The 134,269-nt window shown below is 42.4% G+C and overlaps 2 protein-coding genes across 9 annotated transcripts; one reads left to right on the plus strand and one right to left on the minus strand.

The window, feature by feature from the left end:
- Window positions 1-14,768: 14,768 nt before the first annotated feature.
- Window positions 14,769-68,180, minus strand: CLIC2 (chloride intracellular channel 2). The gene is made up of 6 exons (XM_033945088.1): window positions 67,882-68,180; window positions 46,361-46,470; window positions 45,812-45,937; window positions 24,836-24,942; window positions 21,918-22,099; window positions 14,769-15,415 (listed from the first exon to the last, which is right to left on the minus strand). The coding sequence occupies exons 1-6, from the start codon at window positions 67,936-67,938 to the stop codon at window positions 15,254-15,256; spliced, it is 744 nt and encodes a 247-aa protein (XP_033800979.1). The 5' UTR covers window positions 67,939-68,180; the 3' UTR covers window positions 14,769-15,253.
- Window positions 66,997-119,732, plus strand: LOC117360762 (protein eva-1 homolog C-like). 8 transcript variants are annotated; one of them, XM_033945079.1, is made up of 11 exons: window positions 66,997-67,059; window positions 79,253-79,362; window positions 82,350-82,535; window positions 95,939-96,138; window positions 98,609-98,732; window positions 101,310-101,462; window positions 107,978-108,121; window positions 108,855-108,977; window positions 110,046-110,117; window positions 113,564-113,653; window positions 116,636-119,732. In XM_033945079.1, the coding sequence occupies exons 3-11, from the start codon at window positions 82,430-82,432 to the stop codon at window positions 117,016-117,018; spliced, it is 1,395 nt and encodes a 464-aa protein (XP_033800970.1). In that variant the 5' UTR covers window positions 66,997-67,059; window positions 79,253-79,362; window positions 82,350-82,429; the 3' UTR covers window positions 117,019-119,732. The 8 variants fall into 8 exon arrangements, with proteins under 8 accessions (XP_033800970.1, XP_033800971.1, XP_033800972.1 ...); XM_033945080.1 differs by having other exon boundaries at window positions 108,855-108,929; XM_033945081.1 differs by lacking the exon at window positions 113,564-113,653.
- The last annotated feature ends 14,537 nt before the right edge of the window (window positions 119,733-134,269 follow it).

Raw genomic sequence — 134,269 nt, forward strand, 5'->3', positions numbered from 1 at the left:
GCGCGCGCCGAAGAAAAATACTGTTTTTAGGGGCTGCGACGGGGGGTTTTGTTGGGGGGCCCCCCCCCCACTTTACTTAATACAGATCACGGCGGCGTTATGGGGAGTTTGGGGGGTTGTAAACCCCCCACATTTTAGTGAAAATGTAACTTTTTCCCTAAAAACAGGGAAAAAGTTAAGTTTTCAGTAAAATGTGGAGGGTTACAATCCCCCAAACCCCCCACAATGCCCCCACAACGCGGCGCGATCTGTATAAAGTAAAGTGGGGGGTTCCCCCCACACACCCCGTCATAGCCCCTAAAAACAGTCTTTTTCTTTGGCGTTCACCTCCGCGCTGCGCTCAGTTGTCTGCTCGCGCCTTTGTCCCGGTGCGCTTTTGACCTGACACCAACCCCCCTACCCCAATCAGGGCCTTATGCCCCTCCCCGGTGCATCCCACAAAGCACCAGGAAGGGGAAGGCCCACCATTCAGTGTAGGTGGGCCTGCTGGCCAGAGGAAGTAAGCATCCCTCCAGCCAGCCAACTAAAAAGGTACATGTGTGGCCCTTTTGGGTTTGGGGGGGGGGGGGAGGTCAGGGTGCCAGAGGATGTCTCTGAGGGGATTTCTGTGCATCCCTCCTGCCAGTGGATGTCTTGGGGGACTGGTGGCAGGAGGAATTGGGTACTCCTCCTGCCATGGACATTCAGGGGTGGGGGGTTGCTTCAGGGGTTCCCAAAGGAGGGACTTGGCATCCCTCCTGCTGATAGTCTTCATGGAGGAATGGGTTCTCTGCCACAGCTGCTAAACTGATCACAGCAGTGAGATTCCCTTGCTGCGATCAGTTCAGCGTCAACCAGATTTTCTAACCGGCTCCTTTGACATGGATGCCGGTTAGAGAATCATGGTGTTAGGCTGGCTTCGGACAGACGCAATTCTATATAGGATATCCATGTGTGATTCTTAAAAGCCACTTAGGCGGCTTCTGAGACCGGGCATCCTATACATAATCCGGCCCTATGTGCCTAAGAAGTGGGAACAATCAGATTTTTCTTCCAACTACTCCCAGAGACAGCAGGCATATCATGGTTGGACATCACTGGCTATCTTTCCCGCTTCTGGCAAAGAAACAATTTGTAGAAATTATCCATGAAAACATTACAAGTCTCAGCAGATAGGTGGCCTGTAACCAAAAAACATTCTCAACCCAAGGCAGTTTTCAAACATAATATACAGGGAAAATAAAAGCATCGCTGACCAACCATTTCCACCAATCATCCCGTTCTCACAGGGTGAAATTAGGAATTGCATCCAGTAACCAGACAGGAAAACATAGGAATTGCCATACTGGATCATTCAAGTCCAGAATCCCATTTCCAAAAGTACCCAATCAAGGTCATAAATACTTGGTAGTGTCCCAAAATATGTAGATTCCATGATGCTTACCTCCAGGGAAAAGCAGTGGATACCCCAAGAAACCACCTAATGCAGCCCTTGGATGTCGTAATTGCTGGGACGTCCAAGTGCCAATAATTATCTACTTGATCAAACATTAGCTTATAAACTATGCAAGCACACAAACTTTATCCTAGATTTAACAGGCAACCAATGCAATGTTCTTACCAATAGAGTAACATGTAAGAGCTGTAATCTTTTTAAATTAGTTTTGCTAATTCCATAATAGACTGCATTACAATAATCCAGTTGAGCTAATATAATTGAGTGAACAAAGGCAGCAAAATGACTTTGGTAAAATAATGAACGTCCCGATTTTGGTCTCCACAAGTTAATAAAAACCTTCCTAATCATGTTACTAATCTGTTGTTTAAAAGATAATGTTGAATCTAATATAATTCTAAGAATTTGCAATGATTGTTCTATGGATAACTGTTCACCTGTCTCAAGAGAGATTTTATCTGCTAAGTTTGAAAGATCTAGCCCAAACCATGATAATTTTCTTTTAGCAGGTTTAAGTTTAATTAAAAACTGAGTAGATCAATTTGATAATCTTGAAATACAAGAAATGATCTTTGCTATTAAATTATTAAGCTGCAGATTTACTACTGGTAAAATAAAGATGTCATCTGCATAACTGAAAAGAAATTCATGTGAACCTAAGAATAAAGAACTTAAAAATGTCATATAAACATTAAACAGTATTGGTGACAATAGAGATCCCTAGGGTACTCCACAACCTGGGAACCAAGATTTAGATGTTTTTCCCTTGGACTGTACAACATAGAAAATTAAAATTAAAAACCCATGAAACCATTTCAGATGTCCTATTGAAAATGGCCCTCCATGTCATAACTGGCTTAAAAATAACCAAATATTCAAAGCCAAAGCCCACATAGGTCCTGGCTTTGAATTTCCAGAAATACCACAATCAGTGGTGAGCAAAACACTCACCACCCGACTGCTGAATATTGATCCCTTGATAAAACTAATACTTAATATAACAATGCATAGAGGTTTGCAGATGAAAGTAACACTACAACAGTGATTCAAAGATTATCCTTTCAAATCTACAATAATTTACTAGGATCCGTTTTTCATTTTCTGACAGTTGCTACACAATCAATAGATATCTACTGTAATAAAGGGGATCTACCCCACCTCATTATCGGTCGTTTCACTGATACCTATACCCAAGACCACTGGGCTGAACCTAGCTAAGGTGGAAAACTACAGGCAAGTAGCAGGTATACCTTGGCCAGCTAAATTAGAATTCTGAGTTAACACATAACTATCAGAGTTCTTAAACCTCGCTGATGGCTTCTATAACTCACAATATAGATTCAGACCGATACACAGCACAGAATCTCTCCTTCTAGAATTAACATCAAAGGCGAGGTCCTAGCTAAGCAAAGACAAGCAAACCGTACTCTTGCAATTTGACATCTCAGTGGCATTTGATGAAGTTGATCACTCACTATTATTTCTAAAACTGGAAGAACTAGGAATGTATGGGTTGGTGATAAAATGGTTCTCAGAATTCTTGGGCAAGAGGACATACGAAGTAAGGATGGATCATAGCAACTCCCAAACCTGGAAAGCCTTCTGTGGGGTTCCACAAGCTCCCCTCTTTCACCGTCACTATTCAATGTATACATGAGAGCCTTGGATAACCAGGTCTCCTTCCTACAAGTCCACATCTTCTCTTATGCAGATGATCTTTTTATCCTCTGCTTAGCCAAAGACTCCTTCATAGACACATTGCAACACATATTACAACTGATTGAGAATCTAAATGTGTGGTCGCAACAAAACTTCCCCAAGGTTAACAAACAGAAGATGAAAGAACTCTAGTTCAGCAACCACAACTCACTGCCACACTCAGAACTCATTTTGCCCTTGGGTGAGAAACTAATAATAAACAAAACGTTGAAAGTACTAGGAGTAGTCCTCGACTCAGATCTTATCATGGGAGAGCAGATCACCTCACTGGTCAAAAAATTCTTCTTCAAACTGAGACAACTGAGGGCAATAAAATCAGCCCTGAGCCCAACCAACTTCGGGATAGTAGCCCAAGCAGTCCTACTTCCATACCTAGACTATTGTAACTCTCTATACTGCAACATTCCAATGAAAAGTCTTAAGAGATTGCAGCTACTCCAAAACACAGTCCAAATTTAAAAGGGCAAGCCTACTACTGGCAGAGCTTCACTGGTTACCAGTCAAGAGCAGAATCCAATTTAAAGTCGCATGTATGGTCCACAAGAGGAAAATATGTCTGGACTAACATCTGCTATTCAGGTCACACACTCCTTCTACAACTCAAGAACAATCCAATGCTGTAAAGCACCACTTTTTTTTCACACCAAGTCCGGAGGAAATCACTCTTCGAGTCCACCTTTGAGTTCCAAAGCTCCAAAATTTGGAACTGCCTCCCGACCTTTCTTCGCCAGATCCCTTCCTGCCTTCAATTTAGGAAGGCACTAAAAACATATCTATTCTCACTGTAACTCAGGACCTACATTCCATTCTATATGACTTATGATGTTCCTGCTTTAAACCTTATTAATCTTATGTAAGCCGCAATGATTCCTAGTAAACAAATGCAGGGTATAAGAAACAATATGTTATGGTATGGTATTGTATGTTATGGTATGGTATGGTACTGCACATGATAACCTGTTCAGGTCTTGTTAGAGTCTATGTGCCACTCTGCTAAGGATCTCTGATTTTCATCTGGTAGTGTAGCGCTGACAGTCCTTCCTAGTGCCAAGCAATTTCCTGTTATTAAAAGGCATGCCATTATTTTAATAGTTTTCACTAAAAATCACAAATATTTATTTGCTCTGGAGTTGGTCTTCCATTGAATTTACCGATATGTTTATTTTAACTCCAGGTAGCAAAGAAACAATGGCAGATGATAGCTCTGATAATTTGGTGAGTATGAGAAGCTCCTGTAACAATCTGATTTTTCTGCACCATGCTGCTATCTCACTATGTAAATGTGGTCTTTAGGTTTCTGAATTCATCTTGCAAAGGGATATCTGTTTAGCAATGCAAAAAAGTTACCATGCAATGACCACGTTTAGTGAGCATACTAAAATTAACACTAGAAACCAATTCACAAAGCCGAGAGCCAAGCATACAACAAAATCTTGCAGGAAAGGAAGTAGAGACCATTAATTGTGTGTAGTCTGCATCTCTAAATTCCTGTCACAAATTGCCACAAAGTATAAGAAAGTTACACAGTACACCTGAACATAGAAGGCCACCCCAATCATGAATCGTTTCTCTCACCCATCCCTGAAAAAAAAAAGAAAAGATCCTTCTAGTCTCAGATCATCTAAGCACTGCCCCCACGCCCTCAAAACATTTTACCAATTCCCCTAAATGCAAAAGAAAACCACCAGCTTGGCTCTGATTCTCCCTCCCCCCCCCTTACTCACTCTGAGCAGAAAGGGGAATCTCTAAAATCCAAATTGGGATTACCATTCCAGTCCTATAATTTATTCTGAGTTGACAGAGCCTTGGTTTGAACTGAAAGGCCAATTATATTACAGTATAGTAAAACTCACTGATGAAGTCCTATTTGGCAGTTAAACAGGGAATTATAAATCCTGTCGTATCTTCTAGTATATCTACTATAGTCCCCTGAGCAAAGGCCAACTTTAGATCAAGAAGATCCTTGCTTAGTAATGTCGGGGATAAAGACTACAGGTCTCAAATGCCCGCATGTAGGCCAAGTAACCAAGATTAGTTCTGGTAATTGGCCACGGGCACTTGAGACTTATAGTCTTAATCCCCGACATTATTAAGCAAGGATCTTCTTGATCTAAAGTTGGCCTTTGCTCAGGGGACTATACTTAAACAGGGAATGCCATAAATTAGAATCTGATGTAATACTACAATTCTATTGTAACTGTGGTTTACAGGGCACTATATTTAAAAATGTATCATAACAGAGCATGCTGCAGTTGTTGCAATTAGAAAGTTCCAGTTCTATATAGAAGATACAGTTTTAAAGAGTTTAATATTGCTGAGGTGTCAGCCCACCTTCTGGTGTTGGAGGAAAGGCAAGACGACAGAAACATGAAAGATTAAGAAAGTAGAAAGATGAGTGTTCGAAATCCGTTCTCCCAGTGAAGGGCTGATGAAGCAGTGATGGACTTTATTGTGGCTTTGTAGGCAGACGAAGCAAAAGCAATTCTATGGAAACTGACAGCAGCTGAGAGACTCCGAAACCAAGGCTTCATGAAATCGGATCATGGTCTACAGAAACCCAACAAGAGAGGTCAGGCCTCACTGTTGTTTGAGTGATGCAGTAGAAAGTTTTGTATGGCATGTGAGCTAACAAGAGCACAACTGTGAAAATAAAACTCCAATATGCTGCTCACCATTGACATCTTATTGTTTTCAATACAATATTCTGTAATTTGAGGTAAAATTTCAAGAGATTGAGCTAGATACCTATAGTGTTAATTGGCTAGGGCCCTGGGTTTGCAAACTGCCTCCTCTCCCAGTGAAAGGCATAAATATAGCCCCCTGTCGAAACCTGATGACTACATTAATCACTTTTCAAATAGGCATTCTTGGGGATTTTGGGTCACAGGTTAAGCTAATCACATATAATTAGCTTTTCAGATATATGTGCCTGGTTTCTTCTTTGTAATCTTGGGCACATAAGAGGAGAAAGTTATGTGGGTACTGCTGTACTTGCATAATTTGAACAAATTTTCTTTGAAAATTTGCTCAAGCACTTGTGTCACTTAGTGAAATTGTCCTCTATAATTCTATATTTGTTAGTCTTACTCTCCCAAATGATGATCAGTGGCCTTCAAGCCTCAACTTATAGCCTTAATTAATCTGCCTCTTCTCTTCTATAGCTTCTCTAGCAGAAACGTACTGCTCATATATGAATATTTGGTGCCTTTCAACTTCTTGCCACTCATCTTTTTTGTATCAGAAATGGAACACAGTGCCATAGTAGGGGGGAGGTGCATCATGGGCACCGTCATGGCGGCACCAGCTCTTCTCTGACCCAATACCACACAGGCACCTTCCCTTCCCTCCCTCATACCTACTTAGGGCCAGTTACACAAAACTCCCATACCACGATAAAAAAATACCATGGTGGGAGCAATTTTCTTTTACCAGCGATGCTCAGCACAATAGCATTCAAATTGTATGCATGCTATTCATGCGAAGAATCGCGGTTAAAAGAAGGGAGGAACTATGCCTGCTGCTGGCTCCTCCTCCTGCCTGCCCTGTCAAAAAAGCAGCCCCTGCTCTCCCTGCCTGCCGGTACAGCTGAAGGAGGCAGGAGAATCCTCCATCAGCTGAGCCGGTTGGACTCCCCAAAGCTGCGGCGGCTTCAGGGAAGTCCTGCTGGCTCAGCTGATTGGGGATTTCCCTTCCCCAATCAGCTCAACCGGCATGCAGGCAGGGGCTGCTTTTTTTTTTTTTTTTTTTTTTATGGGCGCAGCTGTTGTGCTCACACAGCTGTGCCCATTAAAAAAGTAAAGAAGACATGTGAGCCCAGAACTGGGACTCCCTGACATCCCCCACAAGCTCCCTGACACTCCAGACACCATGCTCCCTCCTGCCTTCCAAGCCCTCTGTCCCCTCCCACCACTCCAAAATAAAATTCTAGTGGTTTAGTGGGCTGGGTTGGGGCAGCCACCCCCCTCCCAGGTCGAGGACTCTCTACCCCTGACACCTTCCCCCATACCTTTTGTCAAAAATCAGGCAGGAGGGATGCCTACTCCCTCCTGCCTTGAAGGGCCACCTCTTCAAAATGGTGATACTTCCCCCCTCCTGGTGCATCCTGGGATGTGAGAAGTCTAAAGTCCTGATTAGCTCAGGTGCATAAGAGCCCAATCAGAACCTTAGGCCTCTCACAGTGCATCCCAGGATGTACCAGGAGGGGTGGAGGGCTGCCATTTTGAAGAGGTGGCCCTTCAAGTCAGGAGGGAGTGAGCATCCCTCCTGCCTGATTTTCAACAAAAGTTATGGGGGCATTGACATTGGTGGAGAGTCCTCGAGCTGGGAGGGGGCTCTGACTCGACCCCCCCAGTCCACTAGACCACCAGGATTTTGTTTTGGGGTGGTAGGAATGGTCAGGTAGATTGGAAGGGGGGGGGGCTTAGTCATGGGACCCCCCTGCCAGCAGGGCTGCATTGTTTTTAATGCTGTTGTGTCTGTGTTGTGTGCACACAGCACACGCACAACAGTTACTGGTAGCTCCAGAGCTGCCAGTAATTAGCGACTGGAAATGAGGAGGGATTCCCTTTTGTGCATTGCTAGATCCTAGTGATGTATTTGCAGAGGGTTCAAGGGTTTGAGAAGTAGGGGGGCGTGTGCGCGCAGCCCCGGGTGCCCCCTACCCTCGCTGATGGAACATTCTAATTTTGATGTAAGAGGAGCCGCTGAAAAGTTCTCAGTCCAGTCAATAAAGTTGGGACTGTCTCCATTAAGGGCAACACACTTACTCCAGTGATTCTCCACTTTTTCCGTTCCATCGTAAAAATATGGTCCAAAAAAATGGAAAAACACAGGTCTAAGTGTATAGTCCTCGATGGAGACTGCCCCAAATTTGTTGGTTGGGCTGAGAACTTTTCAGTGGCTCTTTATATAAAAAGGTCCCTTATTTACAGACAATTCTTTTAGGAAGTAAAAGAAATGAGGTCAGTTGAAGAATCAGCAGCAGCTATTTTTGGGATCCTGAGTTCTGGGAAATGAGATCCTATGTAGATACTGATTATCATGGCACATTTTTTCCCTCTCGTATTCCTTAGCTTGCTTCTGGAAGTACTGTGTCACTAAATGAGGAAGCCAGAACAACCTTCAAATGACCTGATGTATACTGAATCCTATGGTCTACAAACCAAGATGCCACTATATGAACTTGAAGAACCTTCTGAAAATGATTGGAAAAACATTGTGGGTCTTGGCCTTCACAGTAGTAAAATTTTCCTGAAATTTCACTATGCTTGAAATATTACTTAGATTCAAAATTAATGAATTGTTGTAATGCAATATCATGCGAAGCATCCGATTAATTATGAATTTGGTGAAAACAGGTGCATGAAAATACTTTGCAGGTTGTTTTTTGAAAAAAAAAAAATATATATATATATAACTATGCCTCACTTAATATAGTTATCTTTAATTCTGGCTTCTGCATTTTAAATCTGCATGAAAGTGAGCTATGGATATCATTTGTACCCAAAGCAAATTTTCATGGGAACAGGCCGCTAACCTGCAGGAAAACTCATGAATTAGTACACTTGTCTCTAAGAGACAACTGACTTGAAAGAAGTCCAGTCCCTCAAAATATCAATTTTTCCCTATGCTTACCTAAAATGATGATTTTTCTATTGGTATGGAAGAGGAAAGCGGGACATATATGCTGCCCCCCTATTTTTTGTTTTTAACTTCTACCTCTTATGCAATCGACAGCCCCAGCCTACCGGCATATGCTTTTAATGGACATCTTGTAGCCCTATATAAGTGCTCCTCTGATGTTTTCACCAAATACTGTTGCCTGCTGATTGTCCGTCTACTTAATTCATGGATGTTACCACCAACTGTCAGAGAATTGTTGTGGAAATGGTTTCAGAATAAAATTCTTGGGAGAAATTTTCTTGTGAAGACTCTTATTGGTATGTTTATCACTAGCAGTATTTGACTACCATGTCTTTACCAGAAGGGTCTTGGAATTCCCATTCTGTCTCTCATCAAGTTCTGGGAACCAACAGAGTTACTTGGATGAACATGCTTGGTGCAGAATTAGAAGTACAGAACACATTACATATAAGAGGGTAATTTTCCAAGGCATTTCCATGTCTAAAAGCAGTGCTTCGCACATAGAAATGACTTGTTTCAAAATCGTCCACCCAATATGTGGGTGAACTCATGCTCCCTACAGCATACCTACCCTTCACACTCATTTACCTCTCCTATCCATCCCTCATATACTTACACACTCATCCCCCATGTCCCCGAAGACATCCATCCGCTTACTTACAATTCCCACAAATCTTACATTTTGACTACCCTCACATTCCCTTATACCCCATGCAAATTCCCCAAATACCCCCATATATAGTACATTCCACACACCCCACAAGCAATCCCATATTACAGTCATTGTTTTCATTTTGATTGAACTAGTTAGTTAAGTGATTGAACTATGTTTATTAAAAAAAGAAGGTGCATCCTTAATGCAAAGGCAGTGATAATAAAATTACCTATAAAGTTATATCATAAAATTGATGCATACAAATTTTGTCCTTCCTACAGCAGCCTCCTGGCAGCATTCAAATATTTCCACATGAAGAAGTGCCCTAATAATCAATTTGAAAGTTACATGAAAGAAAAGAGGGAAAACATACAAAGGATTGATGTTGGAAATGTTTTCCAAGTTAAGTGATGCCTCGGTGTGAGAGCGTTCTATGAGAGAAAAGATTTTAGGATGGTCATGTCCCATGTTCAGCAGAGGTTGCAGTGGGGAACTTGAAAGGAAATGTCCATTTTCCTCTCCGTCCCACTTGGCCTTTTGCAGGATAGCAGGCTTGTAAGATGCGAGGAATGTAACTTATTCAAAAGAATCGTTTCCTCTATTTTGCTTCTCTTCATTCAAATAAACACCATGGAATACATCAGTTAATTGCCAGACTCAGCTTAGGAAAAACAAACATCCTAATGTAATTTTTCAATTTCATTCCACAGGGGATGAACGATTTGAACAGATAAGTCCTAGAAGGCCCAATTGTGTAAAGTATTTCACTTTCACTAAATAATGGTTTGTTTTTTTTCAGAAAGACATTTGAGGTTTAGTTGCTCACTGCCTCTGTTTATATTTTATATTATCACACAAGTTAGAATATAATCAGAGGTCTACTGGACCTTCTGAAATCTAGCTCTATATAAGTACAAGGGGCAGCTGAAAAGTTCTCTGCCCAACCAAGAAGAGAATGATGTAGAGCCATGAAATTTGCAAGTTATTCCATACTTTTCTAGACACTTTTTTGCTTCATTTCATATCATTGAAATGAAAAGTGTCAAGAAAAGTGTGGAATAACTTGAAAGTTTCATGGCTCCACATCATTGTCTTCTTGGCTGGGCTAAGAACTTTTCAGAGGCCCCTCGTATGTATTACAGTAGGGAAAAAACTCTCATTTCAAATGCCGACAGAAAAATAATGAAACTGCTACAGCAAGAGGTTCCACATTAGGAAGCAGATAATAAATAAATTAAAACTATCAAAAAGCAACTGAAAAAGAAATCCTTCTTGCCACTAGATGTGTTTTCTGATAACATACTGAAATAGAATGATATATGTTTTATATATGGATAACTGCCATGGACACTTTCCTCATGTTATAAGGATAAATGGATGTTTTACTAACTTAGGCCCTTTTTATTTTGAACATTTAAGGCATGGTAGAAACCTCTACTGTGGCTTAGTAAAATGGGGGGGGGGGGGGTGTTAGACAGAAACCAGAAGCATGATGTTAATAAAGAAATTATCTGCCACTCTCTGTGAGTGCTTGTGGAACATGCCACTGGATTCTTATGCAACCCCAAATCCCCTTGGTATGTATAGAAAAAAGTTCTTTGGTAAACAGACACTGATATTGAACTATAGATTTATGGCCTAATTGTTTAAATGGCGCAAAACAAAAATTGCACGTGGAAATTTGGGTGCATGTTTACTTCTGTGTACAATATAATTGACTAACGAGCCAATTAGCGCTAATAATGGGTGCTAATAATTAATGATTGGCTAACTGGCATCAATTAAAATTGATGCCCGTATTTTTTGGTGCCAGAATCCGCAAGTAAATTTTACATACAGTTCCAAAAAAAGGGAACTGAAAAAAGACGAGTTCTATAGCGTCAATGTTTGACAAACTGTGTAGCGCAGCCGCTAAAGCAAAAAACCTTACTTAAGTATAATATAGGTCATTTGAATTTTAATTTTTGATAGGAAGACCTCAGTGTGGATTGAACAGTCAGATATACCAATTAATGTTCAATACTTCAACCCGTGTGCCGACTACAGCCCCAACACACCGCACCATCATCGAGTCTTCCATGTGTGATACAAATTGGTGCCAAAATAATAAAGCGCAATAACACTAAAAAAAAAAGTGTGTGTTCACAATGCTGCACTAACACAGTTTGTAAAACAGAATAACTGCACAGACCTGAAAATTGAAATAAGACACAGCTACTTATCTCAATGAGAGATCCGGACGACCCCAGGACTTCCATGAAAAGCCAATATATAAGGTAATAATGTGCTGCTTAAGAGTGAAGTCAAACTCAAAAAACAAAAGGTTCAACTGAACTCGGTTTCAGATAAACATCCTTCTTCAGGAACCTCCAATAATTACAAGCTTCAAAAAAATGAAGGCTGTGCTACACAGTTTGTCAAACATTGACGCTATAGAACTTGTCTTTTTAGTTTATGCTGTTCTATAAAGAGTCGGGTTTTGTTAACCTTGATAGTTCCCCAAAAAAAAGGGGGCATGGCCATGAGAGGGTCATGGGCAGAACAGGGCATTCTTGTAATTTACATGCACAGTTATAGAATAAAGGCGATCCCTACAACTTTATAAGGTATATACTTTTAAGTGACCTGAATCAAATTATTATCTGGGGCGGAGCTTAGGAGGATCATGGGCAGATCTGCAATGCACACATGTGAGAATAAGTCTGTAAAGATGGTGGTAACATTTAGAACAAAACCAAAAAACTGTGGATACAGATGTTCTGGAGATAATTTATTTCACATTGACACTGACCGCTTGTCTGCGGTGTTCTTTGCTCACATGTTTAAAGACAATAGACTGTTTTCAGTCCATTTCTTTATATGTGAGTTTGCAAACCATTGGACCCCTGAGGAAGGTGTGTTCGCCGAAACACGGACCGTGTAGGGTCCGGTTGGATTTTTATCACTGTATTTTTTATCATTGTACTTTTTTAATTGCATTTTCATGGTTTTATATGCCAGTGTTTAATAAATTATCTCCAGAACATCTGTATCCACAGTTTTTTGTTTTTGTTTTCACTGTAGATTATTGGGTGTTTTCTTGCTTCATCTGCTCCTTCTCCTGATGGCCACCGGAGCAGAAAGGACGGGGTGGAGGGGGCCGGGGCCGGCGGAGAGGAGCTAGGCGGCTGTTTTCTTGCTTCATCCTCTCCTTCTCCTGCGGGCCACCGGAGCAGAGAGGATGGGGTGGAGGGGGCTGACGGCCAGGGCCGGCGGAGAGGAGCTAGGCGGCTGAAGGAGTAGCAGCAGCCGCTGCCGATCGCAGCCTCCGTCCCGCCTTCGCCTACCTGGATTTGCTTTATAGTTTTCTTCACCGATTCTTTTGTTTTTGCATTGCATCGGGAAGGTGGAGAGCGGCCTGTAAGGTTCGCTACAGCGGCTGGCAAACCTCAGCAGGCTGCTTTGAAGAGGACCGGCTGTGGGAGGGAAGAGTCGCTGGCACACGCGCCTCCAGCTAGCGCAGGCACAGAAGCACACCTCACGCCACCAGGACTCACGGACTTTCAACAGAGCATGCGCGCTCTAGGGTTTTATTATTGATTATAGGTGCCTTAGCATTTAGCGTGCGCTGATCTTTAGCACATGCTAAATCGGTTAGCGCACCTTAATAAAAGGACCCCTTAGTCACTTTTTCCCAGAGATGGTTACCTATAAGCACAAATGCTTGTAAATGCTAATATTTCAGGTACAAATTTCTATAAAGGCATTTAAATGCAATGGCATGAAGTTTAAAACAGAACAAACACAGTGGCATAGCGAGGGTAGCAGGTGCTGGGAACAATGGCATCTCCACCCTCTTCTCCGCCCCCACCATGCACCGTCCCTTACCCCGTACCTCTTTAACTCTTTGCTGGCCCCACCAACTTGGCATCTGGGGCAGACTGCCCCTCCTTACTAGGCCACTGAACATACACCTAAGTGGAGTCTGGCTAGAGTGGCCATTTACATACATATATTATAGAATAGAATTGCTGTTTATGTTTATTAAATACATATATACTTTACGCACTAATATTTTTGCCTGCTCCTGAGCAGGCATAAATGTTCATGGCTTCAATCTAGTCATGACTTACGCCAATTACCCACCTCCATAGGTGACTATGAACTAGATCAGTGGTTCCCAACCCTGTCCTGGAGGACCACCAGGCCAATCGGGTTTTCAGGCTAGCCCTAATGAATATGCATGAGAGATATTTGCATATAATGGAAGTGACAGGCATGCACATCTGCTCCATGCATATTCATTAGGGCTATCCCGAAAACCCGATTGGCCTGGTGGTTCTCCAGGACAGGGATGGGAACCACTGAACTAGATTCTATAGTGCTTAGCACTATTCTATAAAAAAATGCTCAAAATAAGGCATCAATTATAGAACAACGCTTTGTGCCGGGAACTGTGCCTAACTTTAGGCCTATTGTAACTCAAATGGTAGCACAGACTTCACCACCATTAGAATGCCCTTATGCATTAGAAACTTATCACCAGTTTCAAGGATCCTCAGCGGCACCACTTGGAGCTCAATACCATTTCATTGCTCCAAGCTTTACGTGTCTACTCATCATCGGGTCCAATTATACTATTTAATATTCAATCATATTCGTTACTCTTGCATTTTTTAGAATTTTTCATTTCAGTTTAACCTTAAATAGATATTTAAAAGCTGTTACTTAGCTTTTTCATGTGGTCTCTGGCAAAGGTATGACAATCCCTTTGCCAGAGACCACATGAAAAAGCTAAGTAACAGCTTTTAAATATCTATTTAAGATTAAACTGAAATGAAAAATTCTAAAAAATGCAAGAGTAACGAATATGATTGAATATTAAATAGTATAATTGGACCCGATGATGAGTAGACACGTAAAGCTTGGAGCAATGAAATGGTATTGAGCTCCAAGTGGTGCCGCTGAGGATCCTTGAAACTGGTGATAAGTTTCTAGTGCATAAGGGCATTCTAATGGTGGTGAAGTCCGTGTTACCATTTGAGTTACAATATTAATTGAAGACCCTTGTGAAGTGTATAGATTGTGTTATTGCATAACTTTAGGCCTAGCCATTTACACCAACTGAAACATGGAGTAAATTCTAGCACCTGAACTAGGTACGAATCCCTCTTATTCTATAACCGTGAATGTAAATTGTAGGAATGCCTCTGATTCAACCACAACCATCTCAAGGCCAGCTGTTCCTGTGCACACTTTATATAATAGATGCATTTATATGTTCAACTGCTTTTTGGAACCGTGTGTGAAATTTATGTGCAGATCCAAACACCTAAATATATACATATACATTTTAATTAATTCCAATAATCGCCAACAATTGCTTGTTAAGATCCCAATTATTGGTGCTGATTGGCTCATTATTCAATTAAACTGCATGTGTAAATAAGGCACAGACCCAATTTTGCAACCACAGTTTTTAGCATCTTCTATAGAATTAGGCTGTATATGACTTTATGGAAATAGGCATTTTTTTTTGGCCTCTCAACAAGTGACCAGTTATGGAATTACCTCCATTACATCACAACAATTCTAACCTTAATATGACAAATAGAAGAAAAGAACATTCAGTCCTTTGGTTAACCAACGGAATGTGAGTTTTTGAAAAAAAAAAAGAAGACGTTGCACGTCATGGAGCAGCTGAAACATTTCTGGAGTTCAAAGGGAAAGTTCTGATAGCAGTCATTGCTCCAAGCTAGATCCATTGAAAATCTTTGTCTGCAAGTGCTCTCCGTTTCCTTAGCTTTAAATTCTCATTTTTTTTAACTCATCTTTTTTGCGACACTAGCATAGGTACGCTCAACCTCCTTGTCATCTGGGCACGTATGGCTAAATTCTTCCCGAGCATATGCATTATTAAGATAGCGCCAGACCCCTGACATTTCCTTTGGGATCTCAAATCCACGGTACTTCTTTGCAGCTATCTGCAGAAAAGAGAATAAAACAACTTGGTTATTTAAAGCTACCTCTAAATGCCGTGAAACGTCTTTTTATTGGCAAATCTCAGTGGAAGCGTGGCCTAGTGGTTAGAGCAGCTGCCTCGGCACCCTAAGCTTGTGAGCTCAATTCCCACTGCAGCCCCCTGTGACGCTGGCCAAGTCACTTAACACTCCATCGCCCCAGGTACAAAGTAAGGCCTAAGGCCCTCTTTTATTAAGCCGTGAGAGAAGTTGCTACCACAGCCCGGGGTGCTAAATGCTCCAATGCTGCTCCAATGTTTATAGGAACTCTATGAACATCGGAGCAGCGACAGAGCATTTAGCGCTCCGGGCTGTGGTAGAAACCTCTACCACGGTTTAGTAAAAAGGGGGATAAAATATGTAAACTGCTTTGATTGTAACCACACAGCAAAAGTGGTATATTAAGTCCCTTCCCCTTTACCTCAGAATTGGCCAAGGGTATGTATTTGTTAGTACAAAAAGATTAGATTTATTGCAACAACTTCTCTGAGTGCCTGATTGCTAATGATGGTAATCAAGGTATAAGAGAGGAAATGAATCATTGTTCACATAGCACCACCCAAAAGTAGTCAGTGAGTAAAAAAAATGCAGCCAACACCCACAGTAAAGGAAAACAGAAGGGTCACATTGGGCTAGATCAGGGGTATGGAACTCCGGTCCTCGAGAGCCGTATTCCAGTCAGGTTTTCAGGATTTCCCTAATGACTATGCATGAGATCTATTTGCATGCACTACTTTCAATGTATATCCATTGGGGAAATCCTGAAAACCTGACTGGAATACGGCTCTCGAGGGCCGGAATTCACTACCCCTGGGCTAGATTCACTAAGCAAACCAATCGTGTACCGATTGGTTGCAAGCTCTTTGCGACCCGATTTCCCTCTGACCAGATTCACTAATCTGTGTAGCGATCCCATCCTGATCCGTGCATGCAAATGAGGGGAATTGGCATGCAATGCAGGAAGGACGCAATTCACTACACTTTTTTCCCTACAAACCGACTGGCTGGCCAATCAAGAACTGCTCTGCCCCGACTCTTCGCTCTGGCTCCCCCTGCTCTCCTGCTCTCTGCCTGCCCTGACTATCTGGCTCCCCTGACTCTCCTGCTCTCTGCCACCCTTCCCCGCAGTGCGAGTCCATGGTTTTAAAGCGGGGCTGCACTGTGGGGAAGGGCGGCAGAGAGCAGGAGAGTCAAAAATTGCCCACCCCCTGGCCCAGCCCCCCAGCCCGGCCTGACACCCCCCCTCTGTATGTAAAAGTTGGGAGGAGGAGGGGTGCTCAGTCCTTCCTGCTCTGTAGGCCTCCCTCCTGCCACTGGCATGGCTGACCGGCCCACTGCACCCCCCCCCCCGACTGGCCCACTGTACCCCTGAACGGCCCACCCCTGGTTGGGTCGGGCCGGGCCGGGCGGACCCACCCCTTCCCGGTACTTTTAAAAATGTTGGGAGCAGGAGGAGTGCCCAGTCCCTTAGGCCTACAGGAATATGTGCAAGAAGCACTCTTTAGCAAGAAACTTGTTCAGATGGAAGGTGTACATGTCAACAAGAAGGATGCTGGATAGTCACTTCCATGGTAGATCGATAATCCATCAACCTTACCTCTCAACTCTTCCCACGCTTGACCCATTAATCTTACGTGCCAAGCCTTGGCCCTTTCAATCTAACTTCTGTTTGCGTGGGTGTATTTTTTTATACTTGTTTTAAATTAATTGTTGGTAGTACTGAGAAAGTTCAGGTCCACAAGCATCTTTGAACCGTGGCATGCATTGAATATTTTTTGTTCAACTTGTTTTACTTTATACAGATCACTGGAGGCTGCCTGCCTTAACAGCTGCTCCTACAATTAAATTATAATATAAAATATAACTGACTGATCCTGGTTTCAGAATTATTGTAGATCTTCTTGTATTAAAGAATCGTCATAAACTCCTAACTATCCCCCTCTTTTACGAACGCATAGTGCGGGTTTTAGCGCTGGCAGCGGCGGTAACTCCAACAGGGGTTATGTAATGCATAATTATAACCATTACAGTCATGATGACTATATAGCAACAATTATCTGGCTTACAAGTCATAACACCTGTTTTCTATTTCCATCTACTGTGGGTATTAGCAGTAAAAAATGTTGGCACACCTACACAAATATTAAGCAAACATGTTGAGAGTGTTTAAAAATATATCTAACAAGGCAAGATATGTTATAACAGATCTCCTTGTACAAAAGTAATGTCAGCTATTAAATCAAACAACAAAACCTATGAGTTCTGCATTCACAATTTATTCAGAATCATTCTTAAAGTACACCTAGAAGGTTAATAAAATTCCATTTTCTTTTGCTGTCACAGGTAAGCGATGAAGAAACTTTGCACAGTTTGTGATTCATGAAGCCAGTTTGCTGGTATCAATAAGATTATCATTCAGAGGACTGAGTTTACCCAGCAACTCTTTTCAATCCTATTTTGGGAAGTAAACTGCATTTATTAAATTCTGTTCTGGAAAGTATTTCTTATGAGAGTGTAACCATTAACTGGAACTCTGCATTATCATAAATAGAGTGCTCCAATTTAGGGCTCCTTTTACGAAGCCGCGGTAGCGGTTTTAACGCGCGTGACTTTTCATCACGTGCTAACCCCCGCGCTAGCCGTAAAACTACCGCCTGCTCAAGAGGAGGCGGAAGCGGCTAGCGCGACTGGCGGTTTAGCGTGCGCTATTAAGCGCGTTAAACCGCTACCGCGCCTTCGTAAAAGGAGCCCTTAGTCTCAGAAAGATGCCTACCTTATGATACTGTTTGATGGAACAGTCACAGAAATAGAAGACCAATTCCTTATCATAACATACCAAATCAATAACATTGGAAATTATGACAACATATGGGACAATTCTATAAACAAGTGCCTAGAATTTTGTGCCACTTTTGCGCTTTCTTGGCACCAATAAACAGCAGTGATGCATGATGGGCCAAATTCTATATATTGCCTCTAAAAATTGGGGCTGACCCTCCCTCCCCCACACACCTAAATGCTATTCTGTAAATGTGTCTAAAGTTAGGTGTGGTTTATAGAATAGAGCTTTTGGCCGAAAGCTGTGCCTAACCTTAACGGCCTCTTTTACAAAGCCACGCTAGCGGCTGCGCTAACGGCCCCGAAGCCCATAGAGATTTAAAGGGCTTCGGGGCTGTTGCTGTGTATCAGTCGCTAGCGCGGCTTTGTAACAGAGGCCGTAAGTCTGACCATTTGCATGAATGGAAAATGTAGTACAAAATTTCACACCTAAAGTTAGGTGTGGATGCTTCTTATTCTATAATTATGTGCATAACTTTGGAGAATGCCCCAATCTACTCATGACCCTCCCCTTTCTTTGCCCCCTTTTTAGCACCACATATAAATTTTAGGCGCAGATCCCACGCCTAACTTTACATTATTGTAAAACCAATTAACACTAACAATTTAGTTTTTATGAAGCCAGTTAGATAATTGGCTGGTTAGTCAATTAAGTTGTGCCTTAGGCCCCTCCCAGTGCATACCAGAATGCACCGGGCAGGGGCATGGCCACCATTTTGAAGAGGTGAGCCTAGAGATAGAAGGGATGTGACATCCCTCCTACTATTCTTGTATTTAAGGTATGGGGTGTTTCGGAGGGTGTTGGCAAGCGAGAGTGGGCATCCCTCCTGTTGGCCTTGTATTGAAGGTACAGGAGGGTATCGGGGTGGTGCTGGCATGAGGGTGTCGGGTGGTGGTGGTATGGGGGTGGCAGGTATGGTGGCAGGAGGGAGTGGGGGAGTTTCAGGGGGTGGTGCCACCATGGGTAGAGTGGTGGCAGGAGGGAGTTGGCATTCTTCTTGTCAGAAATGTATTGAAGGTATGAGTGGGCTTTTTTATTTTATTTTATTTTTATTTTTGATGGACACAGCTGCTCTGCGTGTGTTGTATGTTCACACAACATGTGCTCAGCAGCTACCGGCAGATCCAGAGCTGCCGTAAAATTTCCGCACTGATGATTCAGTGCTAGGGGGGACATTCTCCTAAGTGCATCACAAGGAGAGCTCATTAGAATATTAATGAGCTCCTTGTAATGCATTTGCATATGGTTCTCCTTAGCTGCTATGATGATTGGTAGCAGCTATGGAGAACCCTTTTCTGCATCGGAAGGAGAGCTTTCTGTGACAAGAAGACTGCTTTAATGAGTTACGGAAAGCTGTTGTGCATCAGGACCTGAGTATCTAACTTCTTTTGATTTCAACTCCAAAGGGGTGTGGCCGTGGGAGGTGCATAGGCAAGCCAGGAGTGTTCCCAGGATTTTGGTGCTCAAATGCCAACAGTTAGATGCCAGTATATATACTAGTTTTGATAGGCAAAGGGCTTGCGCCCAAAGTTAAGCGCAAGACACATGCTACTCGTAAATCAGTATTCTATAAATATCGTTCCATTCATAGAGCCCTTTATAGAATACTCTATTCATTTATTTATTTAATGGACCCTTATGAGCATCAGTTCCTTCTCCAACCTGTTCTAGCAATACCTTTAAAAATGCAGGTTAAAATTTGCTTTGTTATGGAACAATGTGCTCACTTGTAGCTGCACACAGATTGGGCAGTTTTCAGATAGGTTTTTTTTTCCTGTGCAAATAGTCCTTTGAAGTTTGTTTAATATTCTCCCTAAGTTACCACACAGAAATGACCTCAACCATATATTAAAATCAAGGTGAGTATCACAGATGTATCTAACACCGTCTCTTGAGGTGACATTAGATGCATCTGCAGTAACTGCATATATGACAACCCCCCTAATTACCACGTGCTGCGATGTGCAGTCCACACACAGTCTCTTCCCATGCCCTGCCTAGTCCCTCCCTATCCTATGCTAAGCAGCTCCCTCAACTTTTATACTGCACTAGCCGTTTTAGTATTTGGCAGCTCTTAGCACACTAAGGCCTGGATTCCGAAAGCAGGTGCCTGAAAACACGGCGTCATGTCCGTCTGATTACGGCCTCGTTTTCAGAATCGCGGCCTGTGTCGAAGGTAGGCGCTGGAAATGTGGTCCAGGGTTTTACAGGTCTACATTTCCGGTGCCTATCTTCGACGTAGAATGATGTGTAGCAGCGCTGAATGTCAACCCCGCCCATAACCCCGCCTATTTTGACGTGGTTTGTAGACGCCTCATGATTTCTACTCTTTTTTTAAATTTGTTTTTAATGGCATGGCCAATTATTACAGTGGGGTGCAGCGGTTAGAGCTACAGCCTTAGCACCCTGAGGTTGTGGGTTCAAATCCCTCACTGCTCCTTGTGACCCTGGGCAAGTCACTTAATCCCCTCATTGCCCCAGGTACACTAGATAGAGTTTGAGCCCACTGGGACAGATAGGGAAATATGATAAAGTACCTGTATGTAAACCACTTAGGATATAAGTGGTATATAAATAATAAAATAAATATTAACTTAGGTGCTGGTAGAGCATCTACTGGCACCTTCCTAACAGTGCCACTTTTAGAATTCAGGCCTAAATACATTGCTTAGCACACTTTAGTCATACTTGTCCTTTTCTAGAGAATGACACAGCGATAAATTTGTCCCTGTCTTCACGGGATCTCAATATCCCATCCTGTCCCTGTGAGTTCTGTCCTTGTTCCTGTCACATTCCTACAAACTCTGCCTTAACTGCACAAGCCTTGAACACATGATTTGAAAGTGTTTGAGGCTTGTGCAGATGAGGACAGAGCTTGCAGGAATGGGACAGGGACAGGGACAGGGACAGAGCTTACAGTGACAGGACGGGGATAGAGAGATCCTGCAGTGATGAAGAAAATGTTTATGTTTATTAAGAACTTTATATACTGCTTAGTCTAAAAGGATCCAAGTGGTTTACAATGCATAGTTCATATTCATCAAGAAAAGAACTCAATTAAAAATAGAAAAGGAAAGATTAAGAAAGATTATCTTTCCCCTAGTTAAAAGGCGTCATCTATCCGGGAAAATTGGGGAAATCTCTTTTCTTCAAATTCACTTTCGAATAACCTTCCTGCTCTGCTGTGGAATCTGGGTTCCCTCCAATTATTCCAAAAGCATCTGAAAACTTGGCTATTCTCAAAAATGTAAATCTCTCTACCCTCTTTATAATCACTAATTCTTATTATGTTTTTCCTTCCTTATTTTAAAGTTTCTGTAAACCGTGCCGAGCTCTATCTTTATGGAGAGGATGCGGTATATAAACTTAAGTTTTAGTTTAGTTTAAGAACACAAGTTTAAAAAAATGGTTTTTTTCATAAAATATCATAGCAAACATTACAACAATAACAATTCTAATAGTAAAATAGTAAAACAATAAAACAATCAAATCTCAATGAACCGTAATTAATACATACAGCTAAAAATTTTCTATTACAGAATTAATCATTACTTAAATACAGAATTTGTCCCCGTGTCCGCCATGAGCTATTTACTCTGGTGTACCTAATGTAAGGTATGGACGTACCTTAATTATATGTAGCTTAGGTAGCAGGTTGCAGTCCGCTAAGGTGAGCCGATTTCCATCTAGATATTTTCTGTTGGAAATCAGGACCTCCTCTGTGCTGTTGTGATCAATTTCATCAGGAAGTGGAGTATTCAGGTATTTGTCTAGACGCTTAAACTCCTTCAGCAAAGCCTTTTCAAAATCTGAATTAGTGAGGAGAAATGCTGGTTTGCATTTTTTCATCATGCATAATCACCCATATTCACTTAGCATCAGCATGCCTCCATGCACCAGAAAGATATTTCCAATTTCATTTAAGAAAAAGGTGACACAAAAGGATTGTGAATAGTGTTTAAGTATACATGGCCCCCTGGATTCTATATATGGCACCCAAAATTGCATGCCAACATTTGGCGCATATCGGGCATATTTCAGAATTGAAGCAAACAAAAGTAGACATGGTCGAGATGTATCGACTGGGTTCCAGCTGATACATCTCGACCATCTCTACTTTTGTTTGCTTGATTTTGAATCTTGCAGAGATCGTCTCTCTGTCCTCACGAGTCTCTTTTATATTTCACTAGTGTTTAAGCCCGTTACATTAACGGGTGCTAGAATAGATGTGTAGACTTTTAGCACAATGGGGCACTGAGGCGTTTCTTTCTTTCTGTCTGCTTTCTTTCTCCCTGCCCCCCTTTCTTTCTGTCTGTCTCTCTCCCTGGCCCCCTGTCTGTCTTTCTTTCTTTCTGTTTCTTCTCCCTTTTACCTTCCATGCCAAGCAGTACCCCTTCCCTGCTCCCCCTGTCCAGCAGTAGCCCTTCTCCCTTCCTTTTACCTCCCCCCTGTCTAGTAGTACCCTTTCCCTGCTCCCCCTGTCCAGCAGTAGCCCTTCTCCCTTCCTTTTACTTCCCCCCTCTCCAGTAGTACCCCTTCCCTGCTCCCCCTGTCCAGAAGTAACTCCTCTCCCTTCCTTTTACCTACCCATATTCAGGCTCCCATTTTCCCTTTTCCCTTCCCTATTTCCACCTTTTTCTCCCCATAACATAAAATATTGCATAAAACGCACTATTAACTACACAAATAATACATAAAACAATCATTTTCTCCTACCCTCCTCCCAATTATTAATACAATATGACATATGATGTGATTACAATATTCTCTCTATCCCTTCCTCTGTATCTTAATTTCCCTTCTTATCCTTTAGTTCAGTCTCTTTTTTTTTCTTTCTCTCTTATCCTCTGTATTGTCCCCCCCCCCCACCTTTCTTTCTGGCTCCCTGGCTTCTCCATCAGCTAGAGGGAGCAGTTTCCTCAGCTGTTGAGTTACTTGCCGGATCAGGCGCTTCTCTTTCCTCTTCTAGCCCTGTCCTCAGCCCATCCTTTCCCAGCACAGCACGGAAACAGAGAGGCAGGGACCCTGCAGAGGGGGTCACTGGAGACACTGTGGCTCGCTGCCACTTTCCTTTGCGTCCTCTTGCGTTTGGGAAGCCAGGCTTCAGCCATCTTCCGCCGTGGCCTGCAGCCGCCGACAGCCGCGGCGTCCGACATCCGCCTCAGGGAATTCTCACGCATGCGCACTCCTACCTGCGGTACCCTACAGCGCACGGAAAACGGGAGCACGCAGGTGGGAGTGCGCATGCGCGCTTAGGGCTTTATTATATTAGATTATTGTACACATAACTTAACAAATGAATAATTGGCAACAAATTGAATGTATGTGTGCATCTTCCCAGTTGATTTTCTATAAAAATGTATGTATAAATTCTCATATGTGGCTCTAAAAAGAGGGAATGGCAATGGGAGGGGCATGTGCAGAATTTGTGCTCATTACTATTGAACATGGCCTCATTTTAACATGAGGATTTACAGCAGGTTTCAGTTGATGTAAATCCTCATGTCTTCAGTTGGGTACAGATCCTGACGACAAGCGTTAGTCTATAAATGACACCCAGCTTTTTTTTATTTTATTTTTTTTTGGGGGGGTGGTTTGGTTTTCTCTGGATTTTCTTCTTTGTGGATATTTTGGGGTCAATTCCTTTTGTTTTTTACCCAGCTTGGAGTGTCCTGTATAAAATAGTGCTTAGTGTTTATTTTTTTTCAGCATCCAGATTTGGGTGCCATTTACAGAATCTGTTCCAAACTTGGTCTAATAAAAAAAATATATGGCAAAATATGACTATAAACAGGGCAATTTTATAACTGCACATGTGTAGTTATGCATGTCATATGTGTGTAAGTGCCAAAATAGTTGTCGCTGTTAAAAAACAAAACAAAACCCCTACTGCTACTATCATGCTGAGTAGCTCTGAAGGACTGAAGACGCTCATGAAAGCCTTAGATAAACTGCCTTGTAAATATACATACTTGGAATGGCAATCTGTATACCACTTTGATGAAAAGGTTCATTGGTGTTTTGAAAAGTACATAAAATTTCCCATATATTTCTTACTGAGAATCAACAAATAAAGCCAATGGACCCCATATTTTATTTTAAAAAACAGTGTCCCACATTTCCTCATTTTGTGATTTTTTCACTACACATCCGGGAGGGTGGGAGGATGGGAGATATTTATAAAATATACTTGTATATCAAATTATTATTTTTTTTGAATAAGGATATTTAACTTTTATTATTATTTCATACACATGAATTGATGTACTTTTCTAATAATTGTTTATATTTTATATTATTTTACGTAATAATAAGTTATTGAATATTATTTTTATTTGATAAGTAGAGTGGGTGGGTAAAACAATATTTTTTTTAATTTCTTGTATGAATTGGTGTATTTTATGAAAATAGGTCTGTAATACTCTTTCTGTAACAAATGTAATACACTGTTGTAGTCTTCTAAAATAATAAAATGTAAAAATATATATATATTCCCCATACATATTAATCACATACATTTGGTTAATTTTAACCTGATTTCTTACTTATATTTGCCTCTTTTTGGGTATTCTTGATATATGCAGAGAACTTTGCAAATATGTCACTTCCCACATCAAAGGACTCCTTGTTTTGGGGACTCAGGTGGGGGTACCTTCAATTAAAAAACAAACAAACTATATTTCAGTGCAATCAAAAGCTATAAGAAACTAAAGGCCCCTTTGACAAAGCCACGGCAGAGAATCTCCCACAGCAAATGCACCAAAGCCCATAGGAATTGAATGGGCTTCGGTGCATTTGCTGCAGTGGAACTTGTTACAGTGGGAAAAGATAAGAAACCAAAATGCCCAATATGTAAGCTATCCCTTACAGTGCTAGTGTGTCCCCAAGGCAAAGCAGGCAGCTGCCCTGGGTGTCACAATTTAGGGGGAAGCACCTAGTCTCCAAGTTTCCTTTCTTTCCTTCCCTCCATCTCTCCACCTAGAGGTGTTCAGGTCTTACCCCTAGGGTTGTGATGCAGAAGTCAGCAGGAGGCAGGATTTGGCATGAACTTGCATAGATGCTCAAAAGCCCATGCTGGTTATAATACATCTATAATTGCTGACATTGCTGACTTTAGTTGCTGACATTGCTGCCCTGGAGGAAGGGGGTAGAAGAGAGAGATTCTGGGAGATTGGGGGGAGGATAGAAGAAACAGATGCAGGAGATTATAGGAAAGGGAAGGGAGGATGAGAGAAAAATGCTGTAGACCATGGGTCGAAAGAGTGGTGGAAGAGACACAAGGGGAGAGGAGTAGGGAAAGAGAGAGATGCTTGATACCGAGGGAAAGGGGGGGGGGGAATAGAAGAGAGAGATGCTGGAGACCAAGGGGGAAGGAAGTAGGAAAAGTGAGCAGTGGGGAGGAGGAAGAGCACAGCTGAAAGTTCATCTAGGATAGTGGTCTTCATTGCAAGGCCTACGAGCCAATGGCGGCCTGCAAGACCTTTTTGAAGGGTCGCGCTACAGTCTGGGGTTACTTCCCCTTGCCCGCAATAGCCAGTGATAAAAAACCCTAATGCAGTTTGATAAAAGGGGCCTTATTTAATTAGATTAATCAGTGCTGATAACGTGCTTAATTAATTGGTTTAAATTAAAATTGTTAGTTAGGTGCCTAAATTGGTAGGTGCCTACTAGAAATTGGGGGTTGGTTAAGGTTGTATCTTGGGCCTGTTCCATGTAGGCATCTAAATGGCACTTTAGGCACTGGTATTTAGACAAGAACACTATGGCATTAATAAGGTACCTAAGGTTTTAACACCTACCGGCGCCTAAATCCAATTTAGATGCTCATAGGTGCAATTCTATAAATGAAGATTGACATTCGCTATATGTTGCATTCTTCGGTGAATATTTTTTAAGTGCCATTTACAAAATTGACACCTTAATGTTGAATTTTGTGATTATTGCTGTCTATTTTTATTTGTTTGTTTGGGCATGTAATTGTATTTATTTTTGCTTGTCTAGTTTTATATTGGAGCTGTTAATGGGGTTTTTTTTTTCGTTTTCACATGCCTGTGTGTGCTGCAGTGGTTAGAGCTACAGCCCCAGCACCCTGGGGTTGTGGGTTCAAATCCTGCACTGCACTGCTCCTTGTGACCCTGGGCAAGTCACTTAATCCCCCAGATGAAGTATGAGCCCACTGCGACAGATAGGGAAAAATGCTTGAGTAGCTGAATAATTTGTAATCTGCATAGAATTGTAGGATATGCAGAATATAAATAATTAAAAAAAAACAAAAAACAAATCATCTTGAACTATTCCAAATATAAATGCAGCACAAAAAGCTATTTTTAAAATCAAGGGAGGGAGCTACTGCAAAAGATGCAAATGTGGATGCAGCAGAACGCAGGGGCCAAACAAAGCAATCATTTTGCCCATAGCTACCGATGCTGTGTCATGAAAAATATTGATGGGGCCAGGGCCACAGTGGCCCATCCCCTTTAGTCCCTTTACTTATGAGTAAATGAAGTAACAACACTAACTAAGAAACAGACATGTTGATAATGTGTTTTTAGGAAAATGGGAAGAACTGTAGCTTTAAATATTTTTTTTGTTTTTTTTTGTTTCATCTTACATACATGTATTTAGCAATGCAATCAGGCAAAGAACTAAGACCAAGGTTTTGCTTGTTTGTTCCTTTTGAACGGATGCTTATCGGTGCCAAGATTGACTTACACAATGCTGGCTGTGTTCCTGGCTATCTTGACGAATGCTTATTTTTTTGGCTCTATAAACGGCTTTTGCCCATTTTAGAGAATAAGTGATTAAAGATGAACAGCTAACAGTTTTCCCACCATTGTGGAGGTATCTAACTGTACCAGTTCACCCCTCTGTAAACAGATAGCGTTGATGCACAACATTTTTAGGATAATTAACCAACTGCTGGATTATCTTTTCCTGCCATCCACTTGCTCCTCACTCACATAAACAGCACCTTCTTCATTTCCTCCCATTGTCTTTTTCTAGCAAGCCAAACAATTTCCTTAATAAAGTATTAACTGATTCTGTTCATATGGAGAAAATGGCGGAATAGAAATCACTTATCATCCTGGTTAAGTCAACGATTAAGAGTATTTTACTCTTTTCAAGTGCACTGAAAGAGAACACTTGTTAAGAGTAGATTTGCTGAGGATGAAAAACCACTCTACTTCATTAAGGGATCCTTTTATTAAGCTGCGGTAAACACTAGCGTATGGTTGGCACAGGTTTAAAAGGCATTACCATGGGATATGCTCAGGCATCCTGCAGTACTTCTGGGATCAGTGTGTGGATTAGTTATATCCCCCCTTTAACAAGGTGGGTTATAATACCACATTCTCAGTGAGCACTACAAACAGCCATAAGACACACATGTATACATTTCATCAACAAATCATACAATTTACCTAGTGAAAATGCTCATCACCCATGCTTCCTTTCGCAAAAAATACAAAATGTGTGCTACCTACATGCTAAAGGGGGGGGGGCATGTTTGGAGGTGGGGAGAAAGCATACCTGCATTCATTGGTAAGCACGTCAGAATTTGGCACGTGCTGACCAATTAGCACAGTGTTAGTGCAGGATCTCTTACTGCCTACACAATAGGTTGCGGTAAGTGCTCATGTGCTAATGGCCATGCACTAATTGGGAAATTAGCGCATGGGAATTAGCAGGAAAAAAAAGATATTGCAGTCATTTTACAGCTGCGCTAAAAGTGGCCTCAGTGCACAGGAAACCCATGTGCTAAAATTAGTGCAGCACAAAAACTCGGATATGGTGAATATCAATAATAATCACAAAAAACACTTTCACCAAAAGGAAATATTGAAGGTATATTGAACAAAAGACACAAGCAAAGACCAGTCTTAATGGAGGAAAAAGCCTCAGACAGGGCCCACCCACCTCCACAATGGTGGAATAACGGTGTTCAGGCGATCACTTCACTGGCATAAAACCTCCTACTATAATGGTCATAGCAATGTGTCAAAAAATTGCTTTCAGAATTGAGTGATGCAGAAGAAGGTAATAATAACTTAACTTTCTCCTTAAGGATCGGAACACCAACGATGGCCAGCGTTTCACTGTCAAGCTGCCTCAGGGTGTAAACAAATCCGATCACACTGCTCCTAAGATGAGTTTCTTTCTCACTTAAGGGCCCTTTTTCGTCGCCAAAATCTTTCAAAGTTTCTGTAGCTATTGTCCCCACATTATTCTCGAAAACCTTCGAGGAACAGGGTAAATAAAGGCTTTTCTTACAAAAACATGTGCATTTTTCCGGCTCCTCCTACAATTAGTGCAGGCCACTTTTTGGCACAGTTTACTTAAAGGGTTCCTCAGAAAAGGACGAGAAGCAGAAATGAAACAGTTCTAGGAATGCATGGTATTAATGCTACCCTTAGAACATCACTCCAAATTGAAATTGCTCCCATGAAAAAATTACTCAGATGCACCTTGAATTTTATTCTGAACAGAAGTGACACTATTGAGCTGCTAGTAGTTATAGGGAAGGATATAAATAATTGCCTAAAGCTTTTCTTTAAAAAAACAACACTTTCCTTATTAAACTCCTTTTAAACAATGTAAGCAGTGCAAGCTAAGATCAATTACAAGTAATCTACGGTGCGAGATCACCCTGTTGATACCATTATGGTTTATTCACATTTGCTACATGCCTTTACTGACGGGCAGGTCAAAGCAGTCTACAGACTAAGCAAAAAGAGCAGAAAAGAAAGACAATTGAAAAGTAGGAAAGACCCTAATACAAAATTCATTCTCAACCTATAATAAGAAACAAAGCAACAAAGTAAGAGAGGTGTGATCCACAAATGTATCAGCCATTAAAGAGCCCATAAAGTCTGCTCAAACAACCACACTTTAACTGCAGCCTTAAATCTCTTAATAGATAACCCACTATGAATAACCAGTGGCAAACCGTTCCAAATGGATAGCTCAACAAAGTAAAAATCACAGTTTTTGGTGAACTCCAATTGTGCAAGAATCAGTCTATGGTCATTTATTGCGCTGAAGATAAGCAAGCTCATCTTGCTTTTCCAACACAAATCTTGCCCTCAGTGCATCAAATCAAACTACCTTTCCCAATTCTACCATTTACCCCAGAACCCGGAGTGCCCTAATATCTTAACCCTCTCTCCATCTCTTCCAAACCTCGGTGCATAGGTCTACCACTTTGTGAATGTTATAGATTTGAATGGCACCCTTCAAGGAACATCTTCTGTCTCCAGCTCTCATATTGTATTGACATCCTCTAAAACTTCTCCAATTAAAGTAGCCATCCTATATATAAAATATACTTTTGTGAATAACTTCTCTCATTGGGGCAACTCCAACTGTTTCTAACAACCCACCCACATCAATCAAATTCTTCCAATTTTCCATAATAATTTTCAGTGCAGATGCTATAAGATTGGGGCAAACATGGATTTCAGGATAACAGCCTGGTAAGAGGCTATTACCTCTACAGATGGGATAGAATTAATTGAATTGAACACAGAGTTCCAATAAGGATGCAAGTAATCACATTCATAAAGGAAGTGGCCAAGAGAACCTGTCACATACTGGCAGGCTCAATATAAGCTGGAGACAGAAGGAAAACTTGTATGAATGGATGCTGAAAATTTCTCAGCCCAACCAAGAAGAGAATGATGTGGATATGGTTCAATCAATGATCTGAAACAATGTCAAAACTATAGCATTTCATTTCTGCAAATTGGCACTTAACGAAATAAGATAACACTCTTTTCAGCTACAGTGGCAAAATAATGCTCAAAAGTTGGTTGGTTGCGCTAAGAACATTTCAGCACCCCCCCCCCTTGTATGCAATTTGATGGTTCATAGACAACGGCGCGAAAGACAAAGGCGCGCCCGGACAATTGAGCGCAGTGCGGAGGTGCGTGCCTCTCTAAATTACTGTTTTTAGGGCTCTGATGGGTGTGTGTGTGTGGGGGGAACCCCCCCACTTTACTTAATAGACATCGCGCCGGCGTTATGGGGGGGTTTGGGGGGTTGTAACCCTCCACATTTTACTGTAAACTTAACTTTTTCCCTAAAAACAGGGAAAAAGTGAAGTTTTCAGTAAAATGTGGGGGGTTACAACCCCCCAAACCCCCCACAACGCGGCACGATGTCTATTAAGTAAAGTGGGGGGGTTCCCCCCATGCCCCCCGTCGGAGCCCTAAAAACAGTAATTTAGAGCGGTGCGCGCCTCCGCGCTGCGCTCAATTGTCTGGGCGCGCCTTTGTCCCAGCGCGCTTTTGACCTGACACCCAATTTGACAGGTGTCCAGGAAGTGTGATGTGCTAAAAAAAATATAAAAATTGAGTCAAAGGAAAGTAATACAAAAAATCAGTAACCGAAACAGCTCCCAGTCTTCTTCTTGAAAAAAGTATCCGAGATCCTGCTTCCAACTGCTCTTTAAGTCCAAAGAGTTGGGCAAATTAAGCTTTTTAAAAGCTTGTAAAAGTGTGATGTTGCATGCCTGAGCCCCCCCAAAATTGAATGCAATGAGCAGACAAATCTGTAGTATCACCAAACTCAACCACAGATCAACTGAGAGCTTATATAGCACAGGTTAACTGAATCCAACAAACGAACTTGGAATCAGGCAAACCAAATTGACTATACACTCCTGCAAAGGTAAGAAATTTGCCTTCTTTGTAAAATCACCCATGTTCCAGATATTACACTTTGTCATAAAGGCCACCATACTGGAGAAATGTCATTAACTATCCCACTCCCTCCTTTTAAGAAGCCGCAATAGGTTTTTTTTAAAAATTGCCGGCCATGATGGCTCTTAGGAATTCTTTCAGTGTCGGACCTTTTACCGTCATGGCTGGAGATTAAAAAAAGCCTAACGCGGCTTCATAAAAGGGGTTTAACTGAGGATTATTCCAAAAAGAATTCTTTGACAGGGAACTTTAGTTTTTGTATCAAGTGATTATAAGAATGTGAATTAGACAAAATGGGGTTGCCCTGTAATTATTTTGGTAGTAGCATTCCCAACAACCTAAACAAAGGAATGTAAACTGCAACTGTAGGGATATTTCCGTATTAACACCTGAGGTTAGGCCTCCATGATGTCATCAAGCCTGAACCATTGTTTCAAGAATCTCTCTGCAAGCAACTTTCCAGCATGAATTTTGCAAGAAGTAAGAAGAATGATGCATTATGGGGATGTACCCGAATGTTGCTATTCAAGGGCATTCATCTGTGCTTTAATAATGGGACAGTGTGAATCTTGAAGAAATTATTCTGTTCTTATCTGTCTAACGGCCCTGGGTCTTCCAGCATATATGATACTTTATACAGAAAGGCTATTCATCAAGTTCTGTTTCTGGATTGGTCCGAGGAAGTCATCTGATGAGATTCAAGAAAAGAAAGGTGCTAATTAATTAATAGTTAGTTAGTCTGTGATAAGGTCCGGGGAAGCTCAGATCTGCTCACAGATGTTCTAATTGTAAACTTTTTCTTTCAATAATTAGACCTGTAAGTTACCTCGTGTGATTCTCTGCCTAAGAGATAGACATTCGGACATTTAAAAACTGTTCTGAACTTAGCACAGATAAACGGAACTTATTGCTGATGATTTATAGCCTCATCAAGGATTTTCAACACGTGTAACTTTTACAACGGTATTCCTGACGTCTTCCAGCTGACAAGAAAATTTTCTCTTCCACCTAATTGTGCCGGAGAGGCTAATTAAGGGTGAGCATACGGAAATTACTTTTATTAGCTTGGGAATTAGATAGGAATCATTGATAAAGGTAAAGGGTTGAAAAGTTACCTGGGTGATAATATAATCATTTGCTAATCAGGGATTATTATTATAAGGAATAGTGTGTGTGTTTAACAAGAAGTTTTACTTAGTTGTCTAACCATTAGATTGTGATAATCATGTACTGAGTTTCATTTGTGTAATTAGATATTTTGAACAATATTTAGATTCTGCAACTGGCTTGTGAATTATATTTTTCTATTTTCATAATAAAGATATTTCTCATTAGCCTGGGTTTGTGTCGTATAATTAGACCATGATATTTGAACTTGAATAAGGTTATGGTTTTCTCTAGACCACTTAACAGAAACGTAACGTGTTTATAATACTGCTAAGTGAACCATAAATCCTTCTACAGATTTTGGGGGCTCGTTTGCCGGGATATCTAGGTTTCTAATTTACGACCGTAGCCATGTCTGTTGACACTGAGATTCAGATTTCGTGGCATGCTCTTGAAAAGGATGTTTTTCAGAAATTAGCTGTGCAAGTTTTAAAACAGACAGATTCTGATGTGTATTTTTCTGACCTGGTACGTTTATTACATGCAGATATAGAGGACTCTAATCAGGCGTACTGTTCAGTATTGCAGCGTCTCCTACATGCTCGTACTAAACCTACAGGAGAAAATTATTCAGAGCTTATCTGTGCGTTGTTGGCTTTTAAAACTTCTATCTCTTCTGGTTTATCTCACCAACGTCAGCTTCAGAGTGATTTATATGAGCAATTAGAGGATTGTAAAAATTCTTTGCAAGCAGAACGGACTCGTAATGATTCCCTTGAACTGTTAGTTTCTAATTGTGAAGATCAACATTCCGACTTTGATCAGGTGATGTCTGAGTTACGACATCAATGTTCTGAGTTGAATGCTGAACTTGAAAGTCAGAAAAAAAGTACAGTGGATATTTCTTGTGTTAAGTGTACATCTTTAGTGACGCAACTTAATACTGTCCGGGCTCAGAAGGCAGATTTACAGCTTTCTTTAGCTACTTGTCATAAAGATCATGATAAGAGTGCCGAGCTTGTTTCCAAGTTGCAGAATGAACTTGCAGACGTAACTTCTGCTTATGTTTGTCTGGGTGAAAAGTTAGACGCTACCGAACGTCTGTCTAATGATAAGGCAGCCCGTGCTGACAGGCAATTATGTGCCTTACAAGCGGACTTTGTTGAGTCTCAGAACCGACTCACCGATAGCGAGTTACAGGTCACAAAGCTAACTGACTCGTTATGTCAGGCAGATGCCGATAATTTGGCTCTGCGCCAGAATGTTCAAGATATATCCTGCCAGAGAACTGCGTTAGTTTCTGATGTGAAAGTTTTACAAGACAAAGTTGCTGCTATTTGTAGTGAGAGGGATATTAAAACTGTCTCTCCCCCTGTGTCACCTCTTCATTCTCCTAAACCGGCTCCTAGGACCGTCTTTCGTTCTTTTTACAGCTCTAGGGAGGAAGGTGGGTACAGGAATTCGCAGGAGTGTTCTGATTCTACTGCAGATGACTTGTTGCCTAGTAACAAACCCTGCCCTGAGAAATTAGTGCAGCAACCACGCCCATTGCAGCAACCACGCCCTGTAAGGTCTATCTCAAATTCCTGTGACGTCACTGAACCTTCTGACTCTAAACCACGCCCGGTAAGGTCAGTTTACAGTGAGCCTAAACAACCACCAGATGGCACCAAAGCACCAGACATTTCACAACATACTCCACAAAGGTCACAGCACAATAATGAAACAGGGAAAGAAACTCAAAAGAAAGGAGGTAGTTATACTATACCACCCTATCACGTACAGATAATGAAGATGTTTAAACAAATGATAGAACCTTTTAGAGAGGGAACTAAGCTAACTATTGAAGCACATTTGGCCTCAATACATGAGTTCTTTGAGACTTATGCAGTGACAGAGGACAGTGATAAGATTCGTTTACTCCGTTGGTCCTTTGCTTCTGAGTGTTCTGAGACATTGCGATCCATCATCACTGGTACTTCGGATGTGTTAGAGGTGGAACAACAACTCAAAAGACGTTATGGTACATACGCTGATTCCATTGAATCTCGCAAAGCTGCATTCCATTTGCGTTGTGGACTCCAAGAAAATCCCCGTGAATTTGCTTTCCGTCTGAAACGACATTTCTTTCCAGACAGGACTCCTTCTGAGGACGAACTGGAGTATGGAGAATTCCGATCTCTCTTTGCAAAAGCCTTGCCTGAATATATGAGTGTGGTTGTGGCTGGTATGAAAAAGGCCTCTTACTCATCGATCTTAGCCGTAGCCGAGGATTTCTATGATCATAAAGTCAGGGTTCCTGCAGGCCAATCTGAGAAACCGGTGCCCAAAGCACGATCTAAGGAACCTAAGCTGAGTGTATGCGCAGTTCAGACTTCACTTGCTTTGGAACCTAGTAGCTCTGTAGTTTCCACTCCAGGACCTGTTTCATCTCGTCCAGCGGACCAGACTTCCTCTTCTGATGCACCACCCAATAGGGATGGACCCAAGACACAGAAGAAGAGACGGCCCAATAAGCAACAGAAGCAGAGTGACCTCAGTGTGATAATGGAACAATTGGCTCAAGTGGTAGATCGTATTTCTGCCCTGGAATTGACTTCTAAACAACTAGCATCTGTCCCCGCGAGAAAGGAACAGACCTCAAGGAGAATGGATAACAATATCAGTTACAGGCCTTCCGGAACTCGAGTGGTCAAGTCTGTAGCAACTGATACCCAGGCTTCCATAGTAGACGACCTGGATGACACACCCGAATTGTTAGAGAATGATAACGCATGACTAGTCCGAGAACCAATTTCTCCACCCACTATTGTATCTTCTGTCCAAACAACATCTCCTGATGCTACACAAGACATAGATCTGGTACAATCCAGTGAATTATCTGAGAACACCGAGTGGCTTCCTTCGTGGGATTCCATTAAGTCACACAAGTATTTCTTGGGTAGGTTAACGCCTATGGGTCAACGGTACACTATACCTTTGCTTCTCCAACAGGTTTTGTCTTGTCCCGGTTTACTTGATACGGCTTCAGAAGTGACTTTGATCACTCAGGGACTATTCCAACGTTTGCAGACTACCCTGGGTACCCAGAATCCACTGTCGATTATTCCCAGTGATTTGTCTTTGGTTGCATATGGACATCAGAACATTGAGACAGTTGGTCAAACTTGGCTGACCTTGCAGTTAGGCAAAATGAATGTTAAACACCCAGTGATTATTACCACTAGTCCAGGAGAGGAGTTTTTGATTGGAAACGATCTTTTGAAGAGATTGCGGCCTATTTTGGATTACGTCCAAGAAGTGGTCTGGGCTCAGGTGACTCGTCCCCTTCCTTTTGGAAAGGTACCGACTACACGCCTTCCCCAGGTTACCAGTACTGTGGAACGAAACGATACTTCAATTCGAATAAATTTCCTGCGTTCAGCGGATCCACACATTTTGGAGCTACGGTATGCCAATGTTCCAGAAGGGGGTCCCACAGACCGCGAGATTGTCAGCGTTCCCAAGGAACAAATATCTGACATTGTTCTCCAGGCTGACCATTTGGAGATTGTTCTGAAGTCTACGTTCCCCGTGCCAGATCCACCTCAAGAGACTGTCCAAGACCCGACCTCATCTATTTCCAACTCTTTGACCTCTCATCCTCGTCTACTGGCTGTACTTCACCAGGATGATACTGACTTGTTTGTTGATGTTCACCTGCACGGTTCTGTCCCAGTTCAAGCTCAACTGCTACTCCAGAGTGACATCTCCATAATTAGTGAATCTTTTTACTGTCAACTTCAGCGAACCACATCAGTTCCGTTTGTTCGGCGCCACTCTACTCACCTACCTATACCAGGTCAGGGGGTCAAGCCTCTTGTTGGGGTTTGTAGCCTTTTGCTGACCCTGGGTTCTAAGACTTTCACTCATCACTTTTCTGTGGTGAAAGGCCTATATACATCCTTGTGTTTAGGATCAGAATGTCTTGTTCGTCTAGGAGTCTACGTTGATTTGGTGAACGGTGTGCTTTGGAGCAGATTGCAAGGCACCCCGGTAGAAGATGTGGACCTGATGGATGGTCTGAAGGCTGGACAACTTCTTCCTCAAGTTTGTGAAGTGGTTTGTGCTGAAGACGTCAAGATTCCTGGCCTTGTGCAGGATTTTGCTCTGCCTCTTCGTTTGGCCCATGGTCAACGCATGCTCGATGATATTGGCTTTTTCAACCCGAATTCCTCTTTTCTCGAGCATGGTCTTTCTCTAGGTGCTTTACCATGTCTTGAAGTACCTACCTCTTCTTTCCATGTATTGATTGTCAATGCTCAACCTACGGAAGTCTTTCTCTCCGCTGGAGAACATTTGGGTTTTCTAGTGGGTGAATCTTTTCCTGATGTTGAGGTAACGTTGCCTATCATTGGCAGCTTGTCTTCCATTGTTGACCCCTGCCAGGGGGGGGATATACTGGACCATATTTTTACCTCACCTAAAGGACTCATTTCACTGGACTTCCTTTGGCCATATGATGCATCGACTTCCCATGTAACAGTGGAGAATGATTTTTTGATTTTATCCAGGAAGTTAGCTCTGTCTGACCAATCTAAAGCGGTGAATGCCATTGATTCTTCATTTTTGCAAGAACAGATTGAAGACCAAGTGGAAATCTCTTCCAACCAACCTTTTTCTAAGTTTGATGCTATGGTAAAGGAACAAGTGGACCTAGCTGATGCGTGCTCTTCTGATGAAGAAAAGGCTCAGTTCACACAGTTGTTGTACAAGTATCGAGACCTTTTTGCAGTGGATTCTTATGACACTGGACTGACTGATCTACATGTGACCAAGATTCCTACGGATCTCCACAGTAAGCCCGTCTTCGTACGTCAGTATAAGATTCCTTTGGCCTCGTATGAGTCCGTGCAAGAGATACTTGATACCCTGGAAACTAGGGGTATCATTAGGCTTTGCAACAGTACATACAACTCACCTTTGTGGCCAATCCTGAAGAAGAATAACAGTTGGAGAATTGCCTTGGACTACCGACAGCTAAACAAGCGGGTACCCTTGTCTAGGTGGCCTATGGCCCATCTTGACCAGAGCTTGACTACCATCAAAGGAGCTAAGTATTTTACCAGTTTGGATTTAGCTTCTGGATTTTGGACAGTTCCTGTACATCCACTGGATCAATACAAACTAGCATTTACCTTTGGGAAGAAACAGTACACGTGGAATAGAACACCTTTTGGTTTTCTGAACTCTCCAGCTGAGTTCAACATATTTCTCCATAAAGCCCTTCCAGATGCGGAAGCTCGAGGAACTCTAGTCTATGTGGATGACATCCTGATCAAGAGTCCCACCTTTCAGAAACACCTGGAAGAGGTAGAACATGTGTTCCAACAATTGCAAAATGCAGGAGCTAAATTGACCCTTGCCAAAGGTCAATGGTGCCGAACATCTCTGAATTATTTAGGGTATGACATTTCCTCTGAAGGTCTTCGACCACAGAAGAAAAGGATACAGGCCCTACAACAGTTGAGGAAACCTACCAATTTGACGGAACTTCGTTCATTTTTGGGGATATGCAATTATTCTCGACAGTTCATAGATCAGTATGCAGAGATCTCTAGACCCTTGGTTGCCTTACTAAAGAAGGATGTACCTTGGACGTGGGGTCCTGAACAGGAAGATGCTATGCAAGAGATGAAAGAGCAGCTTAGTCGCTTTCCTTGCTTGGCCTACCCTGAGAGTGGTCGTGAATTCTTCATCGACCTAGGATTCTCCAAACACTCTATGAGTGCTGTCCTGTACCAGAAATACGACTCTGACAAGCGTGTGGTGGCCTATGCAAGCAAAGGCTTCACCGATGTAGAGAAGAAGTATTCTGAATGTGAGAAAGCTCTACTGTCAACTGTTTGGGCTCTTCAACATTTTCGGAGTTACATCCAAGGAGAAAAACTCATTGTAGAGACTTGTCATCAACCCATTAGTTTCTTGGGTAGTGACAAGATCAAGACTGGTCGTGTCTCCAATAGCCGAATAGTCTCATGGACTTTGGCTCTCCAAGGATGGCCTTTACAGGTAAAGTATGCACTGAAACATCGTAACACAGTAGCCCAAGGGATAGCAGAATTACATGATTGTACAGAACAAGATTCTCTTACAGGTATACCGGAACCTGATGTTCCACCAGAAGAGGAGGAACCCCATCGTCATCATCTTTACGATGAACAGCTATGTGCCAATATACCTCATGTCTACGTAGATGGCTGTGCCTTTCACCAGACCTCGACCCATAATTTGGTCGCAGGAGTAGGTGTAGTGTGGAATGTCGACACACCTATGGAAACCTTGAAGTATAGATTGGGTGATAAAACCAACCAATACGCAGAGATTGTAGCAGCCTTGGTCGCTGTACAGTCTGCGGTACAGAAGGGGATCCCAGAACTGATTATCTGTACAGATTCTGATTATGTGCGTCAAAACTTTGTGTCTCACTTACCCGTGTGGAAAAAGAAGGACATGTTAAATTCCAAAGGAAAGCCTGTCCATCATGGCGACTTGATTCTAGCCTTAGATCAATTGGTACGAGACAATGACATGACCATCTACTGGAAGAAAGTGAAAGGTCATGCTAAGGTTAATAGTTCTGACAAGATCGGAAATGACCTTGCGGATCAACTGGCCAAAGAAGGTGCTTTGTCAGGTGAATTATGGCAATGCCCTGAAGAGTTGTTTTCGATGGTACATGCTATTACTCGACGCCAAACGAAACAGGTAGTTGAAACACCTGTGGTGCAGTGGGGTAATGATATCCCTTCCTTTGATCTTGTAACCGCTCAGAAGACCGATCTTATCCTGGGAAAGTTCTATAACTTCATACAGAATCCACAGGATCATCCATTGTCTGAAGATGATCAGAAGGATGAAGAACTCAGGATACTCTACACCTCCAGAGAGAAATTTTCGATTCATCAGAACCTGCTCACTCGGACGAGTAAGCATGGTATTGTGCAGTGGGTTGTACCCCGTGCATATCGAGGAATCATGTTGCAACATGCCCATGATGAACCTTGTGCTGGACATAGAGGTGAAGAAGTTACCTATGAGACACTGAAGCAAGTGGCCTACTGGCCTCATATGCGGCAAGATGTGCAGTTATATACGAGAGGTTGCTTGACTTGTTGCCAATTTCAACCCTCTACACCACTTCACCGAGCACCCTTGAGAAAGAAGGGTTTGGTCATGCCCTGGTCCGACATCCAGATTGACTGGATTGGCCCAGTGGTCCGTTCCTCCCGAGGTAATAAGTATATGTTGACTGTCACTTGTTTGTTTACAAAGTGGATTGAGTGCTTGCCTGCACCCAATTGTACGGCAGAGACTACCGCTACCTTGTTACTGAATCATGTGTTCAGTAGGTGGGGTTTGCCCATGAGAGTGGACTCAGACCAAGGATCACATTTCACTGCAGAGGTGATGCGACACATGTGGAAGATGCTCGGAGTGAAAAGTAAATTGCACATAGCTTACCACCCTCAATCATCAGGACAAGTGGAAAGAGCGAATCGTACCATCATCACGATCCTGAAGAAGTACGTGTCTACCTCTGGTAAGAATTGGGACATGAAGTTACCTTTGGTACTGATGGCTATTCGTGCCACGCCTCACCGTTCTACGGGGGTGACGCCTTTTGAAATGATGACAGGTAGAGAAATGACATTACCAATTCATTTGTTGTATAGAACTAATGATGTAAATCTTTCTAGTGCTACTACTGCTCATGAATATGTCACCCATTTACGTAACCATTTACAGGGTGCATTTTCTTTTGCCCAGAAAAATCTGGAAATTGCTGCTAAAGGTAGAAAAGCCTATTATGATCATAGGACTACCACAAAGGAATACCAAATTGGCGACAAGGTATTCTATTACAATTTTGGCAAAACCAAGACCAAAGAAAGTAAATTTTTGCCAAGTTGGCATGGTCCATTCCCTATAGTGGAAAAAGCTTCACCTGTGGCCTATCAAATTCGCATCAAATCAAATTCTCCAGGTGCAGATGTCCTTAAATGGGTCCACATTAATCAACTGAGACCATGTCATCCCAGTAAATTTGCCCAGGATGAAACCATTGTTGTGATGAAGACATTAACCTAGCAACAGCCTAGGCTGTTCTCTCTCTTTTCTGTTTTTCAGATGGCGAAACGAGTTCTGCCGATGATGTTCCTGGTTGTCCTGCTGATTGGCGTTGGTACCAAAGTAATCGATCCTAGTCCGCAGTCCCGTGTTGTCCTTCAAGATTCTCCTGGTTTCTTGTTCTTCCCGTTCCAGATCCTGCTCCAGCATATCTTCTTTCGATGTTTCTCTTTTCCATTTGGACTCTACTCCTACTGAAACTGAATTGGAAATCCTGGATGTTTTCCGTGGACATCCCATCAATTTTACCCTTGAAGTTGAACAATATTTGATGACAAAACCTTCCCACACCATTGAACTGAAAGTTGATAATGATAAGCTTCATATTGAGGACTTTCATATTGGCTCCTCCAATGTACATGAAGTTGTTGATACCCACAGTATTGATCTTTTTATCACTGTTGTTATTCCAATTTTTGCCATCCTGTGGGTTCTCTTATTTGGGTTCTCTGTTTTTGCACTCTATGAGACCATCCGGATTAGACATCTTATTCAACAGAAACCATCATACTGACTTAAGAATGCATGATTTCATTGCGGCTATGAAAGAGTAATTTTGCTAGCCGTATTTTTGATTATGATCTTCCTGTCTTAACTTTTGCTTTGGCATACCTTTTGTGCCTTGCTAAGTAGTTATGATTTTTGATTTTATCATATATTGCCATTATTCAGTGATTTTATTATCATTTATTTGGCTGGGTTCACATATTTTGCCCTTGCCTTTATGATTATTATCCATTGATTATTGATATCTTTGATTTATTGCTGATTTATATGGTATTGCTTATGTTTATGCATTTTTATATCACCTTGGGTCTTGTCGATCCTTTCCTACTTAGTTAGGTTGAAGGTGAAATAGACTCCATTGAAGTTATTTCTCCTCCAAAAGGGGGGACTGTAGGGATATTTCCGTATTAACACCTGAGGTTAGGCCTCCATGATGTCATCAAGCCTGAACCATTGTTTCAAGAATCTCTCTGCAAGCAACTTTCCAGCATGAATTTTGCAAGAAGTAAGAAGAATGATGCATTATGGGGATGTACCCGAATGTTGCTATTCAAGGGCATTCATCTGTGCTTTAATAATGGGACAGTGTGAATCTTGAAGAAATTATTCTGTTCTTATCTGTCTAACGGCCCTGGGTCTTCCAGCATATATGATACTTTATACAGAAAGGCTATTCATCAAGTTCTGTTTCTGGATTGGTCCGAGGAAGTCATCTGATGAGATTCAAGAAAAGAAAGGTGCTAATTAATTAATAGTTAGTTAGTCTGTGATAAGGTCCGGGGAAGCTCAGATCTGCTCACAGATGTTCTAATTGTAAACTTTTTCTTTCAATAATTAGACCTGTAAGTTACCTCGTGTGATTCTCTGCCTAAGAGATAGACATTCGGACATTTAAAAACTGTTCTGAACTTAGCACAGATAAACGGAACTTATTGCTGATGATTTATAGCCTCATCAAGGATTTTCAACACGTGTAACTTTTACAACGGTATTCCTGACGTCTTCCAGCTGACAAGAAAATTTTCTCTTCCACCTAATTGTGCCGGAGAGGCTAATTAAGGGTGAGCATACGGAAATTACTTTTATTAGCTTGGGAATTAGATAGGAATCATTGATAAAGGTAAAGGGTTGAAAAGTTACCTGGGTGATAATATAATCATTTGCTAATCAGGGATTATTATTATAAGGAATAGTGTGTGTGTTTAACAAGAAGTTTTACTTAGTTGTCTAACCATTAGATTGTGATAATCATGTACTGAGTTTCATTTGTGTAATTAGATATTTTGAACAATATTTAGATTCTGCAACTGGCTTGTGAATTATATTTTTCTATTTTCATAATAAAGATATTTCTCATTAGCCTGGGTTTGTGTCGTATAATTAGACCATGATATTTGAACTTGAATAAGGTTATGGTTTTCTCTAGACCACTTAACAGAAACGTAACGTGTTTATAATACTGCTAAGTGAACCATAAATCCTTCTACACAACATACTTACTGGGCTTAATTCAGCAAGTTTTGGAGCTGTGAAACAAGCAATGCACAAACATATTTAAAGTAAGAATTGCTGCATATAACATGAGCCTCAATTGGAGATACTGTGGATCTCGACAGTTCCATTGACTACAATTTCATGGCCTTATCCATGATCTAATGCTACTAACACACAAATTCAAGAACTATTTGAAATATATGTTCTAGGTATTAGATAAGCATACCTAACAAAGCAAATGATAAATGATGCTTCTGGTCAAACTTAAAAAATAAAATGGTCAAAATGAAATTGAAATAACTTGCATTTAAATTTATCTCACCAAAGTTTGGGTGCCATTAAAACAACTAGAGCTTTTCATGAATATTGCTTGGTGTTATTAGACTGCACAATAATGAATGTTAATGAGAGACATATGAGATAGGTTTATTTATGTCCAGATATTTACTGGAGGAATGGGGTTGATGATGTAGCATAGACCCATGAATCTTTGAAAGAATTGTGATCAAAATTCCATCATGGGACTGAAGCATTGCTAAGATTATTAAATGTAACTTTTGTACATTTACGAGGGGCCACTGGAACGTTCTCAGCTCAACCAAGAAAAGAATGATGTAGAGTCATGAAAATTTACTTGATACTTTCCATTTCATTTCATAACATTGAAATAAAAAGTGTCAAGAAAAGTGTGGAATAACTTGTAAGTTTCATGGTTTCCACATCATTCTCTTCTTGGTTGGACTGAGAACTTTTCAATGGCCCCTTGTAAATATTTTCAGTGGCCTCTATGTAAAAATGTAGGTATTTGTCAACAAATTCTATATATATAGATTACTGTCAGGTAGATATGACATATTCTGGCATGTCTTACTTGGCATGACTGAACTGGAATACCAAAAATTTCAACATACTCGTATGATATTTAAGGTATATTATAATGTGTACATGAGACACTGCATTAAAGAAATGCAAAACCATAATCCAAATGAACTCTTAGGTATAAGTCATAAAGAAGTTGTTCTATCAATGGTGCCCAAATTGTTATTGGTAAGATCATTGATGTAACAGCCTCCCCTTGGCAATGTTGTAGCAGTACAATTCTCATTGAGTATACATTTTATTAAGAGATTGAAATACAACTTTTACACTTTCAGGCATCATAGGTTCTTGGCTTCTTGCAAAAGACCTCTTAGCTCGTCTTACATTCAAATAACATTTTCTTTTCCAAGAAGACAATCAGGCCTGGATTCTCTATATGGCACCGATATCGGTGGTTGTCTAAAAAGCGGCCACCAATTGTGTATCAATCACATGACTGTACCGTAGAGAGAATTGCACCTCTGGGACAGATAGGCACTGGAAATGTAGGCCAGGGTTTACCAGGCCTACATTGCTGGCATCTATCTATGCTGTGAATTGCGCCTACGTGGCGCCTAATGCCACTTCCAGCATTAGCCACGCCCATCGTGGCATTAAGCACTGTAAAACACCTAGGTAGGCACAATTCTGGTGTCTTTTATTTAAGCACCAGTAGGCGCTTTAATTTTACCATTGTTTGCCTTTTTAAACGGCATTTCTCAATTAACTTAAGTTCAAGTTCAATTTATTTGATGTACCGTAAATATAAAACCAAAGGTAAATCTAAACCTAAGGTTTGGCACCATTTATAAAATATCCCCCTTAGGGGGAAATTCTACAAATTGTCCTTACCCTTTACAGATTTGCGCCTAGAGCCTATTCCTATGCCCTAACTTTAGGTGCCTGACGTACGCTTGCTAAAACCAGGTGCAAATGTCAGCACCCAAGTTGGGCACACTGAGTCAGTATTCTGTGACAGTGCATGCAATTGTTTGGAATGCCTCCTGACACACCCCTGAGCCTCACATGGCCACACCCACTTTTTGGTCACCCAGTCTTATAGAACAATGTGCAGCTATGTACACATGCAAAATTTGATGGCTGCCAATAAACATCACTAAGTGGTGGTCAGCACCCAATTATTGACAGTTGATAGCTCATTAAGCAATTAAATTGTGCAGGCATCTCGACAGTGCACCCGAATTTAGGCACCATATATGGGATAGAGGTCTGCACGGGAACGGGGATCGCGGGAATCCCGTGGGTCCCGCAGGGGTTCCGTGGGAATCCCCCCTAACCCACGGGACTCCCACGGGGACCCCCCCTCTGGCCCACAGGACTCCCACGGGAACCCCCCTCTAGCCAACGGGACTCCCACGGGGATGGAAGGCTTTGGAAGCAGGGTTCGTCCATATAATATAATGAACACGTCAGCCTTAGTAAAAGAGGGTTTTTTTATAAGTTAATTACCTGAACAGAAAACAAAAAAAGGGTTCAACCAATGAGATTCCACAAGGAAAACAGCAGCACAAACACAAAAGAAACTGTGGAATTGATGATCCTGTCAGAAGTAATTGCTGCTTTTTATGGAGACGGGCGGAGATGGAGGTAACTCCTTGCGGGGATGGGTGGGGACGGGTGGGGACGGAGAGGATCCTGGCGGGGACGGGTGGGGACGGAGAGGATCCTGGCGGGGACGGGTAGGGACGGAGAGGATCCTGATGGGGATGGGCGGGGATGTGTGGGATTTCTGTTCCCGCGCAACTCTCTAATATGGGATCCAGGGGTTAGTCTTTGATTGATTATTTTCTATGTTACTGCTACTGAGGTGCAGATTATTCAAAACCACTATACTGCTCATAAATTTGTCACTCAGGCTTGTTAGCTTGTGATACAATAGTGCTAGATAGAATAGGAAAGGAGAGGGGGGAAGAAATGGAAGGTGGGGGGGCACTTATGTGACTTAACAGGAATTGGAAACAACTACTGTTTGCATCCACCACGTGGTGTAGCATTTTATTACTGGTTGGAAAGACTCCTACCTTGCCTTTTTGTTTGACTGTAGATATCTTAAGGCGGGGTGCTCTTCTGTTTGTTTGTAGCACAGGTGGACCTAGGTGGATCTGGGCCCATCTAATTTAGGCTCAGGTCCATCCTAAATTCTCATGCCCTTGTTATGGCTCAAGCCCCACCAGTTGCATGGATTAGCCAATGTCAAAAACTCCTCCCGCTTCCACTTGATCCAGTCCGTGGACTCTGTCCAAGTGTTGGCATCGAGCTAGCCTTCCCCCTGCCTAACTGCAAGGATCCTGTGGTGGCAAAAATGCCTCCCTTTCCCACTTACTCCAGCCTATGGCGCTGTCCAAGCGCTGCCATTGCGCTGGCCTCCTCCCTGGTGCACATGCTCAGTTTTGTGCATGCACAAAAAGTGAGCATAGGTGGGGAGGGTGGGGCAACATACGGACAGAGCCGTGGGCTAGAACAAGTGGGAGAGGCAGGAGTTCTTGTTGCCAGAGGACCCTTGCAGCTGGTGGGGATTGGGGCTCAGGTATTTTTTTATGCTTTGGATTGGCCATGGGGGATTTATTGCCCACCCAAAATGTGACATCTGGCTAAGTTTCTGCATCCACCACACAGTTATTAATAATTTTAGTGCTCTATGTAACGAGAGTCTAATCAAAATACCTTGGTGGAGCCAGAGTCTGTTCCAGAAACTCCTCAATTTTAATGAAGTCTGTTTTCAGCTCTCTGTTGAACAGCAGGAATGGGGGGTTAGTTCCAGGAGCCAGATCCTTCAGCTCCTCAGGTTTCCTATAATAATAGAACAATAGAAAAGTTGAAAATTAATGAAATTGTGGATAACATCCTTAAAGGGACTGACTGGTAAAATTGTTTAGTGGTCATGCCCATGATTTTAAAAGCCTTCTGGAAATCCTCTGCAGAACTGTTATAAGTTAAACTATCGCTGTATGTTCTCTCTTTTACCTTGAGGGGAGGAGTGGCCTAGTTGTAGAGCTGATGCCTCTGCAATCAGAGATTGTGAGATCAAGTCCCAGGGCTGTTTCTTGTGACCCTGGGCAAGCGTTTAGCGCGTGTGCTAAAACGGCTTGCGTGCCTTAGTAAAAGGACCCCTTAATCCTCCATTGCTCCAGGTACAAAACAAGTACCTGTATATATGTAAATTGCTTTGAGTGTGTGTATGTACAAAAATGCAGTATATAAGCCCCTCCTTACCTTGTCATGTCCACAGTAGTGACATTGAATTTGACTCCTTTAAGCCACAGAACCATGAAGAGCCTCTGACAGAAGGGACAGTTCCCAATATTTTCTCCATCTAGACCAGCCTGTACAAATGCAAAAAAATGTGCTGAATATCACTGAATAATAGCTAGACAAGAGACATATGTTAAAAAAAAAAAGTAAAAAGAAGATAAGAGAAGAAAGATGGATAAAGGAGAGTATCCAAAAGGCAAAAACAGAAAAACAGTGGCATCAAAGAGAGCAATGAGGTGCCCTAAGCAAACGTGTTAGCTTTATACCATCAACACTTATCATCCACACTGAAGTTTGGAGTAAAGAAGAAATCTTAAACGTGGCAAAGGAACTTTCACATTAAGAATGGTTGGAAACAAGTTCCATAAGAAGGGAGCTACAAATCAGTACAATCAGTAGTCTCTTAGGTCCAAATTCACTAAGCTCACCGATCGTGTCCCAACCAGTTTGCGAGCCTTCTCCGACCCCGACCTGATTCACTAACCTTCTGCCCGATCTGATCTGCACCCGATCTGCACATGCAAATGAGGGGAAATGGTATGCAAAGTAGGAAGGCAGAGATTCACTAAACAGCAAAAGGAACACCGATAGGGCTGGCCGATCCAAAAAGAAGCGACTGCAGAGAACCAGTCGCTCACGTCCTTGCCGACTGTCCTGCTCTCTGCCGCCCTGAAATCCCAGCCCTGAAACCATCAAAATAAAACATCTCTCTTGTGCAAAAAGTGCCTTGCTCTCTGCTGCCCTGCCTCTCCGCCAGCCCGTGGTTTTAACCCGTGGGTTTAAAGTGTGTTCTGTTCCGTAGTCTGGCTGCAAAGCGAAAGTTCTAAAACAACAGTAATTTAAGTTGTCGGGCAAGCAATTTTTAACTAGCAAAGCCCTGAAGATGTCAATCAAATAACTGCTAGCATATAATGAAGTGCATTCCACTTGGCAACGTTCCCCCTGATTGGGTAGACATTTTAGAGAGTGGATAGGGCTTCCATGGGTCCCTGCCAAAACGCAGAGCAGAAGCAGGTGCTCATGAAGTTGAAGTGCTTCCTGCGCATGCGTCTCGATCACTCTACAGCAATCCGTGGGATCGCTTGTGGGCGTGCATCTAATCAGATCATTTGCATGGGGACTCTTTAGTGAACTGGTCGCCCGGCAAGACTCAGCCATGGATTGCCCATGGATCTGATCGTAAAGGTGAGTTTAGTGAATCTAGGCCTTAGTAGGCTTATATACTTTCTGAGGTGTCAAATTACAATCTGAAGGGCTGCAAACTGATAATTCAGCCCTGAAATTTTAAATATTTATAACTGGCACTGGGACCTCCCCCATACACCAACAAAAATCGACAGGAGGGAAGCCCACTCCCTCTTGCCATGGCGACACACATGAGAGAAAATTGGCAGGAGAGATGCCCACTCCCTCCTGCCAATGGAAGCTGCCACCCCCCCTGCGCAAACACAAAAATGGCAGGAGGGATGCCCATTCCCTCCTGCCAGGTAAACTCCCCCGTGACAGCAAATATGGCAGAAGGGATGCCCACTCTTTCCTGCCAAAGGAGAACCCTCCCATGCCAGGTGCCCTCATGAACCATCCTCTACTCTCCCCCTCCCCCCCAAAAGGCAGGAGGGATGCCCACTTCCTCCTGCCAGGAAGGGGTGGGCATCCCTCCTGCTACTTTTGTTGGCATGGAAGGTGTGTATGTGGAGTTCATCTGACAGGAGGGAGTGGGCATCCCTCCTGCCAATTTTCACTGCCACAGGAGGGGGGGTGGGGGGAGGTGTGTCTCATGCCGGTTCATGGGGAGGGGGTCTTTGGGGATGGTTGTCATTGGCACTGGGGCTTGGCATTTTTTTTTTTAAATGGGGCAGATATTGAGCATGTGCTACACATGCACATCTGTGCTATTAAAAAAAAAAAGAAGAAAAAAGTTCCAACAGATGAGGGGTTTCCCCTACCACTCAGCTGTTATATAACCACTTAGTATTACGATAGGCGATATATCAAATAATCATTAAACTTGAAACTTTTTAGGGCTTCCCCAAACCAGCTCTGCACATGTGCCAGTCGCTCTCAGAGTGACTGATTGGATGGGGATTACCACGAACCTCTGTGCAAGTAACTTGCATGGAGGTTTGTTGGTGCATCAATTGCTGTTCCAGAGTCGGCCAAAAAAATTGGCCAACAGCGATTCACACGGTGTTAATGGCCGTGTTTTGTGCACCTAGCCTTAGCAGTTGCTGGAAATGGTAATGACAAGGGTCTATTCTTTCCTCTGAAAGCACATTAACCTGACTGCTCAGCATGCTGACAAGCAATCACTATGAAGATCATTTACATTAATGCATGTTTTTACTGCAGGTCTCGGTGCTTAAAATATTGCATAAAAGGGGCAAATAATTTCTGTTCATGTGCTGTCAGTAAATTACCCCCTTTTCTGCTGCTGATGCTATTTTTTCATAGGAGAGGTTAATTTAAAGTCCTATCCGCTGTAGGAAAGTTAACAATCTGGTATGTTTTGTACAAGTTCAGCAACAATGCTTCTCCAGCAACCCTGGCTGCATTAAAAAAAAATAAAAAATTACACAATCTAGCCTCCTCAAATTCTCACGCTGGGAAAAACCTAATTACCCCCCCCCCTCTTATTCAAAGCCCTATGGGCTTTGAAGCAGTCACCACAGCAGGAGCCGCTAGTGCAGCTTTGTAAAAGGAGGGGGTAGGTCAGTGGCATAATAAGGGTGAGAGGCGTCCGGGGTGGTGGTGCCCCTCCCCCACCCTCTTCTCCACTGCCCCTGCTATCTGCGCCCCCCCCCTCCCTTTCCCCGTACCTTTTTAACCTCTCTGGCGCGAGCAGCATGCTCGCGGCGGTGTCGGCTCACCCTTTGACATCACTTCCTAGGTGCGGGCCCCGGAACTGACATCAGAAAGATTGCCGACGCCGATGTGAACGACAACCTCACGCTAGGGAAGTAAAAAAGGTACAGGGGAAGGCAAGGGGCATGCGCACATGGCAAGGAGAGGAGTGGTGGGAAGGGCAGAGAGGAGAAGTGCCGTGCCCTCAGAAAGACAGACTGTCCACCTCACCCTCCTCACCTACATCACTGGGATAGGTTCCGCAAACTCTCTGACTTTTACCCTGGTTTTTTTTTTTGTTTCAACCTAATGAAGAAAGTATTTCCTGAAATCTAAAAATTACATTATTAGTCCAAACATGGCACGTTATAAAATGTTATTATTGCACTTTATTTATCAATGAAATATTCAATGCTCCAGACAACAGTGATATCTAAATTTGCAAATAATAACATGCAGATAATACAACTGAAAACCTTGCAGATTCATAATAAAGCACCTGGAGAATAAAGACAGGTGTTTAAATTTAAAAACAGTAAACAACTCATTTATTCTCCCTCCCACCGTTTAAACTGAATGAGTTCTCTAGGCCCTGGGGGTGCTGAAAAGTTCTCAGCCCAACAAACCAACGTCATCAATTCTGAGCATTCTTTTGCCACTGTAGGTGAAAAGTGTGTTATCTTACCCACCTCCTTTACAAAGTGGCTGCTGCGGTACCAGCTCAGATGCTCATAGCATTTCTATGAATGTTGGAGCTGTTACCACAGTGGCTGGCGCGAAAAATGAGGGCTTTGTAAAGGAGGGCGATATTTTATTAAATGACAATTTGCAGAAATGAAATTCTATGTTTTTGACATTGTTTCAGATCATTGATTGAACCATATCCACATCATTCTCTTCTTGGTTGGACTGAGAACTTTTTAGCACCCCCTCGTAGCTCTACTGAAGTGGATTGCCATGCTTAGAGGATCAATCTGTCTTAACTCAGTCCTCCTCTGAGTAAAAGCATAAGACTTTCATGCTTTGCATACTTTTAGCTGGGTTAACAAGAACTCCCAGGGCGTGTGTAGGTCAGGACACATAAAATAATACACATATTTGACATTTTCAGAAATATTTAAGCTATTTTACTCCCCTTGACTGGCCATCCAAAATAACAGTGGAAAGAACATAGTACCATATGGAATGGCTTAGTAATAGATAGACTCTAATCAAATTGTGACTCACTGAATAGATAATGACAAAGTGATAAAATTCATCACCATTCCCATTTAGAAGGACTGAGGCTAAGATAGACACTAAAGAATTACATGGGATGGTTTCCCATGGTTTTCCGCGGGACGGTTATCCGGGGATGGTGATGAATTCTCTACCACTGAGCAAAAAAGTACCAAAAGTGACTTATTTATACTACAAGGTAGAGGGACATGAACTGCATAATCCTATGAAATTTCAGCTTCTGCTATGGACTAATTACATCTATTAAAAATGAGAAATGTTTATCAATGCTTATCAATGTTTATTAAAAAAGTAATTTTTCCTAATTATGACTGGGATAGCCATGCAGATGATAACCCATAATTGGAAAAATTATGATCGCCTGAATTTTTCTTTCTGGTGAGCAAGTTTATGCTCCAGCTATAGGTATGAGAAAATGAATGCTGACATGTTGGGGCATAACAATTTATTTAAGCTGGTTTTGGGTCCGTTGACATCTTTTGTTACTTCACTATAGTTGTCCTTTGTTTACAATTAATTTTTGTTTATTTTCATACACATCCAGAGTGAGATAATTTTTGCCCTTTGAGGATATACATTCAGAGTGGGATGACATTATTATTTTAAATAGGGGAAGGTTATTGAAAGAATCCATGTTTTTATGTTTTTTATTGATTTTATTGATTAATCATTGGGTGGGTGGGGAAAATGGTTGTTCATATATATTTGTAAGATGAATGTGCTTTTATTGACTTATCATATGGATGCATGTTTGTGTTTTGCAGTTTTGATGTTTGGAAAATCAATAAAGATTAAAATAATAATAATAATAAACTCAGAAATCGCACACACCATTTTAGCTACCTGCAGTTTTTAGGCTGAAGAACATTCCACTGACTCTACTGTACTCGTATAACCTTCAAACATGGAGGTAAGGAGCATCCTAGTGGTATAACTGCTGCCTCAACACTGCTCCCTGTGACCCTGACCAAGTCACTTAATCCTCCTTTGCCCCGACTACAAAATAAGTACCTGTATACATGAAAACCACTTAAATGTGTAACTACAAAAAGGGGGTCTACAAGTCCCTCCCCCTTTCCCCGCTAAACTTTTATAGCCTTTATGTCATTTCTGATATTACGTTTGGTACTTTCCTGCTCAGTGGGTCACAATGATTCTTCCTTTCACCGACAACTAAAGATGTATCTCTTTGGAAAATCTTTGCCGATGTGAGTTTGCTTGATGATATTTCATTTTTAATTTTCGCTGAATGTTTTATTATGATTGCGAGTTTACACCTTGTGACCAGTTTAACTAGTTATTCTTTTGTAATCCGCAGAACATCTGGCAGGCATTTTGCAGAATACAAGTTACTGTATTGTAACCTAGTAGGTGACAGCAGATAAAGACCTTCATGGTTCATTCAGTCTGCCCAACAAGGTGGAATACAATATGCCATAGGTGATCCTGATCTGTCTTTACTAATTTTGGTATATAGACTGAAGAAGTCTGTCTGGCACAGATCTTAATTCCCAACTACTAGAGTTACCGTCAAAACCATTCTAGCCCACCCTAATCAATCTTTTCCATTTTTGGTACAGACCGTAGAACATGGCTCTTTCAGCATGAGGAGTCTATGTTGACGGTTTCTTTCTAAACGTTAGCATGAAGTTCGTATGCTAAATTCTTCCATGTACTTTGTGACAACCAGTGGCTTAGCGAGGGTGAGTGGCACCCAGAACGGTGGTACCCCTCCCTTGCCCTCTTCTCAGCACCCCCCCCCGCCACACGCACCCACTTTAATTTTCCTGGCGCGAGCCCGCATTTTGTCTGTTCTCCATCTGACGTCACTTCCTAGGTGCGGGATCCAGAGAGAGCCAACACTGATGCAGGCAGCAAGTTCATGATACTGCTCGTGCTGGGAAAATTAAAAGAGGTACGAGGGAAGGGGTGCATGCATGCGGCGGGGTCAGGAAGGAGCAGGGGATGAAAAAGGGGACAGGTGCTAGCGCCCCCACCAAGACGGCACCCGGGGTGGACCTCTCCCTGCCCCCTTTACTATGCTACTAGTGACAACATTAGCTATTTCAAAACTGATCCTTAATATAAGTACTAATGACATCAAGGTTGTACCAAACTATAGCTCCACCCTATGTAATTCACTCACTGGTGCTTGCCCCTCCTCCTGCTTTTACACCACCAACGAGAGGAGGCCGTGGATTGGAATCATTCTTTTTATCACTTCATGTTTGTACCCTGTATGTCTGCACCGCTTGCACAGCACTTGGTATACTGCTGGATTAGAACAGATTCAGACTGAAAAGGCTGGAGTACTACTATGAGCCACTAGGGGGCTCTGTTAAACAGTTTACCTGCTGGCTCAAGCTCAGACTTGCAACAACAAATCTATTCCCATCTATCCCTGAGACTGAGATTTAACAAAACATTGCTGCCATTAGCCTAACAACTGAGGGTCACACCACGAGAACCCAGAAGTTTAGTTTCATAATCATGCCTTGTCTTGAACCTGGTAACTTGGGTTCTCACTTGGAGCAAATAGTACAGTAATTTAGGTGACTTGCTTTGCTATATTGCTCTGGAGTCTATGTGCCAAGTTCAAGTTACAACAGAAAAAGAACCTGAGAACCTGTACATTATGACCTAGATAGGACTGATCTGTTCTCACTTATTTAGACTAATTGTGTAGACCATGAGCCAGCTGTGCTTCAAGCTTATAAGGAAGTTACTATTTGCACTTTGTCCGGGTTTTGAAAAGCTTCCAGCTGGGGACCACGTTGGGAGGGCATCTGCACATGCACGGATGCAATGCAGTGGCATCACATGCATCCACACATGTGTGTGTCATCACTTCACATCTGCGCATGCGTAGATGCCCTCTCGACGCGGCCCTGAACACGAGAAGAGGTTGAGAGGCAGGGCTGGGGTGGTGGTTGGAGGGAACATAGGGAAGGAGACAGGAAATAGGGTTTTCATGGATGGGAAGAGCTTCAAATGGGTGGGGCTTCAGGCTATGTATTTGAACCTGAAGCCCTGGAACAGCGCTGGGGAAGGGGGAATACCCTACTAGACCTCAGAGATTCCTTTTCCAAAGTGGGTTGGGGCTCATTGTATTGAAATGTGACACTATTTTTACATAAGTTCATGAACTATGGAGATGCTGCTGTCTTTTTGGCTTTTTTTTTTTATTTAAAATCTTTATTCATTTTTAAACTTATAATAAGTGTGATAACATATCCATACAAATAACCATAAATATATCACTTAATAATCAACAATGATACATATAATATTCTCTTATCTCCCCCTCTCCCCACCCTTATCTTTCATATAATCAATACTTATTCAACATGTAACAATAAAAATACCCTCCCTCCCACCCCATAATTGAACTTGTAAATTTAAGGGAAACAAGATTTTTCTAATCATTACAATACTTTGTTAATGGCTCCCAAATATCTTGAAATTTCCTGAAACAACCCTGTTATATTGCAATAAGTCTCTCCATTTTATAAATATGACATAAGAAGTTCCACCAAAAATTATAATTTAATCTATTCCAATTTTTCCAATTATATGTAATTTGTTGAATGGCAACCCCAGTCATTATACGTAATAATTTGTTATTATTTGTAGATATCTGACTTTTTGCTCTCATTGCCATACCAAACAGCACAGTATCATATGATAATGCCACAGGGTTATCTAATAAACAGTTAATTTGGTCCCAAATTGATTTCCAAAAATTCATAATGAATGGACAATAGAATAATAAATGATCTAAAGTCCCTGCTTCGAGATGACAGTGCCAACATTCATTAGACTTAGAGCTATCCAATTTTTGTAAACGAACAGGGGTCCATAAAGCTCTATGTAACAGAAAAAAAACAAGTTTGTCTCATGAATGCCGACACTGTACATCTCATCCTCCAAGACCAAATTCGTGGCCATTGAGACGCATTAATTTGATGCTTAATCTCAATGCTCCAAATGTCTCTCAGGCCTGTATTTGGTTTTTTTCTTAATAAGTCCAGTTAATAATTTATACCACTGAGTGGCCTGGTGACCCAAGAGGTCTTTGGTCTAGTAGGGTATTCCCACTTCCCCAGCTCTGTTCCAGGTGCTGTCTTTTTGTCTTAATCTAGGAAGAGGAAATTCTAGAAAGAAGAGAGGCCATTTTTTTTTTTTTTTTTTTTTTACTAACACTATGAACTGTTAAAAAAAACACAGCTGAGAACACGTCATTTTCTTCCTGCATTAAATGTGCTACATTTATTAAACTGCAGTGGCTGGAGGGAAGGGAAGAGAGATGCTGCTGGCCACATAGGGTGGGGTTGTTGTGGTGATGGCTGGAGTAGGGTTACCAGGTGCCCAGATTTACCCGGACATGCCTTCTTTTCAGAGGACTGTCTGGGTATCCAGATGGATTATTGAAAATTAGCAGTTTGTCCAGGTTTTCAAGCTCAGGGCCATGTTTTTAGGGCCTCCGAGCACTCAGGGTGTGGACACAACGATGTCACATGCATATGTGTGTGATGTCATTGCATCACATTTGTGCATGCTCAGGCTCTCCTGACATGGCCCTGAGCAGGAGAAAAGAGAAGAGGTTTGGAAGAGGCGAGGCTGGGGTGTAAGGGGCAGGGCTGGGGGAGGGACCTTATGCCCAGGTTTTATCCATTCAAAATCTGGTAACCCTAGGCTGAAGGGAAGGAAAGAGAGAGAGAGAGGGTACTGGTGATGGCCATATGGGGTAGGGGGATTGGAGAGAATGGAAGAGAGAGAGAGGGTGCTAGCCATATGGGGTTGAAGGAGGCTGGAGGGAAGAGAGAGAGGATGCTAGTGCTGGTCACATGGGGTGGAAGGAAGGGAGAAAGTCACTGGATTGCAAGACTGTTGCTGGAGGGGGAGAGAGGGTTCTGGACCTTTGGTGGGTGCTGACCCTTGGGGAGGTGCTGAACCTACAGGGAGGTGGAGAGAAAAGGAAAGAGAAGGTACAGAGATGGAAGCTGATGATGAGCATAGAGAAAGAAGAAAATGTCAAATGGACAGGAGACCCTGGTGAGCGAGTTAACAGAAGACAAGCAGAATCCAGAGCCTGGGACCAAAATGAGTTCAATAATAAAATAACCAGACAACAAAAAGTAGAAAAAAAATTTTTATTTTCTGTTTTATGTTTACAATACGTCAGATTTGAAATGCATAATCTTCCAGAGCTGGTGTTAGACAGTGAGCATGAGCCAGGAACTAACAGAGAGAGGCGAAGTCTTTTTTTTTTGTTTGTTTACATTTGACAGCACTAGCATAGGGTTGGAGAGGGGAAAGGGAGTGGGATGTGTGGACATGATGTAATTCATATAAACAATTTTTCTAGCTAATTTTAAAGCTATGTCACAGAAAGCAAATAGTATCAAATCAAAAAATCGATTCCATTAGTAAAATCAAATCAAATCAAATTTTTTTTTCCTGAATCAGACAACTCTACGCCATACTCTTCCAATTCTCACAAAATATTAGGATGTTCCAGGCAGCACCCCCCAACCCACAGATTCCTTTGAAAAAATAATGGCAGTCCTCTCAGTCCCCTTACTCTGACCTGGGCAGGAACATCCTCTGGTCACTTCTGTTCCATTGACTGCTTCTTTCAAAAAAGGGCACTATAGGTCCCTCATGTAGTATTGTGGTATTACTACTAAGGGTTATTTTGTCTTATAAAGTAGTATTCTCATAAAGCATTAGGCCGCACAGTGGGCTGGGCCTTAAAAGACAACAGGCCCAACTTGCCCACTATTGCAGCATTGCTGCAACCTGAAATTTGTGATCATCTGTGCTGCGGTAAATGTTCCATCTGCAAAATGGTGCAACAAGGTACTATCTTACCATGGTAAATAAATAAGGCCTTAATGCTCAAACTCTCTTTTTGTGTATTTCAGTACAATTTCACTGTTAAAAAGTAAGAGCATAAAGTAGGTCACCTAAAATATTTGGGGCGACTAGTGTGGTGCTAAACGCGATTTTATATCAGTTAGGTGCACTGTATAGAATCATGCTTAGCACCACCTAAATGGCGTTGCCACTAGGCGTCCTACCTTTAGAAACATAGAAACATAGAAAAATGACGGCAGAAAAGGGCCATAGCCCATCAAGTCCGCCCACTCTAATGACCCACCCCCCTTGACTTTACCCCCTAGAGATCCCACTTGCGTGTCCCATTTACTTTTAAAATCTAGCACGCTGCTGGCCTCAATCACCTGCAGTGGAAGTTCATTCCAATGATCAACCACCCTTTCGGTGAAGAAATACTTCCTGGTGTCGCCATGATATTTCCCGCCCCTGATTTTTAGCGGATGCCCTCTTGTGGCCGAGAGTCCTTTAAGAAAGAAGATATCATCTTCCACCTTGATACGGCCCGTGATATATTTAAACGTCTCAATCATGTCTCCTCTCTCTCTACGTTCCTCGAGTGAGTACTGCTGCAGTTTATTCAGCCTTTCCTCATACGGGAGATCCCTGAGCCCCGAGACCATCCTAGTGGCCATTCGTTGAACTGACTCAACTCTCAGCACATCTTTTTGGTAATGTGGCCTCCAGAATTGTACGCAATATTCCAGATGAGGTCTCACCATGGATCTGTACAACGGCATGATGACTTCGGGTTTCCAGCTGACAAAGCTTCTACGGATACAACCCATCATTTGTCTAGCCTTTGATGAAGCCTTCTCCACTTGATTGGCAGTCTTACTGGCATGGCATGCTTTTAAGCATACAATAATCAAATTGGTTTAATTGTCCAGAAATATCTGCTGACCGGTAAAATTGTTGACTGCCACAAACAACTTCTTCAACTAGAGGAAGTGGGGCGGGCACATGGAGGAGAGAAATGGGAAGAGGCAGGGCGCGGAGAAGAGGAGGGGTGTCGGCGCCCCCCCAACATGGCGCCCGGGGTGGATTGCCCCCTCTCCCCCCCCTTACTATGCCACTGTTCATACGATAGGGTAGAGTCGAAAATGACTCTTAGGGCTCCTTCTACGAAGGTGCGCTAGCTTTTTTAGTGTACGCACCGGATTAGCGTGTGCTAGCCGAAAAAATACCGCCTGCTCAACAGGAGGAGGTAGCGTCTAGCGCGCGTGGCATTTTAGCATGCGTTATTCCACGCGTTAAGGCACCTTCGTAAAAGCAGCCCTTAGCACTTTTTTTCGGGGGAGAGTTTTTTTTAAAAGCCAATGACTTTTGGTGCACCATATTTATACCAGGATTTTCTTTGCTTAAATACCAGTGCCTAATTCAAAAAGAGACACCTAACTTAAAAACACACCCAAGATGTACCCCCTAACCACACCCACTTTTAGGTAGGAACTTTAGACTTGGTGCCCACTTTTTATAAGATCACTTTTTTTCGAGTTAGGCACCTAACTTTCAATTAAGTCCAATTAACGGCAATTGTGATGTGTTAAGTGCCACTTATCAGTACTGATTAAGCCTATTAAACAATTTAGTTGGGTGCCTACATCATCTAGGTACACCAATGCAGGCACCTAACTTTAGGTAGACTGTATAGAACTTGCCAGTGAGTGTGATACAGAATAATGGAGACATAGCTAGGGTTCCCAGAATTCTTCTCCATGAAAAGAGGGCATGTGGCTCCGTCCCATTCTACTCCAGCCCACCCCAGCCCCACCCTGGTCTACCTCCAGCCCCATCCCATTCTGCACCTAACCCCACCCTGGTCCACCCCTAGCCCACCCTCTCATCTCCTTTCCAGAGCTTGGGTCCTTATCTGGAGGTCCTCCGAGCATGCACGGATGAAATGAGATGTTGTCACATCATCTCATCACAGCTGCACATGCTCAGAGGTCCTTCAGACAGGGCCTCGAGCTTGGGAAACCTGAACAAACTACCAGAGTTTGAAAATTCACCTGGGCACTTGAACAGTCCTCTAAAAAGAGGACATGTCCGGGTTTTCCTAATCATAGTTATACTGTGAGTGAAACATGATTCACAAATGCTATTTCATAAACTGAACTGGGATGTTAGTCCTTAAAGATTTTGATAAAATTACCACTTCTTAGCTTTCCTTATGGGCATAAGTAAATTACAGTATATTGAGCTGATCCTACTCAAAACTTAATTTAGGGCTCATTCTGGTAGACATAGAATTTCTAATAGGACTGTAATCAGTTGCTGAAATGATTAGGCTAAGTGCAAGGTATATAAATTTAGGAGAGGCGAGTTGGCGGGTTGGTGGGGGGGAGTTGTAAATAAAAGTTCACAGTGCTAGATCTCAGCCTTCAGTTCCAGTTTTGACCCCAAACTAACAGGAAGCCACGATTCAAGAAATAGGAACATGAAATGTTTTATGAACTATCTAGCTTGTATCACCGATGCTGATATTTCCCTATGACGTCTTGGAAGATTCTCAGTCTCTTGTGTGTCTTTTTCCCTTTTGCTCCCTCTTCTTTGTAACTTTATCCTTTTCTTTGTAGTTTGTAGATTGATTATCAAGGAGTCAGGCCTGGTGAAGTAAGATAAGGAGAAGGCAGAGCTGCCAGTATTGTATAGGCAGTACCAGGGGAGTACAGGGAGAGGGAGCTTGATAATGGATATAACAGGAAGGGAGAAACTTTACTGGCAGAAGGGTAGGTGTAGGAGAAATGTTACTACATTTTCCAGGAATAATGTTTTCTTCCCTTATTTTTTCTAATTTAAAAGGAACAGTGGAATTTTACCTATCAGATTTAAAAGATTCAACTGCTCTGTGTGCAGGCACATACTCTGATCATGTGAACGAGTAGAAAAGGATGTAGTGTCTACATTACATTCTCTTGTTTTCCTTGAAAATTTATTGAAAATTTTGCATTATACAAAAAAAGGGAAAAAGGTACAAAGACAATATTACATCAACAATGAACTTTCAGAAAGATTGATGAAGAAAAGGAGTTTTCTAATTACAGAGACAAATGAAAAATGCAATATTCAACACTCTAGGATCATGATATATACAAGGGAAGTTTGCCCACTCCTAAAAGGTTTTTCACATCATATATACAAGGGGGTGCAGAAAAGTTCTCAGCCCAGCCAAGAAGAGAATGACATGGATATGGTTCGGTCAATGATCTGAAACAATGTCAGACCATAGAATTTTGTTTCTGCAAATTGGCACAACAAAATAACACTCTTTTCAGCTACAGTGGCAAAATAACACTTAGAATTTAGGAAGTTGGTTAGTTGGGATCAGAACTTTTCAGCAGCCCCTCGTATATGGAATAAATGATATCGCGCCCTACATGATTTTGCAGGCTTCAACTAAAGTTAGGTCAGAACTGAGATAACCTGGTATGGCCTTGATATATATGAATTTCTTATGGCTAGGAGGCTCCCAAAGAAACTGACTGATTTTATCCAAAGCCCAGTCAAGGGGAGGTGCCAACATTTCATGATACCTAGTTTCCTTGTTTGACCATAAGCACTAACCAACGGCAGAATTAATTTCAAATACTCGGTGACAATTACAGTGTGCTTGGACCTCCCTGAAATTTCAAAAGCCTTGTTTTGAACAGGTTTGTTTCCTTAGAGGGCAGGAAAAAGAAGGAATTCTAAGTATGAAAGTCATAAAGAAGTGTATAAGTATATCAGGAGTCATTGGGTGCTTTACAGTATATGGTAGAAATCTGAATGAAATTGGATGAGTGGCTAAAAAAATGTAATATGAAGGATAGACCAAGTCAGGAGAAAATCCCAATATGGCATAAAATGATGGTTTACTGCAACAGTGTTCTGTCTAGCAGACAACGCAGAGTGAGATACAATACCTTGTTGACAATTGAAAGTTTGCCACATGCACTTTTGTCTCCACATTCATGAGATTAATATATCCTGATGCAGGCAATCAGCAAAATGTGGCCACATTGGGTTTATGGTTTTGTACTAGTGGAATAATAATATCCAGCTGTGTGCATGGTTGAGCGCTTCCAATATTGGAGAAACTCTTTGACTTTGTCCAAGGAGAGCTAATTTCCATTGGGTTTAGCACTCCCCAATAATTTCAAAAAGTTGCCTCCTATGAGTTGAATAATACCTCCACTTTATACCATACTAGTGGTTTGTCCTTCACTCAGTTTGGCCTGGTTTCTCCTGATCCAACCTATCTTTTGAAAATCACCATTGATAGTTTCAGGCCTTGTGTCTACATACGGTTGAAAAGAAGGGGCACATTTACAAAGGGGGACTAGACAGAGACACACAAAGTTGATGATTTTATAGGACAGGTTTCCCTGTAGACTAGACTACAAATTTGTGCTTAAGTGTGGAAAAGTGAAAGAAGTTTGGAGAAATTAATTGACAAAAATGTTCATTCACAAGATTTTCTATTCAACTGCTTTGTGATGGAAGCCTCATATTATGTCCTTCATTTTTCTTAAATATTGCAGAAGGTCAGAGCTTCCATTCCGATAGCAAGATATCGAGTCAGATCCAGGAAACTGCAATGTTTTAGTGGACAGCTGAACAACTGAGGTCTTCCTCCAAATACTGTGCTAAGTTGAGAGTCAGTGTGTAGACCCTTCTCAGTAGCATAAGTTAAAATGAAGGACCTCTAAGTGACAATTTCAGAAAGGGCCTTCTGAGTGGTGGAAAGGGGATGGGTCCAATCTAGAAGTGCTGAGAGTTCCTCTCACTACCATCTTCCTACAAAAAAACTACAGCAGAGGCTGCTTAGGTGGAATTTACCACACTGACCTTATATTCCATTGAGGCATAAGAAATGGTTTCTGACATGGATTGAATCCCATCCTTCTGTCTTTCTGGTTACAGTCTATCCCAGTTTCCTCATCCTTTCAAAATTTGAGGATGTTCCAATTGATTGTCAAAAAAATAAATAATCACGTTTTAAACTTTAGGGACCTGTTTCATAGATTATGATGAGGTTAATGAATTATAAATGACATCACAGGCTCAACTATGATAGCTTGAATTAAGCCCAGACCTAAACCCAAAGGCTCTGCCTTCTTTTTTCAGGCATAAACCAAGCTCCCCTTTGATTTACAGATGGAAAGTTCTGAACACTGGAAACTTTGCTAATTTACACTATGCTGGGTTGTATTCAATGTGTATACCGAAAAATAATTGGTTATATTCTGTCTCAAATGTGGCTGCACATTCAGTATGTCTAACTGATTTGGTACAGAGTTTAGTACTTTTTTAGGGGAAAGGAGAGGCAGGACAAACCCTTAAGGCAGTAGTCTCAAACTCAAACCCTTTGCAGGGCCACGTTTTGGATTTGTAGGTACTTGGAGGGCCTCAGAAAAAAATAGTTAATGTCTTATTAAAGACATGACAATTTTGCATGAGGCAAAACTCTTTATAGTTTATAAATCTTTCCTTTTGGCTAAGTCTTAATAATAATATTGTAATTTATAGCTAAAGAGACATGATCAGGAAACTGTTTTATTTTACTTTGTGATTATGATAAATATACCAAGGGCCTCAAAATAGTACCTGGCAGGCCGCGAGTTTGAGACCACTGCCCTAAGGGTAGTCAGGCATGGCAAAGTAGTCTGGCCCTTATTATCTTACAAAAGGACTTGGGATGGGAGGTCTAAATAACTCCCATCCCAATGCATCCCATGATGGCACCGTAGTGCGCTACCTCTCATATTCAAATCTACCCCTATTTCTGCACATCTCTGGCTATTGGAAGGATTTTGTCCTTGTTTTCCTGTTGAGTGGGGGTGCGTCAGATAATTCATTTAGGCTGGGGATAAGGAGAATGTCAACAAACTTTCTCTGGCTGAGGAAAAGGAGCCAACAAACTTTCTCTGGTCTAAAACTACTATTAATTATTTCTATAGCGCTACCAGATATACGCAGCGCTGTACAGAGTCACAAAGAAGATAGTCCCTGCTCAAAAGAGCTTACAATCTAAACAGACAAGACAGACAAACAGGATGTCATAGATACTGTTAAGGGGAATGGTTAATCTGCTGGCTGGGCTGGAGGACAGTGGAGAGTAGAGTTATGGCGGACAAACTTGAATAATTTATTCCAGGCATAAGGGGCAGCTAGATGAAAGGAACAAAGTCTGGAATTGGCAGTGGAGGAGAAGGGTATAGCTAAGAGCAGCTGATCTGAGAAAAGGAGTTCTCTGGGAGGTGTCTAAAGAAAGAGAAGAGGGGAAAGATATTGAGGGGCAACAGAATGAACACATTTGTAGGTTAGCAATAAGAGCTTGAATTGTATGCGAAGGCAGATAGGGAGCTAGTGAAGTGATTTAAGGAGAGGGATGACACGAGTGTAGTGAGGTTGGTAGAACATAAAACTGAGGAACAGCATGACAGTAGGAATTAACTTATAGACAGACAAGAGAAAACTCTTACATTATTAGGGAGCATGTGCTCATTTCATCAAAGATCGGGATATACCTGGATGGCGGAGAGCCAATCGGGACCTTAGGCTCCTCCTAGTGCATCACCAGCATACACTGGGTGGTGGTGGAGGTCTAAGGCCCTGATTGGCTCAGAGGGGAAGGGTCCTTAGGTACCTGAGACAATCAGGACCTTAGGCCTCTTCCAGTGCATCCAGGATGCACTGAGAGGGGGAAGAGCCATCATTATGAAGAGACGACCCTTCAAGGCAGGAGGGAGTAAGCATCCTATCTGCTTGATTTTCAACGAAAGGTACGGGGGGAGGGACAGTGGTGGGGGTGGAGGATTCTCGAACTGGGGGGGGGGTTCTGATCCAAATCCCCCAGCCCACCAGGATTTTATGGGAGTGGTTGGGGAGATAGGAAGGTGGGGCACCTGGTGTCTGGGGTGTCAGAGGGAAGAGAAGGCGTGCACAAGGCAAGGAGGTCAGAGAGGAGGAGAGGTGCCAGTGCCCCCTCTAAGATGGCTCCACCCCCACCCTCATACTACGCCACTGACAAGACTCAATTTAATGTATCCGTGAATGTAAAATAAATGTTGAATCAATCATTGCAGTTAACAGCTTTCAGGCATTTAAAAACAATAAAAAATGTCCTTCCCAACTTTCTACAGTAGATAATGGTATTAATGTTTGATATGGGATTCAGCCTGTGGAAGGTTTTTTCATTTGTAGTTTATAAATTTTATCTGAAAATAGTTTTAAATATTTCAGAATTAAATATCCTCCTCCTCCCCCCCCTTTTTACAAAACTATAAAAGCCGTTTTTAACACTGAATGTTCTGCGCTGCTCCAGTGCTCATAGGAACTCTATGAGTGTCAGAGACGTGCATAGCATTCAGCATGTTGGCCGGCGCTAAAAACCGCTTTCACGGTTTTGTAAAAGGTGGAGGTGGTGATGGGAGTACGGTAATATCTGAGCCATCTCAAGAAATATCTCCATTGAGGAATATGTATAAGTAGAGAAAAATGACATACATTTATATTGGTTTGTTATTGTCACTTCTTTGATTGTTCTATCAAGTCGAAGTAGAAAAAGTGAGACAAATGCCCAAGTAAATCTGGGGATTTTTCAAGTTTTATGTACAGAGCATATCTATATATATAAAATCGGATGTATGTATGTATGTGCCGCGATCACGCAAAAACGGCTTGACCGATTTGAACGAAACTTGGTATGCAGATCCCTCACTACCTAGTGTGATATGTTCTGGGGGTCTCGCGGCCCACCTGCACACGTGGGAAGGGTGGGTTCACCCAATAATGTATATGTTCTTGCTCCTGGAGGTGAAACTAAAAATGTTGTTTATAATCACTTTTTGTGTTAGTTGTATTGTATTCATTTTGTCAAATATTTCACATTATAATTTGAATATTGTACTTTTTATAAAGTAAAAAAATATTTTCATTCACCACTATAAAGTATCTTTATTTGAATCCATTTACAGTGTTATTGCTATAATTAAATACCCGTGCAACGCCGGGCCATCAGCTAGTATCTTATATAAATACTTTTAAAAAGCAAATCTATATAACACACGATGTATCTTCTTTCTATTAACTTAGGCTTTGTCTTTAAATGACTCTCCTGCAGGAAACACGCAGAATAGGTTCCAAAAATCTCACAAACTCTTTAGCCTGCTCGTAATAGTAAATATATAAGAACTAAGGCCAGTTCTGGGCAGACTTGCACGGTATGTGTCTATATAAGGCCTTTTGGTTGAGGATGGCCTGGGGAGGGCTTCTATGGCTGGGAGTGTGTGGATGGGCTGGAGTAAGCTTTGACGGAGATTTCAGCAGTTGGAGCCCAAGCACAGTACCGGGTAGAGCTTTGGATTCTTGCCCAGAAATAGCTAAGAAGAAATTTTTTTTTTTTTTTTTTAACTTAGCTTGAATCAGGTTGGGCAGACTGGATGGACCATTTGAGTCGTTATCTGCCGTCATCTACTATGTTACTATGGCTGTAACTGTGGTACCAAACGTGTAAATTTGTGCTTCTGAGTGAGAACACCTGTTAGGCCTGTTAATAACTGAAAACACTTTCACCGTAAACGATGCAAAGTATCAAACGGTACACTCTCAGGACAGTACAGGCTTCACAGCCATTTGAAAAAGCCTCAGACAAAGGCCCTCCCACCTCCACAAAAGTGGTTGAGCGATCACCTCATTGGCATAAAACCTTCATTAGGTTTGAAAAAAGCTCTGTGCTGTGCTTCGGATGCAGGAGACGCGTTTAGCATTCCATTTAAAAGTCTGATTGGCCGTGTTGCACCCTGAGGCAGCAGACTTGTGAAACGCTGGCCACCGTTGGTATACCGATCAGCTGAAGATAAGTTGAAAAGATTTTTCTCCTATCTTTTTATGTCTTCTATAAGCACAGCACAGAGCTTTTTTCCAACTTAATGAAGGCTTTATGTCAATGAGGTGATCGCTCAACCACTTTTGAAACCACTTTTGTGGAGGTGGGAGGGCCCTTGTCCGAGGCTTTTCCAAATTGCTGTAAAGCCTGTACTGTTCTGAGAGTGTACTATTTGATACTTATTTATTTATTTTATTTATTTATTTATTTATTTAGATTTTTATCCCGTCCTCCCAATAGCTCAGAACGGTTACAAATGAACATACACAGTGCGGAGTAACTAGACATATAAGTGGTACAACAGGTTTAGTGATTGGATTTATAGATTTTGGAGAGAATTAAATACAGGGAGATTAAGCAGAGAGAGAGAAGGGGGAAATACAGTAGTTTAATTAAGGAAAGTTATAAGCGTATAGGTGCAATTTGTTAGTGGGTAGAGTAAGAGAGGGTCATACTGGAATTTCGGAAAGGAGATAGGAGAGTGGAGGGTGGGGCCTAAGGGGGGGAGAGACAGAGGAGATCTCTAATTGAAGAGGAGGGTCTTTACCGATTTACGGAATGTTAATAATGAGTTCTGTTGTCTAAGTTGCATAATTTACAGTGAAAGTGTTTTCATATATTAATATTGACTTTTCATGATATCTGAGTCATTTTAGGCCTGTTAATAACTACAGCTAGTCCTTTCAAACTAGAAAGACAATACTGATCTCTTCATAGGCAGCTGGTAGAGGCACATTTGTAACACTGGGGAATATGAAGATATGGCCTGCGGTGGGAAAGAAAAACATATCTAATTCTCTTAAAACTTGGGCTCCTCTGGCTACCTTTTATGTGGAGTGCTTTGTTGCATTTGGCAATCTTCTTTTCTGTTTGTAGATTTGTCATATATGTGTGCCAGTGATGTTACTGTATTTGCATACAGCTTGTTAGTTGGCGTAAAGGAGGTGCCAGGGCACTGCGGGTCTGATACTCGATTCCTACATTTGGCCTATAGACTTACCAGGAGATTCTACAAAACCCTGTCAGGATGAAACTTCAACAGATACAAAATTTCAGAAGCAAATGATCATTCTTTGTTCATAAGAACATAAGATTAGCCTTACTGGGTCAGACCAATGATCCATCCAGCCCAATAGCCCATTCTCACAGTGGCCAATCTAGGTCATTAGTACCTGGTCAAAACCCAAGGAGTAGCAGTATTCCATGCTACCGATCCAGGGCAAGCAGTGGCTTTCCCCCTGTCTTTCTCCAGACTATGAACTTTTCCTCCAGGAACTTGTCCAAACCTTTCTTAAAACCAGCTACGCTATCCGCTCTTACCACAACCTCTGGCAATGTGTTCCAGAGCTTAACTATTCTCTGAATATACTTCTGGCTGCTTAAGCCCCCAAACTAAACTGTGCCACCAAATTCCAGGAGCCAAAATGCAGCAGCTTTGTTTGAATTTGTAATAACTGAATCAGGTGAGGATTTGTTCCATCAATTTGATTCTCTCTGTATTTACGTAATAGCTCTTTTACTCAGCACTTTGTAGTGAAGTGCAGCCTAATGAGATTTGGGATTCTTTATTGACTTAATTGGGTAATTTGTTTTTCCCACAGGGAGAATTTCAGCAGTTGACAGACAGTGCCACCATAGTTGAAATTCAGCTGGGACACACCCTCAGTTTTCCAGTTTCTCTGCCTAGCATTGGTTGAGTACTGCCTTAAATGAAACAGTGCAGTCTCAGGACCATTTACTGTAGCACACAGACAGGTGTCCTTTACACACACTGGTCAGCTATAAGGTTCCAGATCCCCAGGTAATCCAGGTGAGTTCAACTTTAAGTTTTCTTCCAAGAAAACTCAACTTGCACTTTTATTGGTATACATAGAATATTCTATAGATGTGCTGTATTCTTGGAGTTCTATAAAACATGCTCAAAGAAAACTCAAAGGAAATGACCCGAGGCATAATACAGCATTTGATAAGCAATATTTTCAAAAGTAAACAAGGGGGAAATGGTTCCTTTTTTACAAAGGGCCACTGAAAAGTTCTCAGCCCAACCAAGAAGAGAATGATGTGGAGCCATAAAACGTACATGTTATTCCACACTTTTCTTGACACTTTTCATTTAAGTGAGGCAAATGTATCTAGTAAATGGGCACAAGCAGGGAGAAACCAAGCCATTGTGACATCAGCGATGAGGTTAGCTCTTAGGCATTGGTAGAATGAGGCTTTATGACATCACAATATGAGGAGCCGCTGAAAAGTTCTCAGCCCAACCAAGAGAATGATGTGGAGCCATGAAACGTACAAGTTATTCTGCACTTTTCTAGACATTTTTTATTTCAATGATATGATATGAAATGAAATGAAAAGTGTGAAATAACTTGTAAATTTCATGGCTCCACATCATTCTCTTCTTGGTTGGGCTGAGAACTTCAGCGGCCCCTTGTAACATCCAGTTTGATCTGAAACACATCTTATCTAGCTAGCTATTGTTTTGGTCCAGTAAGTTTTTGAGGAGAAAGTCATTTATTCTGAAACAGCTGCAACACATGAGGAAATAATCTTTGTATAAATTTAGTTGTGAATTCATCAGGATTATTGTGTTCAAATGTAAAAACATGAAAAAAGGAGCAAGTCTTACCTTCACAAAAAGCTCGATTTCTGGATCCTTCAGGGAGCTGGACCATCGGCTTGCCATTTCTTCCTGCAACGCAACTCACCACTAAACCTAGGCTTCTCAGGGTTTTGCAACTTTCTGAATGCTGTAGCCTCTGGGGGAACCAGGCGAACTTCCAGGAGGAAAGGAGGAGATCCTCTTTTAGTGTAATCACATTAGGTCTTGCCAAATTCCCTTGTTATTTTGATTTTCACTTGTTGACTTTAAATTCCAAAGCCAGGAGGAGCAAAGTATGTGTGTGTGTATACGTACATGTGGAGGGGAGGTGCGGCGAGGGAGAGGGAATTAGTATGTGTGTGGGAGAGGGTATTTCCATGGAGGCATGAGATGACTCAGCAGCAGAGCCTATCACAGGACACACACGAGGCCCCGCTTCCAAATATCACACAGACCAGATGTTGCCCTTGAACCTCAGAGGACTGACTTGTCATGTCACAGTGTACGCTGCGCATTTCTTTTACAGAAACTGTTGAGAAGCCAGAGGCTTTATCTCAGGAAATGGACTGGAAGTGCTTTAAGTTTCATAACTTGAGGTCACTTATCTTAGTATCCTGTTCAAAAGAGGGGAAGAAAACTGACTTCCATCTCTTTAGAAAAAAAACCCAAACCCCAACAACAACTAAATTTTGGGAAATACCAGAATTTCTATCAAAGATCCATATAACTTAAGTATTCCTTTCCTCTTAAGACAAATCAATTGAACTACAAAAAAAGAATCTGCAGTATTTAGACATACTGGAATACCCCATAAAGTATATCTTACTATACCTTATCAAAGCACTAGTAGAATAATATTCATAGGCAGGTTCATGACTGTGGTTTGCAGAGTTCGCATAGCATGCCTTAGAAACCCTAATACTAATTATCATGTGAAAGGAAATCCAGACTGCAATTAAAGATGGCAAAGAAAGGAAGAAAATATTAAGAGGTCAGATTTGCATGGGATCCAGCCAACCAACCATGGAGTTAATCTGGCTTGGTCCCCTGTTTGAAAAATTGTCCCATTATTGAGTGCTGAACATAGAAACAAGGGCTTCTTTTACTAAGGTGCGCTAGCGGTTTTTGCGCGCGCTGCATTGCCGTGCGTGCTAACCCCATGCTACGTGCCAAGAACTAACACCAGCTCAATGCTGGCGTTAGCGTCTAGCGCGCACAGCAATGCAGTGTGCAGCAATGCAGAGCAAGCTAAGTGCATGCAAAAAACGCTAGCGCAGCTTAGTAAAAGGAGCCCATGGTTTCCCCTCATATGACTATATTTAGCTGCAAGACAAGGAAAGGTTAGAGCAGGGAACGGGTAGAACAGGTGGAGCAGGAGAGAAGTGGAAGCAGGGGAAGGTGAGAGAGTGGGGAGTAAACGAGGTGCAAGCAAGAGAAATGGTTTTGGTCATGAAATGCAGGGCAGCACTCTGTACTATAGATGGCGCTGCTGCTGCCTCCTCACCACTTTGCTGCTACATCATCTTCTAGTGCTCCCCCCTCCTCCTCTCCCACCTAGTGCCTGTCTCCCTGCCTCCTGTGGAAGGAGAACAAAAACACCAGAGAGAAGAAACAGGTTTAGGGTTATCTGGACCCATGGCCCCACCCCGTCCTGCCTTTGGCCCCGCCCTATTCTGGCTTCGGTTTTGCTCCATTCTGCCCCAGCCCCTCCCAGTTCATCCTCCAGCCCCGCCGCCCCCAACCTCATCTCTTCTCTCCCCGATAAGCTCCAGCCTCATCTGGAGGGCTTGGAGCATGCACAGGTGTGTGTGACGTCATCTGCGCATGCTCAGATGCCCTCCAGATGCAGCCAGAGCTTGTCGGGGCTTTCCAAAACCCGGACAAACTGCCAGGTTTTGGAAAGTCTGGTCTAAAGTTTAAGTTTAAGTTTAAGTTTATTAGGATTTTATATACCGCCTATCAAGGTTTTTCTAAGCGGTTTTACAATCAGGTACTCAAGCATTTTCCCTATCTGTCCCGGCGGGTTCACAATCTCTCTAACGTAGAGGACATGTCCAGGTTTTCCCGGACGTCTGGTAACCCTAAACAGGCTGAAAGCAGCAGAACTTAGGAGAGTAGAACATAAACCATATCCCACAGTCTGAATATACCAATCAATAAAATTACTAACAGAATCCAGTTCAAAGCATATGGTCTATTTGTATGTCTCATATAGACACAATTTGTTTTCTGGAAAGGATGAATCTGATGGCTGATTTGTTTGTGGGGTTGTTGTTTTTTCTCATACCTTTCTCTGTTGTGCAGAAGAGAAATGCTTCCTAAACACAACAAGAAGTATATTAGTGACCCAGTTTAATGTAAGAAAACTTAGGGGGAAATTCATCAAGCAGTATTAGGGTTTAATGGGTTCATAGACAACCCCGCGAAAGACAAAGGCGCGCGCCGACAACTGAGCGCAAGACTGAGGCGCGCGCCGAAGAAAATTACAGTTTTTAGGGGCTCGACGGGGGTTTTTTGTTGGGGAGCCCCCCCAGTTTACTTAATAGAGATCGTGCCGGCATTGTGGGGGGTTTGGGGGGTTGTAACCCTCCACATATTACTGTAAAATGTGGGGGTTACAACCCCCCAAACCCCCCACAACGCCACCACAACGCGGTGCAATCTCTATTAAGTAAAGTGTGTGGGGGGGTTCCCCCACACCCCCCCCCGTTGGAGCCCTAAAAACAGTAATTTTGTGCGGCGCGCGCCTCCTCGCTGTGCTCAATTGTCTGCGCGCGCCTTTGTCCCGGCGCGCTTTTGACCTGACACCGGTTTAATGCACCTTAACTCGTGTTAATGGAATTAGCTCATGTTAAACAGCAAAAGCCCAAAGGAATAAAATGATCTTTAGAATTTAGCGCATGCTAAATCCCTTAACGTTCATTAAAGGTGCAATAAGCCCCAATGGTAAGTGATGAATTCCCTCCTTAATATATTATAGCACCACAAACTTTCATAATTTGAGAATTACAGTAAAACCGTGGATTGCTAGTAACGTGGTTTGCAAGCGTTTTGCAAGACAAGCAAAATATTTTAACTTGATATACAAGCAAGATTTTGCAATACAAGTACGTATAGCATTTTGTATTAAAGTTTTAGGAAAGAATCGTCTGAGTTTCCATTATTTCTTATGGAGAAATTCGCTTTGATATAAGAGTGTTTTGGATTACAAGTGTGTTTTTGGAACAAATTATGTTCGTAAACCAAGGTTTTACTGTAGTTGGTTAACCCCTAATTCTTTATAGTGTGCTACAATGATATGCTCAACTTTAGGCATTCAAATGGAAGTTAGGTGCTTAACTGCACTTCAATGTTGTTCTATAACAATATCTGGACACCCAAATGTAAACCGTTTTGGATAAAAATTGTATAGAAAATTTAAAAATAAATAAATAAAATATTTTAGAATACTATCTAAGTGCACAGATTTTTAGCACACAGTATATAAATGCCCTCTAAAAGTTTCCCAGAGAAGACATCCTCAGACCTGTTAAAAACTGTGCGTTCGGGACTCAGTGTCCCAAATTCGCCTGCCAAAACATAGAAATGAATGGCAGAAGAAAACCTATCTAGCCCAGTGTCCTTCAAACTTTCTCGAGCCGCAGCTCGAGGCACCTGGAAGTGTGCGCGCGCCGCTTTGATGGAATCATGCGCATGCGTGACATCATCATGTCAACATCCATGCATGCGCGAAGGCCCTTCAAATGGGTCCCGAGACGCCAGTGTGGGGGTGCCAGCCTTGAAGAGGGCTGGAGAGAAGGAGGGGCACTGGCGCCAGCTGATTGCCTACAGGATTGCGAACAGGATGTGCATCTCGCCGCGAGAGACACATCCTGTAGGCGGTCAGCCAGCGCCTTTCCTCGCACCTGAAATCTCAGGAGGCACACAGTTTGCGATACACTGATCTAGTCCATTCAGTTTTCCCCAGTATGAATACTTCCCAGCTTCCAGCCATAAGATTTCTCTGTATCCAGGCCAAATATTTTGTCTTTCTTCTTTGAATTCCAGAGTAGAAAACCATATAAATTTCCACTTAACTCCCTGAGCATCCCACCTTTTTCTTGTCTACACACAGTGCTCTTTAATAATCTAAATAGCTGGCAACATTCTAGGTCTCAGAGGATTTCAGCATGTAAAGGCCTGAACAGTCCATCCAGTCTGCTCAACATTCACACGTTATCAATTCATGGTTAAACCAACAATGAATTTGGTGTAAAATACTTGATCCTGGTCTTTCTTTGTCATTTCTGGGACATAGACCATTGCAGAAGTCCGCCTGGCATTGTCCTTACATTCCAACTCCAGCCTATCCTGATCTGTCTTGTCATATATGGGCCACAGACCATAGAAGTCTGCCCAGTACTGTCTTCACATTCCAGCTGAGGACTTCTTCTGTACTGCAGCAGCGTGAGGAGGAGGGGAGCAGTTCAGCAAACAAATTTCTTTGGGCAGTAGAGGCTTCAGCATCTCCACCAGCCAATTAACAGGAGCTACAAATTTACACCCCACCCCCCACCTTTTTACAAAACTGTAGTGTGATTTTTAGCGCCGGCCGTGGTGGTAACAGCTCCGACGCTCCTAGAATTCCTATGAGCGTTGAAGTTGTTACCACTGCAGCCGGTGCTAAAAACCACACTACGGTTTTGTAAAAGAGAGGGGATAGAGTGGGCTGGAACCCAAGGTAGAGGGGCCAGGCCAGGCCATCCCCTTCCTCCTTCATGGCTACACCACTGCTCTAAAACATTTTATTAAGATTTTCCTTGCCTATTTTTGAGGGTATGCATTTTAGATTTATAAGTCTCTTCTCATAAGCCTTCTGATACAGATTACACATCATTGTGATAACCTCTATCTAAGCCTGTTGTTGTCTGGACCAGAGGCTAGCAAGGCAGAGGGTCCACATCTCTAGGAACCATTTGGGAAATTAAGAGGGTGTTTCTCTCAGAATTCCAGTTGAGGAAATTTCAGTTTGGAAAATCCAGATTCCTTAGACCTGCCCAGAATTGGCCCAGGCACCTATGGCCCCTCCTGTGAGCAGGGCTTTAGGCACCTGGACCAATCAGGCTGTAAGGCCCGTCATTCTGCGGATGGCGGGCCTGCTGGGCAGACGGGCTTGGGACCTGTCCGTCTGGCCAACTTCTTTGAGGGGTGGATGATAGGGATGGGGGGGGGGGTATCGTGGGGTTGGTGGGGGGTGTCACGGGGTCAGCGGTTGGGGTTGTTGTTGGGGGGGGTTCATCGTGGGCAGGAGGCCTGGGATCTCTCCTGCCTGTATCTTAGTGGGGGTGGAGGGTAGGGGAGTCACTGGGGCAGGAGCTGTTGGGCTCCCTGCAGCCCGATCCAATCGGGGAGGGTGAGTGTTTCGTCAGGGCAGGAGGGGTTAGGATCGGGGGTGGGGGCTGCATCAGGGCAGGAGGGGTGGGTTCCCTTCTGCCTGATCCGATCGGGGGCGTGTGGTGGTCACCAGAGTAGGAGGGTCTGGGATCCCTCCTGCCTGGATCGCTACGGTGGGGGGGGAGGAATTGCGGCAAGAGAGATTAGCTATCTCTCCTGCCGCGATAGCGATCCGAAGTGCTGCGGTTGGCGGCACTTTGGGGGATCATTATCGCAGCAGGGGAGATGAGGCATCTTTCCTGCAGCAATCATTGCTGAGGCGGGTGGGGGTGGAGATTCTGTAACCGGTGTTCTTTATAACAGATACCGGTTACAAGAATCCAGCTTTTAGGCAAAGTACTTGCCCCTCCTTCGCCTAAAAGCTCTTTTGTTGGCCGTTTGGAACTTAGGCTTTTTTTGGGTTGATTATATGTTGTAAGTGTAGATGTAGTGGTGGTCTGGGTGTTTAAAAAGCTGAACGTAGAGGCAGGCCATTATAAAAAGAAAAAAAGCCCTCATTTTGGATGTTTTTTTTGAGAATGGGCATTTTTCCCTGCTTCTACTTTCATTGTTTAGGGCCTAGGCCAAAAGGGGACTTCGACTTTTTAAAAAAATTATGCCCCTCCACGGCTTGAGACCATTGGCATAGCCAGGTTCTGAGCCGGTGGTGGGGTTGCAAATGACCTTAGACTAAGAGAACTACACTGAGATTGGGCTCGAGCTTGAATACATGTGTGTAAGCTAAGTAAGCAGACTTTTGTTCAAGGCTGAAGGTTGGAGGACATGACAAAATAGGCTATTGAGAAAACATTTTTATTTTACATTCATGTCTTCAACTTATCCTAAAACAACTTTTCTTCCATCTGCGCCTAACCTTTTCAGAATTTCCTTTTCTATTTCCATCCTTCTTTCCCGAACCAGCTCAATATACACAGCCCATTCAAGCAATCCTCTGTCATTGTTGAGCGCAACCAAGTTTCCGGAGTGTAGAAACATCCATGTCTTCTCACCCCACCACCCCTCTCACTCGCATCTCTTCATCCCTTTCCACCCTCCTCCGGAAGAGGAAATGTCCCGGTGGGGCTGGCCGCAAGCATTTAGCATTGCATTTGTTTTTGGTTGATTAAGGGGGTGCATTCCGCTGGCTATGCCCATGTCTGAGGCATGTTGCAAAACAGAAGTAAGAGGCCAGGAGCTGTCCACTGCACTGGCTGATGATCTACTTCTCCAAGAGAGTGCACCTGATCCTGTGTATGCCGGTCCGCTCAGCTCTGCCTCCACTGAAGTAGCACTGCTTCTGTCCTTGCTGACAGAGAAGAGAGAAGTGTCTGGGAGTCTTTATCAATGTAAAGAGGAGTTGATGTCCAGAGAGCTTTTAGAAGAGAAGAGTCTTCAGTAAAAAAAAAACCAACAGTCTGAAAAGAAATAAGAATCGATTAAAAAGAATGAACAAAGGCAAAAATAACCAGTACCGTAGCTTCTTTATTTGACTGTTTTTGGTTTTGTCCTCTGACGATAACACATACTCTTTATCCGTTTATTTCATCCATAAAATATTTTTTTTTCAAAATTTATATAGGGCTTCTTTTACAAAGATGCGCTAGCGGTTTTATAACACGTTTAGTGCGCGCTAAAATGCCACAAGCGCTAGCTGCCACCGCCTCCTTTTAAGCAGGCAGTAATTTTTCGGCTAGCGCGCGCTAATCTTGTGCGTGCACTAAAAACGCTAGCGCACCTTTGTAAAAGGAGCCCATAGTCGTTTATACAGGACGTTGGAGATGGTTGAAGTGGCTAGGTGCTCCAAGGGAAAGGGTGAGAAAGACTAGGAGAGTGAGGTATATATCCAGTGAATTACAACCTTTGGCTGTATTTGATTTTTGCCCTCTGTGACAATAACACATGAACTTGATCTATTTAATTCACCCATGAAAGATATATTTTAAAATTTATATACAGTCTTTTATACTAGACGTTGGAGATGGTTGAAGTGGCTGGGTGCTCCAAGGGAAAGGGTGAGAAAGACTAGGAGAGTGGGGTATATATCCAGTGAATTACAACCTTACCGCTTAGGACCCTGGAGCTGGAGCTCTGCAGTCTCTCCACAGCCCAGCTATATAATAAAATGTAAAGCAGATGGGATCTCTCTCTCTTGGGGGGTCTCTTTATTCAATGATTTTCCAACTGTAATAAGTTCTGCTCATTTTGGCCTGAGGAAAGAAATTATGCTCACTAGCTTCTTATCAATCACTCTCCTTTCAATTGCCTCTGGAGGATAGAAAGAGCTATATATCATTGGGCCGAGCATTAAGCTTCTTACAGTAAAACCTTCCCAATCAGGGAGAAGGTAGGTTTATTTTTTTAATTGGCTTTTCTGTTTTTCTTCATTCTTGATCTGATTTCTGGTTCTCTTAATTATAAATGTATATGGCTGTGTGTGTATGTGTTTTGGTGGTGGGGGTGCCCTCAACAATCAACATTTGTACAATCTAATCTAATCTAATCCTTAGGTTTGTATACTGCATCATCTCCACATTCGTAGAGCTCGACGTGGTTTACAGTAGGAGAAATAGGAAGGAACTACAACAGAGGGTTAGAGGTAGAAGTGTGAAGAAAATTTACAGGACTTGGGATGCCAAGATATAAGAGTTTCCTTGATTCCTAAGTTGGAGAGAGACTTACATTTTTTGAGAAAAACCAGGTTTTCAGATGCATGCGGAAAACTTGGAGAGAGCTCAAGTTCCGAAGAGGGGAGGTAAGGTTATTCCAGAGCTCAGTGATTTTGAAGATGTTAGAGATTAGTGATATGTATATTTTAATAAGGCAATACTCTGTTGTTGTAATAGGATTTTCACATTGTCTTTAGCACTAAACTCTGATGGATTATATTTAAAATCAAAATGGTACACCGACCTAGCCAAAAGAATGGTAGGAAATCAGAACGAGTGTAAAATAAATCATATTTAATTTAAAAAGAAGCCTGAGGGGCAGTGATGTAGCCAGAGGGCCAATTTTTGGATGGGGCTGAGTTGAAAGTGCGTTGTCAGAGGGCATGGAGTTTTCTAATTGCCCCCCTGCCCTCCCCTCCCTCCCACTGATGCTGCTCAGGGTCAGCTGCAGATTGCAGAACTATCCCTCTGCGGAAACAGAATGATGCACTAGGGAGAAGTCTCTGAGGATGGCTGTGAGCAGTGCATAGGTTGTTGGTCACTGTCAACAGCCTCCAAAAGTGAAGTTTTATAAGGTACACAGCGATGGGGATGAAGGAGTGGGGAGGAGAGACTGTGGGAGATGCTGGATTGGTCAGCAAGAGGAGGATGAGCGGGAGAGATGTCAAGCTTCAAGGAGAAATTAGCTGGATAGTGTACTCACTGAAAAGGCCCTGGGGAGAACACTGAGGTTTTCAGTTGGCAGGTCTTTGGGGTTCATAGACAACCCCGCGAAAGACAAAGGCGCGCGCCGACAACTGAACGCAAGATGGAGGCGCGCGCCGAAGAAAATTACAGTTTTAGGGGCTCCGACGGGGGGTTTTGTTGGTGAGCCCCCCCAGTTTACTTAATAGAGATGGCGCTAGCGTTGTGGGGGAGTTTGGGGGGAAAAAGTTAAGTTTTCAGTAAAATGTGGGGGGTTACACAACCCCCCAAACCCCCCACAACGCCCCACAACGCGGCGCGATGTCTATTAAGTAAAGTGGGGGGGTTCACCCCCCACGCCCCCCCCGTCGTAGCCCTAAAAACAGTAATTTTCTTCGGCGTGCGCCTCTGCGCTGCGCTCAATTGTCTGCGCGCGCCTTTGTCCCGGTGCGCTTTTGACCTGACACCGGTCTTCGGGATCCCTTACAACCAAAGAAAGGCTACATAGCTGCTGGATAACCCTAAGCCCAGAATGGATGGGGCCCATCCGGTGCTATGCCATGCTATAGGGTATTGTTCAAAGATTTCTGAGCATCTTAATTTAGGACCCTATTTTTAGTTAATCTTAGGTGTCTATATTTTGAGCGGGAAATAATTATCTAACTTCAAGTGCTCTAAGCGGTCATCCATCTGCTTTATATCTGGGTGCCTGATAGGGAGAACTTTGTTTAGGTAGGTCTTGATGACTAACTCTTAAAGTTAGGTGCCTAAGGTGCTTATTTTAGAAGCACTATTCACGTCCATTAGCTGGAATATAGATGTTCTTAGTTGTAAATATACAAATCCTGATTTTATAAAGCTGGGATATGAATGTTTAAATCTGAAGAATGTCCATAGGACAAAGGGGCATGATTTGGGTGGGATCAGTAAAGGACAAAACCATAGAAGTGCATTCCCATTTCATAAGGGGAGGGCACGTCTTTGACCCTTGAGATCAATATTGGGGGTTAGACCTTCTCCCAGAGACAGCCAGTGTGTCATAAAGCACTGTGGGTGGCTGTCACAGCTAGTGCACGAGGTCAGTACTGCAGATAGTACAGCTACACTCAGCGATATGTCAGTCAGTGCAACTGTGCTACTGGCAGTCCGTGTTGCCCTGTTTTGCTCTGGATATCAAAATGGCAGTCTCATAGTACTCCCACTTCTTCACTCTTACATGGAAACATGACCCCTAGTTGTAGTAAGTGAAACAATGGCTAGGAGTCACTGGCATTATTTTGAACCTGATACTGGCAAGGGCAGAATAAACTGATCATTCCTGTCTAACCCCACAAAGGACAAGGGATTTTATAAGGTAAACCCAGGAAACTTTAGCTGGAGAGATTTCAGCATTCTCATCAGCAAAGATTTTTGGGGAGAAGGGGGTGCTAGGTTCAGCAATGGCTGTGGCTAAGCTTCAATTAAGCAAGCAAGAGCAAAAGTGGAAATGTCCAATCAGAATGGTGCACAAAAAGTGTCTTTCAACTCATCTGATAAATCCAAATGTCTTTATTCATCCAAAATAACTCTTTCATCCAAAGTAACTCAACGACTCGACATGATCATGTTTCGGCCACCCGGCCTGCATCAGGAGTCTTAGGAGTCTTTGGGTATCAAATGGATAAATATGCTCTAAAACACAACGATCAAACCGTTGCTCCGAATCTTGTGACGCTACAAACCAACCAACCCAAAGACTCCTAAGACTCCTGATGCAGGCCGGGTGGCTGAAACATGATCATGTCGAGTCATTGAGTTACTTTGGATGAAAGAGTTATTTTGGATGAATAAAGACATTTGGATTTATCAGATGAGTTGAAAGACACTTTTTGTACACCATTCTGATTGGACATTTCCACTTTTGCTCTTGTTTGTTTGATTTTTGTGGATTTGTTTCCCCTGTTTTAGTGTGCTAAGCTTCAATTAACACATTATTGTTCTTTCTTTCTTACTGATCAGGAGGTATGTTATTTATTGAATGGAAAATGTATAATTACAAAACCTGTCAGGGGTGTGAAAAACCATATGAGAACCATTTTCCAAAATCTTGAAGCTGAAATAGATTCCACAAATTAACCTCTACCATCTCTACATCCTGCATTCCATCTGTCAGAAGCCCAGGGGTTATGTCACACAATCCGATTCCACTATCCAGTACTGTACAATACTGTATATTGGAATTAAAGTGTAAAATGAAACTGTTAGAACATAATAAAAACTTGGATAGATATATGGGTGGGTCTGCACAGACTGAAGGCGAATGTTGTTAAATGTTCTCAAAATAAGTTTTCTATATTCGTAAAAAACATTCCTCTTCCTTCAAAGCTGTGTGCCAAGATCTTGAAAGAAAACAGGGAAGGGAGCAGATAATCTTTGCAACAGTTCCAGTTATCAGAAAGAATTTCAAGCCTCCAGTTCTTGGAAAATTTTGTCAATAGTCACTAACAAGATAAAATTGTAAAATAATAACATCAATGTTATTATTACAAGCGGGGGAAACCTGATTCTATTTTGATATAAACAAAAGACAGATCATTCAACCTAAGTTTGCAGTTCATACCTTATTATTATTTTTTTTTTTAAATTGTCTTTATTAGCAACTGCAAAGGGACATACAACCAGGATCAAAGTAAGCAGAAAAACATAGCAGGCAGAAAAACAGTACTTGAAAACTATGACAGCAAATGTTGTACAGTACAAGACTGAGGTAGGTGCAGTGAAATGCAGTCGTGTAATATGCCATGCAGACACTCCTCAGATTTTGACATACTGGAATTTCCAGCTGGTGGTTTGCTGATGCAAAAGCAAACCAAAAGTCTAATCTTCCAGGGTTGAGATACTGGGAACAGTGTGCTGAGTGCAAATTCTCATATATTGGCATCTGGGCACCCTGATTTCATTATAGAATACTGGTGTAGGTTGGCATTTATGGCTAACATTTAGGTGTGACCACTTTGTGCCATGTCAATAGCTGTGCCTAAATCTAGCACTTTAGTTATAAATGCAAGTATTCTGTGACTACATGTCTCTTCACTGTTCCCATTCACCAACCTCCCCTGCTTTAGTAAACTCCTGCTCCACTACACATCTGCTCGTTCCCTTTGTTGGTCTACAGCAGGGGTGTCATAGTTTGTATCCCAGCTAGCTAAATGCAGTTTCACAGGATATGTTCAGACAGCATGCCAAGAGTAAAGTACAGTTAAGAGGATTGCTGTAGACAGGGGTGCAATGTCCCTCCTCGAGGGCCGCAATCTAGTCGGGTTTTCAGAATTTCCCCAATGAATATGCATGAGATCTATTTGCATGTACTGCTTTCATTGTATGCTAATAGATCTCATGCTTTACCCTTGGCATGCTGTCTGAACATATCCTGTGAAACTGCATTTAGCTAGCTGGGATCCAAACTATGGAACGTTCTTCCAAGTTTCAAGTTTATTATGGCTTGGTATACCACTTTACAACATACAGTTTCTAAATGTATGTTTATTTAAAAATGTATATTTATTGTAAAAATGTATGTTTATTTAAAAAAGGGGAAGAGACATACATCTATATATACAAAATCGGATGTATGTACCGTATTTTTCGCTCCATAAGACTAGATTTAGAGGAGGAAAACAGGAAAAAAAAACCATTCTGAACCAAATTCTCCCTGCTAGGCTCTGCACCCTGTCTCCCCTCCCTGCCAAGCTCTGTACCCTGTCCCTCCTCTGGTGGTCTAGTGGCAGGCCGGGACAAAGCACAGATGTCAAAGCAGATGACTTTTTAAAATATGCAATGTCATCTCTGTAACAACTATAGAAAAATAGACAAATATAGTGCAAAATATAGAAAGCAGATATAAATTCTCAAAACTGACACATTTTGATCACTAAATTGAAAATAAAATAATTTTTACAACCATTGTTTGTTGATTTCTTTCTTTATTTCTTTCCTTCCTCATGCCCAACAATTGTCCCTTCCTTTTTCTCTGCTTCCTATGTCCCCCCTCAATGCCTTCCAGCCTTTGTCTTCTTCCTCCCCCCACTGTTGTCTGGTGATTTCTTTATTTCTTTCCTTCCTCAGGCCCAATTGTCCCTTCCTCCCTCCCTGCTTCCTATGTCCCCCCTCAATGCCTTCCAGCCTTTGTCCTCTTCCTCCCCCCCCCCCCAGCCTGCCCGCCTGCCTGCTGGATTTAATTACCTCCCGTTGCTGCCACTGTGAAGACATGTCACCGAAGGGCGAGGGCTCCAGGTGGGATGAAGCAGCACTGGCAGGGGGGGAAGGGGGAGGCACCTGGCTCAGCAGCAGGTCAAACTACAGTCAGCACGGCACCACAAGCCATGGCCTCGCTGTGACCCGAGAGCGAGGGATGAGTGGGGAGTCAGCGGTGCTTCAGTCCCTCCAAACAGAACAAATTGCTGGGAAGGGCCAGGTGGGTGCAGCGATTGTACACCGCTGTTCCAGAAGCCTTACTCAGACTTCAATTCTGACGTCAGAGAGAAGGTCCAGGCCAGCCAATGTCCTAGTATTTTTGGAAAAGTGATTCACATCTACCCTTTCCACTCCACTCAGTATTTTATAGACCTCTATGATATCACCCCTGAGCCGTCTCTTCTCCAATCTGAAGAGCCCTAGCCTTTCCTCATAGGGAAGTCATCCCATCCCTGATGCTATACCACATTTTCTCTAGCAGCCTAAACTGTGATGGGACACTTAACCAAGGCAAAGGCCACCTAATCTATATCCTGCAAAGTTCTGGAGTTAGGTGCAGTACCACCTATTGTATCATTAGTGGCACCCATAAGCGGCAGGATGATCATGGTATTCTGTGAAGCACGCTTCAGAGCGAGACTGCTGCTTGAAGCCACTGCACCTAATACATAGTGTTATAATGTTCTTCACATAGGAAAATCCCAATAGATAATGCACATTCCCTTTAATGCCAAAGAGCAGTTATTTGGATTATTGGAATGAGAGCTCAGTAGCGGCATTAATGAACAAGCAAGTGTTAACAGCACAACGTATCTCCCCGCCTTGAAAAAGGGTAGCGAACTGTGTCGGCAATGGGGATGAACAGATACTAAAAGCTAAGTATTATCCATATTATTTTGTCCACAATAGAGAGAAGACCCGAGAAACATAAATGGAAAAACAATCGTGGTTTCTTATCAATCTGGCTGTTTTCACTGAAGCTGATACATTTCCCTCAAGTGTAGTCACTTCCCTCAACTAACTGTCCCACTTCTTCTTTCTCCCTGAATCTTGAGAGCTTAGGTCATCCTCAGTTAAATAAAAATACCCTTCAACTTCAGGAAACTTCTTGTTCTACTTCTCTTCTGCTCAGAAACCGTTTTTTTCCTCCTCCTCTGTGTCAGGCTGTCCTTTAACAGTTCAGTTATTGTGCTGCTTTTCTACTGCTGGTCGGTGCAGCACTAATTCATGATTTCCCAATAAATAGTACCGAATCTCAATAGTACTGTATCTTTGTTGCAAAATTATTCAGTCTGGCATATTACAGTGCAAAGTAGGATTGGATTGTAATGGTCATCAGGCCCTATGTCTGAAGGACGTGTGTTATGTGTCTAGATCACCACTGGTGGGTAAAGCCAGAGCCCGAGAAGTTTCATAGTGAGAGGCTGAGACGAGGAAGCAGTTACTACAACTCCCAGTCATCCTGGCTCGGTAACAATTTCTTTTGTTCCCTGAAAATAGAAGCCTTGGAAGAATGATGCCAGTAAGAAGCCAGCACAGAGAAGCCTCTGTGACAAGGGGACACAGAGATTCATGGCATTATGACCGCACAATGGCTACAACTTCAAGCTCCAGCCTTTACTCTGGGCACAGTGTTGGCGTTTACTTGTCAGTTGTCATTCCTGAGTTCTGCCCCTGAGTTTTCAGGTAAGTTACAAATAACGGCATGGGGGGGGGGAAGGTACTAAAGAACCAGTGGTATACCTAGTTGGGTGATATGGTAGAAGGGGACAGCCTGAGAAAGAGCACCGGAGGAGCAGCAGGAAGGAGAATTTGGATTTGTTTCATGCCTTTTCGTTTTAGTAGTAGTTCAAGGTGAGTTGCATTCAGGTATTGGATATATTTCTATGTTTCTGGAAGGCTAAACATCTTAGCTGAGGAAATGGATGGTAGGAAGGACAATTCTATTGTGTTCCTGCAGTTACATGCACAAAAGCAGCAAATAGTGCGACTTTCACACATGTGTCTTACGTGCTGTCCTATAAGGGCTGGAATAGGTAGCATAGCAGATAACTGTAAGGGGGACATACACATGGTGGAACATAGATGTGTCTTCCACTTATATGCACAACTTATAGAATACTTAAGTTACACCTGTTGTTTGATGCACATAGGAGTGCTGAAGTAGATTTACACTAGTATACTATAATGGAATCTGGGTGCCGAGATGCAGTTATAGCTCCCAGCCCTGCACTGGGGTGGCTATGTCTAAAAGCTACTTTATAGCATTATCACCTAGGTGACTAGCTCAAGATAAGGATCATTGGTAGGATTTCAACCATAACTCTATTAGGCTAATCCTAGGTGAAGGGGAAAAAAAGCAAGCACAGAGCTTTTGAGCTCATGCATGCAGGCTTAAGGCCTGTCACTTTCTTGCCCTTCAGAAACAGGAAGTCTGCATCATAATGGGCAGGAATGTGATCACCCTCAAGCGTGTGCATGGCCTCAAAGGCCTTGTGCTTATTTTTAGGTTTGGTAGTGTCTGGGCTGCAGGGTTAGAAAATGGAGTGGTGGTGTTTGCAGTGCATAGGTAATGGAGAGATTCTGGATAGGGGGAGAGGGTTGAAGAGAGGAAATATGCTGGGTGGGGGAAAGGTAAGTAAAGAGAAGGTGGAGATACTGGATGGGGACAGGAGAGAAAAGGGGGGACTAAAGAGTGACAGGGAAGAGGCTAGATAGAATGGAAGAAGAACTGCAAAGAGATGAGCATTTTATCATTGCAATATGAACGGTACTACTCAAAAGGGTCCGGAGAAGAACGATTAAAATGGTTAAGGGGCTGGAGGAGTTGTCGTACAGTGAGAGATTAGAGAAGCTGGGCCTCTTCTCCCTTGAAAAGAGGAGATTGAGAGGGGACATGATCGAAACATTCAAGATACTAAGGGAATAGACTTAGTAGATAAAGACAGGTTGTTCACCCTCTCCAAGGTAGGGAGAACGAGAGGGCACTCTAAAGTTAAAAGGGGATAGATTCCGTACAAACGTAAGGAAGTTCTTCTTCACCCAGAGAGTGGTGGAAAACGGGAATGCTCTTCTGGAAGCTGTCAGGGGAAAACACCCTCCAGGGATTCAAGACAAAGTTAGACAAGTTCCTGCTGAACCAGAAGGTAAGCAGGTAAGGCTAGACTCAGTTAGGGCACTGGTCTTTGACCTAAGGGCCGCTGCGGGAGTGGACTGCTGGGCACGATGGACCACTGGTTTGACCCAGCAGTGGCAATTCTTATGCTCTTATGTTCATTTATTGAGACTTTAAGTACATTTTCAATACATTTAGAAGACTTTGTAGATATTGCTTGGACACTGCACGTTTTTGCACACAATTGCACTGAGAATACTCTTATGATTTTATATCAGTTATTTACGAGCCAAATAGCAGCCAAACTCAGACAGCATTAATGGCTTAAGATTCTGATACAAGAGCTCCTCTAAACATACGACTATAATTATACTTAGCAGGTGTTTGAACACATCTGAATTGTTGTTCTGTAATTATGGGTGTATAAATCCTGTTTTATTGGTATTTCTGTTTTCAGATGGATAGGGAGGGGCAGAAGGAGACAGAGAAGAGAGATGCTGGATTGATGAAGGGTGGGAGAGAGAAAGGGAAGATGGTAGGAATGCAAGAAAATATGGGAAAGGCAATGGCTGGTGGGCTGGCAAGGAAATGAGTGAGATGTAGATGGAAATAGAACTGTAGAGCTAATGAAAGGGAATAATCATATATTCGTTATGGATAAGAGGCAGAAGAAAAGTATTGGAGGCAGAGGAAGGGATGACTGGCAGGGAAGAAACAGGGGTTATTGAGGGGATATGAGAGAGGAAATAAGAAGAGGGCTGGAGAAAGGGTGAGTACAGGGGTAATGGGGAGTGGGTAAAAGACAGGGAATAAAATGCCAGGGAAAGAATAGAAAGAAAGGCTAGGAAAGAGACTAGAGAAGGAGATGAAAATAATTAAAGGATGAAAAAGGAGATTGAGAAGGAGCATGAGAAGGAGAGATGAAATTTGAATAAATAAAAAGGCAGAAAAGAAAGAAACAGAGAAAAGTGCTAAATGGGAATGATTGATATGTAGGTGTAGGGGAGAAAAGGAAAAAAGGACAACAGACATTGCAAAGAGAGTCAAGAAAAGGCAGACAGAGCAAAACAGAAAAGAGACACTGGGGCCCAATGCAAGTGTTTATGAAGAGTGCACACTTCTCACAAGTGTGCACTTTTTTGGAAGAGTGTGCCCTCTTTCCCGATAGTGTGTGCATGGTAAAAAGCATGCATTACTAATGATATTGTCAAGTGGGATTAGGCAGCAGAGTGTAAAAAAGAGCACACAAATCTAAAATCCATCCTGAACGAAGCATCTAGCCGCTACATAAATACGGTAAGCAAACGCCGGAGAAACAAAAAACCCACAATGGTTCAACAAGGAAATTTCGGACCTCATTAAAAAGAAAAAAGAAGCATTTATCACCTACAAACATCTTGGGAAAAGGGAGGCAAAAGAAGACTATCTGGCCAGATCTAAGGCTGTCAAAAAGGCAGTCAGGGAAGCCAAACTTCGAACAGAGGAAGATCTAACACGGAACATTAAAAAAGGGGACAAATCCCTTTTCAGGTACATTAGTGACAGGAAGAGAAACAAAAATGGGATAGAACGCCTTAGGCAATCAGATGGAAACTACGCAGATTCTGATACTACCAAGGCAGAACTGCTAAACGAATACTTCTGCTCAGTATTCACCTGTGAAGCACCGGGAGCTGGTCCACAACTACAGATAAGAGACAGCCAAAATGACCTGTTTCGTGATTACGAGTTTACACCCAGTAGCATCTACCACGAACTTTCTAGACTCAAAGTAGACAAAGCCATGGGACCAGACAATCTACACCCCAGGGTGCTCAGAGAGCTGAGTGAAGTTCTGGCTGAACCACTATCCGTGCTCTTCAATCTTTCCATGCGCACGGGAAAAGTACCCCTAGACTGGAAAACAGCTAACGTAATTCCACTCCACAAAAAGGGCTGCAGAACAGAGACAGAAAATTACAGACCGGTGAGTCTCACATCCATAGTGTGCAAACTCATGGAAACAATGATCAAACAGAAACTCGACAAAATTCTAGACGAAGAAAATTTACGGGATCCACACCAACACGGATTTACCAGGGGAAGGTCCTGCCAATCTAATCTGATTGACTTCTTTGACTGGGTGACCAGTCATCTGGATGCCGGGGAGTCCCTGGACGTGATGTATTTGGACTTCAGCAAAGCTTTTGATAGCGTCCCACACCGCAGGCTGTTGAACAAACTAAAATCGATGGGATTAGGGGATACATTCACTGAATGGGTAAGGGATTGGCTAGATGGTAGGCTTCAAAGGGTGATGGTAAATGGTACCCCCTCCAAAACGTCAGCAGTGACGAGTGGAGTACCTCAGAGCTCCGTCTTAGGGCCGATTCTATTCCATTTATTCATAGGAGATTTGACCCAAGGGCTTAGAGGAAAAGTATCACTGTTTGCCGACGCCGCCAAACTATGCAACATAGTAGGCAAAAGCAGTGTGCCTGACTTTATGACACAGGACCTACGGCAGCTGGAACAGTGGTCATCAACTTGGCAGTTAGGCTTCAATGCTAAAAAATGTAAAGTGGCAAAAAAAATCCACACAGAACTTACACACTAAATGGTGAAACCTTGTCCAGGACCACGGTGGAACGTAATTTAGGAGTGATCATTAGCAATGATATGAAGGCTGCCAACCATGTGGAAAAGGCTTCGTCCAAAGCAAGACAAATTATGGGCTGCATTCCTAGGGGTTTTGTCAGCAGAAAACCTGAAGTCATAATGCCACTATACAGATCCATGGTGAGACCTCATCTTGAGTATTGTGTTCAATTCTGGAGACCACACTACCGGAAAGATGTGTTGAGAGTTGAGTCGGTTCAGCGAATGGCTACCAGGATGGTCTTGGGGCTCAGGGATCTCACATATGAAGAAAGGTTAAAAAAACTGCGGATGTACTCACTGGAGGAGCGAAGAGAGAGGGGGGACATGATTGAGACCTTTAAATATATCACGGGGCGTATAGAGGTGAAAGATGATATCTTCAGTCTTACAGGGCCCACGGTAACCAGAGGACACTCGCTGAAAATCAGGGGAGGGATATTTCAAGGTGATGCTAGGAAGTACTTCTTCACCGAAAGGGTGGTCGATCATTGGAGCGAGCTGCCTCAGCAGGTGATTGAGGCCAACAGCATGTCAGATTTTAAAAGAAAATGGAATATTCATGTGGGATCTATAGGGGAGTAAGAATCAGGGAGTGGGTCATTGGTATGGGCAGATTCAATGGGCTATGGCCCTTTTCTGCTGTCAATTTCTATGTTTCTATATTTATGTCACATGTAGTGTACAAATCAGATTTTTTTTTTTTGGGGGGGGGAGTTCCCTTTCATTCTGGGGGGAAAAAAAGACACAAACCAACATGGGGAATGTCGTTGAATGCACATCCCTATTGGATGGGTGGCTTATCACAGGCTGTTTCTGTGTACAAAGCATGGACTGTACAAACAGTACTTTCAAAAATGATGTTCCACAAGGGCAGTTTTCAAAAGCAAGTAAAGCAGTAGTTTATGAACAGAAATAGGATTTCATAACATTGAATGACTGATATACACATAAAAGCCCCCTTTTATCAAGTCGCGTTAGAGTTTTTTAAAAAATCACTGGCCGCTGCGGTAAACGCTCTGACGCTTATAGGAATTCTATGAGCGTCGGAGCTTTTTACCGCAATGGCCAGTGATAACAAATCCTAATGCAGATTGATAAAAGGGGGCCAAAGTTAGCTGCATGCAGCATGTACTGTATAAGTTTAGTCGGAGAACAGACGTGTTCCTTGAGCAGGGATAAAGGATGGTTTGTGTCTGCATGTGTACTTTGAAAAATTTGAGAGTGCCTGAAATCTCACCCCGAAAATTAGTGCATAAGAAAGTGGAGGTGCATTGATACCTCAGAGAAATTTTCAAAGTAGAAATATGCACATTCTTTCATGTTGAGAATTCACCAAAGCCAATGGAAAAGCCTCTCTGAGAACTGTGAATTATAAGTTTTCACTAAAATTATTCCACTAAATAAATAAATTATAGTTTTTAAGAAAATTACTCCCACAGTGAAAGCATGTTTCAGTTTGCTTCTGCTATTTTCTGGGTGGAGAAAGGATTAAATATTCTTTCTGCTTTCTGACAATACGCTGATGAATTTATTAAAGCATTTTGTGAACACTGTTATATAATGATAGATGTCTTTTTTGCACCCTTAAAAAAAGTATGGATAAGTTGTTGCATAAAGCTGAAGAAGCATACTTTTTGGGTGGCAATATTGGTGGTATATTTCACTTACAAAGCAATAAAATTGTCCTTCACATTAACAAGGCATTTAGCACAAAGGAGTCCTCACTACTTGCAACAAGGGGTTGATGGCCATAAGACAGCTGGAACTAAATGGGGTGATTGTATTATGGAGGCTGTTACAGATATGCCCCATAGAATGAATTAGGCTGCATCACACTGTCTAGCTGCTTTCTTTCCAAACAGCATCTCTAGACCTTTTACAAATTATTGAGGATTCAAAATATACTTGGTTTTGTTTTTGGTTTTTTTTTTGGCAATTACAGTGGTACTTTGGTTTACGAGCATAATTCATTCCAGAAGCATGCTTGTAATTCAAAGCGCTTGTATATCAAAGCGACTTCCCCATAGAAGATAATGGAAACTAAGACAATTCGTTCCACAACCCAATCAATGTAAGGCTAACTGTGCTTATCACTCTGTCTAGGGTTATCATTTCTTCTATAATCCTTGCACACCATTTCCTAGCCTGCCCCCCCCCCCCCCCTTAGTCCCGCTCCATCGCACTCTGGTACACAGAAATACCATCACCTTTATCCAAAACTTATATGATTTCCTCCGGAATGAAACACACATTCTGCATGCTCGTTCTCTGCCTCTACTCACAATGCCCAACTTCACCCCCTAGCCTGTGGGAGTGGCGCAGATTGCCTCATGCACTTATTGTCTTTATTAGCCATTCTCTTGCACGCCGTCTCAGGCCTGTATTCCCTCTCCTTCAGTGCAGGATACGTCCACCGCCAGCAGCTGGGGAATGGCAAGCCGGCCCCAGTCGATCTTCTTCCCAGCTCAAATGTAGGTCGGTCCGGTGTCCCCTCCCCAGATCCCTTAGCTGATTTGAGTGCCACTTTCAACCCGCACCACCGCCTGGTACGCCTCGACTGCGCATGCACCCGCAGAGCCAACATCCAGGGATGGACACTCTCCACCAATCAGAGGCTGCCAAAAAGAAGGGCGTGAGAATTTGAAGGTAGGCTTCAAAGGGAAGGTGACAGGAAAGCGCGCGTGTGACTTTTCTTTAGTTGACCACGTTGGGAAATTTGGCACATGTGTCTTAACTCTTCTCTGTGGTTTGGAGGACTCATTTACCGAGGCAACGCTTGTTTTGTGAGTCACAGTTTGCTGGAGTGTTTGGCTCGTCTTGGAAAACACTCGCAACCATGTTACTCGCAAACCGAGGTTTGACTGTATAATATTTTAGCTTTATTAAAGAGAAAAGGAACAGAAGTGAATTATTGCGCTTGATGTATCTTCCCCCCCACAGGAGCTAACTTTTCAAAATGATTGGGGATGATAACCCAATAGAAATTACTTCTCCCTGTATACAGTCAAGAAGTTTGCTCATTATTGGGCGCGCCCCCACAGAGCTGGCTCCTATGCTTCCCTCTCCCAATTGTCATTACAGTATAATCTCATATAGGTGAGGCTCCGTTATAAGTGAGTCTGTTATAACGAGATTATACTGTAATGACAATGTGCCTTTATGAACATACAGAAAATCATCGCATATAGTGGACTCGCATATAACGGACTTTCTGATAAAACGGACATGCAGGCTCTGCCTACAAGGCATGTGGCGTGCCGGTGATACAGTATCAAAATGCAGTCCAGAAAGAAAATGACGTGAGTATTTTTCTTTCCAGTACAGTATGACATAATGCTTTAGAAAATCTTTTAGTGTTCTGGTTTTTGCAATCATTTCGTGCCATACCAATGTTTTGCTGAGTTTTGTTATTGATGTTGTTGATATGCTTGTGCAGAGACTGTTATTCATTGATTGTACGTTGTTTCAAGTTTTTAAAAAATGCAACTCTAGGTATAACGGACTGTTTTTCCTGGTCCCTTGAAGACTGTTATAACGAGATTAGACTGTATTACTGAATTTCAAATGAAAAATTGAGAAGTGTGCTGGGACCTTGCCTGGCTCCGGGTTTCCATTTGTTCTCCTGGTTTGTCATGTAACCAAGCAAAAAAGCAACACTTCCTAAGAGGTTAGACTGATTGCTTTGTTTCCTTTGCAAGTTCTGAAGTACATAATGTATGATTAAGCTTTTCAGAAATGCTTATAAGATATTTAAATAGATCTCATGTCACAGTCCAGATCTTTTAACAATGTTTGCCTTGCTTAACAAAACATTTTCCTCTTTAAGCTTGGGTGACCATGTCATAATATTGTTAAAGCTAAACAATAGGAAGTGATGTGGTGTACAGATCATGGTGCACACTGAAGTTGTCCCTCTGGAGGAGGGGCAGAGCCCAATTTGTAATACCGTACTGCGGGACAATCTGGACCATAGAAAGATGAGATGACAGATTAAACATTTCCATCGTTTTTTTTTCACCTTGCAAACAATAAGCTCCAAATGATTTGTCCTCTTCCCATACTGATCAGGTCAGTGGAAGATTTATTAAGTATTATTCTCCACACAAAGGACAAACCAAAGCCAGGAGTGAGACAGACAAACGGAAGAGAGCAAGATAACAGGAGTCACTTAGAACAAGCGATGGTGTTTAGTAATGATTCTCCCAAATCTTTTTCTTAGCTCCCTTTTTCTCTATTGTTGTGGTCTGAGGAAGTGCCTGTTTCCTTTTTTTTAACTTTGCCTAAAAATTTTGAGTTCTAGTACTGTATTATGCACTGCTTTGCATTAACAAGTAGCGTAGCTTGTAATTATTTGCTAAAAATAAAAAGAAAGTTAAAAACAAAACAAAACAAGAACAAGTGATGGCCTTTACTGAAAAAGGCAAATAACCCAGCATGGCCGTGTTTCAGTGCATGCCTTCCATCAGGGGTCCTGAATTATTATGCATACAACAGCAATAAGGAACAAGCATTCAAAATCCTCTTCACATATTCAAAAATCATCACAGCACAGAGAAGCAGTGATGTTCTATCAGTGTGTGATTGTTCCTTAATGTTGTGGTATACATAATCACTCCTGATGAAGGCACATGCTAAAACACAACCATACTGGGTCTTTTGTCATTTTCAATAAAGGCCATTGGTTGTTCTGAATGACTCCTGCTATTTTGGCCTCTTCACTTTGGCCGTTTCCACTTCTGGCTTTGATTTATTAAGTACACCATACAATGTTTTTTCAACAAATATGAAGTTATTATATTAACTTATTAATGTGATCCTCAAATGAGGTCTGGCAGGCAAGCCAGGGGTCACACAAGGGGACTTGACTCCCAAGGTGCATCAAGGTCATTGGCAGTGGCTGACCAGGATCCTGTAGACCTTTCTGACAGAGACTCAGAGGACGAGGGATTAGCCAGAATGCTCTTGCTGTCACAGAGTGAGTCTTCCCTGCTGGGAGATATAAGGTCACAAATAGGAGCAAGTATACAAGAAGCAGTGGTGGCCCCCTTTGGTACTGCTTCAACTAAGAGCCAATCTGTCGATCAAATCAGGAAAGATTCCGGAAGACTGGAAAGTTGCGAATGTTACGTCGATCTTCAAGAAAGGTTCGAGGGGAGATCCGGGAAACTACAGACCCCAGTGAGTCTGACTTCGGTACCAAGAAAGATGGTAGAGGCGCTGATAAAGGACCGCATCATCGATCATCTTGATGGACACAAACTGATGAGAACCAGCCAGCACGACTTCAGCAAAGGAAGATCTTGTTTGACAAACTTACTTCACTTCTTTGAAGAAGTAAATAGGTAGATGGACAAGGGTGACCTGGTCAACATCGTCTATCTAGATTTTCAGAAGGCATTCGACAAGGTCCCGCATAAACATATACTTTGAAAAATTTCAAGCCATGGAATCGAGGGTGATATACTCACTTGGATTAAAAACTGGTTGGCGGATAGGAAACAGAGAGTAGGGGTAAGAAAAGCGTCATGAGTGGAGTGCCATGGGGTTCGGTGCTTGGGCTTGTGCTCTTCAACATATTTATAAACAACCTAGAAATTGGCATGACAAGTGAGGTGATTAAATTTGCGGACGATACAAAGTTATTCAGAGTAGTGAGGACAAAGAAGGATTGCGAAGACCTACAACGAGACATAAACACACTCGAAGAATGGGTCGCAAAATGGCAAATGAGGTTCAACATGGATAAGTGCAAGGTGATGCATGTAGGTAACAAAAATCATATGCACGAATATAGGATGTCCGGTGCCATACCTGGAGAGAGCCCCAAGGAAAGAGACTTGGGAGTACTTGTAGATAAGTCAATGAAACCGTCCGCGCAATGTGCGGCGGCGGCAAAGAGGGCAAACAGAATGCTAGGAATGGTTAAGAATGGGATCACAAATAGATCTGAAAAGGTCATCATGCCATTGTACCGGGCCATGGTATGCCCCCACCTGGAATACTGCGTCCAACACTGGTCACCGTACATGAAAAAGGACATAGTGCTACTCAAAAGGGTCCAGAGATGAGTGACTAAAATGGTTAAGGGGCTGGAGGAGTTGCTGTACAATGAGAGGCTAGAGAAACTGGGCCTCTTCTCCCTTGAAAAGAGGTGATTGAGAGGGGACATGATCGAAACATTCAAGATATTGAAGGGAATTGACTTAGTAGAGAAAGAAAGATCGTTCACCCTCTCCAAGGTGAAGATAACGAGAGGGCACTCGCTAAAGTTAAAAGGGAATAGATTCCTTACAAACGTAGAAATCTGGAATGCTCTTCCAGAGGCTGTTATAGGGGAAAGCACCCTTCAGGGATTCAAGAAAAGGTTGAATAAGTTCCTGCTGGAACAGAATCTACGCAGGTAAGGCTAGACTCAGATAGGGCACTGGTCTTTGACCTAAGGGCAGCTGTGTGAGCGGACTGCTGGGCACAGTGGACCACTGGTCTGATCCAGCAGCGGCAAATCTTATGTTCTTATTAATACATTAACATTTTAATTTGCATTTCTGCTCCTTGTCCCATTACCTGTATTTCTCTCTATCTCTCCCTTTCATTCTCATCTCTCAAATTCCTTCTTCTGGCATCTTTCTCTCCTGCCACCCTTACCCTTTCTCCCCTGCATGTTATTTCATCTCACATTATCCCTCTTCCTCCCCCTGGCAACTCTCTAAACTTGCATGTAATTCTGCAAAGCTAGAAACATGCTGTTTCTCTCTAGTTAGGAGACCCTCCCTCTGCAGCATCCTGCATCCTCTGATGGAATTTCCTGTCTCCTGAGAGTTGGCTGTTACAAAGGGAAATTCCCGGCTAGAATAAAGCAGTTGTATGTAGCACTAAAGACTGTAAAGACAAATTTGGAGGGAGAGAGAGAATGGGAATGAGAGATGCAACAGAGTGTGGAAGTCAGATGCCTGAGTGCTGGGGAAGGGGAGGAGAGAGAAAGAACAGCAGAGATGTTGGGACCCATGAGAGAAAGAACAAAGTGGGATCCAGAGAACAGGGAGGGGGAGAAGAATGAGAGATAACAAAGTGCAGAGAAAGGGAAAGACAGCCAGACAGAGATGGTGATCGAAATGGTGCCTATTAAGGGGAGGAGATATGCCCTTGGAAGGGAAGGAAAGAGAAGAGAAGGGAAAAGAGATGAGAGGAGATGGTACCCTTTGAGGGGTACAGAAGGGAGGAAGAGAAGAACTGCAGATTTGAAGAGGAAGAAAAATAGAAGAGAGCTGAATTTGAAAGATGGATATAGGGTAGGAAGTGAAGAAGAAAAGGGGTGGGGGGAGAGAGAGAGAGGCCCTGGAAGCAGAACCAGAGGCAGGGAACAAGATGATTAGTAATGAAAATCACCAAACAAAAAAGGTAAGCAATATGTTTTTATTTTCAATTTAGTAATTCAAAATACGTCAGTTTTGAGAATTTACATCTGTTATCTCTATATTTCACTGTAGAGGAGGCAATGAGAGGGGATGTTTTATTTGATTAATGATGTGCTTAAAAATTATAATCACAATTAATCTCTCAATGAAAATGTTTTTAATTGATGTACAGCCTTATATTATAAACAACACTCCAGTTTCAAGCAACCATTATGACTATATTGAAATTATGTATGTACATAATGACTGAGATCAGTTCTCTTCCTCCGCTGCATAAATGGAATCGCACTCCCCAATTATATTAATGAAATCAAAACTACAAGTCCAAGCTCCCTTCTATCTGTCATATCCTCAGTCTTTCACTTTCCACTGCAACCGTTCCTGATGTCCTCAAACATACCGTAGTTACACCACTCCTCAAAAAACCCTCACTAGACCCTACCCGCCCAACTATTGCTCTATCTCCCTTTTCCCTTTCTTATCCAAGCTACTTGAATGTGGTGTTCACCGCCATTCTCTGAACTTTCTTTCATCTCAAGCTATTATTGACCCACTTCAATCAGACTTTTGCCCTCTACATTCCAAAGAAACTGCCCTTGCTATAGTGGCCAATGACCTGTCCCTGGCCGGATCCAAAGGCCTATATTCTATCCTCATCCTTCTCGATCTATCTGTTTCTTTTGACATTTTTGACCTACTACTACTACTACTTATCATTTCTATAGTGCTACTATAACTAGACTATAACTAGAAAAAAATCTCAAAAGCACGCGTCTCGAGCATGTGTATAAAGGCAGTTTTCAACAAGCGCATATGACACGCTTTAATACACACTTTTAATACACGTGCTCAAGAAATGTGTTTATGAGATTTTTTTTCCCATCACTATATTGCACCTCCTCTCCCTTCCCCTCCTTCCAGTACTGCTGGCACTAGGGTTACTAGACCCACCCCCCAGGCCCGTCCAGTTCTACCAATCCCCTGTTATGTCTCAGCTCTGCCCCCAGCTCCACCCCACTGCCTGTTCATCAGGCAGGAAGGCATCCTTGCATGCGTGGATGCCCCCTCCTGACTTGATTTATTTTCAAAACTGATCAAAGTGCCAGGTTTTGAAAAGCCGTCCAGACCCCCAGACATGTCCTCAAAATGAGGACATGTCCGGGGAAATCTGCACGTCTGGTAACCCTCGCTGGTACATCTATGATTCACACAATGAAGATTTACACCCCTTGTAAGATATTTATATCTATAGTTGCAGATCCACTGATTCACACAATGACATAGCATAGCTGGTAGTTCTCCACCCTCCTATCAACCCATGTCTCTTTCCATGGACTATTCTGTACATATGCCAATCACTATCATCGGTGACTAATCTCATGTAAATTTGGTGACCATCCGCAAACCTCATTTGCATGCGCAATTCTTTGAGAATGGCTTGTCTTTTTTGAATCATTAGATTTGTGGCCGCTATCGCTACCGGTGATATTAGAGAACCTGGTCCTGATTCTCTTGGTGAATTTCTCTGGGTCCTACCCTTACTGCTCAGCTTGGAATTGCACTATCTTTCTGCCAGGCTAGAACACTTTGCTGCCTGCTCTTCTGTCAAACCCACTCAGACTTTCCCTCCAGAAGCTGCCAGTACTTTCAGGAGTCTCCCTCAGTATTAGTGCTCTGGTGGGAGAAACAGGATGACCAAAAGCCCTGATCTAACTCCTCTTCTCCCTATTATATTATTCCCACTTAGGCTAGGGACCTCCAACTCCTCCCCCAATGTTCTGCTATACACACACACATATATACTCAGTGACTTCCCATAGGATCCTGTGCCTCCTGCTTTGTAGCAGAGGCATTCTTTGGTGGTAGTGGTAGTGTCGGTGGTGAACTTGGCCTTCCTAACTTCATGTTTATTTTCACAGGTTATCTGCAAAAAGTGCTAAAGAACCATACAGCCCATGCCTGTGATGGGGAACAATTGGGGGTCATGTGCCCTCACAAGACTTCTATCAGTATCCTGTCTGCCTTTTATGGACGCAGAGTTTCCAGCCAAAATCTTTGTCCAAGTCCCAAAAATCATTCAGTTGAGGACACCGTATGTGTTTCCCCAACAGTTAAGCAGGTAAAAAAAACCTACCCCCCTAACACACACACACACTCCCAAAAAAAGAAAACAGTGATGCTATGCTACTAGATGAAGAATATCTAATTTCAAGAGAGCTTGGGACAAGTGCATAGGAGTCTAAGGGAGAGGAAGTAGGCATGGATAGGCAGACTGGATAGGCAATATGGTCTTCATCTGCCTTCATTTTTCCATGTTTCTATGTTTAGTCAGTAGACACAGCAAAAATATAGATTAAAGGATGCTATACAGTAGTTCAAGGTTGTTTGTAAAAAGAGAAATAATATGACTCAACGTTGAAGAGAGGTGCAGGTGCAAATCTCCAAGAGAATAACTAGAGGGGAGTTGATATGCAGGAACGTCACATGTTTTTCTTCTTGATGCAGTTGCATCAAGGTTATTGAGCAAATCCTATAGGGTCAGGTAGTTTATATGGTGCCTAAATCTGGGCATTGAAAAAATGAGCACTAAGCGCTGTTCTATAGAATGGTGCTCAGAAAAGGGTGCCATATTTAAAACAGAGTGTAATACTGAGAACTGCGCCCAACTTTTGGCATGAGGATTTATACCAACTGAAACCTGATGTAAATTAGGCATGGATCTCCTGAATTCTATAATACTTTGACCCATCCATGCTCCTCTCATGCCCTCATCCCCTTTTCAACTGCGCACTGTGGGATTTGGGCACACATTTTTATAGCATAGAGTTTAGCAGGACGCACACGTAAATCCATGACTACAAGAAAAATATTGGGCCTACCCAGACAGTCACGAAAGTAAATCATTTCCCACCCCCCATTTCACGAAGCAGTGTTAGACTTTTTTTTTTTTTGCCAGCCATGGCAGTAAAAGCTCTGACACTCTTAGGACTTCTATGAGCATCAGAACTTTTACCACCGCATTGGGCAATAAAAAAGCCTAATGCAGTTTCATAAAGGGGTGGGGGTGGGTTGGGGTTAATTACAACGAGCTAATCAATATGCCCTATCACAAAAGAAGGAGAAAAATTTATATGGATACAGTCCAGAGTATACTTTCTGGTGTCGCCATGAAATTTTCCGCCCCTGAGTTTGAACGGGTGCCCTCTTGTGGCCGAGGGTCCCTTGATATTTTCTTTCTCAAGGGACCCTCGGCCACAAGAGGGCACCCGCTCAAACTCAGGGGCGGAAAATTTCATGGCGACACCAGAAAGTATTTCTTCACAGAGAGAGTAGTTGATCATTGGAACAAGCTTCCAGTGCAGGTGATCGAGGCAGACAGCGTGCCAGACTTTAAGAATAAATGGGATACCCATGTGGGATCCCTAGGAGGGTCAAGATAAGAAAATTGGGTCATTAGGGCATAGACAGGGGGTGGGTAAGCAGAGTGGGCAGACTTGATGGGCTGTAGCCCTTTTCTGCCGTCATCTTCTATGTTTCTATGTTTCTATCTATATATTAATTTTGATTATTTTCCTGGCCTAGTAAAAGGATTCCCAGGATGGATTACCATATAAAATTCTCTGTAACACACATAAAATAAAAGTCAATGTTACATTCCAGCTGCTAACCCCCCTGGTCATACGTCATTCTTATCTATCTCACTTGGGGGTCTTCAGATTCTTTCAAAATTGCCTTAACTTCTTTTGATGGCACAGGCCCATTAACAATTTGTTCCACATCTGTGACATCACAAAAGAAAATCCACTAACATATGCCATCTAATGAAGAGCACAAAGGATGGTCAGAATGGTGCAGTGGTAATTTAAGAAGATAATCCAGCCTCTGACCATGCTGAACTTTAAAAGCCCAATAATAGAAACCCTTCTTACAGGATAATGGGTAGAAGAAGATCCTCAAACTGCAGAATTGTTGGGCATTGGATGACTCCTGCATATAGTCAATCATAGGATCACCATTTTCTCTGCTCAGTCTATAACTCAGTGTTCAAACATGCTCATGTGAAAATCAATGTACATTTTAGAAACCTAACTGTTAATCTGCTCTTTCCAAGGTCCCTTAGTGTAGAGAAAAAGTTGTGGTATTTTCATGGGCACAGAGCTACATTCCTAATACAGAATAAATAAATGAAATTTACCCACATGCCCAAAGTTTTATATTCTAATGTTTCCAATACAAGTATATGGTGCTGTATAAATAAAAGCAACTTGACAGTCCAAAACTCTGATTCCAACTGCTCTCTACATCAAGGATCAGCACATTCCCGCAAGGGTTATCTATTATCTTGCAGTCCGAGAATCTCTTTCTTCTTACCTTTATCATGTAGGAAGATTTCCTATTATTAGGGTACATTTGTTCCTACTTGCTGAGTTTGATTTTGTTCTTTAACTTTAAAAGTCACCCCAAAGTTTGAAAGCAAACTCACTAGATTCTAGGTAACCAAGAGAATATCTGCAACATAGGGGAAACTATGATCTCTAAGCTTTATCTTAACCAATAACATTTCTGCAACATTTTATCTTCTTTTCTAGAAAGTTCTAGATGAATGTCAGGACCAGCGCTCGTGCCATTTCTCTATAAACAGTCGAATGTTTGGGATGGATCCCTGTCCAGGAACCCACAAGTACCTGATAGTGTCATACAAATGCAAACCTGGTATGTCTTGAAAAAGAACGAAATTCAAAGAAGATGTAACTGTTTTGGAAGATTAGACACTAGTGTATTAACCTGGTTATTTTAGCTCCCTATTTCCTGAGTTGAAAATAGTATCCCTTTTCCTGGGATTTCCCACTATAAATCTTAATAACCCTGTTAACACAAGGGACAAATTTCATTCTCAATGTTCTTTCAAACTTCAACTCCCATATATTCATTTTTAAATCTAATTTATTTCTGAGTTAGAGGCCATCATCCTCTTTTCTGCAGTAAGTGGAATGTTTATATACATGCAAGCTCCATGATACTAAAGAGCAACCATTACTATTATAAAGTAAGAACATATTTTTTTGAATTTGCATGTCCTATGTGAAACATTGTTGGGTATTTTGCATAGGCATAGTTTGTTTAATTTTTTTTTGGGGGGGGCAAAAGGTTAAGTGGGGCTCATTAGCATATTACATTTGCATATACATCTCATACATATTCATTATGTTTATTCCAAAGAAAAAAAAGATAAAAACCAATAATGGGAATTCTCTCTCATTAAGCCCCCCCTCACATTCACATGAACCAGCAAGGGGAGAGCACACTTTCTTATCCTTATTCCATAGGCCTGACATCACAACCTTCACCTTTTCTTCTTCTCCAAAGCACAGCTCTTCCTCCTCTCTCCTTACCCAGCACTTTCCTCCTTTCCTCAATGTGGTTCTTAGAAATACATAGGGGGGCATTTTTGATAGGACGTCAAAGTTTGATTTTGGATGTTTCCGCAAGGAGTTCCAAAAGTCAGGTCAGGAAAATGACCATTTTCTAAACTGCAAGACTTATATCTTTATTTTTTGAAAGTGACCTATCTAGATGGGACTTCTATCTTTTATGGCAATTTTCAAAAATCAAAATGTCCAAAACAAGGGAAGGGGGTCAGCACTTTTAATGACCTGATCACACAGACATGCCAACAGGGCAGTGAGGCACTTAGAGGGCATAGCTTGCTATGAACTTCACATAAAGGGTGTCAGGTACACATGTTACCATAACCACCTTAAGCCCTCCCAAACTCCCTCCAAACCTACTATACTGACCTGTCTACCATTCCAACAGCCCTTATGGCTGCAGGTGTCACCTATATGGTAGTACAGTATATTTTGGGTGGGTTTCAAGGGCTCAAACTTTCCACTATAAATGTAGTGGGTAGTATGGGATATGGACCTGGATCCCTCTCTCTATGGCTCACTATACTGCCCGCTCCTATGAAGAAGTCTATACTCAAACACTCACACTCCACTTTTGTAGTTTATCTATACTTGGAGCTTGATATTCATTCAGGAAAAGGCCTCAGAAATAAGGAGTACTACCCTTATAATTTCAGTGGTAATCATTACCAGCGTAGGTGTATTCCAGACACGTACTCCGTACTGCAATCTTTGGCCAAAAACCTGTTCTTTTATTTCATTATCCATATTATGTTTCTGCTAATTTAAACTATTTTTTAAAACTATTTTTTAAACTTTTTTGTTATAACTTATATCTCTTATTTTGCACATTAACTGACTGAGAGTGCAGACCGCTTCAGAATTTGAAAAAACTCACAGAAAATTACTTATCTTTAGTGTTTTCATTATTCTGTTTCCATTTCTGAGCTTCTTCAATTCTGTACTATTTCGTACTCGGGACCAGAACCGGAGCTTTCAACACTCTCGGGACTAGAGCCAGAGTTGACACGGCCGGCGTTTTGCGGACCACTGGTTTGTCCGCTGCTTCAGGGCCGATTTTAGAGCACAGTAATGTTGATAGAACACTAATATATATCTAATAAAACACTAAGAAGCAACATTACTGTGCTCTAAAATCGGCCCTGAAGCAGCGGACAAACCAGCGATCTGCCGCATGCGGCCCCATGAAGTATTTTGCGCGGCCCCGGTTGAGGGTGATGCAGTGTTTTACTCTGCTGCCCTCGGGTGTTTACCATCTTGCCGGCTCCCACCCCTGTCTTGCTGCAGTGTTTGCGCGTTTGTGCGGCCCCAGAAACATTTTTTTAGCCAAAAGGTTGGACACCCCTGAACCACATGTAAAAAAGCCATCCTATTGACCCCTTAGAATGTAAGACTTCCTAGAACAGGGAACAACCACTCTGCCTGTAACTCATTTTGAAGTATTGCTGACAAAGGTGTAAGCTAAATCAAAATCTCTGTCTCTTTTCTCATCTGTTCCAATGGCAAATTTTGTACATCCTATTACAAAGTATCATAAGTTACATAAAAGCAAGCTACATAAAATCCTGATTAATCTTTGAGAAAGGACCATTAACACATTATTATTTGTAATGATTTTCCTTCACATGACATCCCTAATTATTCCACCAGTTTCAAAAAGTACAAGAAACCCCCAGTCAATACCTTGGCCATTTTAGTCAATAGTTATAGTCAGCGTTGTTTCCTATTCATATAAATAGACATTTGAAATTGGGAATTGAGATCTCAGGAAATGCTTCATACCAAACGTCCTTCAATAATTTTACAAGCAAATTGAACAAACCTTAATGGTGAGTGTATCAGCTACTGTGTTATTTCATAGACAACCACAGAATCAAGACAGTGTGTGAGAATGAAAAATTAAGACTCCAGTGCAAAAACAATTCAATCCTGGCGATTTATTCTGCAAGTTATGGAAGATCCTTCCAGAGGGGTGCTGACTGTGATTCTGGAAAGAGAACCTGGCCAGATATAGGTACAGTATGCTCTGTAGACCGTCCTTGGACATTAGTTTTCATAGCATAAAAATAAAATAAATAATGTGACATCAGTTCAATGCTATCACAGTACTCAGGTCGCTTAGATACTTTAAGGGCTCCTTTTACAAAGGCGCGCTAGCGGTTTTAGTGTGCGCTTAGCACGCACTAAAATGCCCCACGCGCTAGCAGCTACCACCTCCTTTTAAGCAGGTAGTAATTTTTCGGCTAGCGCACGCTATAGCACGCACTAATCTTGTGCATGAGCTAAAAACGCTAGCGCACCTTAGTAAAAGGAGCCCTAAGTCAAGCCTAACAAAATGGTGCTAGAATCGTGTCTGCAATGGCACTTTACAGTGCCTAAAGCCATTGCAGTTGACTAATGCTGGAAGTGACATTAGATGCCATAAATCACCTATGTAGGCATGATTCACATTAAAGGTAGGCGCAGGAAATGTAGGCCTTAAAAACACTGGCCTATATTTTCGGCACCTACCTTTACCAGAACGTGATTCTCTAAACAGCACCATGCATGCATAATCTTCAAGCTTCTCTATGGAATATTTGATCCTTTAGTCCACTTATATTGGAATACCCTGAGACTTTGCCATTTCAGAAATACACAAAGATATAAGCTATCCTTTTCCTTCCTTTAAGGGAATTAAATTTGCTGGGAAGCTCAATTGATCTTTTGTTTTCAATTTTGTAAAGATCTGGAATGAATTCCCAGACTCCATTAGGCTTATAGGCCAGCTACAATTATTTTATAAATCCCTGAAAACTTTGCTATTCTCACAATTTTTAAATGATTTAACTACAGTCTCAACAAAATAATAATACAATAGTTCTTAGCTCTCTCATGCTTTTTTGGCTATGTATTCTAGTCTTATATGTGAACCGAGTCGAGCTCCATTGGAAGATGACCCGGTATATAAACCGAAAATTAGATTAGATTAGATCATGTGATCGACACATGATCAGCAGCCACCAACAATGGCACTGTTTAGAGAATCCAAACCTTAGTGCCTATCTTGTCTTGCACTGATTTTTGAGCACTATATATAGAATTTCCTCCATATTACCTTTCTAAAATAACCACCAATCATATGACCATTCTTCCTTATTTATCAATACAACACATTACATAAAAATGTTTTTTTATAATTCTATGCTATCATATGAGGGGGTGCTGAAAAGTTCTCAGCTCAACCAACCAACTTTCTAAATTCTGAGGGTTATTTTGTCACTGAAGATGAAAAGAGTGTTATCTTATTTGGGCCCCCTTTTATCAAACTACATTGGGGTTTTTTAGCAGGGGTCGCTGCGGTAAAAACTCCGATGCTCACAAGACAAGATACATACAAGCTGCATCAATGCAAGGAGTCACAAAATATTATTAATCCTCTATAATAAAACCCTAAATGTGCATGCGCATTTAGGGTTTTGTGATTCCTGCGGCGTGCTGTGTCCTTCCCTGGCTGTATTCCATTTTGGAACATGGAGCCAGAGAACACGCCGGTGACTCTTCCCTCCCGCTCTCACTCACCAACCGCTGCTGACACCGCTAGCAGCCTGATGAGTATCGTGGCCGGCTGTAGTGATCCTCGCAGGCCGCTCTGCACCTCGGTAGCACGTTCCCTCTGATGTACGCGATCGCATCAGAGGGAACATGCTACCAAGGTGCAGAGCGGCCTGCGAGGTTCGCTAGAGCCAGCTGTGATACTCAGCAGACTGCTTTGAAGAGGACACCAGGAAGCCGGCTGCAGGGGGAGCAGGGAAGAGGGACAGGGGGAGTAGGTAAGGAGTGTTGCTGGACAGGGGGAGCAGAGAAGAGGTGCTGCTGGACAGGGGGAGCAGGGAAGAGTTACAGGGGGAGCAGGTAAGGAATGCTGCTGGACAAGGGGAGCAGAGAAGAGGTGCTGCTGGACAGGGGGAGCAAGGAAGAGGGACAGAGGGAGCAGGTAAGGAGTGTTGCAGAATAGGGGGAGCAGAAAAGAGGTGCTGCTGGACAGGTGGAGCAGGGAAGAGGGACAGGGGGCGCAGGTAAAGAGTGCTGCTGGACATGGGGAACAAGGAAGAGGTGCTGCTGGACAGGGGGAGCAGTGAAGGGGTGGTGGTCAGCTGAGGAAAGAGAGACAGAGAGAAAGAAAGACAGAGAGAGAGAGAAAGAAAGAAAGACAGACACACACATCTATTCTAGCACCCGTTAATGTAACAGGCTTAAAGACTAGTATAATATAATACAGCAAGCAGACCCATGCCTATTTAGAAGGAGGAGAGTATCAGCACAACACGCAGCCAGAAGTACTTGCCTTGTTAACATTTATTGTACTTTTATATGCTAAAATCAATAAAAACTTTTGAACTTAAAAAAAAAAACTACGATGCTCATAGGAATTCTATGAGTGTCAAAGCTTTTACCACAGCGGCCTGTGATGAAAACCCTAACGCAGCTTGATAAAAGGGGCCTTATTTATTTATTTTGATTTTTATTGCGTCCTCCCCATAGAGCTCAGAATGGGTTACAGGCTAACATGCATAATATACAGTTAATAGGTTACAATTTGCCATAGTTACAGTACAAGTTTTTGTCCTAATTTGACACATATTAGGGATCTAAAACCAAAATCTATAATATACAGTTTACGGATTAAATTTGTCATAGTTGCAGTGCAAGATTTTTCAGTATAAGTTTTTATCCTAATGGGGCACATACTGAGGATCTTGTATCAATATACATTTCTTTGTAAGCTATGAGTCATAGGTGGGGGAGTTAGGTGAAGAGGTATGTCTTTATTGCTTTCCTAAAGTTGAGGAGTCCTTCAAGGCATCTTATCTGTGGGAGCAGTTGATTCCAGTGAGTTGGTATGAAGTGGAAATAGGAATGGTGTTTGGCAGTTTGCAGCTGAAGGGCACAACCAGGGGTGTTTTGAGGCATATTTCATCCTGGGAGTAGAGAAACCTGTTAGGCACGTATGCAGGAAGCTTGGTTGTCATATATATAGCCCAGAGCAATGTCATGGAAGGATAAGACACAAAATTTGGCTATGGGCAGCCAGTGAGCCAACGATAGAGTCTGGGAGACAGGGTTGCAGGCATGGAGGTTTTTTAGAAGTCTGATTGCTGTGTTTTTTACACATTGGAGATGTCGTATGTTCTTCGCTTAGAGACCTTTGAATAGCTTGTTGCAGTAGTCCATGTGTGAGAGAACTAAGGCATAGAGTAGCTGTGTGAAATAAGATTCAGAAAAGTAGTTCCTTATTTTTTGGAGTTGTCACAGGTAGTAAAATGAGGAAGATACCACCTGAGAGATGTAGTTGGAAAGCGATAGGTTGGAGTCAAAGAGTATTCCTAGGCTGTGTGCTTGGTCTTTTGCAGTTATGGTAGTTGAGGCCCAGCGTAGCAAGGGATGGGTACAGTTGCAGTGTTCTTTGTGGATCCAAAGGAATTCCATTTTGGAGGCGTTTAGTTGTAATTTGTTGAGGGACATCCAATTTTTAATTTCTGAGAGGTAGTTTAGGAGTTTTGTGATCTGGACATCATGGGTTTCTCCTAGTGGTTGGTATAGTTGACTGTCATCCACAAAGGACTGAATCTGTATTTGGTATTTGTGGGCTATATCTAGGACAGGTCTAAGTGCCAATTTGCAGAAACGAAATTCTGTGTTTTTGACATTGTTTCAGATCATTGACTGAACCATATTCACATCATTCTCTTCTTAGAAACATATAAACATGATGGCAGATAAATGCCAAATGGCCCATCCAGTTATCCCATCTGCAGTAACCATTATCTCTTCCTGTCTCTAAGAGATCTCAAGTGCCTATCCCAGGCTTTCTTTAATTCAGACACAGCCTCTGTCTCCACCATCTCTACTGGAAGACTGTGCCATGCAACCTTTCTGTAAAAAAGTATTTCCTTAGATTACTCCTGAGCCTATCACCCCTTAACGTCATCCTATGCCCTCTCATTCCAGTCAAATCTCATTTCAAATGAAAGAGACTCAACTTAAGCGCATTTACATTACGTAGGTATGTAAACATCTCTATCATATCTCCCCTCTCCAGCCTTTCCTCCAAAGTATACAGATTGAGATCTTTAAGTCTGTCCCCATACGTCTTATGCTGAAGACCAGATACCATTTTAGTAGCCTTCCTCTGGACCGACTCCATCCTTTTTATATCTTTTTGAAGGTGCGGCCTCCAGAATTGTACACAATATTCTAAATGAGGTCTCACCAGAGTCTTATAAAGGGCATCAATACCTCCTTTTTCCTACTGTCATACCTCTCCCTATTCACCCTAGCATCCTCCTAGCTTTTGCCATCACCTTGCTCAACCTGTTTGGCCACCTTAAGATCATCACTGAGAACTTTTCAGTACCCTCTCGTATATACGCAATGAAAATACACTTCACCTTTAAGACATAACACGTTGCATTGTAATCATTAGTTAAGTGCCTTTCTATGTACAGTATATCTATATATTTATAGTTGCATCTATCTGTATGAACTTTAATTACCAATTTACATAATACAAGAAAGTCAGTTCACAAAACTTGTCATTATCCAATATGATGCCAGTTTGAGCATTGTTGCTGAATATCATGGACCATAAGTTGATCACTAGCACCCTCTGCATGTATTTTCTATAATCAAGGCAAAAAAGCACTATGAGCCATCAAGAATATGACAATCAAAAGGTATTTATTAATGGACCCAACAGGGGCCATTTCTGAGATTTTCTGAGACAAGAGAAGAAAACATTTCTCTGGGCTCTTTGTAAAGCTGATTTTACAATTCTGGACTGCTATTAAGGTGGTACAAAGAAATAATTAGAAATAAAACAAATCAAAAGAGATAAAGGAATAAATAGAAATAAAACAAAAGGAATAAATATGATACCTTTTTTATTGGATTAACTTGGAGGAACTTTTACTAAGTTGTGCTAACCGTTTAGCGTGCGCTAATCGATTTGGTGCGCACTAATCGATTTAGCACACACTAAAGATTAATGCATTCTAAATTCTGCTAAATGCTAAATTCTAAAGCATCCATTATATTCTATGGGCACCTTAGCATTTAGCACACTCTAAATTGGTTAGTGCACCTTAGTAAAAGGACCCCTTAGTGCAGGGGTAGGAAACTCCGGTCCTCGAGAGCCGTATTCCAGTCGGGTTTTCAAGATTTCCCCAATGAATACGCATTGAAAGCAGTGCATGCAAATAGATCTCATGCATATTCATTGGGGAAATCCTGAAAACCCGACAGGAATACAGCTCTCGAGGACTGGAGTTCCCTACCCTTGCCTTAGTACATTGTTTGATTGGCTTTCAAATGCAACCGTTCTTCAGGTCAGAAATTTCTGATCTGAAAAAGAAGTGTTGCCTTCGATTTATTGAGGTTCTTTTCCTCCATGATTGTCACTTTGGCCTATTTTTTTTTAATGAATGATTTGTTATGGATAGTGGATGCTGTGGATGGGCAGACTGGATGGGCCCTTTGGCCTTTATCTGCTATCATTTCTATGTATATTCAATGAATATTAAACCAAAATGTCTTAAAAATTATGGACTTGGAAAAATACACTGCTTATTTCTAGGATAAGCAGCATAAAATCTGGGTCCTTTTTCAAAGGCGTGGTAGTGGTTTAACGCGTGGAATACCGCGCTTTAAACCACCTGCCGCGCTAGTACCTAACGCCTCTATTGACAAGGCGTTAGGATTTTAGGCTGCCGTGGGATTAGCGCATGATGAAATGTTAGACGCGCTAACCCCGGTAGCATACCTTGATAAAAGGAGCCCTTAGTCTTTTGGGATATTTTCAGGTGCTTCTGATTTGCTTTGGCCACTGTTGGAAGCAGGATACAGTGCTTCATGGGTCTTTGGTTTGTCCCAGTATGGCAATTCTTATGTTCTTATGCACTTAGCTTTAAAGAAAACTTGATTGGGGAGAGGTTACTTGTGAGGATCCATTATTTTTATAAATGTGATTGAAGGGTTTGTTAGTGGATTGGATTATTTTCTGAAATAAACATGTGCCTTTGAATTTCCTCCAGTTCGCTCAAATGCCACCCCTGTGATTACTTACGCATGGCCCACTTTTGAAAGTATAGGCTGCATTGTTGCCTTACATGTTATTGTGCACAATTTTATTTAAAAAAAAAAACCCCAAAACATTTTCTGCATATAGATCATATCTTACATGTGAGAAATGGTGTACAGAAATTACTCTTTATTGAGGTTCTTGATTGGACTAGAGACATGTTCACCACAGATTCCAACTGGATTACTCACATTTTTCGTAGGTAAAGTCATAGGACCTGGAGATATTCTCTTGGTTTGTTGTTTAATGCATATTTCTGCTGTTAAACTTTCAGGATAGATCAAAATAGGTATTCTAGCTATGAGCTGATCAATTATTCACAAAAAAATCAATAGGGATATGGTCCTTGTGATTAGAAGCTTATAATTTTCAGATGTCCATGAACTAATAGTTTCTCTGTATGATTCTAGAGTGCTTATCTCCTGTTGCCTTGAAGAAAGTTTCCAGAAAGTGCTACGGACAGCAGAAGTGCTCAGTTATTGCTGACTTAGAAACTTTTGGTGACCCTTGTTTTCCTGGTATAAGGAAGCATCTTACTGTGTCTTACACATGTGGTAAGAAATGTGAATCTCCTGCATTTGTTTCAAGCTAGTTTGGGGACAAGCTCCTACGTACTTGCTATCTCACTTCATATTCTATAGCCCTATAAGACAAACCAGAAACTGTTATCTTTTTGCATACCCAAGCATTACAAATTGTAAATACAAAACCTTTCTGGACAGAACTTTCATGTACCAAGTAAACAAACAACAACATTGGCTAGACAACTATATTAATAAAGCTAGACTGACCTACAACGCTTTTAGAAAACTTATAAAAATTGCCTTATTCGACAGATATATCACCTAAACAGATTTTCACCAAACACTTCTTTTCTCGTTTCCCAATATGCCCCCTCTGAAATCCTAATCGAACAGCATTTTGTAATTTCGGGACCTTCTTCATATAGGTCCCCTCTGAAATTCTAAACAAACAGTATATTGTATTTTTCGCTGTATTTTTTGTAATTTTGCGACCTTTCTCTAACAGGTCCTCTCTGAAATTCTTAGCAAACTGTATATTTTGTAACTTCGCTTTCTTTAAGTTTTCTTTACTCTGTACTTCCACTGCCTACCTGCATATTGTAACTCGCTGAATGTCCAGCTCTCTTGAATGTAAACCGCCTAGAAGTCGCAAGATTGTGGCGGTATAGAATAATAAAGTTATTATTATTATTTAATCACAGCAAACTATTAACAGAGAAAGCACAAGGGCCAGGTTTGAGCTTCTTCCCTTGTTTCCTTGCAGGGATGTTCCTTTACTCATCCACTAATTGTGTGGCTACGACTACTGCTCAAAATGCAGTTCTCGGATTAAGGCTAGGTGCGGAGTGGCCATTCCCAGAGAGAAGACAGAAAACAAACAGCAAAGGTGACTGCAGTTTTGATTCTCAGAGACAGCGGCACACATTTTTGACTTCAGAATCAGATGTTTGTACATTTCCTTGGCGTATCTGCAATTGAAGACATTTTTTGTTTACTGTTGAATCATCAACATACAGACTCCTGAGGCAGGCCTGTCGGGGCCAAAACCCGATCGTGTTGAGTCATTGTAATAAAGGAAATTGATAATCTATCAGTCACCTTCGTTGTTTGTTTTCTGCTTTCACATTTGTGAAGGTAGTACACTTCTCCCTCCGAATCTGCGGTTTCAGCATCCGCGGATTCGGTTATTTCCAATTTTTTGGGGATCTGTTTTCATTTTCCAAGCTATTTTTAAGCCCTCTTATACCCCCCTTAAGCCTTACCTGGTGGTCTAGTGGGTTTTCAGGGCAAGAACGATCTTCCTACGCTCCTGCCCCGTGCAGATCACTCATAGGAAATGGCTGCCGTGAGTTCCTGTAATCTCTCAAAACTACTATGGGAGCTCATGGGATTGTAGGAAGATCACTCCTGCCTCGAAAACCCGCTAGACCAACAGGTAAGGCTTATGGGATGCTGGGGGGAAGGGGGGGGGGGTGGGTCAGAGCCGGCCCAAATATTATTTGCGGTTTTTTTAATATTCACGGGCTGGCTCTGCCCCTAACCCCCGTGGATACGGAGGGAGAAGTGTATCTCTTGTTTTCAGAGACATTCCCAGAGAGACACATATCTGGCTAAACTTGAAAATGAGAGACATCCCACAAATGCATCTTTGAATTTGATGGAGACCAGTGGCGTAGCGAGAATGAGAGGTGCCCAGGGCAGTGGCACCCCTCTCCTGCCCTCTTCTATGCCCCCACTCCCATCCACTCCTTCCCTGCCCCCTCCTGCCTCGTGTGCCTCATCCCTTCCCCTGTACCTCTTTAATATTCCCATTGCGAGCAGCAGCCCCAACCTACTGCTTGCTGCAGCATCGGCTCTTCCTCTAACGTCACTTCCTGGATCCGTGCCTTTTATTTCCATTATCATTCAAGTATTACCGTCTTCTGTTACATATATAGTTTTCTAATTGTTTCAGTGCCAAAACAGCTGCTAGAGGAGGTGGGCCATGGCGCCCCAGACCCGTTCTCACTGTCAGACTATACACATGGTAAGAAACTCTTCTTGTTGATTAATGAGAACAATGAACCAGTAGGTTTTTCTTTACATTACAAAGTTGATTGATTAAAAAGGTAGAGCAGAACAAGGTTAATACAGTGTTACCTTTTCTTTTTCTTGATTTTAAAATACTTTACCCTTGAAATTGTAAAATTGCTTTATGTGGTGCAATACTCATCAGGTCAAATGCACACGGAGGGGCATTTTTAATAGGATGTCTAAGTCTGAGCTTAGGCGCCTTGGGAAAGACGTCCAGAAATCCAGTAGAGAAAATATTCATTTTTTTTTTTTTAATGACCTATCTAGATGTTTTAGCCCTTAGCGCGTCTATCTTTTTCTGGCCATTTTCAAAAATGACTAAATGAAAAAAGCACAAAAACAAGTTATTGGGATGTCCAAACATCCAGTATTGAAAGCAAACTGGCCACACAGACGGCTAAGCAGAGCCGAGGAACACTCTAGGTGATACAGCAGTGAACATCACATTAAAAAAGTCTCAGGTACACATTACTTATAACCTGCTTATATTGTACGGTGAGCCCTCCAAAACTCACCCAAAACTTATTGTACTCACCTGTAAACCACAATAATAGCCTCTTAAGTCTGCAGGTGTCATCTTTATGTAGGTACAGTAGATTTTGGATGGGTTCTGAAGGTAATATAAGCAGATTATAGTAAATTGTGTACCTGGGACTTTTTAATGTGACATTCACTGCAAAACCCATTAGAGTGCCCCCCTTTGTTCTGAAGCTGTAATACAGGCTGGAATGTACTGTTTCACATGTTTGGATGGTGGGAGAGTGTCGGTGACAACTGAGGGAGTAAGCGGGGGGTGGGGAGGGGGGAGGGGGGAGGAGATCATGCCTTAATCCTCCAGTGGTATTCAGTTTGGGCATCTTTTTGATCCTTTTTTTTAATCTGTATTCATTTTTAAAACTTTCAATAAGTGTAACATAAGATACAATCATTTTATACTTTAACATCACTTAATATGCCATCAAATTTATCTCGCATCAAATATCCCTCCCCCTTTTTACCCAATAATTGTACTTAAGCATAAGAAATCATAAAATATTCCCTCCTCCCTCCCCACCCTGGACGTGTATGAATAAAGGGAAAAAATAATATTCATTCTTTACCTTTTTGATCCTTGTTCATTTTTAAAACAGGTTTAGCCTCAAACATCTAAATAATACCCTGTTTGATTATCTCTGCAGAACGTCTTAAGTCCTAAACCCGCCCAAAATGTGTCTCTTATATGCCCCCCTTAAGATCTAGACGCACTGGAGACAAAACGACCAGAAAGACGTCTAGAAAGTCAGTTTTGAAAATGGCCACTTGGACGTTTTGGTAGTAAGATGTTCAAGTGCTGGTTTATTCTCCCTTTTGGACGTCCATCTTTTTTGAAAATGAGCCCCACAATATCCTTCTTTTCACACATTGTACACTATATTCATATTTGAGAAGTCTTTTATCAATGGTTTCATCAGATAATTCATAAGCTATCTGGAGAGAATGCATTATTCTATGCAGTTGTATGAGAATAAGGCAGCAAAAGCCAACTGCCCTGTTTGTCATACCAGCTTTTAATCATGAAAGTGTGTAACGTGCATGGAGTGATGGGTGCGGCTCTAGTTGCCTTACTCCCTCTTTAACTAACGCTTAACACAGGTTTTATTGCCAGCAGCGGTGGTAACTGCTCCGGCTCTCTTAGAATTCCTATGAGCATCGGAGCAGTTACCGCCGTTGCCAGTGTTAAAATCCGCGCTATGCATTAGTAAAAGAGGGGGCTAGTTAGGTAGACTGAATGATCCATGCAGATCTTTATCTGTCATCTTTCAATATGTTATTGTGTAACTAAAAGCAATTCTTGACTGGCAAATGCTCAAAGGTAGATCTCCCCACATCCAATCCAGTGGCAGGTGTAGAGGTTTTTAGGGTTGTGCAGTTGTTCAAATGACATTGAAAATAGTAGTGACATCCATTCTGTCATATTCAATTGAAAACTACCACAAAACTCACACATTTTTATGTTGCTGTATGTCATTTTTTATCCCAGAAATAACAGGAAGATCCCCCCCCCAAAAAAAATCAAGGTTTTGTGTTGTCATCAATACTGTACACTCTTCCAAAAGAATGTATACTTTCTGCAAAGAGTGCATATTGTTTGCACATAGGCCTCACTCTCTCAAAAAAGTGCATAAATGGTCATTCCAAATACTGCACTCATGTTTGAATCATTGCGCATGAGCTAATAGTACCCACTCTCAGAAAACTGCACACATTTTCCAAAAGAGTGCTTGCTCTTTCTAAAATAATGCACAGTCTTAACAATAATAGAAAAGAAAGCAAATGAAATTAAAAAAAAAAAAACTCCAAACAAAACAAATTTCCAAAAACAATATAGGAAGCAAGAGCAGAGGAGTAAGCTAATGATTAGGGCATTGGGCTGAGAGCCTGTGGAATTGGGTTCAGTTCCCATTGCAGCTCCTTGTGACCCTGGGTAAATCTCCTCCATTGCCCCAGATACAAAATGTAGATTGACCCACTAGGGACAAAAAAGTACCTGCATGCAATATGTATACCACTTTGATTGCACCACAGAAAGCTGATATATAAATAATCAAATAAAAATAAATCAAAAACAAATCAAAAATTTTCACACTGCACACCCTTAGTAAATAATGCCTAATGCACCTTTGTGAATACCAATTCAGTCCTGGGCTTTACCTCTCTGATCTATTAATGGAATAGGTGGTATGACCTGGACAGATAAATTCTCAAAATATAAACACGGGAATTGAATATTACAGAGCTGCACTACGTAGAAATCTGCATAGTTCTCTCTTCCTTTTAACTCTTAAAAATAAACTTGGCTTCTTAATTTTGGGTCTAGTCGGATCCTAAATAGTCAAGTACATTGGCCACAAAATGTGGTCTGGGATAGAACAGTCATTCTATTTGTGTGGCTAGATATTCTGAGATATGTTAAAACACCTTGTGTGATGGATACACAGGCAAGATCAGAATGGGGTCTTTGTCTCAAAATTAAGAACAATGAAAACAGAAAAAAAGGAAAGGGAGGCAAAGGAGAAGAAAATATCAGGGGGAGCTTGTAAGAAAAAGAATAAGAAGGCAATAATGGAAACAAAGGTATGAAGAGAGAAGTAGAGACAGCACACAGGAAGTAATACAGAAATCGTAGAGCAGAGCACTCTAAAGGATATAAAAGTTAAAAGCACAGTGATAAAATAGAGAGCAGCAGAGAAGAGAGAATGGAGCAGAGGAATAAACTGTATGAAACTGCTTATGTGAAGGAAGATCTGAAATTTTTCATCTTTGCATAGAATGACCTAGGGTAGAAAGACAAACATAAGAAGATCCCTGGCATTTTCTGTTCTTAGTAAGTCTCTACTCCATGTCCCTTATTCACTACAGGTGGCTGGTATAAAGGGCCAAGGCTTGCCAAGCTCCATGAAGATATGATGATTTTATCTAGTTCTTTGGAAACTTTTGCCCACCTTTGGGGTATGTGACTATTCTAAAGTGCTTGAATGGCCAATGTGGGTACGGAGAAAGGAAGAAGACAAAATTGTACCCTTTGCTAAGTGCAGTGACCAGCGGCTAGTTGCATTACTATAAATGCAGAAAATGCCATAGGTTTCAGACCCAAGCCTTTTATGATCTAACTACTTGCAAAGGACCTTTGCTATTGGAGGGCATATATTGTTTCAAGAGCAGCAACAGACCAATCAGTGCAGATAAGGATCCTGCTTCCCTTAGGGATACTAGACATGTGAACATTAGTGCTCCTGCTGGTAAATGCATGACTCACTTTGAAAATTGGTCCTATAGATGTTAGAGTTAACAAACTTTAGGTCTGCGGTTGGCCAACTTTTATTCCGCCATTACCTTGTGGTTCAAGGCGGATTACATAAGAGGTTATCTGGACATTTCCAGAAGTGTTACAGAGTTGAGCGGGTTACTTTGGGGGCTTGAAATGCTTCCAGCGGTGTTAGTTTGTCTTGATTGAATTCTGGCACTAAAATTATTTTTAAAGCTTCCTGGGTTGGTAAGAGTTAATCCTAGCCTGACTAGGATTGTTTAATATGTTCCTGGAAGGGAAGGACTTTGGGAAGGTAGCTGCATTATTTTGTTAGGGCCTTCCTTCCCCACACTCCTGCCAGAATGGTGGTGGGAATGGAAGTAGGGTTGGTAGCAGGGTTCACATAATTTTTCATGACTGGATTTTCATCCACAGCTATGTCTCATTTTGGACTCCATGATCTTCACTGCTTACGAACATTGTTAATTGCACTTGCACCAGTTTTCAGCACTCAGCCAAAATAAATCTCCTACCCCTTCAGTCAGGGTCCAAATATTGTGGTTTGCCAACAAAGTTGGGTGATTTAGTAACTCCCCACCACTGCTTAAAAGCCACAGAAGGACTATCCTTATCTCAAGGCTTAAATTTGTTTTTGGTCACAAGTTTGAAAAGAAATTGGGCAATAGTTTCTTACTGGATTTAGTGGGGTCAAGTTTCATCAGAGTGGCCACCACTTAAACATATTCCAATAAATTATCCAGATATCTGTAAGTAGATATTTAGGCAGCAAATCTGTTTTGGACCTCAGTTTAAACAAGTTTGTTTGTTTGAAGTTAGGATTGCAATTTGTGTGATCTACTGATATGACACTATACATAAACACATGCAGGCAGTGTGCATATGAGTTTATCTGGAGTAAGCAAAGGTTTTCCCAAAGGCAGTGCTGAATGTGTATCCGTTTTTGTACATAATTTTAAAAATTAATTGATATGCTGGATTACTGCAATGTCCTGTACCTGGGAATAACTAAGACCAGGTGTAGGGCGCTGCAGGTGATCCAGACTGCCGCGGCCAGATTGATAACTGGAATATCAAGATATGAGCATATTACTCCATATCTTTGACAACTGCACTGGTTGCCAGTTGCGTTTCGAATTCAATACAAAGCAATTATGTTATGTCATCAATTCCTATATGGTACGAAGGCAAAAATTTTTAAGAATATGATGTCTCGTTATCAACCACAAAGATCCCTGCGTTCTGAAAGTGCCGCATTGCTGAAAACAAAGGCTAACCCTAAACATGTAGATACAAATGCCATGACTTTCACATGTGCAGGAGTCAAGCTTTGGAACGGCCTTGTTGGCCAGATTTGAAAATGTGGAGAGAGGAATTCATTTAGGAAAACGTTGAAGACTCAACTTTTGGTGATGCATTTTTCTGAGCAATTGATTTTATGTAAGACTTAATATGTCTGTTTTATTTTCTTATTTTATTTTAGATTTTTTTAACATTTTATTTATGTAACTCGTAAACCATTTTTGAAAAAAACGGTATAGAAATTTTAAAAATAAATAATACACAGAAACTTAAGCCAGTAAAGTTGTGTGTACTAAAAGCATCTGTAAATATTAATGCATAATTTCCCTGGGTAATTTTCAAAGTGGAAATATGTGTGTGCTTGTACAAAAAAAAAGTGTGTGCATTTTGGCCTTGATTTTATGTATATATATATAAAAGGGCCTAGCATTAAGTACCTAGATTGGAATGCTTAGCCAATCAAAGCACCTAACTTATCCCCTTTTACAAAACTGCACAAGAGGTTTTTAGCGCCAGCCAACATGCAGAATGCTCTGCGCTGCTCCAACTGTCTTAGAATTCCTATAAGCGTCAGAGCAGAGCATTCAGCGAACCGGCCAGTGCTAAAATCCTCTTAGGTAGTTTTGTAAAATAGGAGGGGGGGGGGGTTAATTTTTATTTTTTTAAAATCTTTATTCATTTTGAAAGCCAAGACAAAGTGCAACAGATAATCAACTAGTACAATAAACAGCACTCAATACAATCAACTGATACAATAAATACCTATCTCCCCCCCCCATACCCTCCCCCCACCCCACCTTCCTGGATTTGCTCCTTCAGATAAACAAAGGGTATTACTAATGATCATGTCAAACAAAAATTTTGCTAATGGAACCCAAATTTCTTTAAATTTATTATAGTATCCCATTTGTAATGAATTTATACGTTCCAACTTATATGTTTGGCATAATGACTCCCACCAAAAGGTATAGTTCAACCTGTCCCAAGTTTTCCAGTTTTTTGTAATAAGCTGCATGGCAACTCCTGTCATGATGAGCAAGAATCTATTTTTAATTGATTCAATCTGCACTCTTAATTGAACAGTGCCATTAAAAACCAATTTTAAAAAAATTATTTTCGGGTAGGCGCTTAAGCAAGAAAGTAAAACCAAAGCATTTAGATTAAAACATTACTCAATAAAAACTGCAGCATGCTTCATTGATGTACTTCCTAAGACAATGTTCTATGGTTCTTTACAGAGTTGTGCTTAATGTGCCATATTCATCTGTTTTTGCCAAGTAATTTGAACTGTAGAGGTAGTTCTTGGTTGGCTCAAGGCTTTCCTTTACCATTATTTTAGTGTTGTTCTGCTATTTTCACTCCAGGTGTCCCTGAGAAGGTGGGCCTCTACTTTCTGTGTGGCGTTTCTGCTGGCCTGGTGTTCCTGCTCTGCCTCTTAGTCCCCAAAATGTTTCTTCAAGACATAAAGAAGATCTTCTGGGAAGAGGAGCTGGTGGACAGCTTGGAGTTAGGAATTCTGAGGTCAAAAGGTGAAAATGAAGACATCTACAAGGATGACAGTTCGTCCGATTCCTCCTTCCGCCGCCTGACTCAGAGCTACCGGGCCTCAAATAACATCTTCAGTGCTGAGCTAAGTGCAGCCCTACAGGGGGCCACTGAGATTCAGAGGTCAGACAGAGATGAGATCTGGATCCCAAAGGAATCCAGCCCTTATGCCATTCACAAAATTAAGTCAGCTACCAAATAGATGACATTAGTAATAAACAGTAAGGTCTCATTGTTAGTACTATCTTCTTTCTGTCTTCCCCAAAGAAAATGCACGTCTAGACTAGTAGATGAATAAAAGTTGTGATTCAAGATAGAAATGAGGTCTAATTAAATGAGGAGTCCTATATGATAAAACGTAATTGGTGAGGTGAATCATGTAAGTGCACCATACAAAAGCTGAGATATTAGACTGGAGAAATCTTGTTCAGCAAACACAGAGCATAAAGTATATAGTGAGTGAGTGAAGCAAAGCTGTCCTAGGGCCAGCTTAGGACAATGCAGAGCTAGAAGCACTTTCAACCACAATCCACTTCTCTGTTTACTTCATTATGACTCAGAATTGGAAACAGATGCACAATTTGTTACCTTATTACATAAAGAGAGTTGATAGGTATGTGGAAGATTGGATTCTATGGGGCCAATTAGCTGAAGAGATATGAGTTTGCTGGTAGGTGAAAAATACACAACTTGCTTGTGTATATTTTCAGCTCTCATCTGAATAAAATAAGGATATTTAACTCATTATTGTATGTCTTCATGTAGGTGCTCCAAGGCCCTACTAGAAACATGATGGCAGATAAAGGCCAAATGGCCCATCCAGAGCATCCACTATCTTGTCTCTCTAAGAGATTCCACATGCCTGTCGCACACTATCTTGAATTCAGATACAGTCGCTCTCTCCACTATCTCTACAAGAAGACTATTCCATGCATCTATCAACCTTTCTATAAAGAAGTATTTCCTTAGATTACTTCTGAGCCTTAGACCTCTTAACTTCATCTTATGCCCTCTCCTTACAGAGTTTTCTTTCATGTAAAAGAGACTCACCTGTACATTAACGCCACAGAGATATTTAAATCTCTCTATCATATCCCCTCTCCCATCTTTCTTTCAGAATATAAATTTAAGGTCTCTAAGTCAGTCCCCATATGATTTATGACAAAAAACACTAACCAATTTTGTATCAACCCTCTAGACTGATTTCATCTTATTTATATCTTTTTGAAGGTGCAATCTCCAAAATTGCACACAGTATTCCAAATGGGGCCTCATCAGAGACTAATACAATGGCATTATCATCTCCCTTTTCCTACTGGCCATTCCTTTCCTTACGCATCCAAGCATCTTCCTAGCTGTGACCATCGCCTTTTCTACTTGGTTTGCCCCCCTGAGATCATCAGACACAGTCACCCCTAAGTCCCGCTCTTCTTTCATACATATTGTTCTGTATTTTTGCAGCCCAAGTGCATACCCTGCATTTTTTAGCATTAAATCTTAGTTGCCAATTACTAGACCATTTTTCAAGCTTCACTACATCCCAGCTCATGTTATCCACACCCACTAGGGTATCTACCCTATAACAGAGCTTGGTATCATCCGCAAAAAGACAAACTTTGTCAGATAGTCCTTCTACAATATAACTCACAAAGATGTTAAAAAGAGCAAGCCCCAAGACAGATCTCTGCAGCACTCCACTAATAACATCCTTTTCTACAGAGCAAACTCCATTTATGACTACCCTATGTCTCCTTCCACTTAACCAGCTTTTAATCCAGTTTGTCACTATAGGGCTCATATTGAATGCACTCAGTTTATTTATCAATTGCCTACAGTATATGGCCTCACGTTAAAGCTTTATTAAAGTCCAAATGCACTACATCTAGCACTCCTCCCATATCCAACTGTTTGATCACCCACTCAAAGAAATGAATCATATTTGTATGACAAAATCTGCCTCTCGTAAAACCATGCTGCCTTGGATCTTGTAGTCCATTTGATTCTAGAAATCTCACTATCCTCTGTTTAAGAAATGTTTTCACTAGTTTACTCACTACTGAGGTCAGACTAACTGGCCTTTAAGTCCCAATATCCTCCTTACTTCTGCTCTTGTACAGAAGGACCACATTCACACTTCTCCAGTCCTTTGGGACCACACCAACCTCTAAGGAAGCACTGGAAAGAGACAACCGCAATTCTGGGCCCATCAGGCCCCATCGCTTTGTCTATCTTTAATTTAGCTAGCTCCTCACAAACACAATCTTCTGAGAATCTCTCTCAGTCTACCACACATCCATTCCCATTTGTTTCCATTTTCTGTGGTCCTACCCCAGTCTTTCATCTGTGAAGACAGAACAGAAATAATTGTTAAGCAGTACAACCTTATCCTTATCATTCTGCATATTTGTCCTCTTCACCCTTGAGCCTCACGATGCCATCTTGACACTTCTTCCTATTATTTACATATCTAAAACCACAGCAGAGCTTTTTACCGCAGGCCAGAGAGGTAAATGCTTTGATGCTCATAGGAATTGAATGAGTGTTGGAGCATTTACCTCGCTGGCCTGTGGTAAAAAGCTCTACTGCATTTTGATAAAAGGGACTCTTAGTTAAGTTTCATTGGCTTCCGGTAAAGGCAACAATACATTTTAAGTTATTAATGTTTGTTTATAAAATTCAGTATGTTCTAGCCATGTCTACCACAAGACTATAATGCTCATTACAAGAAATTAGATTAATAATTTATTTGAATTCAGTTTGCTGAAAATCTACAATCAGGAAGAGATCTATTGTAGGCAGTGGCCCTGATCTGTGAAATATATTACTATATTACCTAAATTATTTATTTGATCTTTATTACCTTAAGAACATAAGAATTGCCATACTGGGACAGACCAAAGGTCCATCAAGCCCAGTATCCCGTTTCCAACAGTGGACAACCCAGGTCCCAAGTACCTAGCTAGATCTCAAGTAGCAAAACTGATTCTATACTGCTTATCTTAGGAATAAGCAGTGAATTTCCCCAAGCCATCTCAATAATGGCCTATGGACTTCTCTTTTAGGAAATTATCCAAACCTTTTTAAAAACCCGCTAAACTAATTTCACCACATTCACCACCGCAACAAATTCCGGAGTTTAATTACACGTTGTGTGAAGAAATATCATGCCTCCTAGTCTTAGTATTTTTGGAAATAGTTAACAAGTGAGTCAAATCTATCCTTTCCACTCCACTCATTATTTTATAGACACCTATCATATCCCCACTGAACCATCTCCTCCAAGCTAAAGAGCTGCTTTAGCCTTTCCTCATAGGGAAGTCATCCCATCCCTTTTATCATTTTTGTTTCCCTTCTTTGTATCTTTTTTATTTCCCTTATATATTTTTTTAGATTCGGCGATCAGAAGTGCACACAGTATTTGAAATGCAGCCGTACCATAGAGTGTTACAAGGGCATTATAACATTTTCATCTTTGTTTTCCATTCCTTTCCTGATAATTCCTAACATTCTGTTAATTTTCAATTTGTTGCATATGATTATGATGCTATAACATGGTAGAATGCCTCACTTTTTCTCTTCTTACTTTTTTTGGCAATCTACCTTGAGCTGTATTTGAGTTAAGTGGAATAGACGTGATCTTGTTAGATTAGATTAGATGTTTATTAAAGGGCTTTAAGATTTGGAGTTAATGAGGATTTTAGGAGGTGTTAACTGCAATTCAAGGCTGTTAAAGATTAACACAGGATCACTTAGCATTTATTAGTTTTTGGTATTTTTAGCTTTTTCTGCAGCATTTGATACACTTGACCATCACATTTTGTTGACTAGATTATGTGAATTTGGCTTGGCGAAAGTGTGTTGAAATGGTTTCAATCTTTTTTAACAAATAGATCTCGACAGGTTTGTATTGGGGATCAGTTTTCAGTGGTGCGTGCCTTGACTACAGGAGTCCCATAGAGCTCATCATTATCAGCAGTTATTTAATTTATACTTACATCCTTATATCAACTGTTGAAATCTTTTATAGTTTATTGTATTTATGAATATGATTTTCAGTTTTTTGTATCATTGATGCTATGTCTGATGTAGTAGCCCATTGCCAATCAGTATTTGAGGGGATACTGGCTTGGATGGTCAACAACCATTTGCAGTTGAACATTTCTAAAAAGAAGTGATCTTTGTCAATTTTGAGACCTTTTCAGTGTGCCTGTCAGATATATTTCTGAATGGCACCAAGATTAAGATTGTCCATCAGGCTCGACATTTGGGTGCCCTTTTGGACTCCTCCTTGTCTTTTAAATCCATCAAGTGATTAAGAATATAACTATTAAGTAAATTGTGTTCTTTGTTTCCTGGACCTGATTTTCTGAAAATATTGCAAGAGATAGTTCTGAGCACTTGGGCATGCCTGGGCATGCCAGCCTCTGTTTAAATGACTTGCAGGTAGTGCAAAACTCAGGGGTGTGGCTCCTACGTGGATCGCCTACTTTAGAACATGTGATCTGTTTTTGAAGAAGTTGCGTTGGCTACCTGTTGTAGAGCAGGTTAAATTTAAACTGCTTTTGTTCTTTCCCCTGGGACTTGATCATGACTCATTTTATTATTTGCACAATAGTTTGTAACAGTATGTGTAACAAAAACAATTATGTTCTATGTGTGTCTGTACTTGAGGTGCCCAATGATTGTCATTTCAGACTTTAGAAAAACAAGGATTGATACCTTTTCAGTTGCAGGCTTAGAGAATGAAACAATCTACTTATGGACTTATGGCAATAAAAGAATATGTCTACCTTCAAACTGATGTTGAAGAGTTATCTGGTTGACCAAGCCTATGGTTTATAATAATAAAAGAATCAATAAATGGGGAAAAAAATTACCACCGTACCCACTAAATGAACTGAAATCAATAACTGATACAGGTAATTTATGAAAAATTGAATACAAAAATATATATTATTAATGTAACAATCAAGATATCTTAAATATGTGTTCAGTGCTCCAACAGTGAGGTCACTATCAGGTTCATAATCAAAAAACAAAGACGTCCAAAATGCATCCTAAATCGGCACTTGGATGTCCTAATCACCAGGACGTCCAAATGCCGATAATCAAAACTGTCTTTCTGGACGTCTAGCTAGGTATTCCAGTCTCTGTATGCTTAGAACATGAGATGGGTCTGGTGGAGGCGTGTTATGGGTGGGCTTTTGGTGGTCTCAAGGGGGGGTTAGACATGGACATCTTGCAGCGATATAATCAAACATTTTGCAAGACATCCTGGATGGAACTTATACATTTGGAACTAGACCTATTTTAGAAGGTTCTAAGTGTCACTAAGGGGCCTAAACTGATCAGATGACCACTGCATGCATTAAGGTAAGATAACCCCATACTCACCCAGTACTCACTGACCCCCTTCCACCACACAAATATGAGAACAAAAAGTTGCATACCTGTCTCTAAAACAGCAGCATCTGGTATGGGGAAGCCTAGTAAAGCTACATACAGGTGCCTTAAGTAGCTTGGTGGGTGGGCTAATGAACCATAGAGAGGAGGATCCAGACCCATAAGCCATTCTAATCACTACATTTATGGTAGAATGTGCCACCTCCAGTCATAAGTGCTATTGGGGTGGTACATAGGAGGGTATAGTAGGTTTTAGAGAGGTTTGGGGGGGCTCATCCTAAATTATGAAAGGGTTATGGTGAAATATACAGCTGGCATCCTTTATGTGAAGTTCACAGCAATGCCTTCTAAGGTGTCCCATTGCTGTGTTGGGATGTTTACGTGGCCAGTCCATTACTATGCTGGCCCCACCCACGTCCAAATGGTGAGGATTAGGACATTTTCAATCTGGATGTTTTTCTGATCAAAAATGTTCTAGACGTTCTAGTGGCTAGATGTCCTGGTGGCCAATTCATCTTAGTAAATGATTCCCCCCACCCTACCCACCACCACCACATAAAAAAATAATAATAATAATTAAAAAAAATATATATATACTATATATACTATATATATATATGCACACTCCTACCTGTGTGTTCCGTGATCTGTCTGTCCATGGTAGGCAGGAGTGCGCATGTGTGCATAAAACAGTCCCTGTGGTCTTGCCAGCTCCCCCCTCACTCACAGTAAGTAATTTCTTCGTCGTCACACCCCCCCCTCGCACCCCTCCTCGACGCACCCGAACCCCCGTTGATCCTCCCATCGCGGTCTGACCCTCCCATCCCTTTGCGCCGTCTGACCGGCTCACTTAGTTCCTTGCCACCCCCCCTTCCCTTCCCGTGGTCCCGACAAACCTGCTGACTCCAAACCTGTGAACTCCAGCAGCATCCGCAGCACTGTACACATGCTGCTTCAGGGCCTTCTACTGCCCTGATTTGCTCTGCCGCGTCTTTGATGATGTCATCAGGGACGTGCCAGAGTAAATCAGGGCAGTAGAAGGCCCCGAAGCAGCGTGTGTAAAGTGCTGCGGATGCTGCTGGAGTCGGCAAGTTTGTCAGGACTGCGGAAAGGGAAGGGAGGACGGCAAGGGACTAAGGGAGCCGGCCAGACCGTTGGAAGGGAAAGGGGGGTAGGGGAAAATGCTGCTGCTGCACAGGGAAGTGGTGTGGGGGAGGGAAATGGAGGGGAGAAGGGAAATGGAGGGGGAGGGAATGCTGCAGAGGCTGTTGTACAGGGAAGTGGGGGAGAGGGAAATGCTGTTGCTGCTGCACAGGGAAGTGGGGTGGGGGAAGGAAATGGAGGGGGAGGGAATGCTGCTGTAGCTACTGTACAAGGGAAGTGGGGGGGAGGGAAATGCTGTTGCTCCTGCACAGGGAAGTGGGGTGGGGGGAGGGAAATAGAGGGTGAGGGAATGCTGCGGCTGCTGCACAGGGAAATGGAGGGGGAGGGTATGCTGCTAAAACTAAACTAAACTAAACCTTAGGTTTGTATACCGCGCCATCTCCACAAGCGTAGAGCTCGGCACGGTTTACAGGGTTAGGTTGAAAAGGAGCTACAATGAAGGGTTATAGGAAAGGAGCTAGGAAGATAAAGAGGGACAGGCAGTGTCCCTAGGGTATGTGGCACCCGGGGCCCATCATTTTTTGACACCCCCCCATGTAAAAAAATATTTTTTGTAATAACCATGAAAAATAAATGGTCATAATAGAAACAGGCACTGAAAATTTTCTTTTATTGAACCTCATATATGTAACCATTAATCCAAACATAACATAAATTATGTCTGAATTGTCATGATATCAGAAGTACATATGGAGTAGTTGCAGGTGATGCTTGGGACAGTTCTGATTGTGTTAGTTCGGTTTTATGTGTTTTTGAATAGAAGGGTTTTTATTTCTTTTTTGAAGGTTTTGTAGTTTGTGGTCGAGGTCAATAGGTTGTAGAGTTGGGGGTCGAGTTTTAGAAGGTTGTCGAACAGTTTTATTTCTTTTGACGATTTTGGTTGGAGGGTGTGTGAATGGTGCGTGAGTTCTCCTATGTCTGTTTGAAGTGGATTTAATTATTTAGCTGAAGAAATTAGTAAACCCCCCCCCCCCATTCCACACACATTAATTCTCTTCCATTTTTGTTCCCATTATAAAAAACACTGATAAGTTCTCAGAAAAAAAATACATTAAAATAAGAAGTGAAAACAAAGGCCCCTACAGATGAGAACATAACATAAGAATAGCCTAACTGGGTCAGACCAATGGTCCATCATGCCCAGTAACCCATTCTCATGGAAGCCAATCCAGGTCACTAGTACCTGGTCAAAACCCAAAGAGTAGCAACATTCCATGCTACCGATCCAGGGCAAGCAGATGTTTCCCCCATGTCTTAATAACAGACTATGGACTTTTCCTCCAGGAATTTGTCCAAACCTTTCTTAAAACCAGCTACGCTATCTGCTTTTACCATAACTTCTGGCCACTTCATTTTTAAGCTGAGATCTTTCCTTCCAAACAGAGACTTTGCTAGATGTCAAATACAGCAGAAGGTAACTTCACACGGACTTAGCTGTGCAGGAAATGTGAATCTCCTCATACACCCACCATATAGTGCAAAAATGTGCAAAGGTCTGGTTTTTTCTTTCGATCACTACATAGCCTAATGCCACACAAGCAGCGCTGTTACAAACATATTCTGTAGGTCAGTGCTAAGGTTAACAAAGTTTCCTTCCTTGGACCAGAAGGAGATACTGACAAACCACTGGAAGAGATCCCAAAACAACTACCCAGGAACAACACCCAAAGACCCATTCAGTGTGTGAACCAGTTGAATGGAGAGGACTAACTGGGGGATGGAAATGGGCCCGGAGTTTGCTCAGCAGAATTTCCCAGATCACCTCTTCCTCTCAACACATTGACACGCTGCCGCCACCACCACTAGGAACACCTCACTGGGTAGGCCAGCAATGCTATAAACTTTATAAAACACATTATTATATTTTCTTATGAAGCACATATTTTAACTGAACTCTCTGACATCCTCAGCCTTTCCATTCACAAAAATAGAATGAAGAAAAGTTCCCATTTCCTGCTGTCTCATGTCCCCGGCCTATATAATATTTTTCTTCTGCAGAGTACAGACCCTTCAAAAATCTGACCAAATCCTCATTTCACTTGCATTATAAAGTACTGAGGATGCCATCTCTCCCCAATCCCAGGTCCTAAAGTCTAAGACAGTAGTGCAAACTAGTGCGGCCAGATTCAGGAAAAAAATTTCGATTCGATTCAGCCTATTGAATTGGTTTATCGATTCGATTTTCCTGCCCAATTGGGTGTTTTTTTCAAACATCCTGGTGGGTTTATTTTATAGCTTTTTCACCTCCCTTTGGCTTCTCCTAACCACACTGGCGCTGTGGTGTAAATAAAATAAAGAAACAAAAGGACTTTTCTTCTCTCTGTTAAATCCTAGCTCACGTTTGCAGTCTAACACCAGCTCTGGCAGGATACACATTTCAAATCTGACATATTGTAATCACAAAACAGAAAATAAAATTAGTTTTTCTACCTTTTTTGTTGTCTTGTTATTTTTCAAATCTTGTTGGTCCAAGGCTCTGGTTGTCTTCTGATAACTTGAATCTTAGATCCTTTCCCATCCCACCTTTATAAAAACATTCCTGCACAGGCCATCTCCTCCCTTACGAGACTCATTAACTCTGCTCTACTATCAGGCTTGTTCTCCACAAAAATGGGCCACATTGCCTTGTCACCTATTCTGAAAAAAGCCGATCTCGACCCCTCCCTACCATCAAACTACCGTCCCATAGCAAATATCCCTCTACTTACCAAACTTCTAGAAACCATAGTTGCTACCCAGCTCTCCTCCTATCTCGAGAGATTCTCCATTCTTCACCCCTACCAACATGGCTTCAGACCCTGCTTTAGCACTGAATCCCTCCTAGTTTCCCTAATTTCAAAGGTACAACAACTACACTCACGTAACAAATTCGCTGTCCTACTACAATTCGATCTTTCCGCTGCTTTTGATGTCGTCCATCACGACATACTACTTTACCAACTTTCCGAGATTGGAATCGACTCCACCGTCCTAATGTGGTTCTCAAACTTCTTACGCTCCCGTTCCTACACCGTCAACACAAATGGCACCATGTCCACTCCTTGGACTCCATCTTGCGGTGTCCCTCAAGGATCACCACTTTCCCCTATTCTCTTTAACATCTGCATGTCCTCCCTGAAACTCTTTCAACTATCCCCCCTGGAAACAATCTATGCAGATGACATCCTTGTCCTCCTTGAGACTGACCAGAACCTCACCAACCTCCACGAAAACATTACGGCTTGCATAATGAGACTCCGTGCCTGGTCCCTCTCGGTACAGATGAAACTAAACAAATCTAAAACAAAACTACTCTGGCTCGGCCCAAAATTCGAACACCTGCCCACACTTTTCGCACTACCCACAGGCGATACACTACAGCTCGAGTTCTCATGCAAGGTCCTTGGTATCACTATCGATTCCTCTCTCTCCCTCAATGACCACCTCAACTCCTTGGCAAAATCATGCTTTTTCAGCCTTCACATGCTGAGGAAAGCTAGATCCTACTTCAGCCAACAACACTTTGCCATCCTTGTCCAATCCATCATCCTCTCCAAACTAGATTACTGCAATGCCATCTACTTAAATCTATCAAAAAAAAGTATTCTAAGACTCCAGCTAATCCAGAATACTGCAGCCAAACTGATCTTCTCAAAACGCAAGTCTGACCATGCCTCCCCACTCCTTGCCAAACTTCACTGGCTCCCAATAATCTCCAGAATCCATTTCAAATGTTCCTGCCTGGCTTTCAAGATCATTCACGGAATCCTGCCTCCTCTTATCCCACTGTCTTTCAACTCCTCCAGTCCCGACTCCTCCAGAACTGCCCAAAGGCTTAAACTAGCCTTCCCCTCTCCACGCGGCATCCACTATTCAGGCAAACTGGGAAAATCCCTTCTCTTCAAAATCACAGGTCTTTGGAACGACCTCACCACCCCGCTGCGGAACCTGAGCTCCCTTCAGTTATTCCGCAAACAACTGAAAACCTGGCTTTTCAGCAAATTGTAGCTCTATCCTTCCCCCCTTTCTCTCCCCCCTTCTACACATAAGTTCATGTAATCCTTTTTCTTCTTCTCTACCCACTATTTTAAGTTCTTGTAAACCGTGTCGAGCCTCCATTCTCATGGAGATGATGCGGTATATAAACTTAAGGTTTAGATTAGATTAGATTAGATTGCCAGGGTCTCCTTCTTTCTTCTTTCTACTTGCTAACCATCCATCTGCCATCTCTGTCCTCCCCTTCCATTTCCCTTCCCTCCCCCAGATGTCTGGCATCTTTCCTTTTTTTGTCTCCCTCCACAGATCCACCTTTTCTTAATTACCTTTTCATCCAGCAGCTTCCCCACCACCCCAGGGTCCACCATCTCTCCCTTTCTTTTCCCAACTACCCTCCTAACCAGTATCTCTATCCCCCCTCCACACCATCCCTTGTGTCCAACTTCTCTCCCTTTCTGTTCTTTCCCTCCCTAAAACCCATGTCCATCATCTCTCTCTCTCTCCTCTATTTTCAGACCCATTATTTCTTCCCACCCAAAGTCCGGCATATGCACTTCTCTTTGAACCACTCCCCCTTCCTTCCGTGTACTTCTACACCAGGGCCCCCCCTCCCCTGAAGGCCTGTCCCCCCCTTAAATGTCTGCATCCCACCCCTAAAGGCCTGTCCCCCCCTTGAAGGCCTGCACCCCCCTGAAGGCCTGCACCCCCCGAAGGCCTGTCCCCCCCCTTGAAGGCCTGCCTGCCTGTTCCCCTTGAAGGCCTGCACCCCCCCGAAGGCCTGCATCCCCCCGAAGGCCTACACCCCTCTTGAAGGCCTGTCCCCCCCTTGAAGGCCTGCGTGCCTGTTAACCTTGAAGGCCTGCACCCTCCCGAAGGCCTGCATCCCCCCCGAAGGCCTACACCCCCCTCGAAGGCCTGCCTGCCTGTCCCCCCCTTGAAGGCCTGTCCCCCCCTTGAAGGCCTGTGCCCTCCCTGGAGGCATGTCCCCCCCCTAAGGCCTGCACCCCCCCAGACGGCCTATCACCCCCCGAAAGCATGCCTGTCCCCCTTGAAGGCCTGTACCCCCAGAAGGCCAGTCCCCCCTTGAAGGCCTGCCTGCCTGTCCCCCCCTTGAAGACCTGTGCCCTCCCTGGAAGGCCTTCCCCCCCCTAAGGCCTGCACCCCCCCAACGGCCGGTCACCCTCCCCCCGAAGGCCTGCCTGTCCCCCTTGAAGGCCTGTCCCCCCTGAAGGCTTGTCCCCCCTTTGAAGGCTTGCCTGCCTGTTCTCCATGAAGGCCTGTCCCCCTGAAGGCATGTCTCCCCCCCCTCCACAAGGTCTGCTTGCCCGCCCCACCCTGAAGGCCTGCTGCCCCCCCCCTCCACTACCTCGAAGGACCGCTCGGCCCCACCACCACCACCATGAAGCACTGCTTATTCTCCCGGCCTCCCCGCTTCATTTCCCTGGGGAAACAGCCTTCAGCAAGATCGCGCAATGCCAGCGATCTTTGCTTGCTTCGGCTGTTTCCTCCGCCGTGGTCCCGCCCCTCCTCTGACGTCAGAGGAGGGGCGGGACCGTGGCGGAGGAAACAGCCGAAGCAGGCAAAGATCGCTGGCATCGCGATCTTGCTGCAGGCTGTTTCCAGACGCGACACCCGGCGCAGGGGGGTGAGGAACCGGACCAGGAGCACCCCCTCAGGGCTTGGAACCCGGGGCGGACCGCCCCCCATGCCCCCCCCTTGGTACGCCACTGGGTCCAAGGCTCTAGTTGTCTTCTGATAACTTGCTTGCCAGGGTCTCCATCTTCCTTCTTTCTGCATGCTAACCATCCATCTGCCATCTCTATCCTCCCCGTTTCCCTTCCCTCTCCAGGAGGTCTGGCATCTATCCTTTTTTCGTCTCCCTCCACAGATCTATCTTTTCTTAACTACACTTTCATCCAGCATCTCTCCCTCGTTCCCCACCACCCCAGGGTCCACCATCTCTCCCTTTCTTTTCCCAACTACCCTCCTATCCAGTATCTCTATCCCCCCTCCACACCATCCCTTGTGTCCAACTTCTCTCCCTTTCTGTTCCTTCCCTCTCTAAAAACTATGGTCCATCATCTCTCCCTCTTCTCTATTTTCAGACCCATTATTTCTTCCCACCCAAAGTCTGGCATATGCGCGTCTCTTTGAACCCCCTCATTCCCTCCGTGTATTTCTACACCAGGGCCCCCCTCCCTGAAGGCCTGTCCCCCCCTTAAAGGTCTGCATCCCACCCCTGAAGGCCTGCACTCCCCCCCGAAGGCCTGCACCCCCCTCCTTGAAGGCCTGCACCCCCCTTAAAGGCCTGCCTGCCTGATCCCCTTGAAGGCCTTTCCCCCCTTGAAGGCCTGACTGCCTGATCCCCTTGAAGGCCTGTCCCCCCCTTGAAGGCCTGTCCCTCCCTTGAAAGCCTGCCTGCCTGCCTGACTCCCCCTTGAAGGCCTGCCTGCCTGCCTGTCCCCCCTTGAAGGCCTGTCTGCCTGATCCCCTTGAAGGCCTATCCCCCCCTTGAAGGCCTGTCCCTCCCTTGAAAGCCTGCCTGCCTGACCCCCCCCTGAAGGCCTGTCCCCCCTTTAAAGGCCTGCCTGCCTGTCTCCCCTTTGAAGGTGTGCCTGTCCCCCCCCTTGAAGGCTTGCCTGCCTGTCAACCCTCCCTGCCCGCCTCACCCCAAAGGACCGCTCGCCCCCCCTGGCCTCCCTGCACCACCTGAATCAAGCCCTGAGGGGGTGCTCCCGGCCTTGAGTTCAGTCCCCCCCCAAAGGACCGCTTGCCCCCCTGGCCTCCCTGCACCACCTGAATCAGCCCGCAGCGGGATCGCGATATCAGCGATCCCTTCGCTGCTTCGGAGCTGCTTCCTCCGCCGCGGTCCCGCCCCTTCTCTGACATCAGAGGAGGATAAGGGCGGGAGCGCAGGATGCAGCGCCGAAGCAGCTCAGGGATCGCCGACATTGCAATCCCGCTGCGGGCTGCTTCATAGGTGGTGAGGGAGGCCAGGGGGGCGAGCGGTCCTTCGGGGGTGGGGGGGACTGAACAGCAAGGCTGGGAGCACCCCTCTCAGGGCGCTGGCACCCGGGGCGGACTGCCCCCCCCGCACCCACATTAGTACGCTACTGGGGACAGGGAACCCAAAAGCGGGAAGTGTTAGATTTTTTAAAAGAGCCAAGTTTTCAGGTGTTTGCGGAAGGATTGGAGTGAACTTGAAACTCTGAGAGCGGATGTGAGGTTAGTCCAGAATTCTGTGGTTCTAAAGGGGAGGGATGTTCCTAGTTTTCCTACGTTGGATATACCTTTTGTAGAGGGGAATGATAGTTTCAGTTTTTGGGAGGATCTAGTGGAATTAGGGTTAGAGGAATTCCAGAAGAGTGGGATAACGGGAGGGAGGATGCCATGTAGAATCTTGAAGGCTAAATAGGCACATTTAAAGAGGACTCTGGAGTGAACTGGGAGCCAGTGAAGTTTGGACAGGAGTGGGGAGACGTAGTCAAACTTGCCTTTTGCGAAAATAAAAATATGGAGTTTTTTTTTAGTTAGGCTTAAATAGATGGAGTTGCAATAATCCAGTCTAGAGAGGATGGTGGATTGAACAAGGACGATGAAGTGAGAATGATGAAAGTACGATCTCACTTTCCTCAGCATATGAAGACTAAAGAAGCATTTTTTTTTACCAAGAAGTTGAGGTGGTCATTGAAGGAGAGAGAGGAGTCTATGATGATGCCAAGGACTTTGCTTGAAAAACTCAAGCTGAAGAGTGGAGCCGGAATATAATGGGATGGAGGTGGCTGCTGCACAGGGAAGTGGGGGGGGGGAGGGGGGAGAGAAATGCTGCTGCATAAGGGCAGGGAGAGAGAGAGAGAGAGATAGAAAGAAAGAAAGAAAGAAAGACAGACAGCGGGAGGGAAGGAGAAGAAAAGAAGAAATGCACAGGGGCAGGGAGAGACACAGAAAGACAGACCGACAAAGGGGGCCAGGGAGAGAGACAGACAGAAAGAAAGACAGCGGGAGGAAGAGAGACAAAAATAAAGAAAGATAGATATATATTCTAGCACCCGTTAATGTAATGGGCTTAAATACTAGTATATATATATATATATATATATATATATATATGTCCAGCAGTTTGCAATTCGAAAATAGCCATTTTTGTACTTTGGATGTTCAGCTGAAAGTCCAAGTTGGACTTAAATGTTCTTTTTGAAAATGTTCCTCCATGGTGCTTGACCAATCTTGGGAACCATCATAGAACAACATAGTTCCCATCAAGCTATATGAATTATAACATTCTATTATAGTAGCAAGCAGTATTAAGATCTTATAAAAGAGATTATAGATTTTACTTATCTTTAATCATGCTATTATCTGAAATACCACCATATGCACTTAAACAAAATGTCAACCAAAGGTCCACAATATTCATCTGCAAGGGATCTCCCTGCTGTGATTAGTATATTGGCCGCAGCTATGGCTGCCAGTCTCCCCTCCCCACCCCCCCCCAATTATCATGGCAGGAGGGTGCCCAACCCCTCCTGCCAACAAAACCTGCTCCCCTGAAGATCGCCTAACAATCAAGCGGATCATGTCTTAAGTTATCCAACCCACGACTCTCATCAGAAAAAAAGGGGGTCATAAAGGATAATTTTTTGTAGAATCTAATTCAAAAATTTTTTTTTTGCACATCAGTGTCTAACTTTTTCTTATAAATTTATTATTGGCCTATATTCAACCCACGATGGTCGGCATTTATGTCTGGGCTAAATTATGCTCAGATATTCAATGCCGGCACTGAATATCCAGATGTTTGGTGGTGCTTGGAAGGTATCAAGATATGGCCAATATTCAGTGCCACTGAATATTAGCAACTCAGATAACCAATATAATTGAACTGCTGGTTGAATTATTTTGAATATCAACCCTTCACTATTACTTTCTGCCATTAGAGGTCGCCAAACTCATTCAGTAGCAGAAAACAGAAGTACACACTGCTTTTCAAAATAGATAACTACTGTATGTATTGTGACCGGGCGTGGACCTAACTTGGGCCTAGCCTGGAGCACATAGGCCTCAGCCGAGCGGTAAGGCAAGGCTTGGGGTGTGGAGTGAAGGAAAATGCAGTAAACACACAGATGTTAAGATGAAAAGAAAATGTGCTTTATTTGCATAAACAGTTCAGCACTTGTTATAGCTTCACGAGAATTCAATAATGGTGCAAAAACAAAAACAAACACATCAAACATAGTTCAATTCATATTTTCCTTCTGCTGCCTCTGAATTTGTAACATAATGTAAACCAAGTAAGTCATAAACACACAGAAAAAAAAGTGTGATTTTAAAGTGTTCAAGGCTTGTGCAGATGAGGACAGAGCTTGCAGGAATGGGAAAAGGACAGAACTTGTGGGGATGGATCCCATGGGGATGGGAACAAATCTGTCCCCATCAGGGTAGGATTAATTCATCGAGGGCCCCTAGGCACACAAGTACACTGGGCCCCCTGCCCCCCCCCCCAACTCCACCATGCACCAAGGTGGAAACAGGAAGCTGCGTCAGAGGGAAGCTTTGGGCAAGCAGCACCGCTTGCACAATTCCAATTCCCGTTGCCTTTCTTACCCACATTGCTTGCTTGTCTTACTTTCTGTTGATGGGGGGTGGGGGGGGGGAATTGGCGATCGGGGTGGGGCCCGCATTGCCGATCGATGCTGAAGGGGCCCATCGCCGTTTGAAAAAAAAAAAAAAAAGATGCCCTCCTTCATCGGGCCCCCTGACCATTTCGGGTCCTAGGCACGTGCCTACTTGGCCCATTGGTTAATCCTGCCCTGGTCCCCATGTCATTCTTTAATATCAGGCATAATAAGAATAAAATGCCAAGCAATATACAAAGGTTTGAAAATATTTTAATGAAACATCCTGCTTTAACTATACCTGAATAGGTTAAAATTTGGCTTAAGGACAGAGACTGAGTGTGAATGAGACAGAATCTGAGAAAGGGAAAACAAAATTTGCATCTGTCTCCTTTTCTCTTAATCCATGTTTTCTTCTCATCTGCTTCCTATTCCTTTCTCTTTCCTCCTCTTTATTTTCTATTGAATCTCTCTCTCTCCCCTACTATTTACTTTGCTCACTTTCATTTTTTCTCCCACTTTCCTAATTGTCCTCTTCTCTACCTCTGTCTATGTTCTCTCATTTCTTTAAACCCCCATTTACATAGGTTGTGAAGCAAAGAATGAAGCCCAAAAAAGGAAAATTAATGAGGGCAGTTCACAAGTACTTTATACCTCAGATTTTGCAGACTTATACTTGGAAAGTGATCTAAGGGAACAGTGTACAAAAAAGCTTGTATCTACCTATTCAATGTATTCGTCTTGACATTGCCAAAGCATAAACGAAACAAAATGAAATGTCTTGTGAATGGCATGGGAAATTAAATAAAACTTATATGTTGGGGTTGCACATTCCTGTTAGAATCTGCCAGACACTTCCAAAAGATCTGGATTGGCTACTGCCAAACGCAGGATGATGAGCCTGAATGTCATTGGCCAGACCCAATACGACACTTCTTATTTTCTTAATAACATAAAATAAAGGGGATCAAAGAACATTTAACATTAGCTTTGAGTCAGCATGGCTTAATGAAGATTAATGTGCTTTCCAAAGTTTGTCTGAGGTTCAAACTCTGTTGTCAATGAAGTCAACGGCACAATGCGCAGCAGCCGCAAAGAAAGCAAACAGAATGTTGGGCATTATTAAAAAAGGTATTACAACCAGAACGAAGGAAGTCATCATGCCACTGTATCGTGCAATGATGCACCCGCATCTGGAGTACTGTGTCCAATATTGGTCGCCGTACCTTAAGAAGGACATGGCGATACTTGAGAGGGTCCAGAGAAGAGCGATGAAAATGATAAAAGGTATGGAAA

Source organism: Geotrypetes seraphini, chromosome 5 (genome assembly GCF_902459505.1).
Source record: "Geotrypetes seraphini chromosome 5, aGeoSer1.1, whole genome shotgun sequence".
NCBI classification, from domain to species: domain Eukaryota; kingdom Metazoa; phylum Chordata; class Amphibia; order Gymnophiona; family Dermophiidae; genus Geotrypetes; species Geotrypetes seraphini.

Coding starts and splice junctions, on each gene's coding strand:
- CLIC2 (XM_033945088.1), bottom strand. CDS start 67,938: ATGGCAAGCCGATGGTCCAGCTCCCTGAAGGATCCAGAAATCGAGCTT. Junction 22,100..24,835: donor CCAAAAAGAGGCAAATATAA/GTAAGAAATCAG, acceptor TCACTAATTCAG/ATTTTGAAAAGGCTTTGCTG. Junction 15,416..21,917: donor CTAAGCTACATATAATTAAG/GTACGTCCATAC, acceptor TCTTTTCTGCAG/ATAGCTGCAAAGAAGTACCG.
- LOC117360762 (XM_033945079.1), top strand. CDS start 82,430: ATGACCGCACAATGGCTACAACTTCAAGCTCCAGCCTTTACTCTGGGC. Junction 108,122..108,854: donor TACTGTGTCTTACACATGTG/GTAAGAAATGTG, acceptor GTTTCCTTGCAG/GGATGTTCCTTTACTCATCC. Junction 110,118..113,563: donor ACTGTCAGACTATACACATG/GTAAGAAACTCT, acceptor TATTCACTACAG/GTGGCTGGTATAAAGGGCCA.